At 44.7% G+C, this 141,808-nt stretch overlaps 11 protein-coding genes across 12 annotated transcripts in view; 6 read left to right on the top strand and 5 right to left on the bottom strand.

The window, feature by feature from the left end:
- LOC129842668 (uncharacterized) overlaps nucleotides 1–19,937 on the top strand; it is a 37,564-nt gene extending 17,627 nt beyond the window's left edge. Inside the window, exons 10-14 of the mRNA XM_055911295.1 lie at nucleotides 7,841–7,969; nucleotides 12,983–13,152; nucleotides 13,676–13,832; nucleotides 16,413–16,501; nucleotides 19,179–19,937. Of these exons, the coding sequence (XP_055767270.1) occupies nucleotides 7,841–7,969; nucleotides 12,983–13,152; nucleotides 13,676–13,832; nucleotides 16,413–16,501; nucleotides 19,179–19,193 (560 nt within the window). The 3' untranslated portion in view covers nucleotides 19,194–19,937. The remainder of the gene's footprint in view (nucleotides 1–7,840; nucleotides 7,970–12,982; nucleotides 13,153–13,675; nucleotides 13,833–16,412; nucleotides 16,502–19,178) is intronic.
- A 5,626-nt stretch (nucleotides 19,938–25,563) lies between these two features.
- On the top strand, nucleotides 25,564–27,400 carry LOC129842658 (RING finger protein 11-like). The gene is made up of 3 exons (XM_055911285.1): nucleotides 25,564–26,058; nucleotides 26,432–26,601; nucleotides 26,859–27,400. Exons 1-3 carry the CDS (start codon nucleotides 25,960–25,962, stop codon nucleotides 27,028–27,030), a joined length of 441 nt encoding a protein of 146 aa, XP_055767260.1. The 5' UTR covers nucleotides 25,564–25,959; the 3' UTR covers nucleotides 27,031–27,400.
- A 15,129-nt stretch (nucleotides 27,401–42,529) lies between these two features.
- Nucleotides 42,530–45,122, bottom strand: LOC129842655 (heme oxygenase-like). The gene is made up of 5 exons (XM_055911280.1): nucleotides 44,998–45,122; nucleotides 44,468–44,683; nucleotides 43,723–43,995; nucleotides 43,188–43,305; nucleotides 42,530–43,008 (listed from the first exon to the last, which is right to left on the bottom strand). Exons 1-5 carry the CDS (start codon nucleotides 45,040–45,042, stop codon nucleotides 42,881–42,883), a joined length of 780 nt encoding a protein of 259 aa, XP_055767255.1. The 5' UTR covers nucleotides 45,043–45,122; the 3' UTR covers nucleotides 42,530–42,880.
- Nucleotides 45,123–49,541: 4,419 nt separating this feature from the next.
- On the top strand, nucleotides 49,542–51,464 carry LOC129842656 (HMG domain-containing protein 4-like). 2 transcript variants are annotated; one of them, XM_055911281.1, is made up of 5 exons: nucleotides 49,542–49,732; nucleotides 49,914–50,103; nucleotides 50,302–50,438; nucleotides 50,854–51,078; nucleotides 51,269–51,464. In XM_055911281.1, exons 2-5 carry the CDS (start codon nucleotides 49,923–49,925, stop codon nucleotides 51,440–51,442), a joined length of 717 nt encoding a protein of 238 aa, XP_055767256.1. In that variant the 5' UTR covers nucleotides 49,542–49,732; nucleotides 49,914–49,922; the 3' UTR covers nucleotides 51,443–51,464. The 2 variants fall into 2 exon arrangements, with proteins under 2 accessions (XP_055767256.1, XP_055767258.1); XM_055911283.1 differs by lacking the exon at nucleotides 49,542–49,732 and having other exon boundaries at nucleotides 50,010–50,123.
- Nucleotides 51,465–55,968: 4,504 nt separating this feature from the next.
- Nucleotides 55,969–57,417, top strand: LOC129842667 (GTPase IMAP family member 7-like). Its single transcript, XM_055911294.1, has 4 exons — nucleotides 55,969–56,070; nucleotides 56,273–56,506; nucleotides 56,748–57,065; nucleotides 57,361–57,417. Exons 1-4 carry the CDS (start codon nucleotides 55,969–55,971, stop codon nucleotides 57,415–57,417), a joined length of 711 nt encoding a protein of 236 aa, XP_055767269.1.
- Nucleotides 57,418–57,473: 56 nt separating this feature from the next.
- Nucleotides 57,474–60,452, top strand: LOC129842666 (probable ATP-dependent RNA helicase DDX46). Its single transcript, XM_055911293.1, has 4 exons — nucleotides 57,474–58,401; nucleotides 58,579–58,665; nucleotides 58,758–58,984; nucleotides 59,364–60,452. The coding sequence occupies exons 1-4, from the start codon at nucleotides 57,474–57,476 to the stop codon at nucleotides 60,345–60,347; spliced, it is 2,226 nt and encodes a 741-aa protein (XP_055767268.1). The 3' UTR covers nucleotides 60,348–60,452.
- A 7,855-nt stretch (nucleotides 60,453–68,307) lies between these two features.
- On the bottom strand, nucleotides 68,308–75,964 carry LOC129842659 (T-cell acute lymphocytic leukemia protein 1-like). Its single transcript, XM_055911286.1, has 4 exons — nucleotides 75,551–75,964; nucleotides 72,166–73,677; nucleotides 69,363–69,457; nucleotides 68,308–68,963 (listed from the first exon to the last, which is right to left on the bottom strand). Exons 2-4 carry the CDS (start codon nucleotides 72,933–72,935, stop codon nucleotides 68,443–68,445), a joined length of 1,386 nt encoding a protein of 461 aa, XP_055767261.1. The 5' UTR covers nucleotides 72,936–73,677; nucleotides 75,551–75,964; the 3' UTR covers nucleotides 68,308–68,442.
- Nucleotides 75,965–76,515: 551 nt separating this feature from the next.
- LOC129842665 (prisilkin-39-like) lies at nucleotides 76,516–78,198 on the top strand. The gene is made up of 2 exons (XM_055911292.1): nucleotides 76,516–76,529; nucleotides 77,205–78,198. The coding sequence occupies exons 1-2, from the start codon at nucleotides 76,516–76,518 to the stop codon at nucleotides 78,196–78,198; spliced, it is 1,008 nt and encodes a 335-aa protein (XP_055767267.1).
- A 19,233-nt stretch (nucleotides 78,199–97,431) lies between these two features.
- Nucleotides 97,432–99,383, bottom strand: LOC129842654 (forkhead box protein D3-B-like). The gene has a single exon (XM_055911279.1). It carries the CDS (start codon nucleotides 99,299–99,301, stop codon nucleotides 98,297–98,299), a length of 1,005 nt encoding a protein of 334 aa, XP_055767254.1. The 5' UTR covers nucleotides 99,302–99,383; the 3' UTR covers nucleotides 97,432–98,296.
- Nucleotides 99,384–101,086: 1,703 nt separating this feature from the next.
- LOC129842664 (uncharacterized) lies at nucleotides 101,087–107,955 on the bottom strand. Its single transcript, XM_055911291.1, has 6 exons — nucleotides 107,715–107,955; nucleotides 105,888–105,976; nucleotides 104,408–105,810; nucleotides 104,105–104,223; nucleotides 103,488–103,581; nucleotides 101,087–101,625 (listed from the first exon to the last, which is right to left on the bottom strand). Exons 1-6 carry the CDS (start codon nucleotides 107,884–107,886, stop codon nucleotides 101,490–101,492), a joined length of 2,013 nt encoding a protein of 670 aa, XP_055767266.1. The 5' UTR covers nucleotides 107,887–107,955; the 3' UTR covers nucleotides 101,087–101,489.
- A 1,507-nt stretch (nucleotides 107,956–109,462) lies between these two features.
- On the bottom strand, nucleotides 109,463–111,883 carry LOC129842657 (ferredoxin-2, mitochondrial-like). The gene is made up of 5 exons (XM_055911284.1): nucleotides 111,705–111,883; nucleotides 111,105–111,156; nucleotides 110,738–110,844; nucleotides 110,288–110,375; nucleotides 109,463–110,095 (listed from the first exon to the last, which is right to left on the bottom strand). The coding sequence occupies exons 1-5, from the start codon at nucleotides 111,880–111,882 to the stop codon at nucleotides 109,939–109,941; spliced, it is 582 nt and encodes a 193-aa protein (XP_055767259.1). The 5' UTR covers nucleotide 111,883; the 3' UTR covers nucleotides 109,463–109,938.
- Between the last annotated feature and the right edge of the window lie 29,925 nt (nucleotides 111,884–141,808).

The raw sequence follows: 141,808 nt of genomic DNA, 5'->3' as shown, positions 1-141,808 counted from the left end.
GTGTCAGACGTCACAGTAACCGCTGGTGTCAGACTTCACAGTAACCTCTGGTGTCAGACGTCACAGTAACCTCTGGTGTCAGACATCACAGTAACCGCTGGTGTCAGACGTCACAGTAACCTCTGGTGTCAGACGTCACAGTAACCGCTGGTGTCAGACGTCACAGTAACCGCTGGTGTCAGACGTCACAGTAACCGTTGGTGTCAGACGTTCACAGTAACCGCTGGTGTCAGACGTCACAGTAACCGTTGGTGTCAGACATCACAGTAACCGTGTCAGCGGTGGGATCAGGCATGGTTCTCCACCTCTCTTCCATGGCTCCAATTAGTCTGACAGCTACAATACACCCACTCTAGCCCTCTAGACCCCTTGCCTCCTAGCCACATAACCTCCTGGCCCCCAAGCATCCTATCCCCCAAGCCTCCTATCCCCCAAGCCTCCTATCCCCCTAGCCTCCTAGCCCCCAAGCCTCCTATCCCCCAAGCCTCCTATCCCCCTAGCCTCCTATCCCCCAAGCCTCCTATCCCCCTAGCCTCCTATCACCCAAGCCTCCTATCCCCCTAGCCTCCTAGCCCCCAAGCCTCCTATCCCCCAAGCCTCCTATCCCCCTAGCCTCCTAGCCCCCAAGCCTCCTATCCCCCTAGCCTCCTATCCCCCAAGCCTCCTATTCCCCTAGCCTCCTATCCCCCTAGCCTCCTATCCCCTAAGCCTCCTATTCCCCTAGCCTCCTATCCCCCTAGCCTCCTAGCCCCCAAACCTCCTATCCCCCAAGCATCCTATCCCCCTAGCCTCCTATCCCCCAAGCATCCTATCCCCCTAGCCTCCTAGCCCCCAAGCCTCCTATCCCCCTAGCCTCCTAGCCCCCAAGCCTATCCCCCAAGCCTCCTGTCCCCCTAGCCTCCTAGCCCCCAAGCCTCCTATCCCCCAAGCATCCTATCCCCCAAGCCTCCTATCCCCTAGCCTCCTAGCCCCCAAGCCTCCTAGCCCCCAAGCCTCCTATCCCCTAGCCTCCTAGCCCCCAAGCCTCCTATCCCCCTAGCCTCCTAGCCCCCAAGCCTCCTATCCCCCTAGCCTCCTATCCCCCTAGCCTCCTAGCCCCCAAGCCTATCCCCCAAGCCTCCTAGCCCCCAAGCCTCCTATCCCCTAGCCTCCTAGCCCCCAAGCCTCCTATCCCCCTAGCCTCCTAGCCCCCAAGCCTCCTATCCCCCTAGCCTCCTAGCCCCCAAGCCTCCTATCCCCCAAGCCTCCTATCCCCCAAGCCTCCTGGCCCCCAAGCATCCTATCCCCCAAGCATCCTATCCCCCTAGCCTCCTAGCCCCCAAGCATCCTATCCCCCAAGCATCCTATCCCCCTAGCCTCCTAGCCCCCAAGCCTCCTATCCCCCTAGCCTCCTAGCCCCCAAGCCTCCTATCCCCCAAGCCTCCTATCCCCCAAGCCTCCTAGCCCCCAAGCCTCCTATCCCCCAAGCCTCCTGTCCCCCAAGCCTCCTATCCCCCAAGCCTCCTGTCCCCCTAGCCTCCTATCCCCCTAGCCTCCTAGCCCCAAGCCTCCTATCCCCCTAGCCTCCTAGCCCCCTAGCCTCCTAGCCCCCAAGCCTCCTATCCCCCTAGCCTCCTATCCCCCAAGCCTCCTATCCCCCAAGCCTCCTAGCCCCCAAGCCTCCTATTCCCCTAACCTCCTGTCCCCTAGCCTCCTAGCCCCCAAGCCTCCTATCCCCCTAGCCTCCTATCCCCCAAGCCTCCTATCCCCCAAGCCTCCTAGCCCCCTAGCCTCCTATCCCCCTAGCCTCCTATCCCCCAAGCCTCCTGTCCCCCTAGCCTCCTATCCCCCTAGCCTCCTAGCCCCCAAGCCTCCTATCCCCCTAGCCTCCTATCCCCCAAGCCTCCTATCCCCCTAGCCTCCTATCCCCCAAACATCCTATCCCCCTAGCCTCCTATCCCCTAGCCTCCTAGCCCCCAAGCCTCCTATCCCCCTAGCCTCCTAGCCCCCAAGCCTATCCCCCAAGCCTCCTGTCCCCCTAGCCTCCTAGCCCCCAAGCCTCCTGTCCCCCTAGCCTCCTAGCCCCCAAGCATCCTATCCCCCAAGCCTCCTGGCCCCCAAGCATCCTATCCCCCAAGCCTCCTATCCCCCAAGCCTCCTATCCCCCTAGCCTCCTAGCCCCCAAGCCTCCTATCCCCCAAGCCTCCTATCCCCCTAGCCTCCTATCCCCCAAGCCTCCTATCCCCCTAGCCTCCTATCCCCCAAGCATCCTATCCCCCTAGCCTCCTATCACCCAAGCCTCCTATCCCCCTAGCCTCCTAGCCCCCAAGCCTCCTATCCCCCAAGCCTCCTATCCCCCTAGCCTCCTAGCCCCCAAGCCTCCTATCCCCCTAGCCTCCTATCCCCCAAGCCTCCTATTCCCCTAGCCTCCTATCCCCCTAGCCTCCTATCCCCTAAGCCTCCTATTCCCCTAGCCTCCTATCCCCCTAGCCTCCTAGCCCCCAAACCTCCTATCCCCCAAGCATCCTATCCCCCTAGCCTCCTATCCCCCAAGCATCCTATCCCCCTAGCCTCCTAGCCCCCAAGCCTCCTATCCCCCTAGCCTCCTAGCCCCCAAGCCTATCCCCCAAGCCTCCTGTCCCCCTAGCCTCCTAGCCCCCAAGCCTCCTATCCCCCAAGCATCCTATCCCCCAAGCCTCCTATCCCCTAGCCTCCTAGCCCCCAAGCCTCCTAGCCCCCAAGCCTCCTATCCCCTAGCCTCCTAGCCCCCAAGCCTCCTATCCCCCTAGCCTCCTAGCCCCCAAGCCTCCTATCCCCCTAGCCTCCTATCCCCCTAGCCTCCTAGCCCCCAAGCCTATCCCCCAAGCCTCCTAGCCCCCAAGCCTCCTATCCCCTAGCCTCCTAGCCCCCAAGCCTCCTATCCCCCTAGCCTCCTAGCCCCCAAGCCTCCTATCCCCCTAGCCTCCTAGCCCCCAAGCCTCCTATCCCCCAAGCCTCCTATCCCCCTAGCCTCCTAGCCCCCAAGCCTATCCCCCAAGCCTCCTGTCCCCCTAGCCTCCTATCCCCCAAGCATCCTATCCCCCAAGCCTCCTGGCCCCCAAGCATCCTATCCCCCAAGCATCCTATCCCCCTAGCCTCCTAGCCCCCAAGCATCCTATCCCCCAAGCATCCTATCCCCCTAGCCTCCTAGCCCCCAAGCCTCCTATCCCCCTAGCCTCCTAGCCCCCAAGCCTCCTATCCCCCAAGCCTCCTATCCCCCAAGCCTCCTAGCCCCCAAGCCTCCTATCCCCCAAGCCTCCTGTCCCCCAAGCCTCCTATCCCCCAAGCCTCCTGTCCCCCTAGCCTCCTATCCCCCTAGCCTCCTAGCCCCAAGCCTCCTATCCCCCTAGCCTCCTAGCCCCCTAGCCTCCTAGCCCCCAAGCCTCCTATCCCCCTAGCCTCCTATCCCCCAAGCCTCCTATCCCCCAAGCCTCCTAGCCCCCAAGCCTCCTATTCCCCTAACCTCCTGTCCCCTAGCCTCCTAGCCCCCAAGCCTCCTATCCCCCTAGCCTCCTATCCCCCAAGCCTCCTATCCCCCAAGCCTCCTAGCCCCCTAGCCTCCTATCCCCCTAGCCTCCTATCCCCCAAGCCTCCTGTCCCCCTAGCCTCCTATCCCCCTAGCCTCCTAGCCCCCAAGCCTCCTATCCCCCTAGCCTCCTATCCCCCAAGCCTCCTATCCCCCTAGCCTCCTATCCCCCAAACATCCTATCCCCCTAGCCTCCTATCCCCTAGCCTCCTAGCCCCCAAGCCTCCTATCCCCCTAGCCTCCTAGCCCCCAAGCCTATCCCCCAAGCCTCCTGTCCCCCTAGCCTCCTAGCCCCCAAGCCTCCTGTCCCCCTAGCCTCCTAGCCCCCAAGCATCCTATCCCCCAAGCCTCCTGGCCCCCAAGCATCCTATCCCCCAAGCATCCTATCCCCCTAGCCTCCTAGCCCCCAAGCATCCTATCCCCCAAGCATCCTATCCCCCTAGCCTCCTAGCCCCCAAGCCTCCTATCCCCCTAGCCTCCTAGCCCCCAAGCCTATCCCCCAAGCCTCCTGTCCCCCAAGCCTCCTATCCCCCAAGCCTCCTGTCCCCCTAGCCTCCTATCCCCCTAGCCTCCTAGCCCCAAGCCTCCTATCCCCCTAGCCTCCTAGCCCCCTAGCCTCCTAGCCCCCAAGCCTCCTATCCCCCTAGCCTCCTATCCCCCAAGCCTCCTATCCCCCAAGCCTCCTAGCCCCCAAGCCTCCTATTCCCCAAGCCTCCTGTCCCCTAGCCTCCTAGCCCCCAAGCCTCCTATCCCCCTAGCCTCCTATCCCCCAAGCCTCCTATCCCCCAAGCCTCCTAGCCCCCTAGCCTCCTATCCCCCTAGCCTCCTATCCCCCAAGCCTCCTGTCCCCCTAGCCTCCTATCCCCCTAGCCTCCTATCCCCCAAGCCTCCTATCCCCCAAGCCTCCTATCCCCCTAGCCTCCTATCCCCCAAGCCTCCTATCCCCCTAGCCTCCTATCCCCCAAGCCTCCTATCCCCCTAGCCTCCTATCCCCCAAACATCCTATCCCCCTAGCCTCCTATCCCCCAAGCCTCCTAGCCCCCTAGCCTCCTAGCCTTGGTTATAAATGAAACTCACACACACACTATACCCACTAGATCCTAGCCCTGGTTAACTAAAAATGAAATATGTCTGTTAAAGACATAAATTCACACATATTAGTCACTCCCTCCCTCCCACCTGCTGCAGACTTAACTCTTTCACACTGTTTTGTTTACACACCCCCACACTGCAATCTATCTCCATAGACTTTCACACATACCCAGCTGGAACCGGAAGAATTGTGGTTGAATGGGATTTTAATGTCAGGACCACAGAAATAGACCACAAAGTTTGGAAACAAATATTGTCTGTTAGGATTAATATGAAAATGACTAAAAATAGTATGTAAAGGTCCTGGGTCTGAATGTTAAAGTGAATGTGAGTTTGTGGTAATCGGTGAGTGTTTGTGGTAATCAGTGAGTGTGTGTGGTAATCAGTGAGTGTTTGTGGTAATCTGTGAGTGTTTGTGGTAATCAGAGAGTGTTTGTGGTAATCAGTGAGTGTTTGTGGTAATCGGTGATGGTGTGAGTGTTTGTGGTAATCGGTGAGTGTTTGTGGTAATCGGTGATGGTGTGAGTGTTTGTGGTAATCGGTGAGTGTTTGCGTGCGTGTGGTAATCGGTGAGTGTGTGAGTGTTTGTGGTAATCAGTGAGTGTTTGTGGTAATCGGTGAGTGTGTGTGGTAATCAGTGAGTGTTTGTGGTAATCGGTGAGTGTGTGAGTGTTTGTGGTAATCAGTGAGTGTTTGTGGTGAGCGGTGAGTGTGTGAGTGTTTGTGGTAATCGGTGAGTGTTTGGTAATCGGTGAGTGTGTGAGTGTTTGTGGTGATCGGTGAGTGTGTGAGTGTTTGTGGTAATCGGTAAGTGTGTGAGTGTTTGTGGTAATCGGTGAGTGTGTAGTAATCGGTGAGTGTGTGAGTATTTGTGGTAATCGGTGAGTGTGTGAGTGTTTGTGGTGATCGGTGAGTGTGTGAGTGTTTGTGGTCATCGGTGAGTGTGTGAGTGTGTCTGCTAATCGGTGAGTGTTTGTGGTAATCGGTGAGTGTGTGAGTGTTTGTGGTGATCGGTGAGTGTGTGTGGTAATCAGTGAGTGTGTGAGTGTTTGTGGTGAGCGGTGAGTGTGTGAGTGTTTGTTGTAATCGGTGAGTGTTTGGTAATCGGTGAGTGTGTGAGTGTTTGTGGTGATCGGTGAGTGTGTGAGTGTTTGTGGTAATCGGTGAGTGTGTGAGTGTTTGTGGTGATCGGTGAGTGTGTGAGTGTTTGTGGTAATCGGTGAGTGTGTGAGTGTTTGTGCTAATCGGTGAGTGTGTGAGTGTTTGTGGTAATCGGTGAGTGTGTGAGTGTTTGGTAATCGGTGAGTGTGTGAGTGTTTGTGGTGATCGGTGAGTGTGTGAGTGTTTGTGGTAATCGGTGAGTGTGTGAGTGTTTGTGGTAATCGGTGAGTGTGTGTGGTAATCAGTGAGTGTGTGAGTGTTTGTGGTGAGCGGTGAGTGTGTGAGTGTTTGTGGTAATCGGTGAGTGTTTGGTAATCGGTGAGTGTGTGAGTGTTTGTGGTGATCGGTGAGTGTGTGAGTGTTTGTGGTAATCGGTAAGTGTGTGAGTGTTTGTGGTAATCGGTGAGTGTGTAGTAATCGGTGAGTGTGTGAGTATTTGTGGTAATCGGTGAGTGTGTGAGTGTTTGTGGTGATCGGTGAGTGTGTGAGTGTTTGTGGTAATCGGTAAGTGTGTGAGTGTTTGTGGTAATCGGTGAGTGTGTAGTAATCGGTGAGTGTGTGAGTATCTGTGGTAATCGGTGAATGTTTGGTAATCGGTAAGTGTGTGAGTGTTTGTGGTAATCGGTGAGTGTGTAGTAATCGGTGAGTGTGTGAGTATTTGTGGTAATCGGTGAGTATGTGAGGGTTGTCGTGTGTGTGTGTGAGTGTTTGTGGTAATCGGTGAGTGTGTGAGGGTTGTCGTGTGTGAGTATTTGTGGTAATCGTTGAGTGTGTGAGGGTTGTCGTGTGTGTGTGGTAATCGGTGAGTGTGTGAGTGTTTGTGGTAATCGGTGAGTGTGTGAGGGTTGTCGTGTGTGTGTATGTGAGTATTTGTGGTAATCGGTGAGTGTGTGAGTATTTGTGGTAATCGGTGAGTGTGTGAGGGTTGTCGTGTATGTGTATGTGAGTATTTGTGGTAATCGGTGAGTGTGTGAGGGTTGTCGTGTGTGTGTATGTGAGTATTTGTGGTAATCGGTGAGTGTGTGAGGGTTGTCGTGTGTGTGTATGTGAGTATTTGTGGTAATCGGTGAGTGTGTGAGGGTTGTCGTGTGTGTGTATGTGAGTATTTGTGGTAATCGGTGAGTGTGTGAGGGTTGTCGTGTGTGTGTATGTGAGTGAGTGTGTGAGGGTTGTCGTGTGTGTGTATGTGAGTATTTGTGGTAATCGGTGAGTGTGTGAGGGTTGTCGTGTGTGTGTAGTAATCGGTGAGTGTGTGAGGGTTGTCGTGTGTGTATGTGAGTGAGTGTGAGATGAAGATAATGAACCATGTTTAACCATCTTATGACATGTCCATCTCAGACATTCCTAGAAAGGAAAAGAAACAAAACGAAAAATACTGCTACATTTTCACAGGTTCCACTCTGACATCACTCACTCTCTCCTTCCTTCACTCACATTCTCCCACGCTTTTCTCGCCTCTCTCCCTTCATCCTTCCCTCTCTCCATTCCGTCTGCTTGTCTTTCTCACTGAGCAGCTGCAGGCTCTATACTGTAGTTTATATACAGTGTTTCTATTTTGAATGGAGCTTCATATAGCTCATGGTAGGCTGTGGAGCTTTGGAAAGAGGAGAATATTCAGCCAATCTTGGAAGACAATGGATGTAGATTTAAAAATGCTTGTAATTACTGCCTTGATTCAACCCTACATCAAACCTTCCCCCACCCTGACCACCCCGAAGCCACAACTTCAACCCTCCCATTATATTTTTTGAGGGCACTGTTTATACTGAGAATTCTGCAAGTCCTGAGCCCGCCAGCCTGGGATTGGTTAGGAGAACGGCCAATATCCAACAGGACTCAAAACAATGCACTGTCATCAGCCAATCAAAGTGCTTTAAAACCAATCAATCAAAGAATAACAATTTTCTAATCATGAATTCCCTTTTACATGTTTTGATTTAAGTGTAGCAGCCAGTCCAAAACATTGTACATTAAACCCAACTCCTCTTCTCCCACATTTTCATATTATTTTTTATATTGATCCCATTTATTTGTTGTTGCCAGGACTGTCCTCGCCTGGTTCTCTTAAGAAGCCGGGGAAGTTTGATTTCAACGCCCTGTCGCCCCAGACGAGGTCCCCCCGCATGACGTTCACACACCACCCGCTGCCCGTGCTGGCAGGAGTGAGACCAGGTGAGCCCCAGACCCAACCCCTAAAGTCCCTCACCACCCTTATAGAGAAAGAGAGGGAGGGAGAGAGAGAGAGAGAGACGGTTGATAGATGGCGTTCACACACAACACGATGGCAGGGGTGAGTCCAGGTGAGACCAAGCCCTGCCCCCAGACTCAACCCCCTTATAGATATACAGATCTCTAGACCCCACCCCCTTATAGATATACAGATATTTAGACCCCACCCCCTTATAGATATACAGATATTTAGACCACACCCCCTTATAGATATACAGATATTTAGATCCCACCCCCTTATAGATATACAGATCTCTAGACCCCACCCCCTTATAGATATACAGATATTTAGACCCCACCCACTTATAGATATACAGATCTCTAGACCCCACCCCCCTATAGATATACAGATATTTAGACCCCACCCCCTTATAGATATACAGATCTCTAGACCCCACCCTCTTATAGATATACAGATATTTAGACCCCACCCCCTTATAGATATACATATATTTAGACCCCACCCCCTTATAGATATACAGATCTCCAGACCCCACCCCCTTATAGATATACAGATCTCTAGACCCCCCCCCCCCCTTATAGATATGCAGATCTCCAGATCCCACCCCCTTATAGATATACAGATCTCTAGACCCCACCCCCTTATAGATATACAGATCTCTAGACCCCACCCCCTTATAGATATACAGATCTCTAGACCCCACCCCCTTATAGATATACAGCTCTCCAGACCCCACCCCTTATAGATATACAGATCTCCAGACCCCACCCCCTTATAGATATACAGATCTCTAGACCCCACCCCCTAATAGATATACAGATCTCTAGACCCCACCCCCTTATAGATATACAGATCTCTAGACCCCACCCCCTTATAGATATACAGATCTCCAGACCCCACCCCCTTATAGATATACAGATCTCTAGACCCCACCCCCTTATAGATATACAGATCTCTAGACCCCACCCCCTTATAGATATACAGATCTCTAGACCCCACCCCCTTATAGATATACAGATCTCTAGACCCCACCCCCTTATAGATATACAGATTTCTAGACCCCACCCCCTTATAGATATACAGATCTCTAGACCCCACCCCCTTATAGATATACAGATCTCTAGACCCCACCCCCTTATAGATATACAGATCTCTAGACCCCACCCCCTTATAGATATACAGATCTCTAGACCCCACCCCCTTATAGATATACAGATATTTAGACCCCACCCCCTTATAGATATACAGATCTCTAGACCCCACCCCCTTATAGATATACAGATCTCTAGACCCCACCCCCTTATAGATATACAGATCTCTAGACCCCACCCCCTTATAGATATACAGATCTCTAGACCCCACCCCCTTATAGATATACAGATCTCTAGACCCCACCCCCTTATAGATATACAGATATTTAGACCCCACCCCCTTATAGATATACAGATCTCTAGACCCCACCCCCTTATAGATATACAGATCTCTAGACCCCACCCCCTTATAGATATACAGATCTCTAGACCCCACCCCCTTATAGATACACAGATCTCCAGACCCCACCCCCTTATAGATATACAGCTCTCCAGACCCCACCCCCTTATAGATATACAGATCTCTAGACCCCACCCCCTTATAGATATACAGATCTCTAGACCCCACCCCCTTATAGATATACAGATCTCTAGACCCCACCCCCTTATAGATATACAGATTTCTAGACCCCACCCCCTTATAGATATACAGATCTCTAGACCCCACCCCCGTATAGATATACAGATCTCTAGACCCCACCCCCTTATAGATATACAGATCTCTAGACCCCACCCCCTTATAGATATACAGATCTCTAGACCCCACCCCCTTATAGATATACAGATATTTAGACCCCACCCCCTTATAGATATACAGATCTCTAGACCCCACCCCCTTATAGATATACAGATCTCTAGACCCCACCCCCTTATAGATACACAGATCTCCAGACCCCACCCCCTTATAGATATACAGCTCTCCAGACCCCACCCCCTTATAGATATACAGATCTCTAGACCCCACCCCCTTATAGATATACAGATCTCTAGACCCCACCCCTAATACTATAGTCACTGAGAAAGAAAGAGAGAGAGATGGGAGAGAATCTTATTGACCCCAATTGCAGAGACCACTTTCAGCAAGACAACCTAGCAGCAGTAGTAGAATTGAACCCACTTTGATCTGAGAACTAGCGATAAGATCCAGAGAGCTCTTGACATTTATTATCATGGCCTGCAACAGTTCAGCTCTATCTCTCTCTCTCTCATCACTGTTTTCCACACTCTGTCTCACTCTCTCTCTTGCTTTATTTATTTTGTGTGTCTTCATGCCACAGTCATTCCATGCCCATGTGATCGAGCCAGTTCTGTTTCAAACAGGGCAAACACACACAAGTGTAAAGAGCGTACACACGCACACACACGCACACACACACACTAGTTGTTTCAAACGGCCCGCCCCCTCGCCTTATAGAAGAACGTTGTGAGGATAACAAAATGGTCTCCAGGCCTCCGGTCTGAGAATTCCTCTTCTCCCTCTGAGATACGAGCCTGCCAGCTACTGTAGTCCCTGTTGAGTTTCACTTTCCAAAGGAATAAATACATCCCCCACTCCCTCTTTCTGTCTCTCTCTTTTCCGCCATCCCGCTCTCTTCTCTCTCTCTTCTCTCTCTCTTCTCTGAGGATTGGCCTGGTCCGCAGCCAAAGCAGCCCTATCATGTAAAGGTCATTTGGACTCTTACAGCTCTCCCCTTCACATTTCACTAGAATAGCTTAAGAATTGTACATTTAAATTGGTATACATTTGATATAGATTATGTTATACTATTCATTTTCATTTCCTAGTATAACAACAGGGATGGATTGTTTTAAGTATATAGAGCTTGTCCAAGTGCTAGAAGAGCTGTACATTCTATTATTCTATTGACTTCCTGTTACGTGAAGATGTGTCAGACCAGCTTCAGGTATATCTGATTCATAGATGACCCCTTCTCCCAGTTAGAATGTGTCTACAAACTGCCAAGAGGTTAGTCTGTAATAGAGTTGTAGTGTGAGACTGAGACCGTGTTTAGGCTCCATAGGAGGAGGGGAAAAGGAGGGGGGTTGCTAAGATGGCCGCCGTCCAAATAGAAAGTCCCTCAGAGGCCACGCTGCTATAAAGAGACCAATGAAAGAGAGGGAGAGAGGGATAAAGAGAGAGGGCGAGAGAGAGGGCGAGAGAGGGATAGAGAGAGACTGGAGAAGGGGTGAGGGAGAAAGGGGGAGAGGGATAGACTGAGGGAAAGGAGTGAGGGAGTGAGGGCGAGAGAGGGATAGAGAGAGACTGGAGAAGGGGTGAGGGAGAGGCTTGACATCAGTAGCTGGGATGGAGCTATAGGCATAGACGTTGTCTGGGTTAGTTTATTTCCTGTTGGCAGGGTGTGGATGCCAGGTGTGACTGTTGTCTGTTTATTCTGGTAGTCAGTCTGGTCTAGTGAGCCCACTTTCTCTCTCACACACACACACACACACACACACACACACACACACACACACACACACACACACACACACACACACACACACACACACACACACACACACACACACACACACACACACACACACACACACACACACACACACACACACACACACACACACACACACACACACACACTGGAGAGATAGAGGGTGACAGACAGACACATTCACAGATGCAAGTCCCCTTGCAGTCTACCAACCAGCTTGCCTGTTTCCAGTGCCAAATCGCCAAGGCCACAGAATCTCAGAAGACACCGTCACACACACACACACACAATGACTAATGTCTATAAGGGATTTAGCGGTGGGATTTAACTCTCCCAGGCTTCATACTACTGGGCCGAACCACACAGCAATGATAGGCTATGATTGATTACACATTCCCAACAAGCATTACCAACAGGAAAGTGTGTGTGTGTGTGTGTGTGTGTGTGTGTGTGTGTGTGTGTGTGTGTGTGTGTGTGTGTGTGTGTGTGTGTGTGTGTGTCTGACTGTCACGCTTCAGTGTGTGTGTGCATATGCATGTGTGTGTGTGTAATACATGTCTGCATTTGTGTGTGTGTGTTCAAGCTGTGCTTACTGTAGATAGACAGAGAATACAGAAGAGATGTTTTGTATGAACAGGACCAGATGTTGCAGCCTTGGATGATTCTGTTCATTTAGATACACAAGTAGCATTAGACTCCCTGTAGTACAAACCACAGGGGGAAATCATGTGACGTCCACTCTCTAACTCTCTCTAATCACCACACTGATAAACACACTAATAAATCACATGCATTTACATCTATAGTAAACCCCTAGAGAAAATAATGTGACGTCCACTCTCTAACACTCTGTAATGACCACACTGAAACCAATCTGGCATCAGATGAATTAACAGATTTATTCAAACCAGTAAATAGGGATTCAGTCTAGTGTGTTGGATTACATCAGTTACTCTATTCAGTCTAATGTGTTGGATTACATCAGTTACTCTATTCAGTCTAATGTGTTGGATTACATCAGTTACTCTATTCAGTCTAATGTGTTGGATTACATCAGTTACTCTATTCAGTCTAATGTGTTGGATTACATCAGTTACTCTATTCAGTCTAATGTGTTGGATTACATCAGTTACTCTATTCAGTCTAATGTGTTGGATTACATCAGTTACTCTATTCAGTCTAGTGTGTTGGATTACATCAGTTACTCTATTCAGTCTAATGTGTTGGATTACATCAGTTACTCTATTCAGTCTAATGTGTTGGATTACATCAGTTACTCTATTCTGTCTAGTTTGTGTCACTTTTGTGTTTCTTGTCTTTTCTAAATGTGTTATATGAATTGTGTCTGGAGTGGGATTACATGGACCCAACTAACTCTCCTCCCTCTGCCTACCTCTCCCTCTGTCCCTTCTCACGCTCTCACTCTTCCCCCTCTCCTCCCCCTCTCTCTCAGGGAGTCCCCGTGCCTCAGCGTCAGCTCTCCACTTCCCCTCCTCCTCCATCATCCAGCAGTCCAGTCCCTACTTCACTCACCCCACCATCCGCTACCACCACCACCAGGACCCGCTCAAGGAGTTTGTCCAGTTCGTCTGCGCCGACGGCTCGGGGCAGTCCGGGGGACAGGTGAGAGGTCAGGGAGGGTTGGAGGACGGGGTGGAGGGGACATGGGACACACACAGACTGTTAGGGTTTCACTTCACACAAACGGACTAAGACCCTTGCACTTCCACACAATCCGTTGTACTGGATTGCGCCCCTATAGAAAAACGGTGGAATATTCAGCCATTTTATTTGCTGCTCTGCTGGGATTCTACCACTAGACCAGGACACAAACCCTTCTTATTGTCCACAATCTCAGATCCCAGATCTATATTTTTCCCTCCCTTTTTAAGTTCTGTATGTCCCAGTCTAACTCCCACATTCTGTCTGTCTTCCTGCTTTAGTGTCCTCCAGTATTTATTTCCATTGTCGTCATGGTTTCTGTGTGTTTGTGTGAGACTGACTGGTGTCTAGCTGGTGCTTCCATCAGCCGTATGTGTGTGTGTCCCTGTCCTGGGTGGTGTGTGTGCTGAGCGCTCACCCTGTCCTGTGTGGTGTGTGTGCTGAGTGCTCACCCTGTCCTGTGTGGTGTCTGCCGTCTCTGCAGCCTAACGGAGGTGGTCACAGCCAGAGCAAAATGCCAGGCTCCTTCCTGCTGCCCCCGCCGCCCCCAGTGGCGCGCCCCGTGCCCCTCCCCATGCCCGATTCTAAACCAATCAACACACCCCCCGACGGCGGCGGACTCAGCTCGCCCGCATCTCCGTGTAAGTGACCCCCCCGCTCTCGCCCCCACCTCCAACCACTTCGCCCCTCAGATCCCCTGAAATATCTAGAGATATCAAATCCTAAATTAAAATGAGTACATGTAGGTTAACTCTAGGTAGAGAAACCCCACTCCCCAACCAAGGGTAGTTGGTTAGAGTCCCAAACCCAGTCACCACCTCCTCACTCCTGACCAGAGGAGGCTGGTGGGAGGAGTTAAAGGAATGGATTAATGGAACAGAGCCAAAACACTGTTGATTCCATCCTTCCTCCAACCAGCCTCCTCTGATTTGAGCGCCCTGCAGTCCTCACTGTCCCCTCCCTGGAGCAGTACTCTATCCACTCCTGTAGAGCAGACTGCCACGCCTATGCCAGAGATCCCTATCAATCTCCCTCTCTCTCTCTCTCTCTATTTCCACCTAACTTTCCTATTTCTTTCTCTCTTTTCCTCTCTCTCTCCCTCTCTCGCTGTGTTTCCTGCTAGCACCACAGGAGGCAGTGTAGCTAGGTTTTCTCCCTTCTTCTTGTTGAAGTGTTTGTAGTAGTAGGGGGGGACCAGTGCCCTGTATTCTGTCCTATAGAGTAGGTCCTAGTGTCTGGCTACCTGCTATCTTTTAATCAACCCAGACTATGCATGGTCTGTCTATGACAACAGAAGACTAAATTGACCCCTCTCTCATTTCTTGTTTTTCTTTGCTTAATTTGATATACTCATTTATTTCCTTTCTTTTTTTCCTTTCATTCTTGTTTTTCTTTGTTAAGGGAACAAAATTAGGGCAGTTGGCGTGGACTCCATAAAACATCACGATGCCCCACTTTACCCATGATGCCCCACTTTACCCACAATTCCCTTGCTTCCTTCCACATTAAATCTCACAACAATAAAACAAAATTGAGAACAAAATAAAAAACAACTTGAAAATCACATACATAAACAATAAATATCAATCATTATTAAACATATACCGCTAGGCCTAATTAGGGAAATGGGGGGGAGAAAGGAGTGTCGCTCGTGGGGGTGTGCGTGCTTTACCTCCGTTGGCTGGCTTGGTTCCTCTAGGCAGGCAGGGCGAGGTGCGTTGAGAGAGTCGGGCCGAGGGAGAGGCACACCGAGAGAGAGGGGGCACTGGACGGAGCTGCTTTGGTCACTTCCTGTTATTTTTCTTTGTCTCTTTCGTCGTCCTGTCCTTCCTACTTTCCCACCCCACTTTTATCGTTTATCGCCTATCTGTATCACTTTATTTATATAATATACTTTTATATAAATAAATCTACACCTCTTCTCTCCCTCCTCCACCTCCTTGTCTTTATTTATCTTATTCATTTTGTTCCCAGTTTTCACCACACACACACACACACACACACACACACACATGAATTCCTACAAACTCCTCCAACCTCCCCCCTCACTCGGTCAGAATGGCAGTGTCATTCAGCTGCCTATCATTGGAGTCCAGTAAGCACAACAACTGCCCTAAATTTGGTCCCCTTCTCTGGTCTTGAGTACCTTCACCAGAGTAACAGGAGCTCCTTATCAACAGAATGGAGCATTGGCCAGCACAAAAATTATGATTATTTCCTATTGGTTCCACCCATAGAGCTTATTCCCTATTGGTTCCCCCCCATAGAGCTTATTTCCTATTAGTTCCCCCCTATAGAGCTTATTTCCTATTGGTTCCCCCCTATAGAGCTTATTTCCTATTAGTTCCCCCCTATAGAGCTTATTTCCTATTGGTTCCCCCCTATAGAGCTTATTTCCTATTAGTTCCCCCCTATAGAGCTTATTTCCTATTAGTTCCCCCCTATAGAGCTTATTTCCTATTGGTTCCACCCATAGAGCTTATTCCCTATTGGTTCCCCCCCATAGAGCTTATTTCCTATTAGTTCCCCCCTATAGAGCTTATTTCCTATTGGTTCCCCCCTATAGAGCTTATTTCCTATTAGTTCCCCCCTATAGAGCTTATTTCCTATTGGTTCCCCCCTATAGAGCTTATTTCCTATTGGTTCCCCCCTATAGAGCTTATTTCCTATTGGTTCCCCCTATAGATCCAGATCCAGACACAGGGCCCTGGGCTGCAAGGTGTATCTGGGACTAACAGGAGGAGGCTCAGCCCAGTTTACTTCACTTCCCCACAGTAACTAACCCTCGTAAAGAGCTCCCATCTATCCCTGTCTGACCCTCATAAAGGGCTTCCATTTTTCCCAGTCTATCTAGGAGACTTTGGGACTACAGTTTATATGCAGTATTATCAATGATCAAGACTGATCAATTATCAATATAGTCTTATTAATTCTAGCTTATTCTAAACATCATTTCCCAGAATCCAGTAATAACACAGTAACATGCACATATTGTACAATTGTGTGTGTGTGTGCGTGTGCGTGTGTGTGTGAGTGCGCGCGTATGCGTGTGGCTATGTCTGTCTGTGTGTGTGTGTGGGTTTGAATATGTGTGGGTTTGAATATGTGTGTGTGTGAATATGTGTGTGTGAATGTGTGTGTGCGCATGCATGTGTGTGTGACTATGTGTTTGACTGTGCATGTGTGTGTGTGACGGTGTGTGTATCTCTCTCTCTCTGTAGCATACTCCACGCCAGGCTCCACAGCTCCCAACAGGTTTGTCAGCATCGGAGCACGGGACAACTTTCTGAACATCCCCCAGCAGTCTCAGGTAGCTACCACCTCTCTCCGCTTCCACACACTATCTCACATTTTCTGCCAAACAATTGTAAACACGACAAAACACAACAATCAGACATGTTTTTTTAAATGACTAGTTTTCAGTATTGGTTTGCAGTCTTTGCGACAGTAAACTTGTGGTCTTACCCGGAGGACACACAGAAATCTGCACATCATCAACATTAACTTCAGGGGTGTACATGTATACTGTAGATGGCTGAGGTTTTGGCGTATCAGACTCCATCCTCAGAGTACAGTCCACTTGTGGTGTCTCCCTGGCTGTCTGTGTTGTGCCACTGGGCTGCAGTGTGTTGGGTTGTCCTCCATTACCTACACTACTTTTCTCATTAGGGTCTAACCGCACCTGCCTGCAGACCACTCAGCTATCCCTCCCACAGACACACATGGAAACAATCTGCATTCCTCCTATTCTGTTCTCTCGCTCTCTGTGTCTTCTCTCTCTCTCTCTGTGTCTTCTCTCTCTCTCTTTGTGTCTTCTTTCTCTCTGTGTCTTTTCTCTCTGTGTCTTCTCTCTCTCTCTCTGCCCTCTCTCTCTCTCTGGGTCTTCTCTCTGTGTCTTTTCTCTCTGTGTCTTCTCTCTCTCTCTTTGTGTCTTCTTTCTCTCTGTGTCTTCTCTCTCTGTCCTCTCTCTCTCTATGGGTCTTCTCTCTGTGTCTTCTCTCTCTCTCTGTCTTCTCTCTGGGTCTTCTCTCTCTCTCTCTGTCCTCTCTCTCTCTCTGGGTCTTCTCTCTGTGTCTTCTCTGTCTTTTCTCTCTGTGTGTCTTTTCTCTCTCTCTGGGTCTTCTCGCTCTCTCTGTCTTCTCTCTGGGTCTTCTCTCTCTCTCCCTGTCCTCTCTCTCTCTCTGTGTCTTCTCTCTCTCTGTCTTTTCTCTCTGTGTGTCTTTTCTCTCTCTCTGGGTCTTCTCGCTCTCTCTCTCTGGGTCTTCTCGCTCTCTCTGTCTTCTCTCTGGGTCTTCTTCTTTCTCCCTTCCTTTCCTCTACCTCCCCTCTCTCGCTTATCTCTTTCAACCCTCCCTTCTTCCCCCACACACTCCCTCATCCACAGATGTAACCCTGGCACAGAGGGAGTCGCCATACACACACACACACACACACACACACACACACACACACACACACACACACACACACACACACACACACACACACACACACACACCTTCAACTGACTTACTAGTGTAGTTTGAGAGCAGAGACATACACCGAGTATACAAAACATAAAGAACACCTGCTCTCTCCATGGCATAGACTGACCAGGTGAACCCAGGGGAAAGCTATGATCCCTTATTGATGTCACCTGTTAAAACCACTTCAATCAGTGTAGATGAAGGGGAGGAGACAGGTTAAAGAAGGATGTTCAAGCCTTGAAACATTTGACACATGGATTGTGTATGTGTGCCATTCAGCGGGTGAATGGGCAAGACAAGAGATTGAAGTGTCTTTGAACGGGGTATGGTACTGGGTGCCTGGCACAACGGTTTGTGTCATGAACTGGGAGGGTGCAACTCTGTATTAGGGTAGGTGTTCCTAATGTTTTTTACACTCGGTGTATAACTGGTCTGAGGAGCTCTCTGGTGGCTAAACACAAGTCATGCAGGGAGAGAAAGAGAGGGGGTTAAGAGAAAGAGAGTTAGTTCAAGCTCTGTGCTCCACAGGCGAAGTCACGTCCTGACTGTCTGGTTTCCCGTGGCAACCAGACATGATGTCATAGGCAGTTTAACTTAGCCTTGAAGGGGGTTAAGGAGAAGGGGGAGTGGTCAGTCCTGCCAGGGATTACATTGGGGGAGAGAGAGAAGAAAGAGGAAGTTGGGAGAGAAAAGAGGAGGAGTTAGAAGCCCAAAAGGATCCTGGGAAAGGGAAAAGGAGGAAGGAAAGAGAGGGGAAAAGGGGGAAGAGAAACTTTCTCTCCGGGGTCCTATAGGAATGTAACAGAATAGAGAGCAGAGCGTAGCTATAGGGCCGTCAGCGATTAGCTGCCTTTCCCTGGGTCTACTCTGGCCTGGCCTGTGGAATGTTGTCTGGAGCCTGAGCAGAGCTGCCACTTCACCAGACCTGGGTTCAAATACTATTTGAAATATTTTCAATTGTGCCAGGCAAGCTCAATCCAGCCTAGAAACAATTTCCCCAAAGTATTGGAACCCAGCTCCCAGAGTCAAATGCCAGCCCTATAACTCTGACCCTCTGTGAGTCTTATCAAACTGTGAAACCTGATTCTGGGAGTAGCTGCAGGGTCTACAGTAGCTGACTTCATGGTGTCATTTGAAACAGTAAAGAATGTCTTGTGAATCATGTTACATCTAAACTTTGTACTTATTGGAGACTTTGACGGTTGAAATACTACAACGTGAAAGTAGTACTTTTACGAACTGTCGTCTTGAAATGACTTACTTACATACTGTGTGAGGAATGATCAGCTTAAGGTTCCTAGGCATTGGGGTTTGATCGAGGCTCAGCTCAGTAAAGGGAAAAGTTGCTATGAAGGATGGCCCTCTAGTGGCTAGTTAATATTTTGCATGACAAAAAACTTTTAATCAATTATTTTCCTGAACCATTTATTTACTTATAAATGTGTAACTGTTGAACTTAGTGATGTTACCAAATGACAAAGATGAACCTGATGTTTCCTGTATTTTATTTCTCTTCTACAGTCTTGGTTCCTCTGACAAGGCCTCCGAATCAACCGCTAGAATTGTGTCATGAGAAAATTGGGAATGGAAAAACAACACAACACACAAAACAAACCAACACTGACTACAAACAAACTGCTGACACTAAAGTATTTTTGCTCACCAACCAACAACACAAAAACAGAAAATAACCCCCTAGAAGAATACCCATTTCCACCATTTGAACATTTGAACCGGAACAACCATCTCCCTATACAGAAGGCTGAAAAGAGATCGGTTGAAGTGGACAGACTCAGAACGAACGACAGAACGAGGAAGAAGAGGAGGAAGAAAGATGAGGAAATGTCACACACAAAACATGTCAGAAAGCAAACAAAAATATGCAACCTGACAACTGACCAATTTCGTTTTATTGTTGTTTTTATATTTTATTTTCACAATGAAACTCCATGCAATGGCTGGGAGATCCACCCACACACAACAGTGTAAAACAAAGACCACAAAAAACATAGTTGGCAGAATTTGGTAATTTGAGCTATAGCTATAAACATTGTCACCACCCAAAATAACCCATTCTGTAATCCTTCAGTCTCTCCTCCTGACGGTGCTTTATGTCCCTGCTCCCTCTCTCATCTGTCAACCAGCTGTCCAGGGTTGCCCCGGCAACACCCACAGCCTCACACAACCACATCCGACTGGCCTCACTGCCGCTTGATTTGCTCAGCCCTGAATCCCCTCCCTCCTCCCTTCTTCTGATTGGCCAAACACTAGGACACCATCCAATGGTGTGATACCATCTGCACTAGATGGCTGGTTTTAGCTTACCTCTTGTGAAGAGCGATAGCCAATAGCATGAGCCGAGAGCGAACACAAAACAGACAGACAGACAGACATAACAGACAGTCAATCAGTCAGACATAACAGTCAGACAGTCAGTCAGTCAGACAGACGTAACAGATGGACAGACAGACATAAGAGACAGACAGACAGACAGTGAGTCAGTCAGACAGACATAACAGACAGTCAGACAGACAGACAGACAGACAGACATAACAGACAGTCAGTCAGTCAGACAGACATAACAGACAGTCAGACAGACAGACAGACAGACAGACAGTCATACAACACTATGCGCTCTTTCGTCCCCTCACCTATGCACTACTGAAACAAATAAGGGAGGAAACAGAGCGATACAGCAGGTCGCTGAAGGCAGTGTGTGTGGGGGGGCAATGGGCTGTGGCTCTGGCATCCTGGCACTCACACATACACGCACTCACGCAGACTCAAAGTACGTACACACACACACACAGATCATCGTATCCAGAACCCACACGTCTGGCAGACACAACTATTCACTGACAATAACATTTTGTCTGTGTGTCCTTCACAGTAACATAATACATGCATAGGATCAACATCATCATGTAATAACTAGCTTTCTTTTTGTTTGTAGCCGTTTTCTTGCATTTCATTTTGTTTGCTGGATTGGTTTTGGTTTTGTCTCACTTGGATTTTTTTGCTTATGTTTGACCTTCTTCCCTAAGATTTTCTTCTTTCATCCGCTTTTTATTTTGCAGAAAAAATATCATCTTTGTTTGCAATAACAGACATCTCTGAAATCTCTCACAAACACCAGTACAGGAACATGCGACAACCCCTGCCTTGCTTCACCCTGTAACCACAGTCCATTCACAGTAGCGCCCAGAGGAACACACGCTGACACACCACCGTATCAAAATGCACACTACTAACACCGTCACCCCGATTCGAAACACAAAGGTGAGCCTTTATATATGAGTTTCTCCAAACTGCCTTTGATAATGGTTTTTCATTCATTTTGACATTTGTCATTTTTAATTTGAGATACCTTGTTTTTTTCTATCGTAAATGTGATTATTAAATTGTTATTGTATATTTTTTTTATCATGACACAATAATTCAAACAAAAAAAGCCAAACCTCACAAAATAACTGGACTGCCTAGCTGTTGGTTTCTTCCATGTGCAGGGATAGAATTGTCTGACAGCCCAGGCACTCTGAGTTTATAGTCAAATTAGCTCTATGTACTCAAATCATATATCACAACTATAACAATCTATGGAAGTGCCTCTGTACTCCCCTATCATGCAATTAGTTCAAATTCAGGTTGATGTTTTTGTTCACATATATGCTAAAGCTACAAAGAATGGTGATGTTTCTTCCTATATGGAAACCATTGGCTATAGGACAGAATCTTTGTAGAAGACCGCAAAATGTTATAAAGAGAGAGAGAGTGATCTTATACATATATATTTATGGTATATGCTCCTTTTTAAACTTGACTAAAATGAGCTTGTTGGCAGTTTAGTTATTTTCTGAACTCTTGAGCTAGCAGAATTCCATGATGGACAGCACCTCACTGTTACCATGACAATTCAATGAGCACCCACCCAACCTCCACATCTACAGTGCAGCATTCAAAAACGAAACAAAAATGTCCATGATGCAAAATATATGAAACATGTCAAAATCGACAATAGAAAAATTGAAGAAAAAAAGTGTTTGTTTTTTGATGGAAAGTATTATTATTGAAAAATATGTGTCGATTGAGCCACGTGCAATGCATTGGGTAGATTCATTGTGTTTTGTCTGTTAGAGATTTTTAAGAAAGCTAAGAAGAAAAGAGAAAAAAAATCTATTTGTTTCAAGTCCGATGTGCTCCTGGACTCTAAACTAACAGAGCCATATCCTAGTCTTTGTAAGTTGGGGGTATTTGTTTTTATTTTCCTTTATTGTCTCTTTTTTAATGTTTAACGTGTAATCATTTGTTTATAAAAAATGTTTGGAGGGGCTGAAGGAAGATACATTTCTTACAAAACGTTTAAAAAAAAATTTGAACATGAAATGAAAAACCGGTGAAATGAAAAACCGGCACTTTTACACACTATAAAGTACATTCAAACTATTACAAAATGAATGATAATGAACAAAATAATGACTACCTTTAGGAAACCGCATTTATTATTCCTCTTCTCTATTTCTATTCCTTCTCCTGTTTGTAATATTGAGTGGAGGGAGGGGTTCCTGTTCCTTCCTGTATTCCTCTAGTAGGTTGTGAAGCAAAAGGCATTTTGGTTCAACCTTTAGATAGGACGAGAGCTGTACTGTAGGCTTAACGATGCCCACAGCTACTTCTTCTGATTTCTCCCAGATTATTATACTCCTCTCTCCGAGTCTGAGCAAGGAAAAACAGGAAAATGACAGCTTAGAATTTGTTTCATTTGAGGAGCCAGCCAGTCTGTCAGAACCATGACGTAACGATAGAAATACAGTAGGCCTATGCAAAGTGAGCTTCCCTCCACCCCTTCCTTCTCCACCCTCTCCCTCATTCCCCTGTAAATTCACCTTGACTAGTGCTTGTGCTGTAGTGTAGTTTCCCAGCAGTTAAAGGTTGTCCCTTAAAAGTGCCTTTTGTTCACAGACTCCATTTTGTAATCCAGATCGCTCCCCTTTCATTCGAAATAATTCACGGTAGAGGTGGAAGTGCCCCTAAGTGCAGATCTAGGATCAGTTTACTGTACCCCATATCCTGACCTGAACCATTAGGAGGGGATATGCAAAACTGACCTTAGATCAGTGCTTAGTAAGTAACTTCATCCTACCTCCACCTCTGACAAATGATCCCCCTCCATTGTATCAACCTTCCCATAAATCCTTTCCCTTTTCAAAATCCGTATATATATAGTACAAAAGGAAACTGGTGTGAATTAGTTCTTTACTTTTTATTGATAAATGATGAAAAAAAATACTGAAAAAGCAAAAAAAAATTGTTCTCGTTCCCCCTTGCTCTCTGGCTTTTTTCTTCTTCCCTCCGTCTCCTGCTCTCCTCTCCTCTGTCTATCTGTTCTCTCGTAGACACTGGAGTAGTCTGTAACTGTGTCCTCTCTCTCCCTCCTTTCCCCTCCCTCCCTTCCGTTGATGGAAGGGGTTGTTGAAAAAAAAATGGCCGAAACTTTTTGTCTTGAGCAGAATGCAGTTAGCTCACGTTATTCTTGTCTGTATTGCCTCTTCTTCACATTGTATACCATTACCCATCCTCTTCAGCTTCTCCATTCAAACAGCTAATGTAAGTGAACAAATTACACCAATGGGCTTTTGGGGGTGTGCCTGCCCAGTGTAGGGTAGGACTGGGTGTTAGCGGTTATGGGGGTCTTAGGGGGTCAATAATGTTGGGGTAAAGGAGAAATTATAGGGGTACCTTGTTGGGGGGGGGGGGGGGGGGGGCTGCTGTTCTGCTGTGACAAGTTAAGAGTTTTAAATTTTTTAATTTATTTTGTTTTATTTTATGCCTTTATTTTTATTTTTGACTTAATTTGGATTTTTGCTTTCATAGTTCCTATCTATCAGGGTATGCCATCATTGAAACTCTATAAGAGAGTCTTGGACTGTAAATGAAATGCTACAAGCACCTTATAACTACTGGCTGAGAAAAGGGGGTTTGCAATACTACCAGCACACACACACACCTAGTCATCTATCAAATACTCTAAACTCTTGTATTATTATTGTGAGGTTTTATCTAGTGAAGCCAGCAGCAGTATTAGCCATTGCCAAGACACACACCACAACCCACCATATAGAGCCAGCATGATCCAGGCTTGAGGCATACTCTCAAGTGAAACGTAGTTTGAATGCCAGGCTCTAAAAACTCTGTTCCGTTTTGAGATTTGTTTTTGTTTAGTGGTGTCTAGACAGTACGCCCTTTGACCCCTGACCCTACGCCCTCAGAACAGAAGAGCCCCACTCATGCCTGTAGCTCTGTCTGAAATGGCACCCTATTCCCTACATAGTGCACTACTTTTTCACTATTCCCATAGGGCCCTGTTCAAAAGTAGTGCACTGTGTAGGGAATAGGGTGCCATTTTAAATGCATCCCATGTCTTTGTGTATAAGAAACACCCCCAGAGCTCTATAGGTGAAATGCATGTGTTAATTACAGTTTCTTTTCCATAAGAAGAAAAACACAGTTTGAGCAGAGCAGCACCTTGATTGAATAAAAGGATGTTCTTGACTGTAGCATCTTGACTGTGTTGTGTCTTTACTTATGATCATGACTGAGAATGGAAATGATGATAGTGGAACCTCATACCTACATTACAAGTTCAGGTAGTTTGATGTGGAAAGGTAGCCATACAGTGAAGGATGTTCTTGACTGTTGGATCTGTGTTGTCTTCATTATGATGACTGGAAATTAATATGATGAAGGGATATAACTATTGTTAGTCTTATTAGCAGTGGGGGGAAAAGTACCCAATTTCATACTTGAGTAAAAGTAAAGATACCTTAATAGAAAATGACTCAAAAGCCACACAGTAAAGTACTACTTGAGTAAAAGTCTATAAGTATTTGGTTTTAAATATACTTAAGTACCAAAAGTATACTGAACAAAAATATAAACGCAACAAGTGTTAGTCCCATGTTTCATGAACTGAAATAAAATATCCCAAAAATGTTCCATATGCACAAAAAGCTTTTCTCTCAAATTATGTGCACACATTTGTTTACATTGCTGTTAGTGAGCATGTATCCTTTCCCAACATAATCTATCCACCTGACAGCTGTGGCATTTCAAGAAGCTGATTAAACAGCATGATCATTACACAGGTGCACCTTGTGCTGGGGACATTAAAAGGCCAATCTAAAAATGTGCAGTTTTGAGGGAGTGTGCAATTGGCATGTTGACTGCAGGAATATCTACCAGACCTGATGCTATTCTCCAGTCATGTGAAATCCATAGATTAGGGCCTAATGAATTTATTTCAATTGAGTGAGTTCCTTCTATGAACTGTAACTCAGTAAAAATCTTTCAAATGTTTTGTTCAGTATAAATGTTATTGCAAAATTTTATTTAAGTATCAAAAGTAAAAGTTTAAATCTTTTCACATTCTTTATATTAAGCAAACCAGACAGCATGATTTTCTTTTGTTTTATGGATAACCAGAGGCACACTCCAAACACACTGACATTGTTTACAAACAAAGCATGTGTGTTTAGTGAGTCAGCCAGATCAGAGGCAGTAGGGATGACCAGGGATGTTCTCTTGATAAGTACTTGAATTGGACCATTTTCCTGTCCTGCTAAGCATTCGAAATGTAAAGAGTACTTTTGGGTGTCAGGGAAAATGTATGGAGTAAAAAATTGCATTATTTTCTTTAGGAATGTAGCGGAGTAAAATTTGTCAAAAATATACATAGTAGAGTACTGATAAACCCAAAAAACGACTTAAGTAGTACTTTAAAGTATTTTTACTTAATTACTTTACACTACTGCTTATTAGGCACATTTTCTCGTCCACCTACCCGCCATTCTTTCGAAGGGCAACTTCCGGATCTACCAACTTCCCATTAACTAGCTACGTCACTTCTGTGTATACAGTTTGTAAACAAAGCCAAAACAAAGATGGATTCATCAAAAGGTTTAATCTAAAAATATAGTCAGTTCGAATAACCAAATAGCACAAATTGTAATCGGTGTCATTTACAGTTCGCTGACTTAGGTATTGGTATAATTAGATACAGCATTTACATGTTGTTTCGAGCGATATTGACTTTTATTTCCAAGTTACACAGCGATTAGAATTGTTTTTCTGCATCGACGTCGGAGGGCTGCTGTTCATTCCTATTCGCTAGCTACCCAGCAGGCTAGCTAAAAATACAACTTATTTAGCAAGACACGTACAAATATTTGTTTTTGTTGCTTATCTTGCTGTGCTGTTAGCTAGCTGTCCTGTTCGTAGTGGGGGTTGTGTGTGCTGGTCCAGTTCAATGGGGAACTGTTTGTCTTCGCAAGGCGCCGACGATTTGTCTCTCCTCAACGAGTCCCAGGAAGCCAGTGTTCCAGGGGAGCCTCCACCGCCTTACCAGGTAAATTCAGGGGGAGATGGATCACATCTATACCGGGGATTCATTGATAACAATGTAAACTAACTGTTCACGTTAAGTTAACCTAGTAGTGTGTTGCATGGTCTGTGTTTTGTATCTTGTTGCTCATTTCGTATTCTGTCAGAAGTGTAGGGTTCACTAGTAAGCTATAACTGTCATGTGAGAATGTCTGGCACGGTTTAGCTTACTAACGCTTCTATAAAGGCTTTCTGTCCATTTCCCCACCAAGTCAATGGTATAAAATCTGACTGTCTGAGATAGTAGAGGATCCACATGTAATTTTGGGGGGGTCCAGAGACTCCCTGGTGACTGTATCATGGGTTACCCTGTACCCCTCTCCCCACATGCCATACAGGAGCGTGTCCAGGCGCCAGTGTACCACCCCACCCCCAGTCAGACGTGCCTGGCCAGCCAGCTGACAGAGGAGGAGCAGGTCCGTATCGCCCAGCGGATTGGCCTCATCCACCACCTCCCCAGAGGCATCTTTGACCCCGGCTCTGAGCCCTCTGACAAGAAAGTCAAAGAGTGAGTATGTCTTTTACTGCCCTGTGACCAACCATATCATTTTTCTTCTAGCACAACCAATTTAGACACTAATTTACTAGCAATTTCCTATTTCTAGCCATATTATCTTGAGCCATGGCCCAGAAGGATATTAGTGGGTCCTCCCCTCATCCATTACCAAATGTATGTAAGTTAGCTGTAGGCCTCTCATTATTTGAAACCTGTACCAAATTTTGACTAAATGCTATCTATCATGTCGTGCGCCTCACTCTCTCCAGGTGTGCGATCTGCATGAATGACTTTGAGTACGGCGACCCCATCCGGTTCCTTCCCTGCCTGCACATCTACCACGTGGACTGCATCGACACCTGGCTGATGAGGTCCTTCACCTGTCCTTCCTGTATGGAGCCTGTGGATGCCGCACTGCTCTCCTCCTATGAGACCAACTGAACTGGTCTCATAGGAGACCAGTTCACTCATCTGAGCAGTCTCTGGCTGGGTCCTGTTCATTAGGCCAAACAGAAGAAAACTGATTAAAACAGGGAGGGACTTGACCTGGACTTGTCTAATAAGTAATGCTTGTTAAAAACAATTCAGTTGCAAAACTATTCACTATTTAATGTACTACTTTTCACCAGAGCCTTATAGACCCTGATCCAAAGTAGTGCATTAAATAGGGAATAGGGTGCACACAATCCTAGAAACTTCCCCTCTGTTAGAGGTGCCAAATGCCCTTATGACACATCACTTCTTTAACCCGGATGTTCTGTTCTAGTCACACAGCCCTGGGAGGAGAGATGGATTGTCAAAATATATATATTTTTTAAATGTAACCTTTATTTAACTAGGTAAGTCAGTTACGAACAAATTCTTATTTACAATGACGGCCAAACTCGGACGACGCTGGGCCAATTGTGTGCCGCCCTATGGGACTCCCAATCACGGCTGGTTGTGATACAGTCTGGATTCGAACCAGGTTGTCTGTAGTGGCGCCTCTAGCACTGAGATGCAGTGTCTTAGATCACGGCGCCACTTGGAAGCTCCATATGTAGGGCGTGCCACACTGAGTGTGTTGAAAGTGGGGTGTTCTACTCTGTATTGGGCTTTTGGAATTAGGAACGTCTGTCTCTTTCGCCTTTTCAGACTTGTTGCCAAATACAGCTTAAGTGAAGTGAAGGATATAGATGGAGAACTTTAGAAGTCATGATGAGAGATATTATTGACAACTGATTTAACCTGTGGATGATCTAAGGGTGGTAGACTAGAGATTGGCCCATTAGTTTAGTTTATGTAGGCTGGTCTTGGATCTGTTAGTGCTGTCTTCTTGACAACAACTGATAAGACAGCACAGGAACTGGCAAGACGGCACAAACAGATCTATATCTTTGTTTATGTGGTTGGTTTATTTTAATTCCCTTTTTCAATCATCACCCTCCCCAGACTAAAATGTGCAATATGATGTGAGGAAGTGCTAGAATTGCTCCGTTCTGATTGGTCAAAAGAAGGTGACCCCCGACCTTAACACTGCTGTCTCGGCCAATTAGCTTTAAGACGGGTATGGCCTTGAATGTCTCTCAAAAAAGCACAGGGCTCTTGACTAGAATGCATTTTTTTTTCTAATTAAAGGGCACTCTTAGAGAAAGAAAAAAGTTCACAAAGTAATGAGATATGAGAATAAACTTTGAGGTCTCCATCCCATGCCGGTCTAGTAGGTTGCCTCATGACTTACTACTGGCCTCATACCTTTATTGGAGATGTTACTACTGGCCTCATACCTTTATTGGAGATGTTACTACTGGCCTCATACCTTTATTGGAGATGTTACTACTGGCCTCATACCTTTATTGGAGATGTTACTACTGGCCTCATACCTTTATTGGAGATGTTACTACTGGCCTCATACCTTTATTGGAGATGTTACTACTGGCCTCATACCTTTATTGGAGATGTTACTACTGGCCTCATACCTTTATTGGAGGTGTTACTACTGGCCTCATACCTTTATTGGAGATGTTACTACTGGCCTCATACCTTTATTGGAGATGTTACTACTGGCCTCATACCTTTATTGGAGATGTTACTACTGGCCTCATACCTTTATTGGAGATGTTACTACTGGCCTCATACCTTTATTGGAGATGTTACTACTGGCCTCATACCTTTATTGGAGATGTTACTACTGGCCTCATACCTTTATTGGAGATGTTACTACTGGCCTCATACCTTTATTGGAGATGTTACTACTGGCCTCATACCTTTATTGGAGATGTTACTACTGGCCTCATACCTTTATTGGAGGTGTTACTACTGGCCTCATACCTTTATTGGAGATGTTACTACTGGCCTCATACCTTTATTGGAGATGTTACTACTGGCCTCATACCTTTATTGGAGATGTTACTACTGGCCTCATACCTTTATTGGAGATGTTACTACTGGCCTCATACCTTTATTGGAGGTGTTACTACTGGCCTCATACCTTTATTGGAGAAGTTACTACTGGCCTCATACCTTTATTGGAGATGTTACTACTGGCCTCATACCTTTATTGGAGATGTTACTACTGGCCTCATACCTTTATTGGAGGTGTTACTACTGGCCTCATACCTTTATTGGAGATGTTACTACTGGCCTCATACCTTTATTGGAGATGTTACTACTGGCCTCATACCTTTATTGGAGGTGTTACTACTGGCCTCATACCTTTATTGGAGGTGTTACTACTGGCCTCATACCTTTATTGGAGATGTTACTACTGGCCTCATACCTTTATTGGAGGTGTTACTACTGGCCTCATACCTTTATTGGAGATGTTACTACTGGCCTCATACCTTTATTGGAGATGTTACTACTGGCCTCATACCTTCATTGGAGATGTTGGATTTGTATGTATGTTGTTTTACAGGGTGGGTTGTTGTAGCTGTTAGTCTGGTTCCAGATCTATTTGTGCTGTCTTGCCAAGGTGGCAAGCCTTACTAGGCTCTTAGTACCTTAAACTGCTTTTTCACCTTGGATCTTTTTCCTGACAAAGCTTTGCCTTGACTATGTGCTCTCTAACTCTTATGAGATCATGGTTTGTTGTTGTTGTTCATTCTTATGTTTACTGTTAGTGGGTGACTTTTGCATCCAAAATGGCACCCTAATCCCTATATAATGCACTACTTTTGAGCAAAGCACGATGCAGGAACTGGTCAAGAGTAGTGCACTATGTAGGGATTAGGGTGCCATTTTGGACGCTGCCAAAAATGCTGTGCCATTATCTATCCCCCCGAACTCTATGCACCTTGGGATCTCCTCTGGTACCGTGTAGGTCTAGGACTGTATTCACAAAGAGTCTTAGAGTAGGAGACCGTTTTGCCTTTTGGATCATAGTTATATGGACTCCTAGTCTTTGTGACTACAGGCCTTGAATCAGGACAGGAGGAAATATCTTGTTTGTTCTCCTTTTCCCTCTTCCTCCTTCTATTTCTCCTACTACTCTATTGTCTCTTTGAATAACTTTATTGTAGAAGTGTTTGACGAGAGAAAAAGAGAATGAATACGTGTCAAAAATATAATTGACACTGTTTTGGATACTGTGTGTGAAGGTTGTATCTAGAGGGTTTTCCAATGTTGTCAGAAAATGTGTTTGTGAATATAGATCTGTTTTTTTGTATTGTAGTGATGATCTATTCTACATGATTGAATTCCAGAGACTTTTTAAACTGTTTTGTCGATTGATTATTGGACTAAAATGAATAGGAAACTATTATTGATTGACTGTGGTTTGATACTAACAAAGTAAGGACGAGTGAGAGAGGGTACAGACTCAAACTGAGGAGAATAGAATGGATAATGAATTGAACCCATTCTGAATGTAACTATCTGATCGTGGACATTACTGTGGTGAAGTCAAAACCAGGACCGTATTTGAAATGTACCCTCATCACCAACTCTCTTAAGGAGAAAGTGGGGAAAATATGACTGCTATTCAATTTATTCCTAGACCTATGCCCTTTTAGGTGAACGTGAGCCAACTCCTGTGAAGTACAATCATTTCTGATACTCGTGTCATTGTTTTAGTGCTCCTTGAAGCCGGAGATGGAGAGTGTGTCTACTAAAAGAAGAATATGATTAGTCAGAATGTTCCTGGCTGCTGTTTCTGGGGTTTGTAATGTGTGTAATGAGGGCTCAGCTTTTAGGAAAAACTACAATAAAAAGTGGATTCCAAATCTGAACTTCTTCATATATGGCTTCTTATTACCATTTTCTAATTTTGTCTGTGTTTTGTCATAGTTGTTACATTGTTTTTACAATTTGTAATAAAGAATTGCAAGTGCACCATCTTTGGCATAACAGGTTAGTTAGATTGAGGTGTCTTATGATTCCAGTGTATATCCCACCCACAGGATGCTTTCACCATCATAGTCCACCCATCTATCGTCAGCTACAGCGAGGTCATGATGAAAGAAGACCCTATTTACAGTTTTTTTTGCCTGCTAAGAGTGAAAGAGAGATGACCTCAATGATGACACAGAGGTCTTCTGTCCCCTGTAGACAAGGACCACCTCAATGATGACACAGAGGTCTTCTGTCCCCTGTAGACAAGGACACCTCAATGATGACACAGAGGTCTTCTGTCCCCTGTAGACAAGGACCACCTCAATGATAACACAGAGGTCTTCCGTCCCCTGTAGACAAGGGCCCTGGCCATGTTCAGGGAGCAAATAAGGAGAGTTTCTTTATGTCATCTTAAGAGTCCTGTCTCCGAATATACTCAGCAAAAAAAGAAACGTCCTCTCACTGTCAACTGCGTTTATTTTCAGCAAACTTAACATGTGTACATATTTGCATGAACATAACAAGATTCAACAACTGAGATATAAACTGAACAAGTTCCACAGACATGTGTATAACAGAAATGGAATAATGTGTCCCTGAACAAAGGGGGGTCAAAAGTAACAGTCAGTATCTGGTATGGCCACCAGCTGTATTAAGTACTGCAGTGCATCTCCTCATGGACTGCACTAGATTTGCCAGTTCTTGCTGTGAGATGTTACCCCACTCTTCCACTAAGGCACCTGCAAGTTCCCAGACATTTCTGCGAGGAATGGCCCTAGCCCTCACCCTCCGATCCAACAGGTCCCAGACATACTCAATGGGATTGAGATCCGGGCTCTTCACTGGCCATGGCAGAACACTGACATTCCTGTCTTGCAGGAAATCACGCACAGAACGAGCAGTATGGCTGGTGGCATTGTCATGCTGGAGGGTCATGTCAGGATGAGCCTGCAGGAAGGGTACCACATGAGGGAGGAGGATGTCTTCCCTGTAACGCACAGCTTTGAGATTGCCTGCAATGACAACAAGCTCAGTCCAATGATGATGTGACACACCGCCCCAGACCATGATGGACCCTCCACCTCTAAATCGATCCCGCTCCAGAGTACAGGCCTCGGTGTAACGCTCATTCCTTCGACAATAAACGCGAATCCGTCCATCACCCCTGGTGAGACAAAACCGCGACTCGTCAGTGAAGAGCACATTTTGCCAGTCCTGTCTGGTCCAGCGACAGTGGGTTTGTGCCCATAGGCAACATTGTTGCCGGTGATGTCTGGTGAAGACCTGCCTTACAACAGGCCTACAAGCCCTCAGTCCAGCCTCTCTCAGCCTATTGCAGACAGTTTGAGCACTGATGGAGAGATTGTGTGTTCCTGGTGTAACTCGGGCAGTTGTTGTTGCCAACCTGTACTTGTCCCGCAGGTGTGATGTTCGGATTTACCGATTCTGTGCAGGTGTTGTTACACGTGGTCTGCCACTGTGAGGACGATCAGCTGTCTGTCCTGTCTCCCTGTAGCGTTGTCTTAAGCGTCTCACAGTACGGACATTGCAATTTATTGCCCTGGCCACATCTGCAGTCCTCATGCAGATGATGCAGCATGCCTAAGGCACGTTCACGCAGATGAGCAGGGACCCTGGGCATCTTTCTTTTGGTGGTTTCAGAGTCAGTAGAAAGACCTGTTTAGTGTCCTAAGTTTTCATAACTGTGACCTTAATTGCCTACCGTTTGTAAGCTGATTGTGTCTTATGACCGTTCCACAGGTGCATGTTCATTACTTGTTTATGGTTCATTGAACAAGCATGGGAAACAGTGTTTAAACCCTTTACAATGAAGATTTGTGAAGTTATTTGGATTTTCACGAATTATCTTTGAAAACAGGGTCCTGAAAAAGGGAGGTTTCTTTTTTTGCTGAGTTTACATGCAGACCAGACTAGCCAGTAATAGGTTGATACTGCCTATTTTATTTATTTCAGTTGCCTAATAGGTTGATACTGCCTATTTTATTATTTCAGTTGCCTAATAGGTTGATACTGCCTATTTTATTTATTTCAGTTGCCTAATAGGTTGATACTGCCTATTTTATTATTTCAGTTGCCTAATAGGTTGATACTGCCTATTTTATTATTTCAGTTGCCTAATAGGTTGATACTGCCTATTTTATTATTTCAGTTGCCTAATAGGTTGATACTGCCTATTTCATTATTTCAGATGCCTAATAGATTGATACTGCCTATTTCATTACATGTATTCTCTGCTTAACAGCAAGCTACTTTAATCCTAAAGGCTCATAATTCTAGATACACACATATTAGAATCATTAAATATGTGAATGCCTTCGATTAATTTTATTTTCATAATTAATCGTCTGTCTGAAATGAAAACCAGTACATGTAAATCCATGTAATCCAAACTAATGTGTTGTGTACTTCTATATGACATATGCAAATGTAATAGAATAAATCAAGAATACGAAAAGACTGTCTTAACATCGTTTTCACGTGCTCAGCTAATAAACTAACAAACCAAAAGTATGCTTATAGTAGACTAAAATGCTCTTGACTTTTAGGTTCAATTGTATACACACATGTTGCATTTGAGCAAAATGTTTGAAAAGCTCTTCATAAATAAGTCATCATTTTGAGTGAAACTATCCTGTTGACATGACATTATTTAAGCATTCAGAAAATTATTTTTGGTAACATTAGGAATTAGAATACTGGAATGGTATTGAACCTTCTTATGATGAGACAAAGGTCAGTCAAGTTGGGTCAGGGAGTTGGTTAACTTAGGATAAAAGCGTCTGCCAAATTTCACATACAGCTCTGGAAAAAATTAAGACACCACTGCAAAATTATCAGTTTCTCTGTTTTTACTATTTATTGGTATGTGTTTGGGTAAAATTAACATTTTTGTTTTATTCAATGAACTACTGACAACATTTGTCCCAAATATCAAGTAAAAATATAGTCATTTTGTGCATTTATTTGCAGAAAATGGACAGGTCATGGGTTCATGTCTGGAGATTGGGCTGGCCATGACAGGGTCTTGATCTGGTGGTCCTCCATCCACACCTTCATTGACCTGGCTGTGTTGCATGGAGCATTGTCCTGCTGGAAAAACCAATCCTCAGAGTTGAGGAACATTGTCCTGCTGGAAAAACCAATCCTCAGAGTTGAGGAACATTGTCCTGCTGGAAAAACCAATCCTCAGAGTTGGGGAACATTGTCCTGCTGGAAAAACCAATCCTCAGAGTTGAGGAACATTGTCCTGCTGGAGAAACCAATCCTCAGAGTTGGGGAACATTGTCCTGCTGGAAAAACCAATCCTCAGAGTTGGGGAACATTGTCCTGCTGGAAAAAACAATCCTCAGAGTTGGGGAGCATTGTCCTGCTGGAGAAACCAATCCTCAGAGTTGAGGAACATTGTCCTGCTGGAAAAACCAATCCTCAGAGTTGAGGAACATTGTCCTGCTGGAAAAACCAATCCTCCGAGTTGGGAAACATTGTCCTGTTGGAACAACCAATCCTCCGATTTGGGGAACATTGTCCTGCTGGATAAAACAATCCTCAGAGTTGGGGAACATTGTCCTGCTGGAAAAAACAATCCTCAAAGTTGGGGAACATTGTCCTGCTGGAAAAACCAATCCTCAGAGTTGGGGAACATTGTCCTGCTGGATAAAACAATCCTCAGAGTTGGGGAACATTGTCCTGCTGGAAAAACCAATCCTCAGAGTTGGGGAACATTGTCCTGCTGGATAAAACAATCCTCAGAGTTGGGGAACATTGTCCTGCTGGAAAAACCAATCCTCCGAGTTGAGGAACATTGTCCTGCTGGAAAAACCAATCCTCAGAGTTGGGGAACATTGTCCTGCTGGAAAAACCAATCCTCCGAGTTGAGGAACATTGTCCTGCTGGAAAAACCAATCCTCAGAGTTGGGGAACATTGTCCTGCTGGAAAAACCAATCCTCAGAGTTGGGGAACATTGTCCTGCTGGAGAAAACAATCCTCAGAGTTGGGGAACATTGTCCTGCTGGAAAAACCAATCCTCAGAGTTGGGGAACATTGTCCTGCTGGAAAAACCAATCCTCAGAGTTGGGGAACATTGTCCTGCTGGAAAAACCAATCCTCAGAGTTGAGGAACATTGTCCTGCTGGAAAAACCAATCCTCAGTGTTGGGGAACATTGTCCTGCTGGACAAACCAATCCTCAGAGTTGAGGAACATTGTCCTGCTGGAAAAACCAATCTTCAGAGTTGGGGAACATTGTCCTGCTGGAAAAACCAATCCTCAGAGTTGGGGAACATTGTCCTGCTGGAAAAACCAATCCTCAGAGTTGAGGAACATTGTCCTGCTGGAAAAACCAATCCTCAGAGTTGAGGAACATTGTCCTGCTGGAAAAACCAATCCTCAGTGTTGGGGAACATTGTCCTGCTGGAAAAACCAATCCTCAGAGTTGAGGAACATTGTCCTGCTGGAAAAACCAATCCTCAGAGTTGAGGAACATTGTCCTGCTGGAAAAACCAATCCTCAGAGTTGAGGAACATTGTCCTGCTGGAAAAACCAATCCTCAGAGTTGGGGAACATTGTCCTGCTGGAAAAACCAATCCTCAGAGTTGGGGAACATTGTCCTGCTGGAAAAACCAATCCCCAGAGTTGAGGAACATTGTCCTGCTGGAGAAACCAATCCTCCGAGTTGAGGAACATTGTCCTGCTGGAACAACCAATCCTCAGAGTTGGGGAACATTGTCCTGCTGGAGAAAACAATCCTCAGAGTTGAGGAACATTGTCCTGCTGGAGAAAACAATCCTCAGAGTTGAGGAACATTGTCCTGCTGGAAAAACCAATCCTCAGAGTTGGGGAACATTGTCCTGCTGGAAAAACCAATCCTCCGAGTTGAGGAACATTGTCCTGCTGGAAAAACCAATCCTCAGAGTTGGGGAACATTGTCCTGCTGGAAAAACCAATCCTCAGAGTTGGGGAACATTGTCCTGCTGGAGAAAACAATCCTCAGAGTTGGGGAACATTGTCCTGCTGGAAAAACCAATCCTCAGAGTTGGGGAACATTGTCCTGCTGGAAAAACCAATCCTCAGAGTTGGGGAACATTGTCCTGCTGGAAAAACCAATCCTCAGAGTTGAGGAACATTGTCCTGCTGGAAAAACCAATCCTCAGTGTTGGGGAACATTGTCCTGCTGGAAAAACCAATCCTCAGAGTTGAGGAACATTGTCCTGCTGGAAAAACCAATCTTCAGAGTTGGGGAACATTGTCCTGCTGGAAAAACCAATCCTCAGAGTTGGGGAACATTGTCCTGCTGGAAAAACCAATCCTCAGAGTTGAGGAACATTGTCCTGCTGGAAAAACCAATCCTCAGAGTTGAGGAACATTGTCCTGCTGGAAAAACCAATCCTCAGTGTTGGGGAACATTGTCCTGCTGGAAAAACCAATCCTCAGAGTTGAGGAACATTGTCCTGCTGGAAAAACCAATCCTCAGAGTTGAGGAACATTGTCCTGCTGGAAAAACCAATCCTCAGAGTTGAGGAACATTGTCCTGCTGGAAAAACCAATCCTCAGAGTTGGGGAACATTGTCCTGCTGGAAAAACCAATCCTCAGAGTTGGGGAACATTGTCCTGCTGGAAAAACCAATCCCCAGAGTTGAGGAACATTGTCCTGCTGGAGAAACCAATCCTCCGAGTTGAGGAACATTGTCCTGCTGGAACAACCAATCCTCAGAGTTGGGGAACATTGTCCTGCTGGAGAAAACAATCCTCAGAGTTGAGGAACATTGTCCTGCTGGAGAAAACAATCCTCAGAGTTGAGGAACATTGTCCTGCTGGAAAAACCAACCCTCGGAGTTGAGGAACATTGTCCTGCTGGAAAAACCAACCCTCGGAGTTGAGGAACATTGTCCTGCTGGAAAAACCAACCCTCGGAGTTGAGGAACATTGTCCTGCTGGAGAAAACAATCCTCAGAGTTGAGGAACATTGTCCTGCTGGAGAAAACAATCCTCAGAGTTGAGGAACATTGTCCTGCTGGAAAAACCAATCCTCAGAGTTGGGGAACATTGTCCTGCTGGAAAAACCAACCCTCGGAGTTGAGGAACATTGTCCTGCTGGGAAAACCAATCCTCAGAGTTGGGGAACATTGTCCTGCTGGAGAAAACAATCCTCAGAGTTGAGGAACATTGTCCTGCTGGAAAAACCAACCCTCGGAGTTGAGGAACATTGTCCTGCTGGAAAAACCAATCCTCAGAGTTGGGGAACATTGTCCTGCTGGAAAAACCAATCCTCCGAGTTGGGGAACATTGTCCTGCTGGAAAAACCAACCCTCGGAGTTGGGGAACATTGTCCTGCTGGAAAAACCAACCCTCGGAGTTGAGGAACATTGTCAGAGCAGAATGAAGCAGGTTGTCTTCCAGGACACCTTGTACGTGACTTGATTAATGCGTCCTTCACAAAGACAAATCTGCCTGATTCCAGCCTTGCTGAAGCACCCCCAGATCATCACCGATCCTCTACCAAATTTCCCAGTGGGTGCGAGACACTGTGGCTTGTAGGCCTCTCCAGGTCTCGCACCCACTGTGGTATTTGGTGGAGGAATTTTTGCGCCAGGAGTGGCATAAAGTCACCCAACATCAATGTGAAAGACTGGTGGAGGGCATGAAAGCTGTGATTGAAAATCAGGGTTATTCCACCAAATATTGATTTCTGAACTCTTCTTAAGTTAAACCATTAGTATTGTGTTGTTTAAAAATGAATATGAACTTATTTTCTTAGCATTATTCGAGGTTTGACAACACTACATATTTTTTGCTATTTTGACCAGTTGTCATTTTCTGCAAATAAATGCTCTAAATGACAACATTTTTATTTGGAATTTGGGAGAAATGTTGTCAGTAGTTTATATAATTAAACAAAACATTTCATTTTACCCAAACACATACCTATAAATAGTAAAATCAGAGAAACTGATCATTTGCAGTGGTTTCTTAATATTTTCCAGAGCTGTATATTACCTATGCCTATCCTGCCATTCATTGTAATTAGACTGGTTTTTGGATTCATCCCTGACGAAGATGGCTGCCGTGTTGGCCCAATTATGGAAATTTGAGGGTTTATTGTCACATCTGCTCCTGCTACACCCCCTAGTGGACATTCGGTGTCTCCTTGACCTGCAGCCATTCCCCCAGTTCTCTCCCTCTCCCTCTCCCGCTCCCTCTTCTTCTCTCTCTCTCTGTGTGATTGTGTGTTTGGAGACAGGTGTGCTGGAGTCAGAGCAGTTCCCCACCAGCTGCAATCCGTTCCATAATCAAGACCTCTACAAATATTCAATCCTGCCACTTCCACTCTGCCAGATTGTAATCTCCATTAATTTTGCCGCTCTGATTCTGGTTCCTGTCTCCTGTTCCACATTTCACTACCCTGTTCTGGATTCAACTCATCATCGCTCCCTTGGATTCCCTTCCGGACCTGTTTGCCCTGTCCCAACCAAAGCTCACTCCAACCTCAGCCTCCACATCGGGTTTCCTACAACTCATTCAAGCTTCCCTGGATCTGCACTTCATCTCTCCCTGTGTTACAATAAATATCTTGGTTCATTCATCCCTGTTTCCTGGTCTGAGTCTGCTCTTGGGTTCTCCTGTGCTGCTCCGCTTAACATTTGACAATGCCCCTCTAGTAATGTAATAGGCTCTCTATGGGTTTACTGCGGCCCACATGGCACATTCAATTGTATGATGACTAAAACGTTACTTGACATTGAGCGCCATCAAGTAACGTCACTGTGTAAAACACCTTAATATTCGTTTATGAAGACAAATCGCTTCATAACCTATATCTGGCGTTGTGGCATACACATCATTCTCTATTTTTTTTTATTATTTCCGTGATACATTTCTAGGTTCTCTTCACTTTAGAATCGGTTGTAGTGAACATGCATTTCCAGTGCATCCACACATAGTGGCTTCTGTCATGCCTTCTGTCATGCCTTGAAGAGCAGGTAAGAACATTTCCTAGATTTAAAAAAAACCTGTAGACCTACATAGGAAGTGTAGGTCGGTCCCGTGTGGCTCAGTTGGTAGAGCATGGCGCTTGCAACGCCAGGGTTGTGGGTTCATTCCCCACGGGGGGACCAGGATGAATATGTATGAACTTTCCAATTTGTAAGTCGCTCTGGATAAGAGCGTCTGCTAAATGACGTAAATGTAAAATGTGGCCTGTCATATCCCTTATAAGTTTGTATGAGTTCAAATGAATGGCCAGTTAGCGCTCTGCTCACTGGTTCCAGAGCTAATGATGGCCTGTCTTACAGAGAAAGCTCAGCAGAGAGTTCCTGACTCCTCAGGGGCAGGCTGCACTGTCAACCTACATCACTGTCAATCACATGAGGGGATGGATCCTCTTCAATGTTGAGAAAGCCTTCCTGAAAAAGGGAGAGAGACCTCAAGGTCCACAGGCAGTCAACCTGTCCAACACTTTCCTGTTTAGCTAATAATGAATCTAAATACATGGCCAAAAGTCTCTTTGCTGAATATATGACACAAAGTGACTGATGTGCATTCTGTGTTTCATTTGTAGATTTCAGGAAGAGAGAGGAGAGAAACCCCTACCTCATTGAGCTGGTAAGAAATATACTTCACTTTATAACCAGCGAGATGTGAAAGATCCATAATAGCCTGATCAAAATGACGTTGTCAAGTGTGTCAGGTGTTCAAAATGAGTTGTAAATGCTTTCATTCGTATTAACATTTGCCACTGCTAATATGCAACTCAGTATTCCACTAAATTCAAACTCACAGACAGACATTGAAGGTGAGGAGTCGGCACAGGCTCATTAACATTAAGCAGGACATTTGGAGAGAGCTCAATGTGGAGCGATGCCCGTCTCTCCGGTCTACTGGAAGGGAACCGGCTTCTCTTATCCCTGTTTGTGACTATTTTCAGTGTAATACTGTAGTAATAGAGGCATGCTGTGTGTTTCATAAGGAATACATGCTATGCATTCAGAAAGTATTCATACCCCTTGACTTATTTCACATTTTGTTGTGTTAAAGCCCGAAATTCTAAATGGATTAAATTGTTGTTTTTTCCACCCATCTACACACAATACTCCATAATGACGAAGTCAAAACAGGATTGTAGACATTTTTGCAAATTGATTGAAAATTGAATATATAAATATCTTATTATAGACTGCTGTTTTAACCTCTAGCAAAAGTCATAAGAGGAGCATTTAGAGATCACATGGAAAAGAGAGAAATACATGTTAAGTTCATTGTGGAGCAGCAGCAGCTCTTCATTGACAATGCAGAGAAACATGCCAAACCTGAGATCAGGTCAGAGGAGATGCTCCAGGTGGAGATTCCACAGGAAGTCAGGGAGGTCGTGGAGAGCCTGGTGGACATGGCGGCAGAAAGAGACAGCACAAGGGACATCGTCCAAAGAGCCCTCACTGAAATCGGGACCACGGTGACGAGCTGCCTCCAAGACCTTCCCGAAGCAGGTCGTGGTGCTCAGTTAAACCATCAGGACATTATCTCCCAGGTAATTTTTCAAGTGAATTACAAACCCTTTCGGAACTGACTTTCTCTGAAGGTCACCCCTCTTTTGAAGGATGCAGAAGCTCTCCTATGGTCCTTGTTATGGGAGCCAGGTCACGGGGGGCAGCTGGTCAACACTCTTCAGCAGTCCACAGATCACTTGGAGGTGGTGAAGAGGGTTAAACCAAGGCCTTATACCTTTCAATAAATGATGTTATGATAAATGGTAAGGTCTCCTCAGGAGACCTCTCTGTGTTGTTAACACCTGCTTTGAGTGTTGTGACCTTCAGACACTATCAGAAGGCGTCTACGTTCAGACTCCTCCTGTCTGGATCCCACCGTGCTTATCTGGTTTTCTGAGAACACAAGGCTGCCACAGACCTGATGAAACCAGCCCCCTGTTAGAAGATGCTTACACTCGTTCACCTTGTTATGACTCTATACTTGTGATGAAAGGTCAAGTTTCGGTCCAACCCACAAGATGGTTACTGCTGTCAGGGGAGGTTCGATTTATTAAAATGTTGCTGCCAGGGAAACTCACGCAAGGAGGACTGGGAGAGGATATATGAGTTACAGGATGTCTTAGACATTTTGCAGAACTTGGGGTGAAACTATCATATACTGTTATATTGTACTCCGTACCAACTTCTGCCTACAAATTGTATTACTAAAGGAGTATTTTAAACAGAGTCTGTGTTTCCTTTCCATTACTAATGTATGTTTGATAATTATATAGACCTGATCATTTGTTGAAGAAATTGACCAACAGTGGCCACGGACATCATGGAGAACCTGGAGGAGATACTAGGCCCCAGAACGGTGCTGGCGAGAGCACTTGGACTGGGATCAAAGATCTTCAACCTCTATGAGGTTTGCCTTGTAGCTCTGTGGATAGCTAAGAGTGTACCTGATCGGTTTGCTGCTAACAAGGAGGGACTTATTACCCAGAGTATGATGGAGAAGCATGCTCTAAGTTCTGGAGCCCATCCTACAACAGAACTATCTACAGCTGGTATATGAGGCTGAGGCTAGAGAAGCACCTCTTTCTGATGCCACCAGCACCACATTCCAGACCATCAAAGAAGATGATGACCAACCTTCTCAGTCTTCAAGGACTGCGCTGGACAGGAAGTGGGGCATGACAAACCAAAGAAGATGACCAGCCTTCTCAGTCTTCGAGGACTGCGCTGGACAGGAAGTGGAGCATGACAAACCAAAGAAGATGACCAGCCTTCTCAGTCTTCGAGGACTGCGCTGGACAGGAAGTGGAGCATGACAAACCAAAGAAGATGACCAGCCTTCTCAGTCTTCGAGGACAGGAAGTGGAGCATGACAAACCAAAGAAGATGACCAGTCTTCTCAGTCTCTGAGGACTGCGCTGGACAGGAAGTGGAGCATGACAAACCAAAGAAGATGAGGAGGAGGATTCGCAACATCTTCAGAAGGAAATGTAATGAAGGGGCTTCTAAAGCCTCCTAAAGCCTATTACCACCACAAGACTCGTATATTAGAAGAGAATTCTAACAGCCTGACATTGTTATTTCATTTGTCTGTTATTATTTGGGAAATAGGGGCCATTTGGGCCTTGGCATTTCTGATTAGAAACCCCACAAGACTCCTACTAGAACGGAACTTTAACAGCCTGATATTTATATTTTTTGTTCCTATTTTATTGTTGTTTTCTTCATTTTAAAGTATATTAATGTAACTTTTTTTATGCACACTGATTGAGATAAAACGACATGTTCAATCTATATTGTTACTCTGTGGTTGGATGTTGACAGAGGAAAGGATTTTAAATCATGTAGACGATGAAGAAATGATCTGTGCATTTTATACCCCATATGGTATACTCTTTTTATTAAAAAATGTACAAATATATACAATATATACAAATATTTTTGTTGAACAAATTTCACAAACAGTATAACTGACTTTACAAAAATGGATTTTCGACACGTAGAAATATTACAGTAGTAACTGGTAAATCTTGAGATTGTAAATGAAAAAGAAGAGATTTCATGTTGCTCTCATTTTCACAGTGACATTGATAAAAGATACAGACATTTCACAAAATGTTCAGGAGTACTAGTCTATTAGTAGTGTACTAGTGATTTTATACTGGTACATTGAGTCAGTACTGCCAGTCAGACACATGGACATGTATCAATATCATACACATCCTAACTCATAGTTTAATGTGGCTACATACAACACAGGAACTATAAGAATTTATATTACTAAGTTATTACTTACTTATGTACAATATTTCGTTTTTTAACACATTTTAAAACTATTTAGGATCAACAACATTATAAAATATGGGGTCCTTCATCATCTTTAAGGTCTTTAAAGTACAAAAATACTCCCAACATCATCTAGGTCTAGGGTAATCTTCTGTTATGGACGGATACTACTTTGCTGAAAACACTTCTTTACAACTTTAGAAAGCATAGATTCCCATGCCAACCGTTGCCAGGGCTACACAGATCCCCAGCACCATTCTGAAGAGGGGTGATGCGTCGACCAGACTGGTCTGGATCTGAAGGGATCTAGCCGTCAGTTTCTCTCCTGAGAAAAGAGGAAAGGAGGAATTATTAGTATTATCTAACACACTAACTGCATATGTACTAAATATCACCGTCATCATATTCAACCGGTGTGTGTGTGTGTGTGCGTGCGTTCGCACATGCATGTGCGTGTGTGTGTGTCTATGCCTGTGTCTGTATGTGTGAGCGTTTGTAACTTACCATCAGCCAGTTTGGAGTGTGTCGACGTGTGTCTTGTGCATCTATTTCTGGTTGTCGTATGCATGAGCTCACTTTCCCTCTCTGTCACAGACACCATCTTCTGAAGATCGTCAAAGACCTGCATCACAGACAGAGGCGAGACAACATCAGTCAAAAGTCAGCCATCTTATGTACAAAGAGCCAAGAAGCTCATTAAAAAAACTAAACGGCACTCACTTAGCTTATAGTTGAACACCAACCCTAATATCTAACCTTATATCACCCCTAAACCATGGCTGTTCCGTTTCCCTATTCCTCATCATCCCCCCTATCCTCCACTCCTCTCCTCCTCCACTCCTCTCCTCCTCCTCCACTCCTCTCCTCCTCCTCCTCCACTCCTCTCCTCCTCCTCCTCCACTCCTCTCCTCCTCCACTCCTCTCCTCCTCCTCCTCCTCTCCTCTCCTCCTCCTCCTCCACTCCTCTCCTCCTCCTCCACTCCTCTCCTCCTCCTCCACTCCTCTCCTCCTCCTCCTCCACTCCTCTCCTCCTCCTCACCTGGATGTTCAACTCGAAGGCTCTGACAGCCTCCTCCAGCATTCCTTTCCTCTCCTCCTCCTCCAGCTCTATGCTGTTCATTCTACTCCTGTACAGCTGTTTGAACAGGTTGGGGCTGCTCACGCCCGGGAAGGAAAAGAACGACAGACCCTCGCCACCCTTCAGCCCCAGAGACTTCTGGGTAATGCGGCCAAGGACTTGTCCGCCAGATAGGTCGCCGAGGTAGCGGGTGTATGCGTGGGCCACTAGGTACTCAGGGTTGTCTTTGCCGATCTGTGGAGGGAAGGAGAGAAAGAGAGAAAGTCAGTACAGTCATTGGTGTGAATGCACTATAAACCCATTCCAAGTAACCAAATTATTTTAAAAAGTGTCTCAACTTCTAATGCTTGCCTGAATTTACATTGGATTTTTGAAACCCTCATTTGCCCCCTTCATGGTTACATAAGGCAGGGTTTCCTAAACTTGGTCCTGGGGCCCATCTTGGGTGCACGTTTAGTTTTTTGTCCTAACACTACACAGATGATTCAAATAATCAAAGGTACACAGCTGATTCCAATAATCAAAGGTTGATGATGAGTTAGTTATTTGAATCAGCTGTGTGGTGCTAGGGAAAAAACTAAAATGTGCACCCAGAGGAGGCCCCAGGACCGAGTTTGGAAAACCCTGTTATAAAGCATTATGGTACGATTCAACTTCCACAGTAGCTGGTAGGTTAGACTCCAGACCAGTCCAGTTTAATACACACCTGTCTGAGTCTATGGGCATATATTTTAGTGGCAGCCGGTACAACAATCTTCTCTCTCCAGTCCTGCCCATAGAAATGCTCCAGGTCTCTCTCCACTGACTCCAGCCGTGCTAGTTCCAGGGGGAAGTATATAGGCGCGACACTCGGGTGGTTGGAGTTGTTGTCCAGAGCTTCCTCTAGTGCTTGATAGATCTCATAGAGGGAGCACAGGAGAAGCTGAGGAAAGGAGATAAGGAAAGGATATAAAATACAAACTACAGTACCTTGACCCACAACAGTTTCTAGCAGTACATGATAGAATGATGGAGCATGATGATGCACAGCGCTCCAGCTTGTAAAATGTTGCATGTCCACACTGAAGATTCGGATCAACTGATGGGAATTACAGTGTAGATAAGGAATCACAAGACTAATTGCGTTGTACTTGCTAGTATCTCCATTTACTAACATGCAGCAGAGGTTTAAACAGAGAGATGAATAGATGAATACTCATCTTTGTCTTTATTAATGATATGTTAATGATTGATTACCTTGTACTGTGTCAGACTGACGTTTCCTCTCTGGTAGGCCAGCATCAGCTCAGTGTTCTCTGCTCTGACATGGCTGTCCTTGGTTACAGCTTTAATCTGCTCAGACAGATCACTGTGGGAGAGAGAGAGAGGAAAACACATTAACCCCTGTATTCAACCTGTAAAGTTACACCATTACTGTACTGTTGAGAGAGAGAGAGAGAGAGAGAGAGAGAGAGAGAAAGAGAGAGAGAGAGAGAGAGAGAGAGAGAGAGAGAGAGAGAGAGAGAGAGAGAGAGAGAGAGAGAGAGAGAGAGTTGGGGGGGGTCATGTTAACTTCTGTTTTCAACCTGTGATAAAGACTCTTACACACTGAGCGTACATGACACAGTGGAGGCTAACTGCTAACGAAGATAAGATACTGCAGGAGACGGGTCTATCAATGGAGGCTAACTGCTAACGAAGATAAGATACTGCAGGAGACGGGTCTATCAATGGAGGCTAACTGCTAACGAAGATAAGATACTGCAGGAGACGGGTCTATCAATGGAGGCTAACTGCTAACGAAGATAAGATACTGCAGGAGACGGGTCTATCAATGGAGGCTGACTGCTAACGAAGATAAGATACTGCAGGAGACGGGTCTATCAATGGAGGCTGACTGCTAACGAAGATTAGATACTGCAGGAGACGGGTCTATCAATGGAGGCTAACTGCTAACGAAGATAAGATACTGCAGGAGACGGGTCTATCAATGGAGGCTAACTGCTAACGAAGATAAGATACTGCAGGAGACGGGTCTATCAATGGAGGCTAACTGCTAACGAAGATAAGATACTGCAGGAGACGGGTCTATCAATGGAGGCTGACTGCTAACAAAGATAAGATACTGCAGGAGACGGCAAGTAGATCAGAGCAATAGACACCTACTCAGAAGAACACCCCATGAAACACTGTGTCTTGCAAAAGCAGCATGTTTATAAGACACTTACTAACACAAGACACAGTTTAGTTTGTCTGAGATCTTCATATGCTTGGTAGAGGCAAGCACAGAGACAGTGTATATTCACTGTCTGCTAAGTTAAATCAAAACACAGAAATCAGTAGCATGTATACTGCTGGCTGTAACAACAGTTCACAGCCTTACCTGTCTGTGAGCTCCACTTGTGTCTGCATCTTCTTCTCTGTCTCCATATCTGTGTTTACAACAGAGAAAAGCATCAATATGACTGAGATAATACGGTGTCATACAGTATGATCTATAACAGAGTATACCATATAAACATGATATGTATGTTGATAATAAGCCTTTAAAATGATCACACATCAGATACTTGCATGTTGCTATATGACCCAAACAGGAATTGCAATGTCCGTTGCTATAGAAAGTTATGACTGAAAGCTATGACCCAGAAATGGCACAAAAGTCAAATTGTAAATCAGTTTTTTCACTCACCAGTTCACAAGTTATACAATAGTTGGTCCTTTCTTTGTTGTTATATTCCCCCAATGAGAGACTGTCTTCTCCTTCTCTCTCTTTGTCCTTAAGTGTACAATCCTTACTTTGTGTGCCTCCTCTCCGGTCTCTACCTCTCTTTATACTGTCCTCCCCTCCTCCCTCCCTTTTTCTCTTTCACGGGTTAGCTGAGCTGAGAGAAACAGGAAGCAGTAAACCTGACTCAACAACAGCTCTGCTAGGAACAGCTATGGGAACATTGTAGAGGGAGGGACTAGGACTAAACATGACAGGGCAACTTTAGGAATACTAGTAATGGAAAACTGCAGGGAGGAGGGACTAGGACTAAACATGACATGGCAACTTTAGGAATACTAGTAATGGAAAACTGGGGGAGGAGGGACCCGCGCTTAACATGACAATGCAACTTTAGGAATATAAATGGAAAACTGGAGGGAGGAGGGCCCAATGCTTAACATGACAGGGCAACTTTAGGAACATAAATCAAAAACTGGAGGGAGGGGGGACCAAGAGTAAACATGACTAACTTTTTAAACACCCTGGAAAGAAGAGGGAGGAGTGAGGGAATAGCAATGGACAACTGGGGAGTATGGAGGGACTAGGACTAATCATGACAGAGCAACTTTAGGAACAACATGGAATGGTGACAGGAATGTAGGCTAGGAGGAGGGATCAGAAGTCAGCACTAACTAAACATGACAGTGCAACTTCAGCACTCTGGGGAGCAGAGGGAGGAGTGTTGAAATCCGGACTCTGTGTAAACTACACAGCACAATCACATGACTATGTTGTGTTTTGTCACGAAGTGGTAGTAATCTAATGTTTGATGATTCAAGTTTGCTACTTGAAGTTCGCTAGTTGGCTCTTTGTGGGTCAATTATGTACGGTTTACTGTCCCATTATATATATACATATATATATAAATATTTTAAAAAGGTAATGAAATAAATGTGATTGAATACATTTTTCATAAACTCGTGAAATACTGTAAATTCCCCAACAGTAAATGCAGAAGAGGTAAGAACAATTACCCAATGTACATTTACATTACATTTAAGTCATTTAGCAGACGCTCTTATCCAGAGCGACTTACAAATTGGTGCATTCACCTTATGACATCCAGTGGAACAGCCACTTTACAATAGTGCACTTTGTGCACTATTGAGAGAATAAAATTAAGATAATCACTCTAAAAAAAATTAAGATAATCACTCTAAAACTACACACTCTAAACGACACAATTATCTTGGATACGAAGACAGCAAAGACAACTATGTAGCTAGCTAACACTACACTAATCAAGTCGTTCAGTTGAGTGTAATAGTTGCTACAGTGCTGCTATTCGGTAGACGGTGGACGTTTGCTAGCTGGCTAGCTGCTGGGCAGATAGCAGTGTAGACTGCGTTAGGACGACGTAATACGATAATTACGCAATTATTTTTGATACAAAGACGGCTATGTAGCTAGCTAAGAAGAAATTGCTAAGATTAGACAAATCAAACCGTTGTACTATAATTGAATGTAATGAAATGTAATGAAAAGTTATACTACCTGCGGACCAAAGCGCAAATGTACAGGTCACATCGTGGTTTATGTGTCATTACTTTCTGATACATAGCAACATTTCATAATGAACTCGCTGACATTGCACTCTCCTGATGTTCAAGTGCAATGTCTAGCTAAAATATGACAGAGTCACAGACACAGTGAACTTGAAGTCCACTGTCCAAATACACACTTAGAACAAAGGGTTCCAAAAGGGTTCTTCGGCTGTCCCCATTGGATAACCTTTTTTGGTTGCAGGTAGAACCCTTTTTGGTTCCAGGTAGAACACCTTTGGGTTCCATGTAGAACCCTCTATGGAAAGGGATCTACATGGAACCCAAAAGGATTCTAGCCTACTTGGAACCAAAAAGATTCTACCTGCAACCAAAAAAGGTTAATCAAAGTGTTCTCCTATGGGGACAGCTGAAGAACCCTTTAAGGTTCTAGCACCTTGTACTGTACTTTGTAGTTGTATATTCTTTTGTTGAACTCCTCAGCCTCCTTCCACTAGACTAAGTCTCTGTGGATGTACTGTCCAGTACATTCAATCAACATGGGTAAAGACAGATGAATAGACACCTGTTGGTTTAATTGTTAACAGTGTAACCTAAATAGTCTCCACTGTTTCTGTACACACAGTGTGCTGCAATGCTGTTTGACTCATCTCTGACTGCCAAGTTCAACCTCCCTCTCTCTGTCACAACAAAGCACTCAATCATGCCTGGAAATGGCAGTGGCAATTTGGCAATGATGTATCACACTGAGAAGTAAACAACTATTCCTATTTAATTCCCTCTTAGGTCTAATATCAGTTGGTGATTCATATATGAGTGATATTGTTAATATGGTTATGAATTATAAGGGTATAATTATTCGATTTTGATGCCATAAGATTTGGTTTAAAGATTCATTTATTTAATGGAGAATAATCCATAACTGTAACTTTGTTGCAAGTCTGCAACAATGCAGCCAAATATATAGATTGCGTATAACTGGTGTGCCAAATTGTAGCAATAAAATAATTGCAATAATAATTTGTCATAAAGGTTTAGGACGTGATTTTCATGCCGAAGCAGTCAGCGATAAGGATATTGCTTTGAACGCTTACCGTGATTCAGCGACTATGCGGACGTGAGGGAAGGGGGAGAAATGGGGTGAGAACGATTCGACCATTTCCTAAACATGAGTCCGCGGAATTTGTACCAGCAGGGTCTCGCATTCCAATGGTGTTGAAATCATCCCGCCAGCGAAGGTGACTCAAATTCAGGAAATTATGGAGCAACGATTTATCACCCATTAATTGAGTAGAGTAAGCTAGCCTGACAGTCTGTGAGTAAAAACATATGATTTTTATCACACGGCAAAATTGTAACATACATTGCAATGTTTTGTAACTAATACTTTCAACCAATAATACTGATTTTGTTACCCTATGAAAAGTATAGGCCAAAGTCTCATTTTACGTAAACCACGCGCCTCCACCACGGTGTGCGTTATCCAGCGCGTGTGAGCACAGCAAACGTTGAACTCTTCAAAGATGGCGACAAGCGGTGGGTGAAGTTTGGAGATGGTCCATCAGTTATTTGTCGACACATCGGAAAGCCGAAACGGAGCTCTCTTGATCTGCTACCAATTCGTTGTTGAGAAACACATAGCTATTTCAGAATCGAAATTACCGCGAGCTGTTGAGCAACATAGCCACCTCCGTACTGCGTTTACATTTGTGCGGAGCAGGTAGGCAGAGTGTTTGTTTAGTGGTAGAATGCATCTGTTAGGAGGTTCAAATGCATATTCTTGCCAGTGTGCCCAAGCAGCGTCTTTGCAATAGTAGCCTATTCAGTAGATTTGAACCTATACATTGTATCATGTAATGTTCATCGATTTTAATGTCTATATTACTGCCTCTCTTTCCCAGGTGTAGAAGATGGAGGGAGAGGTGGGCCTTGTGACCAGCCGCAGTCAGAGGGAGAAGAAAAGATCCTACAAAGATTTCCTGAGAGAGGAGGAGGAGGATGAGGATGATGACCTAGTGGCGGACGCGGAACAACTTGTTGTCAAAGAACGCAAATGCAAGAAGTCATACAAGAAGGAGAGGAGACATTCAGGTTTGGAACGCGGATACATAGTGAGCGTGACTATGACATTTGGAGCAATGGCACCCTGTTCCCTACATAGTGCACTACTTTTGACCATGGTCAAAACTAGTGCACTATGTAAGGAATAGGGTGCCATTTGGGACGCACATCTCCCTGTAATTTTGGCTCAATCTCATAGGTGCTGCATCCTTTCCGTACTCTCTACAGGTGACCACACCCACCCCCACAGTTGGACCAATGGCAGTGCAGGACCAGAGTTGTATGTTCTCTCCCATCACCAGTACGACCACCAGACCTGTGAATCACCAGACGAATGGTTAACAGAGGGGGAGAGAATTGAGGAAGTGAGTGAATAGGTGGGGTGAGTCTCCATTTTATGTCCTTGATTCCTTGCAGCCTCAGATGTTCTCCTCTGATGAGGTTTAAGAAGGAGTCAAGGAGAGAGGATACAAGGAATCAACAAAAATACAATTGAGATTCACCTGGGGACTAAGGCCTCTTTCTGTAGATGGTTAGTAAGAGGAAGACCAAGTTGCCCTCTAGACACTGACTTAAGGTATGCCTAGCATTTCCCCACTAGTGATTCATGTTAAGGATATAGGGAGGGTGTACTGATCCTAGATCTGTGTCTAAAAGAGCAGCTTCTAGGTGTTATTGTGTAAAATGGACAGCAGAGGGCAGTGCTTGGTAAGTTTCCTTCCACTGATCTTCTTTTCTGCTTCTTACTCATCCCTCGTTTTTCCCCCGCTCCTCTCCCAGAGTAGGGATGAGTCTACCATGCCATCGTTCTGGATGTACATGGACGACCAGCAGAACGAGATAAGAGCGGAGGCCTCTACAGCTAGTTGCAGTTTCATGACCCCTGATACCACAGACTCACCCATGTTGACAGGGCCTGAGGTAGACCCAGTGAACGCGGCGGCCCACCTACAGCTGCTGGGGGAATCGCTGTCTCACATTGGCCACCGGCTTCAGGGAACTAAGGTGGGCTGGTTGAACACGGTTGGCTTCATTGTCCTCACACTGAAAGGCTACTGAATACGGACATGTAATGCAAGCATTGTTTGATTGAAGTTGCTGATAGTTTGATGAATCTTGCTCTCTTTCGCCCTGACCCTCCCTTTATTTCTGTGTCTCTTTCCCTGCCTGTCTCTCTTTCTGTCTCTCTCTCTAGGAGATGATGGCAGTGTCAGGTAGTCTGTCTGTGTTACTGGACTCTCTACTGTGTGCCCTGGCTCCCCTGGCCTGTCTCACCTCTCTGGTCCCCGAGCTACGCAGCTGCCCTTCACACTCACACACACTGGTGAGGCTTACACACACACACACACACACACACACACACTGGTGAGGCTTACACACACACACACACACACACACACACACACACACACACACACACACTGGTGAGGCTTACATACACACACACACACACACACACTGGTGAGGCTTACACACACACACTGGTGAGGCTTACACACACACATACACACACTCACACACACTGGTGAGGCTTACACACACACACACACACACACACACATTCAGTAGCTGTCAAATGATTAGGACCCTCACCACCAACTTCTATTATCACTATCTTTCTTCTAGGCAAATACTCTGGACAACATTGCCTATGTGATGCCTGGTTTGTGAAGTCTGTCTGATGAGGAGAAGAGCCTTAACCAGGGCAAGCAGGACGTTGTCATACTTTGAAAAGATGTTCCTTCCTGTCTGTTTGGGGCCTTTTGAAGGGATGGGGGGAAAAATAAGCCATTTGTTTTAAGAGGGGCTTAAGCGACGTCCCAATCTGCACGGAGAGCTCTACTTTACCTCTATCCGAAGTTATCTGGGTTCATATTGAATTTGAAAGATAAACCATTTGTTTAGTTTCATTGTTTTATGTGTTCAATTAAAACGTGTTTTGTTCATGCACTCGTTTTGATATTTTTCTAACTTGGCAAGTGCTTCTAATCAACGGTTCATTCATTATTGTTCCAGATGAAATACTTTTGATTATTTAAGAGAATCATTTCCACTTCTTGAGCTCTGACTCATCACGTAAGACTGTCAGTGTCTGTTCTCACAACAGCCACATACTTTTAGACTGACTGGATGTCAGACAATGCCGGAGACGCTAGAGTGCTTCTTCTGGTTTAACCCTAACCCTAACTGTAAGGCACTGTACTGGGTATCTTGCTACTTGGGTATCATTTTCCAGGGCCATGTTCATTTGCCAGAAGTTGTTGAACGTTGCAGATCGACTAGAAATGCCATGAATAGAGCCAATGTGATTCCTTTTTCTACATATCAAAGAGGCATGTTTGTTCTACATAGCATATTTCTCTGAACATTCCAAAATGTTGCGTCCTGCTGTACACGCCCCAGATATTCAGCCATACCTGTAGAACTAATCTAGCTCATAATGTACCATAACATATACAGTACCAGTCAAAAGTTTGGACTCATTCCTGGCTTTTTCTTTAGTTTTACTATTTTCTAGACTGTGGAATAATAGTGAAGACTAAACTGAAATAACACATGGAATCATGTAGTAACCCAAAAAGTTAAGTCAAATTATATTTTCTATTTGAGATTCTTCAAGGTATCCACCCTTTGCCTTGATGAACAGAATGTGACTGGCAGAACGGGTGTTGTATGTGGAGAATGAGGGCTGCAGTAGATATCTCAGATAGGGAGGAGTGAGGCCTAAGAGGGTTTTATAAATAAGCATCAACCAGTGGGTCTTGCGACGGGTATACAGAGATGACCAGTTTACAGAGGAGTATAGAGTGCAGTGATGTTTCCTATAAGGAGCATTGGTGGAAAATCTGATGGCCGACTGGTAAAGAACATCTAGCCGTAACCTTACCTGCCTTGTTAAAAGTTCATTTTTGGAATTTCTTTCCTTAATGCATTTGAGCCAATCAGTTGTGTTGTAACAAGGTAGGGATGGTATACAGAACATAGCCCAAGTCCATATTATGGCAAGAACAGCCCTATATAAGCAAAGAGAAACGACAGTCCGTCACTACTTTAAGACAAGAAGGTCAGTCAATTTGGAAATTTTCAACAACTTTGAAAGTTTCTTCAATTGCAGTCGCAAAAACCATCAAGTGCTATGATAAAACTGGCTCTCACGAGGACCGCCACAGGAATGGAAGACCCAGAGTTACCTCTGCTGCAGAGGATAAGTTCATTAGAGTTACCAGCCTCAGAAATTGCAGCCCAAATAAATGCTTCACAGAGTTCAAGTAACAGACGCATCTCAACATCAACTGTTCAGAGGAGACTGAGTGTATCAGGGCTTCATGGTCGAATTTCTGCAAAAAAACACTAGTAAAGGACACCAATAAGGAGAAGAGACTTGCGTGGGCCAAGAAACACGAGCAATGGACATTAGACCAGTGGAAATCTTTCCTTCGGTCTGATGAGTCCAATTTTGAGATTTTTGGTTCCAACCGCCATGTTTTTGTGAGACGCAGAGCAGGTGAACGGATGATCTCCTCATGTGTGGTTCCCACAGAGAAGCAACAGGACAATGACCCCAAACACACCTCCAGGCTGTGTAAGGGCTATTTGACCAAGAAGGAGAGTTATGGAGTGCTGCATCATATGACCTGGCCTCCACAAACACCCAACCTCAACCCAACTGAGATGGATTGGGATGCGTTGGAACGCAGAGTGAAGAAAAGGCAGCCAACAAAAGCTCAGCATATGTGGGAACTCCTTCAAGAGTGTTGGAAAAGCATTCTTCATGAAGCCTGTTGAGAGAATGCCAAGAGTGCAAAGCTGTCATCAAGGCAAAGGGTGGCTATATGTTTTGATTTGTTAAACATTTTTTGGGGTTACTACATGATTCTGTATGTGTTATTTGGTGGTTTTGATGTCCACTATTATTCTACATTGTAGAAAATAGTAAAAATAAAGAAAAACTCTTGAATGAGAAGGTATCCAAACTTTTGACTGGTACTGTAGATTGTTACCCACTCTCTCCATCGTAGGCCATCGCCACCCATGTACCCCTCATTGGCTGTGGTGAACGTTTGGCATGAGTGTCACTGTTTACCACTCCGCCTCTCCACGGAATACCTGGTAGCCTCTGAACAATAGAGCCAGAGAATGTTGGTGTGTTTCAGCGTGCGTGTGACAGAGAAAGGGAGTGTGTACTAGGTAGACCGGTGACTCAGTGATACTGACACTCCTTAATCCATGTAGTTTGGCCGTATTTCGAGGTAGATGAGGAAGGATAGATGTTGCCATAACAGACTGATAGAGGTGAGAAGGATTATATCGGAGAGACAAGTCGGTTCAGAGCGATTGGGTTCATCTGAGAGAAGGAAGGAGAAGACGTACAGGGATACAGACAGAAAACCCAGCAACCCATTCCAACAAACTCCTATCTGGGTAAGGGTGAAACCTCAGTAGATGTAGTTGGTTGATGTGTATGTCAGTCAGGAGGGTTCTTAAAACTGAACATATCATAGACTCTAAGGTATTTAAAAGCCTTGAACTTCTTCATATTTAACATGATCTAATCTAAATCAAGACGCCTGTGAAAGTGAAGCTGTTGCTACAGTACTGTTTCTCCTACACCTCACGGAGGTCTTCATTTGACCTCAACACCTGATGCAATGCCACCCTGCCATGTGTAGGCAGTAAACGATATGGTTGTTTAAATTGCTCATAACGCACAGGATCGGGTCTTTTCCAGTTTCTCTGCTAGGAGAATAGGAGTGTTAAGAGTTGACATGATATGGTTGTTTAAACTGCTCATAATGCACAGGATCGGGTCTGTTCCAGTTTCGCTGCAAGGAGAATAGGAGTGTTAAGAGTTGACAGGATATGGTCATCTGTGGTTAGAGACACGGGATAGAAACAACAGGTTGTCAGGGCGTATCTAACGGAAGTAGGCCTACATGCTGTATACGTCGTACTGTTTGTACGGTTTTTATGTTCTGTTACTATGAGCATGCAGTGTACATTGTGTGTTTGAGTATTACTCCACACGTTGTTCTAAACAGAATGTAGTTGGACAGGCCTGGCAGGCGTGTGGGGCTGTGGCTGGAAATTGGTCACCCATGCACATGATGCATACACACACAAGGAAAGAGAGATGGGGAGAGAACAGAGAGAATAGAGGAGGAGGGAACGTTTGACACTACATGGGTAGATCAGTGAACACAGAAAATACCTCACCTGTAACTTGAACCTTTGCATTTCTGATACACACATTACAATTGAAAGATAGATACGCACACACCAGACACACAACTTCAAAGGTGTTCACTGACAGTAAGCATTTATTTGTAACATCTCTTCTGGATTATCTTCTGAATGATAATTGTCATAGGATGACTGACCTAGGTTAGATGATAAGACAGGAGGCAACCCAGCCCACATTTCCAGTTTAACTTTCAGGTGTGTTAATCATGGCAGTTAGACAGACTGGGTGTGAGAGAAAAGCCAGCGGCTACACACAAAGACACACACCCTTACATGTTATTCCCATGCTGATAACTAGTGGTATGGAGAACAAAGTCATTTATTCACGCAAATGAACATCAACTTGACCATCAGGCATACTGTAAGTAATACCTCTTCGGTATCTGTAACCAATCTCTCTCTCTTTCAGCTATGACTGACGTCCTCCCCGGCAGCCATGCCGGAACTCCAGAGCCAGAGCTCCGCCTGGTCCTCCTAGGGACCATCGGCTGTGGCAAGACCCTGACAGGAGACACCCTCCTGGGCCAGTCCTCCTCCGGCTCTCCCTCCTCCTCTGGTTCTTCCCCCAGGCTTTGCCAGCTGAGGCGTGGGGCCTCTGAGGGCCGGAGGTTGACTGTGGTAGAGGCCCCTCGCTGGTACTGGAGCGGGGGCCACATGGAGGCTGGGGTGAGGAAGGAGACAGAGAGGGCACTTGAGCTGGCTGCCCAGGGGCCACACGCCTTCCTGCTGCTGGTTCCTGTCGGCCAGTTCACTGAGGTGGGTCTAATAGTTCTCTAATCGTTCAGAGAAGTTCTATGTTTCTTTGTTATTGTGTCTCTGGTGTTTTGTCATGTAGTTTTACTATGGTGTTGTGAGTCTTGAACAGTCTCTATGTTCTGTGTTATTTCCTTTTGTTTGACTTAATGATGCACATTGTGCTTATGAATACCATCTATTTGCATCGTCCTAATTGATCCAGGTGGAGCGCAGAGTGCCCGCTGAGATGGAGGAGGTGTTTGGGGAGGGGGTGTTGAAACACACCCTGGTGCTGTTCACCTGTGGTGACTACCTGATGGGCCGGGGGGCGGGACAGTACCTGGAGGGAGAGGACCCTGGGCTCAGGGAGGTGATTGACAGGTGTGGGGGCCAATACCATGTCATCAACAACCGCCGACCGCAGGACAGGGAGCAGGTCAGGGAGCTGCTGGAGAAGGTAACCATGACAACCATCCCATCTTATAATGATAGTGATAACAATGGATCCAATTGATGTAGTGCCTGTATGTGCTCTATGTGCTTCTACTGTCAATTTGTAGGACCCACCCACTTTATTGACACATCACTTTATTGACACATCACTTTCAAATACTTTATTGCTATGTCCACAGAATGTTGCAAATACGTTTAACTACCCTGTTGGTATTTTATATTTGAGGCACTGTGCTTTATTGCAGGTGGAGAACATGGTACAAAAGAACAGAGGATGCTACATACGACAAAACACCCTGCAGAGAGAGATGGAAGAACAAGCGAGGGGGAGAGAGAGGGAACTGAAGGAGAAGGTGGACGAACAAGCGAGGGGGAGAGAGAGGGAACTGAAGGAGAAGGTGGACGAACAAGCGAGGGGGAGAGAGAGGGAACTGAAGGAGAAGGTGGAAGAACAAGCGAGGGGGAGAGAGAGGGAACTGAAGGAGAAGGTGGAAGAACAAGCGAGGGGGAGAGAGAGGGAACTGAAGGAGAAGGTGGAAGAACAAGCGAGGGGGAGAGAGAGGGTACTGAAGGAGAAGATGGAAGAACGAGAGAGGGAACGAGAGAGGGAACTGAAGGAGAAGGTGGACGAACAAGCGAAGGAGAGAGAGAGGGAACGGAAGGAGAAGGTGGACGAACAAGCGAGGGGGAGAGAGAGGGAACTGAAGGAGAAGGTGGAAGAACAAGCGAGGGGGAGAGAGAGGGAACTGAAGGAGAAGGTGGAAGAACAAGCGAGGGAGAGAGAGAGAGAACTGAAGGGGTACAAAGTGAAGGAGGAGAAAGAGACTGTGCTGGAATCTAGACACGTCACAAACACAGAGGCACGCAGATATTGTGGAAGCCAGAAAAGAGAGGTTACATCTAACTCTGCTATAGAGAGGAGAATAGAGGAAGAGAGGGAAGAGATCAAGAGAGAGGAAGAGAGTGAGGAGATGGAAAACTGGAAGGAAGAGCTGGAGAAGATAAAGAGAGAGAGGGATGAGATAATGAAGAGCAGGAAAGAGAAGGAAGAGATGGAGAGAAAAATAGAGGAAGAGTGGGAGAAGAGAAGAAAAGATGAGCTGGAGAAGAGAAGGAAGAGAAGGGGGAGAGAGAGGGAACTGAAGGAGAAGGTGGAAGAACAAGCGAGGGAGAGAGAGAGGGAACTGAAGGAGAAGGTGGACGAACAAGCGAGGGGGAGAGAGAGGGAACTGAAGGAGAAGGTGGAAGAACAAGCGAGGGAGAGAGAGAGGGAACTGAAGGAGAAGGTGGAAGAACAAGCGAGGGGGAGAGAGAGGGAACTGAAGGAGAAGGTGGAAGAACGAGCGAGGGAGAGAGAGAGGGAACTGAAGGAGAAGGTGGAAGAACAAGCGAGGGGGAGAGAGAGGGAACTGAAGGAGAAGGTGGAAGAACAAGCGAGGGAGAGAGAGAGGGAACTGAAGGAGAAGGTGGAAGAACAAGCGAGGGGGAGAGAGAGGGAACTGAAGGAGAAGGTGGAAGTACAAGCGAGGGGGAGAGAGAGGGAACTGAAGGAGAAGGTGGAAGAACAAGCGAGGGAGAGAGAGAGGGAACTGGAATCTAGACATGTCACCAACACAGAGACACGCAGATATTGGGGAAACAGGAAAAGAGAGGTTACACCTAACTCTGCTATAGAGAGAAGAAGAGAGGAAGAGAGGGAAGAGATCAAGAGGAGAAGGGAAGAGATGGAGAGGAAAAGAAGGGAAGAGGGGGAAGATATGGAAGAGAAAGTGACTGTGAAACCCTTGGTTAACTGTCTTCAATCAACACCAACACCAACACCACAGCAGCAGCCAACAGAGCCCCAGAATGGTGGTCCAGCACTGTTCACGAGGATCCCTAGTTTCCATCTGACTGAAGGTAAAGACCCATTTTGTATGGAAACTGTCCGCTAGTCACACTTCGGTATGGATATATATGTCCATTACTCAAACCAAGCTCAAACAAACTACTATGACACTGAAAGTAATGTGTGGTAATGAAGGGTTGTTCACTAGACTGTGTTCCTCTGTTGTAATTCTATATTTCTGTCTCTAGAGGGCGCTATACTCTCACAGCTGTCCGAACTCGAAGCAAAACCAGCCCAGAAAGTTGTTAATACCTGTAAGTCACATACTTCTCAGTGTAACACAACAATATCAATTGTGGTGTTATTTAACTTTCCCCATTTCATCTAAATGTGAGAGAGATCTAAACATACTGTCTGTCCTTGTCAGTCTGCCACAGAATCAACAGCATTGGAGAGAAGACAACCTCCTCCTCTTTACCCTCCTCCTCCTCCCAGTCAGAGTTGCGTGTGGTTCTGCTGGGTAGGTCAGGGTCAGGGAAGAGTGCAGCAGGTAATATCATACTGGGTCGGCAGGAGTTTGTGTCTCGACCAGACATTACCACAGCCGTCACTCAGGACTGTCAGAAGAGCAGGGCCCTCGTCGCCGGGAGACGGGTTAGTGATTGATTAATCGTTATTACAGCTTTATTGGGTTTCTATTTTCTTAATCATTGAATATTATGAGGTCTATTGAGGTCTATTGAGGTCTATTGAGGTCTATTGAGTTCTATTGAGGTCTATTGAGTTCTATTGAGGTCTATTGAGGTCTGCAGTTTGACTTGTTTCAAACTGAAACCCATCAAGTATTGTGTCTAAGAATGTTATAGTGTTAATGACTGTAAACACTTTCACAGTAAATGGGGGGGGGGTCAAGTTAAACTTTTGCGTCAGTAAAATCAATATAGTAGTGACCTCAAATGACCAGCTACATGCCAGTAATTTCAGACCTCAACAAATCCTCTTCTACTCTTCTTTATCCTCCCTCCCCCTCCAGGTGGCAGTGGTGGACACTCCAGACTGGTTCCGCTCCGAGCACCCTCCAGACGTGGTCCGTTCCCAGCTGTCGTCCTGTGTGGCCCTCTCGGCCCCTGGCCCCCACGCCTTCATCCTCTGTGTCCCCGTGGACCAACCAGCCCAGGCAGAGCTACAGGCTCTAGGGGCCCTAGAGAAAGTCTTTGGTCCCGGGGCGGTCCGGACCCACACCCTGGTCCTCTTCACTCACACCGATCGGTTGAAGGCGAGCGGGAAAGTGGGAGTGGAAGGAGTGGAGAAGTATATTTCCAGCCAGAGGAGAGATTTGTTGGAGTTGGTTAAACGATGTGGGGATCGGTATCATGTGATGGAGAGAGGGAGCGGAGGAGAAGAGGAGGAGGAGGAGAGGAGGAGTGTGGGGGAGTTATTGGAGAAGGTGGAGCAGACGGTGAGAGAGGGAGGAGGAGAGTGTTTCTCCTGTCCGCTCTTCCAGGAGGCGGAGGATAGGGTGAGACAGAGACAGAAGGAGATAGTGAGGGAGAGGAGAGGAAGAGGAGAGGAGGTGAAGAGACAAGCGCTTCATTCCTACTCCATGCAGCCCTTGAGAGAGACAGAGGAAGAGGTGGATGAGGAGGAGATAGAGAGAACGAGAGAGGAGGCGGAGAAGAGCGTGAGCGCCCTGGAATTGGAAAATCTTCCCTCTCTCTCGTCCTCCTCTGCATGGTCTTCGTCGCTCCTTCGCTCGGTGTGGGAGAAGGTGGGGGCGGGAGCGAGTAAGGTAGCGAGTAAGGTCCCCAAGCTGACGGCTGGAGGTGCGCTGCTGGGTGGGGTGGTGGGCGTGTTCTTTGGAGGGCCCATAGGGGGCGCTATAGGGGCCACTGCTGGATCTGTGGTCACTGAGGTGGGGAGAAGGAGGTTTAGCAAGACAAAGAACTCAGCAGAAGAGACAGACGCCACAGGGAGAGTAGAGGGAGAAATCTTGGACAAAGTGTTGAAAACTGAGTGAGAGAGTCAGATCCACACAAGTTGATATGGATGTACAGTACAGCATTTTATGAGAGATTATGTGATAGGTTTCTACCAACGATATATCCACAGGTGATTGCCTGTGACTGTGCAGACATTGTATATATCTGTGATATATACATTCAGTTGGGTTTGAAGGCCTCATTTGCTCCTATCAGATGGAACATGGCTTCATGGTTACAATATGTAAAGTTGGTCCTGCAATATGTAATAAACCCCAGAGGGGAGGCAGAGAAGGGGGTATTATCTGCATGTCCCAGACTGCTTTGCCTCACCCTCCAGGCCTCTTGTATCAGTAGGACTGGTCTAGGACACCAACCCCTACCACACCAACCACCACTCCTCTGTGTGATCTGATCCTCAGGGGCCTCCGTAGTTCACCCTACCAGATCTCACAGTCTCACGTCAGAATTAGACGTTCATCCATGTTTCTCAAACGTCAAATTTCAAAGTGTTTGAGGTTGAGTTTAGGCGTTAACTCCAAATTCTTAAGGTTAGGCATCCCCATCTACAATGCCCTAGAAAAGCCAAAACCTACTTGACGGTAACAGCTGTTGGGCGGCAGGGAGGGAGCCGGCCCTGGAGCCGTGGAGCGCACCACTGTTGGCCTGCACGGAGGGAGCCAGGGCCGGGTTGGCACGTCAGAGATGGAGGCTAGAGGCAGAGGCAATAGGGTTATGTAACCAGTCCTTCCTGTTGTGTCAGAACCACCGGGTGTGGTGGGGGGTCTGAGAGAGAGAAAGGGAGAGGGAACGAGGGCCCTTGTGGCTGATTTTCTCTTATTTCCGGCTCTTTTTTTGCCCTTCCCTCTCTCCCCTCTTCCATGCATGTAGCGGTTGATTGCACCACAGTATCCCCATCAGGCAACTTAATGGCTGTAGATGAGACAGCACTAACTGTAGAGCCATTTCCTGGCCACCTGATAGCTGGAGACGCAGCCAACCTGGGGGAAAGGGTTGAAGGGGACACCAACTAGGGCTGGGCGATATCGTTAACATTTTTGACGGTATGATGGTATTTGACAGTATTTTATGTTTTTTTATAATTAAAATTCTAAATAGGCTTCATGAGTGGTGCAGGACCGCAGGTAGGGTGGCAACAAATACATTCTAGGTGGTTTCAATGGGGCTTTCTCTTCTGATTGCTTTATAGTGTTCAATCAAACTTAATCCTAACATTATTTTCAGCATTTTCATCAATTTCTGCATTTTCTTCACTCGTGTTATCATCTCTCCTCACTGTACCACCTTTGTTTTGTCTTTGTATGCCTCTATGTTGTGAAAAAGTAACTTTTTCTTTATCAGAATAATTATTCTACTCAATAACTGGGTTTCCATCCAATATGCACATTTTCCCACCAGTGGTGTGTTTCCACCAAACTGACTTGTTGAGGGTAAAAATCAGTGCGTGATGACGTAGTGCACAAAAACATGTATTTTTCTCTTAAGGTTTCATGTACTGAATAAAAATTGAAAGTTCAATGTGTTTCCATCGCATTTTCAACTCTACCGATAGTTGTAACACAAAAACTGTTGCATTAAATAGCAAATGTGCTCCTCTGGTTGTGCGCTCTAGCCAACAACAGATATACAGTGCAGGTAATGTAGGCTGAGCAGGTAGGCTAGTCTACATGATGAGATTATTATGGCTAAGAGAGAGAATATTTTGTCAAACAGCAGTCAAGCATCAATCATCATGTCACCAGAATAAGACAACGTTTTTTTGGAAAGGAGCATCAAGTTCATCAACGTGCACTTTCACCACCCTGTGAAGTTCATCAATGTGCACTTTCACCACCCTGTGAAGTTCATCAACGTGCACTTTCACCACCCTGTGAAGTTCGACAACGTGCACTTTCACCACCCTGTGAAGTTCATCATAACTTATTTCATCTGAAGACTAAGAAACTGCATGGTTTCCCGAGTCCTAGCGGGGAGGACCACACATCATTTCATCGTATGACTCCAAGTTTACTTCGATATGATGGTTATTATATCAATATTTTGCGCATATTTGCGCAAGGCATTTCCACCGGCATTTCACGCATAATGAATTTTACTGACACAAATAGATCCCACCATTTCGAACTTACAAATTATGTCAGCATTTACAAAATTGTACCTAAACGTCCTGTTTCACAGCTGTCATGATTTTACCACCCCTTACCCTCTACCCCCCCACCACCACCACCACCAACACCACCAACTAACACAACCCCTTACTCTCCACCCCCCACCACAACCCCTTACCCTCCACCCACGCCTCCATTTCCACACCTGTTTGCAGCTGTACTGAAGGGAAAGAACGGACACGTTGTCCAACGTGTCCTGGAGGTTAAAGCAACACTACCGCCACCCGTTTTTTTCCACGTCCGGGATTCTCACGGTACTGTCATGGGTCAGCTATGTCCGGCTTGGGGACATCAGCAGGGAGCATTTTTCCACCTTTCTTTTTTCGAACTGGTACTCTCTCTCTCTCGTGGTTATAAATCTGTCATGTAACTAACCAACGCAAACAAACAACCATAAACAGAAGGTTTGAAACCATGTATTGAAAGAAGCTCATTTCCTAAATGTAATGGATGACTGATTAAGTGCAGACAAGGCATTCTCTCAGAGTAGTATTATAGGGCTAGGGGTAGTGTTAGGGTTGAGCTGGGATGTGGACAGGAAGTTAGGGTTAGGGTTGAGCTGGGATGTGGACATGAAGTTAGGGTTAGGGTTGAGCTGGGATGTGGACAGGAAGTTAGGGTTAGGGTTGAGCTGGGATGTGGACAGGAAGTTAGGGTTAGGGTTGAGCTGGGATGTGGACATGAAGTTAGGGTTAGGGTTGAGCTGGGATGTGGACAGGAAGTTAGGGTTAGGGTTGAGCTGGGATGTGGACAGGAAGTTAGGGTTAGGGTTGAGCTGGGATGTGGACATGAAGTTAGGGTTAGGGTTGAGCTGGGATGTGGACAGGAAGTTAGGTTTAGGGTTGAACTGGGATGCGGACAGGAAGTTAGGGTTAGGGTTGAGCTTGGATGTGGACATGAAGCTACCAACTGGCACACACTGGTTGAATCAGTGTTGGTTCCATGTCATTACAATGAAATCATGTTGAACCAACATGGAATAGACTTTGAATCTGTGCACAGTGGGTAGGGTTAGGGTTATGGGCTATGGCTTGGGTTAGGGTTGAGCTCGGATGTGGACAGGAAGTAGGGTTAGGGTTGAGCTCGGATGTGGTCAGGAAGTAGGGTTAGGGTTGAGCTGGGATGTGGACAGGAAGTTAGGGTTAGGGTTGAGCTGGGATGTGGAAAGGAAGTTAGGGTTAGGGTTGAAATGGGATGTGGACATGAAGTTAGGGTTAGGGTTGAGCTGGGATGTGTACATGAAGTTAGGGTTAGAGTTGAGCTGGGATGTGGACATGAAGTTAGGGTTAGGGTTGAGCTGGGATGCGGACAGGAAGTTAGGGTTAAGGGTTGAGCTGGGATGTGGACAGGAAGTTAGGGTTAGGGTTGAGCTGGGACGTGGACAGGAAGTTGAGGTTAGGGTTGAGTTGGGATGTGGACAGGAAGTTAGGGTTGAGCTGGGATGTGGACATGAAGTTAGGGTTAGGGTTGAGCTGGGATGTGGACATGAAGTTAGGGTTAGGGTTGAGCTGGGATGTGAACATGAAGTTAGGGTTAGGGTTGAACTGGGATGTGGACAGGGAGTTAGGTTTAGGTTGAACTGGGATGCGGACAGGAAGTTAGGGTTAAGGTTGAGCTGGGACGTGGACTGGAAGTTGAGGTTAGGGTTGAGCTGGGATGTGGACAGGAAGTTAGAGTTGAGCTGGGATGTGGACATGAAGTTAGGGTTAGGGTTGAGCTGGGACGTGTACAGGAAGTTGAGGTTAAGGGTTGAGCTGGGATGTGGACAGGAAGTTAGGGTTAGGGTTGAGCTGGGATGTGGACAGGAAGTTAGGGTTAGAGTTGAGCTGGGATGTGGACAGGAAGTTAGGGTTAGGGTTGAGCTGGGATGTGGGTATGAAGTTAGGGTTCGGGTTGAGCTGGGATGTGGACAGGAAGTTAGGGTTGAGCTGGGATGTGGACAGGAAGTTAGGGTTGAGCTGGGATGTGGACATGAAGTTAGGGTTAGGGTTGAGCTGGGACGTGTACAGGAAGTTGAGGTTAGGGTTGAGCTGGGATGTGGACAGGAAGTTAGGGTTGAGCTGGGATGTGTACAGGAAGTTAGGGTTAGAGTTGAACTGGGATGTGGACCGGAAGTTAGGTTTAGGTTTGAACTGGGATGTGGACAGGAAGTTAGGGTTAGGGTTGAGCTGGGATGTGGACATGAAGTTTGGGTTAGGGTTGAGCTGGGATGTGGACATGAAGTTAGGGTTAGAGTTGAGCTGGGATGTGGACATGAAGTTAGGGTTAGGGTTGAGCTGGGATGCGGACAGGAAGTTAGGGTTAAGGGTTGAGCTGGGATGTGGACAGGAAGTTAGGGTTAGGGTTGAGCTGGGACGTGGACAGGAAGTTGAGGTTAGGGTTGAGTTGGGATGTGGACAGGAAGTTAGGGTTGAGCTGGGATGTGGACATGAAGTTAGGGTTAGGGTTGAGCTGGGATGTGGACATGAAGTTAGGGTTAGGGTTGAGCTGAGATGTGGACAGGGAGTTAGGTTTAGGGTTGAACTGGGATGCGGACAGGAAGTTAGGGTTAAGGTTGAGCTGGGACGTGGACTGGAAGTTGAGGTTAGGGTTGAGCTGGGATGTGGACAGGAAGTTAGAGTTGAGCTGGGATGTGGACATGAAGTTAGGGTTAGGGTTGAGCTGGGACGTGTACAGGAAGTTGAGGTTAAGGGTTGAGCTGGGATGTGGACAGGAAGTTAGGGTTAGGGTTGAGCTGGGATGTGGACAGGAAGTTAGGGTTAGAGTTGAGCTGGGATGTGGACAGGAAGTTAGGGTTAGGGTTGAGCTGGGATGTGGGTATGAAGTTAGGGTTCGGGTTGAGCTGGGATGTGGACAGGAAGTTAGGGTTGAGCTGGGATGTGGACAGGAAGTTAGGGTTGAGCTGAGATGTGGACATGAAGTTAGGGTTAGGGTTGAGCTGGGACGTGTACAGGAAGTTGAGGTTAGGGTTGAGCTGGGATGTGGACAGGAAGTTAGGGTTGAGCTGGGATGTGTACAGGAAGTTAGGGTTAGGGTTGAGCTGGGATGTGGACATGAAGTTAGGGTTAGGGTTGAGCTGGGATGTGGACATGAAGTTAGGGTTAGGGTTGAGCTGGGATGTGGACAGGAAGTTAGGTTTAGGGTTGAACTGGGATGCGGACAGGAAGTTAGGGTTAGGGTTAAGCTGGGATGTGGACAGGAAGTTGAGGTAAGGGTTGAGCTGGGATGTGGACAGGAAGTTAGGGTTAGGGTTGAGAAGGGATGTGTACAGGAAGTTAGGGTTAGGGTTGAGCTGGGATGTGTACAGGAAGTTAGGGTTAGGGTTGAACTGGGATGTGGACATGAAGTTAGGGTTAGGGTTGAGCTGGGATGTGGACATGAAGTTAGGGTTAGAGTTGAACTGGGATGTGGACAGGAAGTTAGGTTTAGGGTTGAGCTGGGATGTGGACATGAAGTTAGGGTTACGGGTTGAGCTGGGATGTGGACAGGAAGTTAGGTTTAGGGTTGAGCTGGGATGTGGACATGAAGTTAGGGTTAGAGTTGAGCTGGGATGTGGACATGAAGTTAGGGTTAGGGTTGAGCTGGGATGCGGACAGGAAGTTAGGGTTAAGGGTTGAGCTGGGATGTGGACAGGAAGTTAGGGTTAGGGTTGAGCTGGGACGTGGACAGGAAGTTGAGGTTAGGGTTGAGTTGGGATGTGGACAGGAAGTTAGGGTTGAGCTGGGATGTGGACATGAAGTTAGGGTTAGGGTTGAGCTGGGATGTGGACATGAAGTTAGGGTTAGGGTTGAGTTGAGATGTGGACAGGGAGTTAGGTTTAGGGTTGAACTGGGATGCGGACAGGAAGTTAGGGTTAAGGTTGAGCTGGGACGTGGACTGGAAGTTGAGGTTAGGGTTGAGCTGGGATGTGGACAGGAAGTTAGGTTTAGGGTTGAACTGGGATGCGGACAGGAAGTTAGGGTTAGGGTTAAGCTGGGATGTGGACAGGAAGTTAGGGTTAGAGTTGAGCTGGGATGTGGACAGGAAGTTAGGGTTAGGGTTGAGCTGGGATGTGGGTATGAAGTTAGGGTTCGGGTTGAGCTGGGATGTGGACAGGAAGTTAGGGTTGAGCTGGGATGTGGACAGGAAGTTAGGGTTGAGCTGAGATGTGGACATGAAGTTAGGGTTAGGGTTGAGCTGGGACGTGTACAGGAAGTTGAGGTTAGGGTTGAGCTGGGATGTGGACAGGAAGTTAGGGTTGAGCTGGGATGTGTACAGGAAGTTAGGGTTAGGGTTGAGCTGGGATGTGGACATGAAGTTAGGGTTAGGGTTGAGCTGGGATGTGGACATGAAGTTAGGGTTAGGGTTGAGCTGGGATGTGGACAGGAAGTTAGGTTTAGGGTTGAACTGGGATGCGGACAGGAAGTTAGGGTTAGGGTTAAGCTGGGATGTGGACAGGAAGTTGAGGTAAGGGTTGAGCTGGGATGTGGACAGGAAGTTAGGGTTAGGGTTGAGAAGGGATGTGTACAGGAAGTTAGGGTTAGGGTTGAGCTGGGATGTGTACAGGAAGTTAGGGTTAGGGTTGAACTGGGATGTGGACATGAAGTTAGGGTTAGGGTTGAGCTGGGATGTGGACATGAAGTTAGGGTTAGAGTTGAACTGGGATGTGGACAGGAAGTTAGGTTTAGGGTTGAGCTGGGATGTGGACATGAAGTTAGGGTTACGGGTTGAGCTGGGATGTGGACAGGAAGTTAGGTTTAGGGTTGAGCTGGGATGTGGACATGAAGTTAGGGTTAAGAGTTGAGCTGGGATGTGGACAGGAAGTTAGGGTTAGGGTTGAGCTGGGATGTGGACAGGAAGTTAGGGTTAGGGTTGAGCTGGGATGTGGACAGGAAGTTAGGGTTAGGGTTGAGCTGGGATGTGGACCGGAAGTTAGGTTTATGGTTGAGCTGGGATGTGGACATGAAGCTAGGGTTCATATTAATTAATTCGTATTAGATAAATAAAAATACAAAATGTTCTTATGTGCACTTTCTCATAACACACTTTTTATAGGATCACAAACCAACTTACAGCCATACAATAAGCCAGGTTGATTTTCTGAACACAAAAGCACATCTTCAGCCCTTCACACAACAATACTTTTGCCAGCGATTACACTGTCTGTTTCTCAAACTGGACACAGCAGCAAAACAATTGTATGGGTTGAGAAATTGTGCTGATAACAGGGCTGCATGTATTCTGGAGTGCAATAAGAGGATGTTGAATAAGGAAGAGAGAACTAAAACACTCTTTATTTCAGGCAGCTAGCACGGGTAATGTCCCAAATGGCACCCTATTCCCTACACAGTGCACTACTTTTGACCAGTAGTGCACTAAACAGGAAATAGGGTGCCATTTGGGACAACTGTGTCACAATTTTGACCTCTAAGGGAGGGAGGGTGGGACCATCTTCTTCATCTGACTAAAGAAAGAAAATAGGAAACTTCAAAAACTGCCACATAAACTACTGGCTGAAGGTTACCGTCATTGATGTTTTTTGATGTCTCAAACTGCAGGAAGCAAAGCCATGAGGTCAACATGGCTCCTTCAGAGGTTTTAGGGCAACTGACACTGTGCTGACTGGATGTACAAACAGTCAAGCCTACATTTCCCAGGTAGCCCTATAGAAGCCTCAGTTCTGATGAAACAGCTTACGTTACCCAGAAAGCCTCAGTCCCACACTGCAGGACACAAAATCCATACAGAGGGACAGTCAAACACTACCACAAACTACTACAAGAACTCAGAGCTGACCTTGTAGATATACCATGTCATTGAAAAAACTACATCGATTCCACAAGTTTCAAAGATTGCTGGTAGAGTAGTAAGTATACTGTACATTTTTGTCCTTTCCGTCAGTTTGTCGGATATTATTTACTACCAGGTATTCAATTTTGTCCTCTTTGTGACGTCACATGTCATGTCACCGCTGGTCACTGGCAAGTGTCACCACAGTCCGAATCTGACCTTTGACCTTTCCCGGAATGCCCCGGGGCACCACCATCGAGCTCTTAGCCCCGCCCCCCAGGTTCTCCTCGCTGTCTGTGTTGCTATAGCAACTGGAGGTCGGGGAGGTTGCCAAGGCGATCGATGAGTCTGTGGAGTCTCCTCTGTCGTGGTGGACCATAGTTGAAGAGGGAGTGTCACCCTGGAAAAGTGGGTGCATATCCTTGTTGTTCAGCCCCGCTTGGGCCCTCTCATCATGGGTCTCCTCCTCAGGCGAGCCCCTGGCTTTGTCTTGAGACTGGTCGTTGAGCAGGGTGACAAGGAAGTCGATGTACTTCATGGCCAGGCGGAGGATCTCATTCTTGGAGAGCTTCTTGTCCGGAGGGTGGGTGGGGATGAGCCTGCGGAGGTCTGAGAAGGCCCCATTGACGTTCTGCTGGCGCCAGCGCTCCCGGCTGTTGGTGAACACACGCCTCGCCAGCTTCTGAGGAGGGCCCACTGGATGAGGATACACAGGCACAGTGCATTAAATACACATGCGTACTAGTATGCACATGTACATACACGCAACTGAATATCAGGAAGGTGTTCCTAATATTTGGTATATTCAGTGTATATCACAGGAGGTTGGTGGCACCTTAATTGGGGAGGACGGGCTCGTGGTAATGACTGGAGCGGAATCAGAGGACAGGTATCAAATCCATCACATACATAGTTTCCAGGATGCCATTCCATTCACTCCGTTCCGACCATTATCATGAGCTGTCCTCCCCTCAGCAGCCTCCTGTGGTGTATGTGTACATACATACACTACATAAACTGTATCTCATTGATTTATCATATGCTGGTATTGGTCAGTAGTCCATGGACAGTCACATCAGTTTATCTTCTATTTACCATCACTGAGATCCAACTCATAGTGTGAGGAGGGCCGTCTCTTGATGCTTCTACTGGAAAAGATTCCATAGTTACCAGAGGGACAGAGATGAGAACTGAGAGAGAGAAGGAGAGAATCAAATCAAATCAAATCTCATTTTAACGGTCGCTTACAAATATTTAACAGATGTTATTGCAGGTGTAGCGAAATGCTTGTGTTCCTAGCTCCAACAGTGCAGTAATATCTAACATACACAACAATACACATGAATCTTGGAATTAAGAAATATAGAAACATTAGGACAAGCAATGTTGGAGTCCGGAGTACAAATGTATATATACAGTTGATGTCGGAAGTTTACATACACTTAGGTTGGAGTTATTAAAACTAGTTTTTCAACCATTCCACAAATGTCTTGTTAACAAACTATAGTTTAGCAAGTCGGTTAGGACATCTACTTTGTGCATGACACAATTCCAGTGGGTCAGAAGTTTACATACACTAAGTTGACTGTGCCTCTAAACAGATTGGAAAATTCCAGAAAATGATGTCATGGCTTTAGAAGCTTCTGATAGGCTCAATGACATCATTTGAGTCAATTGGAGGTGTACCTGTGGATGTATTTCAAGGCCTACCTTCAAACTCAGTGCCTCTTTGCTTGACATCATGGGAAAATCAAAAGAAATCAGCCAAGACCTCAGAAAAAAATTGTAGACCTCGACAAGTCTGGTTCATCTTTGGGAGCAATTTCCAAACGCCTGAAGGTACCACGTTCTGTACAAACAATAGTACGCAAGTATAAACACCATGGGACCACACAGCCGTCATACCGCTCAGGAAAGAGACGCGTTCTGTCTCCTAGAGATGAACGTACTTTGGTGCGAAAACTGCAAATCAATCCCTGAACAACAGCAAAGGACCTTGTGAAAATGCTGGAAGAAACAGGTACAAAAGTATCTATATCCACAGTAAAACGAGTCCTGTATCGACATAACCTGAAAGGCCGCTCAGCAAGGAAGAAGCCACTGCTCCAAAACTGCCATAAAAAAACAGACTACGGTTTGCAACTGCACATTGGGACAAAGATCGTACTTTTTGGAGAAATGTCCTCTGGTCTGATGAAACAAAAATGGAACTGTTTGGCCATAATGACCATCGTTATGTTTGGAGGAAAAAGGGGTATGCTTGCAAGACGAAGAACACCATCCCAACCATGAAGCACGGGGGTGGCAGCATCATGTTGTGGGGTGCTTTGCTGCAAGATGGACTGGTAGATGTCATCACAAAATAGATGTCATCATGAGGAAGGGAAATTATGTGGATATATTGAAGCAACAACTCAAGACATCAGTCAGGAAGTTAAAGCTTGGTCGCAAATGGGTCTTCCAAATGGACAATGACCCCAAGCATACTTCCAAAGTTGTGGCAAAATGGCTTAAGGACAACAAAGTCAAGGTATTGGAGTGGCCATCACAAAGCCCTGACCTCAATTCCATAGAAAATTTGTGGGCAGAACTGAAAACGCGCGTGCGAGCAAGGAGGCCTACAAACCTGACTCGGTTACACCAGCTCTGTCAGGAGGAATGGGCCACAATTCACCCAACTTATTGTGGGAAGCTTGTGGAAGGCATTTGACCCAAGTTAAACAATTTAAAGGCAATGCTACCAAATACTATACTTCTGACCCACTGGGAATGTGATGAAAGAAATAAAAGCTGAAATAAATCATTCTCTCTACTATTATTCTGACATTTCACATTCTTAAAATAAAGTGGTGATCCTAACTGACCTAAGACGGGGAAAACTGATTTTAAATGTATTTGCCTAAGGTGTATGTAAACTTCCGACTTCCAACTGTGTATATACAGTATGTGGTGGGATGTATAGACATTATGGACAGTATGTGGAAAGAATATGTAGTATATCTGAAGAATACCTAGAATAGACTTGTATATGTACAGCAATAGTTAAATATAATGACCTTGACTAGACTACAGTATAACCATATGAAAGTGGGTAAAACAGTATGTAAACATTATTAAACAATATTAAAGTGACGTCCAAAGAGGGAGGAACGTGAGAGAGTTTTCATTGGAAACAAAAGATAACAAATAAAAGTATCCAAACATTGATAGAATACAACTGTAAAAGTACAAATGATGCTATTCAGGGGAGTAATCATGTTTTAAATGGTTTTCAAATTGTTAAATGGATTTGAAATGGCAAAAACATTTCAAATTGACTGAGGGAGAGAAAGCGAGCAAAGCTATCTGTATGGTGATTATGTTTGGGATGTTGATGGAGTGTGCATGCTGTCAACAGGCTGTCTCTCATTAGGGCTGACACTGGCAGAGACATGCTGCTAAAATAGAACAATGTTCCTGCTGAGAATGAAGAAGAAGAAGGATATTTCATCATAGTGATTCCAAGAAATGGGGCTCTATGGGGAAGTAGCAGTTCTAGTTTAGTAATTGGTTAGGATTAAGGGTTAGGAAAAGCAGAAAGAGAAATCTACGATATAAATTGTCAGTTGTAGTAGTGAAACTGTCAGTTATAGTGAAACAGTTTGCCATACAGTATCAGAAAGCCAGTCATAACATGAAATATGATCATGCAAGTGGAGGCTGCTGAGGGAAAGACGGCTCATAATAATGGCTGGAATGGAGTCATTGAAATGACATCAACCACATGGAAACCACATGTTTGATGTCTGTGATACCATTCCATTGACTCCATTCCAGCCATTATTATGAGCTGTCCTCCCCTCAGCAGCCTCCACTGGATAATGGAATATAACGTGAATATGAAACATTTCCCTATCACCTGTTGAAGAAGTGGTGTGATGGCAGGTACTGGTGGGGCAGCAGGGGGCCCTGTGAGGAGATCGGTGGGGCCCCTGGTCTGGTCCCTGACAGGGAGGTGAGCTGGGTGAGGCGGATGCCCCCGTGGTGGTGGGTGTGGTGGTAAGGGTCATGGTGGTGGGGGTGGTTGGGGATGGGGTGCAGGGTAGTTAGAGGGGTGTTACTGGGGAGGGAGAGGGGGTGGGGGGGTTTACTGTGTCCCAGACTAATAACAGGGATGTGGGGAGGGAGGGGGGCAATAGAGGAAAAGGAGGAAGAAGAGGAGGAGGAGGATTGGGGGAGGACGGCAGGGGTAGTGGATGTAGACACTGGGGCTGGGAGGAGGGGAGGCGGAGAGGAGGAGGGGGCTTTCGGAGAGGAGCGAATGAAACCTCCTCCCTTGGTGTTGTTTGTTTCCATGGCAACCGGTGGTTCAGGTGCGATGTTGGTGGCGGCAGGGTGGTCAAGCAACTTGGTAGGGGACTCTGGAGGTGGAGGAGGGGAGGCAGGGGGGCTAGGTGGGACAAACCTGTCTTCCAAACTCCCTGGTTCATTAACCGGCGGTGGGCTGCTAGCGTCAAGTGAAGCCGGTGAGGGGGCCTGCTGAGGGCTCAGTCGTTCAGACTCCGATAGGGGGTCAGAGGGAGGGGAGGCAGAGGGGGGGTTCAGTTTCTCCATCATGGTACCTGTGGGAAGGCACCCCACCACTGCACCCCTCACCCCTTCCGCTGTTCTGTCTCTCTCACCCAGCATGGTGTCTAGGCCACTAGCTGCTGCTGCTAGACCCCTATAGACCTCCACAGACCTCTCTCAGCCCTGGGCCTCAGCTGCTACTCCAGATAATATCCCCTTATTATGCTGTTAGTCCCCTGGTCCTCCTGAACGACGGGTTGTCTATTGCTGTTATTAATCAGTCCAGGGATGTCTGTGATGGGCTGTCTGGGTCCTGGGTCTTCAGGGGTCAGGAGTCAGGGGGTGGTGTTGAAGCTAAGGCTGATGCCCTCGGGTCTGGCTCAGTCCAGTCTTATTGTCACCTCTCATTCTGAGGGCTGTTGCGTGTGTGAGAGCGAGTGTGTGTGTGAGTTTGTGTGTGTGTGAGAGAGAGAGAAGGACAAAAGGAGAGAGGGTGTGAGTGTGATCTTGCATTCATGGCCCCACTCAAGAGACTGTGTCCAATCTACAGTGGCTGGGCAGACGATGCTCACATCAATAATCATGTGCCAGTGTTTACTAGTGGTGTGACTGAGGTGTCTCTGGGTCTTCTTGGAGCTCCACAGCAGACTGGTTGGTCTGGCTTTAAGTTTAGTAGTCTAGACGTCTTTTTCCCATAGTACATCCTGAAGAATAGCCAAGTACGTTGTCTTTGAATGAGTCACCATCGGCCGACACTGTTGATTAGTCCCCCAGTCTGTCTGTCTGTCTTTTCGGATATGAATCAAACTGTCCATACAATCCACATTGTCCCAGGTGCATAAAGATTGGACGGTTTTCAAACCTGTCGAACAAAAGAGATAAGACACATTTGCTTTACATGATTTAGTGGGTCAAATACTGGAATGAATGAATGAATTACATTTAATTTTCGTGTCAAATCACCAGTTGGCAACCCATCCCTTAATGGATTAATTGACACATAAACAAACATTACAATAATTCACTTTGGTAATTCAGTGATAATTCTTCTTCTGGAAGTGGTGAATAAAAAATAAAGCTAGATTTAGAATTTGGAATTAATTAGGAAATTAAAATGATAAATTTTTCCATATATAATCTACATCAAAGCAAAATCTAGTATCCCTGGCATTCTCACGAGCTGATGACAGGCTCAACATGGTTGTCATGGGTGTCCATTGTTTGGTATCATACTGCGTGTGTGTTTTCCTAATTTCAAGGAAGTTCACAGTTGTCATACGTTCTGCTTCTGCAAGACTTGGATGATTCATTATTCATGGCTGGATTTTGCAACTGTCTCTTCTCCTTATGCATAGCCTTATGTTTGGGGCAAATCCAACACATCACTGAGTACCTCCCTCTGTATTTTCAAGCATGGTGGTGGCTGCATCATGGCAACGGTATGCTTGGCATCAACAAAGACTGGGGGAGTTTTTCAGGATAAAAAGAAACGGAATTGAGCTAAGGAGAGGCAAAATCCTAGACGAAAACCTGGTTCAGTCTCCTTTCCAACAGACACTAGGAGACAAATTCACCTTTCATTAGGACAGTAATCTAAAACACAAGGCCAAATCTACACTGGAGTTGCTTGTCAGGAAGACGGTGAATGTTCCTGAGTGGTGAAGCTACAGTTTTGACTTAAATCTGCATGACAATTGCTGTCTGGCCTCGATCCCCAACACCTTGACAGAGCTTGAAGAATGTTTTTTATAATAATGGGCGAATATTGCACAATACAGGTGTGTAAAGCTCTTAGAAACATACCCAAGAAGTCTCACAGCTGTAATCGCTGCTAAAGGTGTTACTAGCATGTAGTGACTCAGGGCGGTGAATACTTATCTAATCAAGAAATATTAGTGTTTCATTTTTCATTCATCAAAAAAAAAAAAATGCTTTTTTCTTCCACTAACATTCCAGAGTATTTTGTGTAGATCATTGATAAGAAATGACATATAAATCTACACATTTTTGAGAGAGAGAACAGGCAAGGTGAGCTTTCAATATAAACATTTGATTCATAGAAAAGTTTAATCCCAAAAATGACAATGGAACAAATACACTCCCAAAGACGTGTTGAAGTCTTTCTTTGTGTTACACGTTTTTTGTAATATTTCATTATTTGCAATCAAATTATAATGTTGCTTAATTGCTTCACTATTTGTGTCATGAAGAGTACGTTACCTTCGATGTTCAGCTGCATTTGTGCCTACAATTCAATTTGAACTTAACTTAATTAATGTTCGTAACGATTCAGATTTTTTTGTTGTTGTTATCCCTCATTTCCTTTGACATGAGACAAAAATCATATTGTATTTTTGTGTAAACTCAATGCACTCATTTGTTGTTCATTTGAAGTCATGAATTCGGAATATATTTTGGTGGTCTTATATCTGTATGGCTGCAAAGATCTATATGTTTTATGTATATGATGTTATGTTTATTATAGCAGTGGTAAATACACGAACATGTATTTTATTGTCTGCAATGTTTTCTATATTATTTATTTGATCAAAGAACAGGCAAAAACACATAACAGGTTTTCCTCCATAAAAACATTTTGCACAAAGAAAAATGAACTATAACTTCATGCAATAAATGAACAATAATAACTTAACATAAATTGAGAAATGGCTTTGAACTCAATAGCATTGACCCTATACAGTAATATTTAAATTGACCAGTGTAGACCTACTCACCTACGCAGCATGAAAACCAGCGTGCTCTGTCAGTACAGTTGTTTACCCACAGGACCCTACAGTACCATAGGTAAGGTAGCACATGGCACATCTACTTTACTTTCCGTCCTCCTTAAATAAATTGGGAACTCCAGTAATGTTTAAAAAAAGATGTAATATCAAACATCCAAAAGACCAAGAGATGAAGTCAGAAATTGGTCAAGGAATAACAAAATGAACAAAATGCCCTTTTGAATCCTTTGTGGTGATTCTGTTGAACGAAGGCGCACAAGCTGACAAGGTGATGCTGACCATGTCGTACTCGTGTTCTTATGTCATTCTCTAGTTCCCAATCTCTCTTTCTTTACTTTCTTCCCTCCTCTCCCTCCATGCTAGGAAGAGACAGAGCTCTAGTTGGATGGCGAGAGAGAGAGGTGAGAGAGAGAGCGAGAGAGAGAGAGAGAGAGAGGGAAAGAGAGAGAGAGCAAAGGGATAGACAGAGACAGAAGAGAGACAGAGAAAGAGAGAGAGAGAAAGAGAGAGAGAGAGAAAGAGAGGAAGAGAGAGACAGAGAAAGAGAGAGAGAGAAAGAGAGAGTGAGAGAGGGAGAGAGAGGGAGAGAGAGAGAGAGAGAGCGAATGGATAGACAGAGACAGAAGAGAGACAGAGAAAGAGAGAAAGAGAGAGAGAAAGAGAGAGAGACAGACAGAGAGAGAGAGAGAGAGAGCGAGAGCGAGAGCGAGAGCGAAGGGATAGACTGAGAGACAGAAGAGAGAAAGAGAGAGAGACAGAGAGAGAGAACTTCGTTGCAAGGAGAGTTTTTCCGCTCCCCACTGGACAAGAGGATGTGCTAGTACAATGTGGTGGCTACTGATAACGCTCTCAAAGCCGCCTGTGGCCCGCAGATAAGGAAATGTACCCCCCTCCTCTCCTCTCCCCCTCCCCCTCCCCCCCCAACCCCAATACCAACACATGCTTGCGCATACATGCGCATGCACACGTACGCATGCGCATACAAACTCACTCTGTATAGACATACACTCATGTGTTCACACACACACAGGCACGCGTCGTTCCTCCAGGGTGGCCAATCCTAAAATATGAAGGGACTTGGATGGTAACCATAATGGAGGGAATGTGTTTGTATCACAATAGAATAACACCCCAAAGGAAGACATGCAGACACGTACAGACAATAGATATTATTGGGAAAACCTAATAGATCCATTTCCTATTTAAACAACTTCCCTGTCTGCAGCACTTGCAGCCCCATGGCTCTGACAAGTGTTTACCATAGGATCAACAGAGGTGGGAAAAGGTAGACAGATAGAGAGAAAGAAAAGGATAGAGAGAAAAAGATAGAAATGGAGACAGTCCTGGTTGTTTCTGTGATTACATCATCACACCTGTGGTACTGCACTGCATGGTGGCCAATACTATCATCTCAGTAATTTTCCTCAAGACCCTGCTTCCTCTCTCTCGCTCTCTCTCTCTCAAGGTCAATTCCTCTTTTTTTATTGTCTCCGTCATTTCCTACCCAGACAGTCTGAAAGACAAACATTGCAAAGGCCCCAGAGAATGATGACCATTCGGGACCTGTGATGGCATAGGCTAAGTATCACTGTAGGTTTACATATTAAACCAATCATCATGAGTTTATCTCCTATGAGTTTAGCTACTATGAGTTTAGCTACTATGAGTTTAGCTACTATGGGTATAGCTCCTATGAGTTTAGCTACTATGGGTATAGCTCCTATGAGTTTAGCTACTATGGGTATAGCTCCTATGAGTTTAGCTACTATGGGTATAGCTCCTATGAGTTTAGCTCCTATGAGTTTAGCTCCTATGAGTTTAGCTACTATGAGCTTAGCTACTATGAGTATAGCTCCTATGAGTTTAGCTCCTATGAGTTTAGCTACTATGAGTTTAGCTACTATGGGTATAGCTCCTATGAGTTTAGCTACTATGGGCATAGCTCCTATGAGTTTAGCTCCTATGAGTTTAGCTACTATGAGTTTAGCTCCTATGGGTATAGCTCCTATGAGTTTAGCTCCTATGAGTTTAGCTACTATGGGTTTAGCTCCTATGAGTTTAGCTACTATGAGTTTAGCTCCTATGAGTTTAGCTCCTATGAGTTTAGCTACTATGGGTTTAGCTCCTATGAGTTTAGCTACTATGGGTTTAGCTCCTATGAGTTTAGCTACTATGGGTATAGCTCCTATGAGTTTAGCTACTATGAGTTTAGCTCCTATGAGTTTAGCTACTATGAGTTTAGCTACTATGAGTTTAGCTCCTATGAGTTTAGCTCCTATGAGTTTAGCTACTATGAGTTTAGCTACTATGAGTTTAGCTACTATGGGTATAGCTCCTATGAGTTTTGCTACTATGAGATTAGCTACTATGAGTTTAGCTACTATGAGTTTAGCTACTATGGGTATAGCTCCTATGAGTTTAGCTACTATGAGATTAGCTACTATGGGTATAGCTCCTATGAGTTTAGCTACTATGGGTATAGCTCCTATGAGTTTAGCTACTATGAGTTTAGCTCCTATGAGTTTAGCTACTATGGGCATAGCTCCTATGAGTTTAGCTACTATGGGTATAGCTCCTATGAGTTTAGCTACTATGAGTTTAGCTCCTATGAGTTAAGCACCTGCAGTTTCAGTTGAAAGCGCTCAAATAATTATAACTACAACTAATATTGTAGCAAGGCTGTATCTATCTGGGTGGATTTGCGTGTAACTTATAAAAAGCAACATGCGGTCTGAAGACAATTCCCCCGAGTCGGGCTTTTTGCCTGCTACCAGATATATATTCTGTTCCATGACCCGTGAGTCCCCAGGCAATAACTTAACCTTGTGCTTCTGCATTCAATTGGTAGAAATATACTTAGATGAAGTATTAAACAAAATGTACATTACACATATAGATCAATATACATGTAAGAGAGCGTGAGCTGAAGGTAGACCCTTCAGAGCAGAGGAAAGTGTTTAACAAACTTCATCACAAATACATGTACATATGATCATTTATATTGCTCTGTCTGTAAAGCCTTTATCCGTTCTAAAAGCTTGCACGGCAGCCCAGTCCAGTTGAACACAAAACATCCCCAGTCAGATTGGGCCTGCCCCTTCAAAGACTGACCTCAAAGTTCACAGACAATCAACTCCTTTATGCTCTCTCACCCGTGACAAAAAGAGAGAAGAAACTAGACAAATTGTTGACATTTTCATTTGGGCTCCTGCGGTACTGTGTGAAACCCAAACTGTAGATCAGGAATAATAATAGCAACAAAACCCTAACAGACCACTTCCGCGTCACCCCTGACTGAGGAATAAAGCAGAGAGGAGTGTTTTAATGTTAGACCGACAACGTTCTCTCATGCAAAACACTAAACAATCAGCTCAATAAAAATGTCCCGAGGAAGAAATCAGAGTTGTTTCGGCGTGGTTTTAATGTTAGATTGTTTTAATGTCAGAGCGAATACGTTCTCTCACGTTCTCTCAATGTTCTTCTTTATAAAAATGTCCTGAGACATTGTCAGGAGCCTTTATAGTGTAATTATAGCTCCGGTCGATAGGGAAGATTTGCAGGTAATTGGTGTGTGTGTGTGTGTGTGTGTGTGTGTGTGTGTGTGTGTGTGTGTGTGTGTGTGTGTGTGTGTGTGTGTGTGTGTGTGTGTGTGTGTGTGTGTGTGTGTGTGTGTGTGTGTGTGTGTGTGTGTGTGTGTGTGTGTGTGTGTGTGTGTGTGTGTGTGCGCGTGTGTGTGTGCATGCATGTGTTTGTTTGTGCGTGTGCAGTTGTGTAAAGTTTTTTTTAAGTCATCCCTGATCATCCCTACTGCCTCTGATCTGACAGACTCACTAAACACAAATGCTTTGTTTGTAAATGATGTCTGAGTGTTGAACTGTGGTTCTTAAACAAACAAGAAAATTGTGCCGTCTGGTTTTCTTAATATAAGGATTTTAAAATGATTTATATGTTTACTTTTGATACGTAAGTATATTTGAGCAATTAGATTTACTTTTAATACAAATAGCATTTTACTGGGTAACTTTCATTTTCTATTAAGGTGTCTTTACTTTTACTAAAGTATGACAATTGGATACTTTTTCCACCACTGTATGTGTGTGTGTCACTGTAACAATATTGATCACAGCTGGTTTGTACAACATGTCCTAACGATGAGTGAAGAGCAAGGTGAAATGGAAAAAGTAATTACTGTACAGGACCACCAAAGTCATCACTGTACAGGACCACCAAAGTCATCACTGTGCAGGACCACCAAAGTCATCACTGTGCAGGACCACCAAAGTAATCACTGTACAGGACCACCAAAGTAATCACTGTACAGGATCACCAAAGTCATCACTGTACAGGATCACCACAGTCATCACTGTACAGGATCACCACAGTCATCACTGTGCAGGACCACCAAAGTAATCACTGTGCAGGACCACCAAAGTAATCACTGTGCAGGACCACCAAAGTCATCACTGTGCAGGACCACCAAAGTCATCACTGTACAGGACCACCACAGTCATCACTGTACAGGACCACCACAGTCATCACTGTACAGGATCACCAAAGTCATCACTGTACAGGATCACCACAGTCATCACTGTACAGGATCACCAAAGTCATCACTGTACAGGATCACCAAAGTCATCACTGTACAGGATCACCACAGTCATCACTGTACAGGATCACCACAGTCATCACTGTACAGGATCAACATATACCAATAACAGAGTACTCATGATGTACAGATATTCATCTATATGTCTGTACATCTTAACTCCATTAAGTCCACATCATTTAACAAATGACTACATGCTTCATAACATATACACACACACACACGCAAACACACACATGAGCACTCAAGCACACACACACACACATAAGCATTCATGCGCACACACAGATGGGCTCCATGGCCACGTTTCCTCAGCCTCATGTAAACACTATTGTGTGTCTGGTGATAGGAATCAGTACGGCCTAATTGTTTGAGGCAATACTCGCAGTGCTATAGATGGAGAAAGTGACAAACAATACAGTGCAGCGTGTGTGTGTGTGTGTGTGTGTGTGTGTGTGTGTGTGTGTGTGTGTGTGTGTGTGTGTGTGTGTGTGTGTGTGTGTGTGTGTGTGTGTGTGTGTGTGAGAGAGAGAGTGAGAGAGAGAGAGAGAGAGAGAGAGACGGCCAGTGGGACAGACGACAGACACGTCTAAGCTCATAACCACAGATGCATTTGGGTGTTATTTTTCCTGGTTGTCTTGGAGTCTGGCTGTTCTTCTTCAAACAGAACAAAATGCAGTAGTTATGATGGGGTGAACTCCCATTAGGTGAGAGTCCATTTAGCACTGGAATAGGCCAATATATAGAAAGACTAAGGCAATTTGAGAGCTGGGTGAATGTGCCAAATGCTATGATTTTGAGTAGATAGGACTTTTATAGGAGATGGAGCCCAGAACAATTACTCATACAGGTAGACTGTAGTGTTTATCATTGTATTTCTATCTGCTTCCTGTAATCGTCAGGGAGAATCTAAACGAACATTGCACTTACTAAATGTTGGTTAGCATTATCAATTTTTCCCAGTACAGGGAAAAATGTCAAGCTACACAATTATGTCTCCACTCAGTCATAATAGTGAATTAGCTGGGCTGTAACGACGCCATAGAAGAGCTGAACGTCAGTCGATGTCGACGGTCACACATGACTTCTTTCCCAGGATGCACCTGGCCGGAAGGGGGTCGAACGGACGCAGGGGACAGCTGTTTCCTGTGCACACTTCCTGGCAGCAGAGGGGAGATGGTGTGTGTGTGTGTGTGTGTGTGTGTAGGGGGGGGGGGTCGTAAGGGCATTGGTGAGGCCTTCGGTCCTTTCCAAACAGGATATATCTGCCACAGCCACAGGTGTGAAAGCAGCGGACTACCAACGCCCATCACTCACACACACCACGCATGCAGCGGAATCTCACTGCACTGAGAACCCATGTTTCTGACTGGCTGGGAAGGGCAGCGGGGGAGGGGGGAGAGTTAGAGAGGGTAGAGTACTATAGCAACTCAGTTATGGACAGAGGATTGACCCGTTGGGAAAGAGTGGGAGAATGGCTGTTGGAATGATACAAGATGATCGCTTCCTTTAACAGCAGATGCCACGGTTAACACAAAGTTCAAGTTCACAGCCACAAAGCAAACGCGGTAACTTACATTTCTGGATATTTCAAATCTGTCCCCACAGTTAAAGCATTAACTACTGTGTAATGCATTATCAACCCACCAATTGGTAAGTGGTACATGGGACCTATCCTCACAGCCACGGTCTCTGCTACAAGCAACTTCCCTATATGACCCTTGACCCCCGGCAAGTCCTCATCCTCATTCTATCACGTGCTCATCCCACTTCCGCCTTTTGGCAAAGCCGCCACAGATACTTCCAAAAGGAGAAACTACAATGGCTGAGTGGGTTAGGGGTTGTGTGTGTGTGTGCGTACATGCGTCCGTGCTTGTCAGTCTGTGAATGTGTGTGTGTCTGTATTCTTGCGAGCAAGTTTTCCGTCTGCTTATCTGCGTGCACGCGTGTTAGTGTGTGTGCAAGCCCGTCTGTGTGTGTGCGCGTACATGTGTGTGTGTATGTATCTGTGTGAGTGTGTAATCCCCCAGGGTCACGATGACACTGTGTACCACAACAGAGTATCTTCTTCCTCTCTCCACTCATATTCCCCATCAACAGCACGGACACCGTCCAAATTCCACCCGAAATGGGTTCCGGCGTTCCGGGTTCATTCAGCGTGACCGACGATGAAGCCGCGGGCGGTGAGCCATGTTTGTCGAAACCTCTGTCCGTCCTGCAAAATAGGAAATACCGCCACATCACTTTTCCACTTTCACTCACACAATTTTCCCAAATAACTTGTTCCCATGTGATGGTTAACCTACACTACTCAACTCGTGTTCAGTCTCTGTACACGTCCCGAATACAACCTCTAGGTGGAGACAAAGGCCTGCGGTAGCCTACAGACAAAGCTGGCACCACTACAGTTCAAGTCCTCCTGGAAATTCCCTGTGCAGTTCTCCAAGTTCACCACATGGTGGTGCTGTTCTGGTATTCCCCACATGGTGGTGCTGTTCTGGTATTCCCCCAGCCTCTGCTCTGCCTCTCTGCTGGTGGGCTGCTGGCTCAGTTCTATCGTGCTGTGAGAGAGTGGGTGGTCCAGGCCAGGTGGAAGAGAGAAGGATTATCACCATGCCTGCCTGCACTCACAAAAAGAGAGGGAGGGAGGGAAAAGAGAATGAACTGAGAGAGAGAGAGAGAGAGAGAGAGAGAGAGCAACAGAGGGAGGAATGAAGGAGGGAGAGAGAACTAATATGTTCTGCCTGAGATAGACATCTGCCATCCAGATGTGAACTTCATGGAATGAAATGAAAAGTAAAAAGGATGAGAGAGAGAGAGAGTAGGGTGGGGGGGTGTTGGCCATGATGTTGAAGAACTGGAGTTCAGTCTTTCTCTCTCTCTCTCTCTCTCGCCTTCCCTTCTTCCACCCACCTCCCAAGGGTTCATAGATCTACTTGAATGTGATGAATAAGGAAGACCACCTGTCTAAACATGGAGATGGTGATGAAGAGGGAGAATGTACAGTATGTACCATGGGGATAGATGTGATGGTGATGAAGAGGGAGAATGTACAGTATGTACCATGGGGATAGATGTGATGGTGATGAAGAGGGAGAATGTACAGTATGTACCATGGGGATAGATGTGATGGTGATGACAAGGGAGAATGTACAGTATGTACCATGGGGATAGATGTGATGGTGATGAAGAGGGAGAATGTACAGTATGTACCATGGGGATAGATGTGATGGTGATGAAGAGGGAGAATGTACAGTATGTACCATGGGGATAGATGTGATGGTGATGAAGAGGGAGAATGTACAGTATGTACCATGGGGATAGATGTGATGGTGATGACAAGGGAGAATGTACAGTATGTACCATGGGGATAGATGTGATGGTGATGAAGAGGGAGAATGTACAGTATGTACCATGGGGATAGATGTGATGGTGATGAAGAGGGAGAATGTACAGTATGTACCATGGGGATAGATGTGATGGTGATGACAAGGGAGAATGTACAGTATGTACCATGGGGATAGATGTGATGGTGATGAAGAGGGGGAATGTACAGTATGTACCATGGGGATAGATGTGATGGTGATGAAGAGGGAGAATGTACAGTATGTACCATGGGGATAGATGTGATGTGATGAAGAGGGAGAATGTACAGTATGTACCATGGGGATAGATGTGATGGTGATGACGAGGGAGAATGTACAGTATGTACCATGGGGATAGATGTGATGGTGATGAAGAGGGAGAATGTACAGTATGTACCATGGGGATAGATGTGATGGTGATGACGAGGGAGAATGTACAGTATGTACCATGGGGATAGATGTGATGGTGATGAAGAGGGAGAATGTACAGTATGTACCATGGGGATAGATGTGATGTGATGAAGAGGGAGAATGTACAGTATGTACCATGGGGATAGATGTGATGAAGAGGGAGAATGTACAGTATGTACCATGGGGATAGACATGATGGTGATGAAGAGGGAGAATGTACAGTATGTACCATGGGGATAGATGTGATGGTGATGAAGAGGGAGAATGTACAGTATGTACCATGGGGATAGATGTGATGTGATGAAGAGGGAGAATGTACAGTATGTACCATGGGGATAGATGTGATGTGATGAAGAGGGAGAATGTACAGTATGTACCATGGGGATAGACATGATGGTGATGACAAGGGAGAATGTACAGTATGTACCATGGGGATAGATGTGATGGTGATGAAGAGGGGGAATGTATGTACCATGGGGATAGACATGATGGTGATGAAGAGGGGGAATGTATGTACCATGGGGATAGACATGATGGTGATGAAGAGGGGGAATGTACAGTATGTACCATGGGGATAGATGTGATGGTGATGAAGAGGGGGAATGTACAGTATGTACCATGGGGATAGATGTGATGGTGATGAAGAGGGGGAATGTATGTACCATGGGGATAGATGTGATGGTGATGAAGAGGGGGAATGTACAGTATGTACCATGGGGATAGATGTGATGGTGATGAAGAGGGATAATGTACAGTATGTACCATGGGGATAGATGTGATGGTGATGAAGAGGGGGAATGTACAGTATGTACCATGGGGATAGATGTGATGGTGATGAAGAGGGAGAATGTACAGTATGTACCATGGGGATAGATGTGATGGTGATGACAAGGGAGAATGTACAGTATGTACCATGGGGATAGATGTGATGGTGATGACGAGGGAGAATGTACAGTATGTACCATGGGGATAGATGTGATGGTGATGAAGAGGGAGAATGTACAGTATGTACCATGGGGATAGATGTGATGGTGATGACGAGGGAGAATGTATGTACCATGGGGATAGATGTGATGGTGATGAAGAGGGAGAATGTACAGTATGTACCATGGGGATCGATGTGATGGTGATGAAGAGGGAGAATGTACAGTATGTACCATGGGGATAGATGTGATGGTGATGAAGAGGGAGAATGTACAGTATGTACCATGGGGATAGATGTGATGGTGATGAAGAGGGAGAATGTACAGTATGTACCATGGGGATAGACGTGATGGTGATGAAGAGGGGGAATGTATGTACCATGGGGATAGATGTGATGGTGATGAAGAGGGGGTATGTATGTACCATGGGGATAGATGTGATGGTGATGAAGAGGGGGAATGTATGTACAATGGGGATAGATGTCATACACTGTAGAAGAACAGGGCTATCGATACTGTAATCATCAAGGTCGACCACAATTTTCACTCTGTCCTGCCCAGTCTCCACACACACCCATGTGTCTGCATTCTGCTGTCTAGCTGTTGACGTATCTTACAGTGGGTGAACCCTGTGTTTAACATGCTCTACATGGGTGGTTCAGGGCTCTTAGCCTTGTAAACCCAGGATGAAAGCTGCAGCCAAATTAATCAAATAAAGCCTAACAGGGAAAAGAAGTGGCCTGTAACACAGCATTAGATTGTAATTGCACTTTTCAATGATAAAAAAACAATCTCTGTTTTGGTGGTCCTGGCTATCATGCAATTTATAAAACAAATCGGTCAGTGTGTGTGTGTATGTGCAGGGCAGCGGTCCATACAAGGCTCTGGCATGCATTGAGACAAAGGTTAATAACTTTATTTATAAAACATTTTTCATTTCCACATGTTTCTCATAGTTGGCTGAAACGACCCAATAAATAACTTGTACTCATAATGAGAGATTTAGTTCAACCTGTATGCAGAGAAAATAAAACATCCTGGATTACCCTCTAACCCCATACACTATCCCTATTCATATCTCTACATGTACACACACACGGTACACACACACACACATACACACACACACACACACACACACACACACACACACACACACACGTCCATACACACAAAAACACATACACACACGCGCACACACACAGCCAGGAAGGTGTGTGTGTTACCTGTAACTATTAAAGGTTATATGTGGTAACGTTCTTGGTTATAGGGTGTTATTAGTTTTATTCACGTTGGCCTCGTAATGGGGTGTTGTTTTTGCTCCGGCTGTATAAAAGGGCTGTAAAACAACACCTTTCCATCCCCTTTTTGAGTGATTAACCAGGGAAGAGAACAGACCTCCACAAAGCAGAGTCGAATGCGTTAGATGAATGGTGGCTAGGAAATACTAGGGACTTTTTCATAGCCACCGTGCTTCTACATCTGCATTGCTTGCTGATTGGGGTTTTAGGCTGGGTTTCTGTATAGCACTTTGTGACATCTGCTGATGTAAAAAGGGCTTTATAAATACATTTGATTGTTAAAAAGCCCATGTTCAGTTGTTATTAACTTTTGTAGTTGTCTAATTACAAGTCATTCACTAATTGACTCAGTTTGGCTTAAAGCCATATTCCATTATTAACCTTGTATTTTTGCAATTTCATTGACTTGATCTCAATTCAACGTGGCAGGATCTTTTCATCAGTATGAAATACCAGAGAAAGTCACAATCAGATACAAATAAAACGTATGGAGTCTGTGATACATTATATAAATGACAGCCCACTTCATAAACGATTGAATATGAGTCTTGAGTCATCTGTACAGGCTCAATACAGGCCTCTGAGCCTTAGTCCTGCCCTGCTTTACTCAAGCACAGCAAAAACTCAGCTAAGTAGACCACTACTTAGCAACCAGACAGAGCTGGGATGCACTTCACACACTAGGAAATACAAGAAAAGGGGGAAACCAGAGAGAGAGAAAAGCCTGACTCTTTCACAAAACACAAAACATGAGCCGAGTTGAAAGACATAAGAGCCTGAATGGATTTGTATTGAATGACCATATGGAGACCAGACTTGTAGCAGGGTTATAATCACATGAGTCAAATTACAATGTGGTGCAAGTGGTTTCATTTCAGGGTTGTGTGTGTGTGTGTGTGTGTAAGATTCCTAGTCATGACTTTTGATTGACAGATGGATTGGCGGTGCGTGGGGCAGTTCTGCGTGACTTATAATGTAGCAACACTTCCTATAATGTAGCAACCATTAAAATGTAGCAACCCTTCTTATAATGTAGCAACACTTCTTATTATGTAGCAACACTTCTTATAATGTAGCAACACTTCTTATAATGTAGCAACACTTCTCATAATGTAACAACACTTCTTATAATGTAGCAACCCTTCTTATAATGTAGCAACCCTTCTTATAATGTAGCAACCCTTCTTATAATGTAGCAACCCTTCTTATGATGTAGCAACACTTCTTATACTGTAGCAACACTTCTTATAATGTAGCAACCCTTCTTATAATGTAACAACCTTTATTATAATGTAGCAACACTTCTTATAATGTAGCAACCCTTCTTATAATGTAGCAACACTTCTAATAATGTAGCAACCCTTCCTATAATGTAGCAACACTTCTTATAATGTAGCAACACTTCCTATAATGTAGCAACACTTCTTATAATGTAGCAACCCTTCTTATGATGTAACAACCGTTCTTATAATGTAGCAACACTTCTTATAATGTAGCAACCCTTCTTATAATGTAGCACCACTTCTTATAATGTAGCAACACTTCGTATAACGTAGCAACACTTCTTATAATGTAGCAACCCTTCTTATAATGTAGCAACACTTCTTATAATGTAGCAACCCTTCTTATAATGTAACAACCCTTCTTATAATGTAGCAACCCTTCTTATAATGTAGCAACCCTTCTTACAATGTAGCAACACTTCTAATAATGTAGCAACCCTTCCTATAATGTAGCAACACTTCTTATAATGGAGCAACACTTCTTATAATGTAGCAACACTTCTTACAATGTAGCAACACTTCTAATAATGTAGCAACACTTCTTATAATGTAGCAACACTTCTTATGATGTAGCAACACTTCTTATAATGTAGCAACACTTCTTATAATGTAGCAACCCTTCTTATAATGTAGCAACACTTCTTATACTGTAGCAACCCTTCTTATAATGTAGCAACACTTCTTATAATGTAGCAACCCTTCTTATAATGTAGCAACCCTTCTTATAATGTAGCAACCCTTCTTATAATGTAGCAACACTTCTTATAATGGAGCAACACTTCTTATAATGTAGCAACCCTTCTTATAATGTAGCAACACTTCTTACAATGTAGCAACACTTCTAATAATGTAGCAACACTTCTTATAATGTAGCAACCCTTCTTATGATGTAGCAACACTTCTTATAATGTAGCAACCCTTCTTATAATGTAGCAACACTTCTTATAATGTAGCAACCCTTCTTATAATGTAGCAACACTTCTTATAATGTAGCAACCCTTCTTATAATGTAGCAACCCTTCTTACAATGTAGCAACACTTCTTATAATGTAGCAACCCTTCAAAAAATGTAGCAACCATTCAAAAAATGTAGCAACCCTTCTTATAATGTAGCAACACTTCTTAGAATATAGCAACCCTTCTTACAATGTAGCAACACTTCCTATAATGTAGCAACACTTCTTATACTTCTTATAATGTAGCAACACTTCTTATAATGTAGCAACACTTCTTATAATGTAGCAACACTTCTTATAATGTAGCAACCCTTCTTATAATGTAGCAACCCTTCTTATGATGTAGCAACACTTCTTATACTGTAGCAACCCTTCTTATAATGTAGCAACCCTTCTTATAATGGAGCAACACTTCTTATGATGTAGCAACACTTCTTATAATGTAGCAACACTTCTTATAATGTAGCAACCCTTCTTATAATGTAGCAACACTTCTTATAATGTAGCAACCCTTCTTATAATGTAGCAACACTTCTTATAATGTAGCAACCCTTCTTATACTGTAGCAACCCTTCTTATAATGTAGCAACACTTCTTATAATGGAGCAACACTTCTTATAATGTAGCAACCCTTCTTATAATGTAGCAACACTTCTTACAATGTAGCAACACTTCTAATAATGTAGCAACACTTCTTATAATGTAGCAACCCTTCTTATGATGTAGCAACACTTCTTATAATGTAGCAACCCTTCTTATAATGTAGCAACCCTTCTTATAATGTAGCAACACTTCTTATAATGTAGCAACCCTTCTTATAATGTAGCAACCCTTCTTACAATGTAGCAACACTTCTTATAATGTAGCAACCCTTCAAAAAATGTAGCAACCCTTCAAAAAATGTAGCAACCCTTCTTATAATGTAGCAACACTTCTTAGAATGTAGCAACACTTCTTAGAATGTAGCAACACTTCTTATAATGTAGCAACCCTTCTTATAATGTAGCAACACTTCTTATAATGTAGCAACCCTTCTTATAATGTAGCAATCCTTCTTACAATGTAGCAACACTTCTTATAATGTAGCAACCCTTCAAAAAATGTAGCAACCCTTCAAAAAATGTAGCAACCCTTCAAAAAATGTAGCAACCCTTCTTATAATGTAGCAACACTTCTTAGAATGTAGCAACCCTTCTTACAATGTAGCAACACCTCCTATAATGTAGCAACACTTCTTATACTTCTTATAATGTAGCAACACTTCTTATAATGTAGCAACACTTCTTATAATGTAGCAACCCTTCTTATAATGTAGCAACCCTTCTTATGATGTAGCAACACTTCTTATACTGTAGCAACCCTTCTTATAATGTAGCAACCCTTCTTATAATGGAGCAACACTTCTTATGATGTAGCAACACTTCTTATAATGTAGCAACACTTCTTATAATGTAGCAACCCTTCTTATAATGTAGCAACACTTCTTATAATGTAGCAACCCTTCTTATAATGTAGCAACACTTCTTATAATGTAGCAACCCTTCTTATACTGTAGCAACCCTTCTTATAATGTAGCAACACTTCTTATAATGGAGCAACACTTCTTATAATGTAGCAACCCTTCTTATAATGTAGCAACACTTCTTACAATGTAGCAACACTTCTAATAATGTAGCAACACGTCTTATAATGTAGCAACCCTTCTTATGATGTAGCAACACTTCTTATAATGTAGCAACACTTCTTATAATGTAGCAACCCTTCTTATAATGTAGCAACACTTCTTATAATGTAGCAACACTTCTTATAATGTAGCAACCCTTCTTACAATGTAGCAACACTTCTTATAATGTAGCAACCCTTCAAAAAATGTAGCAACCCTTCAAAAAATGTAGCAACCCTTCTTATAATGTAGCAACACTTCTTAGAATGTAGCAACACTTCTTATAATGTAGCAACACTTCTTATAATGTAGCAACCCTTCTTATAATGTAGCAACCCTTCTTATAATGTAGCAACCCTTCTTATACTGTAGCAACCCTTCTTATAATGTAGCAACCCTTCTTACAATGTAGCAACACTTCCTATAATGTAGCAACACTTCTTATACTGTAGCAACCCTTCTTATTATGTAGCAACCCTTCTTATTATGTAGCAACCCTTCTTATAATGTAGCAACCCTTCTTATAATGTAGCAACCCTTCTTACAATGTAGCAACACTTCCTATAATGTAGCAACACTTCTTATACTTCTTATAATGTAGCAACACTTCTTATAATGTAGCAACACTTCTTATAATGTAGCAACACTTCTTATAATGTAGCAACCCTTCTTATAATGTAGCAACCCTTCTTATGATGTAGCAACACTTCTTATACTGTATCAACCCTTCTTATAATGTAGCAACCCTTCTTATAATGTAGCAACACTTCTTATAATGTAGCAACACTTCTTAAAATGTAGCAACCCTTCTTATGATGTAGCAACACTTCTTATAATGTAGCAACACTTCTTATAATCTGAGGCCCATCTGTCAACTCTCATGTTTTAAATATCTGCCCTTTATGACAACTTTGTGTTTGTTGAAATGTGCTGCAAAATTGCTTTATGGTCTAAGTTATACACATGCTGTACATACAGGTCCATTATATTACCACGCTGTACATACAGGTCCAGTATATTACCACGCTGTACATACAGGTTCAGTATATTACCACACTGTACATACAGGTCCAGTATATTACCACGCTGTACATACAGGTCCAGTATATTACCACGCTGTACATACAGGTCCAGTATATTACCACACTGTACATACAGGTCCAGTTTATTACCACGCTATACATACAGGTTCAGTATATTACCACGCTGTACATACAGGTCCATTATATTACCACACTGTACATACAGGTTCAGTATATTACCACGCTGTACACACAGGTCCAGTATATTACCACGCTGTACATCCAGGTCCAGTTTATTACCACCCTGTACATACAGGTTCAGTATATTACCACGCTGTACATACAGGTCCAGTATATTACCACACTGTACATACAGCTCCAGTTTATTACCACACTGTACATACAGGTTCAGTATATTACCACGCTGTACATACAGGTCCAGTTTATTACCACGCTGTACATACAGGTCCAGTATATTACCACGCTGTACATGCAGGTCCAGTTTATTACCACGCTGTACATGCAGGTCCAGTTTATTACCACGCTGTACATGCAGGTCCAGTTTATTACCACACTGTACATGCAGGTCCAGTTTATTACCACGCTGTACATACAGGTCCATTATATTACCACACTGTACATACAGGTCCATTATATTACCACGCTGTACATACAGGTCCATTATATTACCACTGTGAAGGGACTGTGAAGCAACAGAAACATAGGCACAGACACATGTATACACACACATGATAACATATGCACTATACACACACATACACATGGATTTAGTACTGTAGATATGTGGTAGTGGTGGAACAGGGGTCTTAGGGTACACAGTGTGTTGTGAAATCTCTGAATGTATTGTAATGTTTTTAAAACTGTATAAACCGCCTTAATTTTGCTGGACCACAGGAAGAGTAATGGGGATCCATAATAAATACAAATTGTCACGCCTGCCCCCGGCTCTCCCTCCCTGGCACTCGAAGGCGCCAGGCTCCCCAGCATTACGCACTCCTGCCACCATCATTACCCACACCTGCCTTCCCCCCGTCACGCGCATCAGCGATTATTGAACTCACCTGGACTCAATCACCTCTGTCATTACCTCCCCTATATCTGTCTGGTTCCTCGCTTTGTTCCCTACTTCAACATGAATTGTCGTTTGTCGTTGTTTACCCGTGTGCTGACGCTGTTCCTGTTTTATTACCTGTCTGTACCTGTTTAAATGTTGACTCCCCGTACCTGCTTCTCATCTCCAGCGTCGGCCCTTACAGAATGCTGAAGCCATCATACGAAGCATCGGGGAGTGCTGGCGTTCCGGTTGGTGGTGACGTCGGGTCCGGGGCCTGACCGATGGAACCGGGGGTGCCTAAGCCAGCTCTTCAGGCTGTCACGCCCTAGCTGGCTCGAGAGGTTCTTGCCCCGGTTGGCTCAGAAGGTGCCCATCCCACGTCGGGCCTCAGCTGGATCATCAGGTTTTTACGCCCAGTTGGCTTGCCAGGCTGCTATGCCTCCCCAGCATTACGGGGGGATTGCAGGAGTGCCGTCTTTCACGCCCTAGCCGGATCGTCGGGCTCTTATGCGTCAGCCGGCTCGCCAGGCTCCCAGTCCAGCGCCCGTGCCTTGGCCGGCCCGTCAGGCTCGCCCGGGGGAGTACTGTCACGCCTGCTCCTGCTCCCCCTCCCTGGCGCTCGAAGGCGCCATGCTCCCCAGCATTACGCACTCCTGCCACCATCATTACACACACCTGCCTTCCCCCCCATCACGCGCATCAGTGATTATTGAACTCACCTGGACTCAATCACCTCTCTCATTACCTGTCTGGTTACCCACCCTGTTCCCTACTTCAGCATTAATCGTCGTTGTTTACCCGTGTGCTGACGCTGTTCCTGTTTTATTACCTGTCTGTTCCTGAATAAATGTTGACTCCCCGTACCTGCTTCTCATCTCCAGCGTCGGTCATTACACAAATACAAATTCCAGCAATGCATCCTGTATTCCAAAAATGATGCTACTAATTAGGCCTACTGTAGCTAATGATGCTCGGCCTACTGTAGCTAATGATGCTCGGCCTACTGTAGCTAATGATGCTAGGCCTACTGTAGCTAATGATGCTAGGCCTACTGTAGCTAATGATGCTAGGCCTACTGTAGCTAATGATGCTCGGCCTACTGTAGCTAATGATGCTCGGCCTACTGTAGCTAATGATGCTCGGCCTACTGTAGCTAATGATGCTAGGCCTACTGTAGCTAATGATGCTAGGCCTACTGTAGCTAAATGAGTGGTGTGACAGCTGTGAAACCAGGCGAACTATCAGTGAATAAAATATGAACATTGGAAAGGAGAGAGAGAGAGAATCTCTTCATGCACGTTTACTAGACCAAATAATAATTCCACCAGGGTGGTCCGGCAGTGCGGTATGTGGGATCGTCAATACGACCCCGGAAAACATCCTAGCAATCCCCCCGCTCCCATCTGTGTAACTGGCTGGACCCACAAGGCTGGGGAAGGGGGGAAGGAGGAGAGGGTGGGAGTAACAAGTCCTCCTCTAAAATAACAAAGCTACCATTGACACTGTCATTCCCTCCCCCACTGGTCTGGCTGACTCGCCCTTTCTCCCCCTACCTCTCCCCCTCTCTGGGTTGAGGAAATGTGGTTCAGGTATTGAGGCATGTTGGCTTCAGGTCTAAGTTTCCCTGTGCTGTAAATGCTAGTCTTAGGTCAGTCTAGTCTTAGGTCAGGTTAGGACTTGGGGAGTGAAGCTGATTCTAGATCTGTAGCACTGTGTTGCCCTGTCTGAACGCACCCTCCACTGTAGCGTCTACAATTAAGACACTGTAAAAGCACTCCTTCTCCTTCTCTCTCTCCCTCCCTCAGTCCTGCTTTGGGTCTCCAGCACCTGTCAGCTCTGGTTTTATGAGCACTGGAGGCAGAGCTGGACACAGAGCAGGGAGAGGAGAAAGAGAGAGGTAGTGATGGCAGGGGTATATTTATGATTTTATGGGCTGTAGGACGGCACACAGCACAGCGCAGTCTGTCCAGCCCCCAAACGCTCCGGAACATACTGTGAGAAACTCTTTATTTTGATTTTCATCCTCCCCTCTCTCTCTCTCTCTCTCTCCCTCCCTCGTTCTAACCCATAACCCTAGGCATAGGAGACCACCACTAGCCTGCTTCAATCTCGGTAACACTTTATTTGGATAGTCCATCTGTAGATGCTCTACAGACTATCAGTTACATTTCAACTATCTATCTATCTACTAACCCTAAGCCTAGCTCTAACCTTAACCCTTATCCTAACCCTAAACTTAATCCTTATTCTAAACCTAACCTTAGCAAGCAGTTGCTTATCAATGGATAGTTTGTTGATAGTATGACAATCTCTAGAGCATCTACAGAGGGACTATCTGAACTATCCAAATAAAGTGTGGACTCAATCTCATACTTCAACAGGTTCCACCCAGACAGATCACAACAACCCTAAGTGTCTGAGAACCTAATGAATTGTTCTGTACTATTCCAGATCTGGAGCGAGAGTCCTTCAGGCCACGAAGGAAGAAAAGACAACTGGAGATCCAGCAGCTTTTTCTAATTAAAAGCCTGGCTATGCTGCCCTAGCCAAAAGCCACAAATAACAACCCTCCAGCAGCAGAGAATTAGGAACCATTTTGTGTTTGCTATATAAAAAAAAAGGAACAGGAGAGGAGGAGGATGCAGCCTACACCAGGGACCACCAACACAGTGAGCTAGCTAGCGCTGGGCTGGATGAACAGCATATTCACTACACAGCCGGCTGGGTGGCATGGACCTATAATACAGATATGAACTACAGCAGAGGGCAGACTGGCAGAGGGGAGAGGGAGAGGGAGAGGGAGAGGGAGAGGGAGAGAGAGAGGGGGGGCTGAGCAAAGACAAGGAGGTGAGAGTTTGGATAGAAAGATAAGCAAGAGAGAAGAGAGAAGAAGGAAGTGAGGAGCAGTAGGAAAGAGAAGCAGAGACACAACACACACATACACACTAGTCCACCCTGCCTCGTACACCAAGGTGGCACAAGGAGAGCAGCATAGTTGTGTGTGTGTGTTTCTAACATCAAGGTCAACAGTTTTTTCCATCAAAAGAGGCTGATCCGAACCAAATACCCCTCCATCTACAAATCACACAAGACCTGGGTAGTATCTGGGTAGTATCTGGGTAGAATCAAACCCCATAGTACGTGGTCCGATATGCAGAGCTTCTTTTCTTTCCGACAGTTCTGTCAATCTGTCTTTCCTCTAAGAAGTAAATGGCTGGTGCTGTTTGTTGACCTGGAAACTGGGGTTTGTGACTGATGTGTGGTAGAGATGGGTATGTGCGCGCACACACATGTAACCGATGTGAAATGGCTAGCTAGTTAGCGGTGGTGCGCGCTAATAGCGTTTCAATCGGTGACGTCACTCGCTTTGAGTTACACACACTGTCACACACACACACACACACACACACTGTATACACACACATAGATTGATGTGTTGGATCGGTTAAGGGGTGAGTGAGGGTGAAGTCATGACATCTGGCTGTCTTCTGTGACATCACGTAGCGAGGCTAAACATAGCAGAGCAAATAGGGCTATTTGGACTTTAATTTTTTCCTGCTTTTGTTGTGGTCCTATTTCTAGCTATGAGATAATTGGAAACATTCGGTGCAACACATCTCTAAAAGTAATAGAAGAGAATCTGGGACCATATTCGTAAAATGTCTCTGAGTGCTGATGTAGGATCAGTTTTGCCGTTGCAACACACATTTTATATCATAATGAATAAGATTATATGGACAAGGGGGACCTGATCCTAGATCAGCACTTCTATTCTGAGATACTTTTTGAATACAGGTCCTGGGTAAGAACATTGCGGTCAAAGTTATTTCAACAGAATAGGATGGAAGGATTTTACTTGACAGTCCCTATTTACACTTATGTGGTAAGAATGGAATTTTTGCACTTACTTCAAAGAGTTCTAAACTACCTGGTACTTAACGGCACATAGGAGTGGTTGTTTCAGCAAAACACAAAGATCCAAATGTAATTATAGGTAATTATGATGTAATTTCTCAGTAACCGGGTAAATACCTGACTGTAAAATCAAAGCCACTCTTTGTCACCACCATCACCATTGTTAAACTCTCTTTCTCTCGATTACTCTTCAGATGTTCCCTTTTACAAACACATCTCCCTGTCCTCTACTAAACTCCTTTCTGGCACCATCATCTGTGTCCTTGTTCTCCTGAAACTCTGAAGCTCCACACAAACACTTGTGCCCGTGCACCCATGTGCACACACACTTTCTCTCTCTCTCTCTCTCTCCATCTATCCCTTCCTCCCTTCATCTCTCTGGTTCTCTGTGGATGCATGGTTGAAGTGTGAGCTCATAGGCCTTCTGGGTGGCACTCCTGCTATATGTCACTGTCATCTGCTGCCACGAGGGGGGTCCCCTTTTCCAAATACACACTCCTTCATATCGCCCGCCATGCGCACACAGGGGCCTTTAAAACACAGTGCAGAGTTGAGTTTTAATGGGGCGCACGGGTGACGTGCACACACACGCACACACAGAGGCAGGGGAACGGGGGAAGGAGAAAAAGGTATAATTGATTAAAAGCCCAATATGATGGTGTGTGCCAGGAAAAGCAAACAGCTCATTGAGATGACCAATGATGGAAAGTGGAGAGGTTTTGTGTGTTCCGATGCTCAGCAATCCAATAACACTAGGATTTATAACAGGAGATCAAATGCTCCGAAACACATGTCCATCCATCCACAAATGTATGTATTAATAGTATCCCTATGCTGTATCCACTGATGGTTTCAACTGAAGTGAGTAATATGAGTGTGTTAAAGCTGTGTAGTAATGCTGACATGGGTCTTTCTGCAACAGAGAGGCAGGCATATGGTAAACACTACAGCCCAAGTCCAAGACAAAACGAACTATGCAGCACACAGAATCTATAGACACAGACAAATATAGGCTACATTGAAGTAAACAATTGCACATTACACTCAATATAGCAATGTGATGTTTAATGTAGGCTGGATCTCTCTAGATGCGTCTGATTAATCGTGTAACAACATTACAGAACAAGCAGATGTTTCATAACTTATTTAGCGTGCCGGATTTGGAACTGTAGGCCTTTATAATACGAAGGCGTTCGTTTTGACAGTGGAATGCCTTCTTTCTAACACATGTACTGGTGCAGGCCACGCACAGATTCACACACACACGCATACAGAAAAACTCGAGCGAGAGATGAAGAATGGGCAGATGTGTGTGTGCACTGTGAGATCTTGCATATATATTACAGCTTAAAAAAACAAACAATTGGTGTGGAAATCAATCACACGTTGACACGAAGAATAAAATAAAATAAACTCAATGTCGTCACATTTAAACGGTTTCCACTCGCGTGCCCAAGCAGGTGAAGCTCGTATTTTCTGCCACGCAGGCATGGCCAAATATAGCAGAAAGTAAGCTACTGAATGAAACATTTTCAAATGGTAATTTGTAAAATTAAAACGCCAGTCAATCAAACCAAATATTGTCAATTTAAACAAAAATAAGACCAGCACCTTTCAAAATAAAAGGCTATTGAAAACTTGTGTTTTTATGTTTCAGGGCTCCACATAGTTTGCGCTCCAAATATTTTGTGTGTTATTGATTGTAGTGTAGGAAAACACACTTCGCCTTAAAGATAGATAAGGCAAAATATAACATTTTCAAAGTATAGAGATTAAATTTGCCACTGGCAAGATTGGCGCATATGCTAGATTAGGCTAATTCTGAGAGGTTCTGCGTCAGTGAATCAAGACGAGTTGCATAATAAATCTGACATGTTCAATTACAAAATGTTTTTTGCCATGATTTGATTTTTTAAATTTAGTTGTTTTCAACATTGCAATTAATGATAAGTTGCCAAATGTCGTTATAAATCAAATGAAAACATATCATTATAAAGTGCTTATTTACACAAAATATAGGCCTCAAACATTTATATTGCAAAACATTTTTGGGGTTGGCCACTAACATTGTTAGACATTTTGACTCAATTGACACCTTCAAAACATATATATTTTTTTCATTTGAAGCATTTATTAAATTGAATAGATACAAATCTATGAAAGTTGGTTTTCCCTGATGAATCCACGTCAATACAGAAAACACTATTGATTAAGCTATTTGTCACCAAGTTGCTGCAAGAGTTCATTTGCTATACGGCTGGAGTTGGGGAGAGAGCGCAGTTTGTGGTACTCGGGATGAAAGCTCCAGAGATGCGGAGCGCCCATCGAATGGAGCGAGGCCGGGGACAGAAATGAAGATCCGGGGACCAAAGCTTGGGCCACTGTGGAGGCTGAGCGGTGCGTCGTTTCGAAATTCTCAAAGCTAAGAGACGGAGGTGTAAGAAACGTCTTTTGGACAATGTTCGAATTCCTTGATAAAAGTGAGGAGAGCGCGGGCAAGATGCTGCTCACTGGTGGGATGCTTTGGTTAGAAACAGATTGATGTTCGATGCCCAAGTGATGGTACAATTCCAAACCGGGTACCTGAAAATGACACGGCCCTATTCCGTTCGCCCCGTAGAAGGAAAATCCAGGGAGCACGCTGCTGCGCTCGAGCGGGCACCGGGTGTCCATCATCCCAAATCGGTAATTCTGCCGTTTGAAACGTTTCCTCCGCCGTAGGAAGCTCCCGTTCTCGAACATATGAGACGACATAGGGTCTAACGTCCAGTAGTTCCCCTTCCCGGGGTTACCGGGCTCCCGGGGCATTTTGACGAAGCAGTCGTTGAGGGACAAGTTGTGACGGATGGAGTTCTGCCACGCGGGGAACTTCTCCCGGTAATACGTGAAGCGCTGGCTGATGAAGTCACATATCTCCGAGAGAGTCAGTCTTTTCTTCGGGCTCTGGAGGATTGCCATGGTGATAAGAGCGATGTAGGAGTACGGAGGTTTCACCGAGGCAGCGATTCTCTTTGTGCACTTTGGCGTAAAGTCACCCTCATCCTCCGTATCCTTCGCTGGCTGTTTTGGAGACAGGGACGCAGCGCGTTGCTGCTCCAAATCGGCCCCGTCTTCTTTGGTCAAAGATACATACCCCTGGTTCCGTGTAGCTTTGTTCCCTTTTCCCTCCACGTCGATATCTGCCCTCTCCATGAGCTCGAGCTCTCCTTCCAGGGTCATAATCCTCTCGCGGGTCCGGTGCCACCTGCATGCGCCAACAGGCGAGATGAGAAGCTTCGGGTCGGACACCAGCCAGAGCCGACACACGCGACGGGCCTGCCTCCTGCCTTTTCGCTTTTCATTAACAAAAAAAAACAAAAAAAAAACAACTGCACCAAAATACTTTTCACCCCCCTCCTCCTGCTGCTCTTTCTCTTCAGTCCTGAAAATAATTACGACAAAGACTTACTAAAGTAAACATCCATCACAAGCAGTCACAACAATCATTAGGCCTACAAACGTGTTTTTGATCTTGGGGAGAACTAACGTATGGAATAAAGCAGAGGCCATTAGACAACTTTATGTCCAACACACAATGGCACATTAGTACATAGGCTACACTTAGTCTTTGAGGCTTGTTGTCATCCACTCAATAAAAATGCACTTTGTTGTACTCAAATCAGAAGCCTGATTGTAAATCATTTGATGGGGGAACTATTGTCAGTTTTCTTCGATGCATTTAACAGATAACAGGACTCCCATTTGTAAAACCATTATTGAATACCTACAGCCCTTTATTTTAATAGAATCTGTCTCCCACAACAAATGCCAATCCTACCCAGTTCTCGATCCATAGCATCCTTTTATGATGGCTTTTATTTCACTCGAGAGTCAAATATGGTTCAAAATGTATTGTTTTCTGAAAGTAAACATTTATGAAGCAGGAGAGCTAGGACAAAATTACTTCGGTGCCAGTGCTGCGCTTTTACGTGTGGTCTCTTTGCAGTAATGCATAAACATTGTAAGGGCGTTAAAGACACTAGCTAACTCGATATCGTATAATCAATTAAAATTCATCATGTATTAGCCATTCTTTCCATTTTGTTTATGGCCAGCTATAACGAATAATATATTATTTAACTAAATGTTATGATTAGGATAGGCTACTTATCTACTATACATGTGAAAGACAAGCTAGCAGTCGCCAGATTTTAATTTAAAACTGGTCTACACTAAATACTTAATGAGAATTCCAATATTTCCAGCAGATCCCCAAATCAGCAGATAACGCAAGTGGGTGGCCAAGCACATGGCAAATACTGTGTGGTTATTATTTCTGAATGGATTATGTACTTATCTGATTTGAAAAAAAGACCTCGGCAAAAGAAAAGAGCCGTTTCACTACAGGCACAAAATAATGCACAGGCCAGGTCATGTATTCAATCCTGCTGCAGCAGTTTCTGATATTAAACTTGCCTCTTTCTTATTTTGATACATTTTAAAGTCCCACTAATTGCATTTAATTTAAGCATAGAAACATCCCTGAAGTAATTCTCACAAATCAGTATGAATATGGTTCCGCATCAATTCATATTCCTCATTCTAGACCAAGTCGTAGGCACACACATTCAGAGGGTTGAGAGATAAAATGAAAACAAACCGGAAAAGATATGTTAACAAGAATTTTATGCACACCAAACCCAAAAGTGCACACCAAACACACACGTTTATTTTGTTTACAGGAAACAGTCAAGATAAGGAATTGCTTCATCTCTAATCCAGCCAGTTAATGCTAAGGGCTGTCCAGAAACAACCAAATAGAAAAACAAATTTAAAAAACAAAATACAAACTAAACAAGAACAAAAGATAATATATCACTCAACTTAATTGAACTTAATGTAACATACAAACTGGATAGTACCAAGGTCAAGCCTAGTAAACAAGGGGAGTAAACAGTCCTAAATGGCTACCTACTCCCAGTAAAGCAGGGCACTGTCTTTGGCCAGAGCCATGGGTCCTTTGGCCAGAGCCATGGGTCCTTAGTCCCTATAGTGCACTACCTTTGGCCAGAGACTCCCAATTTCCTGTATAGTGCACTACTTTTGTCAGAGTCGTTTCAGACACAGACAGTCTATTGTCAACAGACGCAGCCTCCAAGCAGGAGACTGTTCTTCTATTGAACTCTTTCTTCCTAAAGTGACTAGCACACGCTACAGTGCTAAAAGCAGCCAGACCCGTCAGACTGACTCACCACGGCTCAGCCAACACCGTGACCCGCCATGACAGTATGCGATGTAATAAATGATCAAATAACTCCAAGAGTCGCAAAGTCAGGAGGTGTGGCCAATTACCATGTACCTGGAGGGAGACTGTCTGTGGTATCAGTGTCTAGGACCTCATGCCAAGGCCTAAGTGTGTTCACTTCCCCTACAAGGCAGAGTGCTTGCGGTGGGACGTAGCCAGCCGTGATGAGTTTCCACATTTGAAGCAGCGCGAGTTGGAGTTGCCCTCCTTCCTAGGGATGTGCCAACACTGCAGACAGCGCACCTTGTACTTCTTATACCTGAGGAGTAAGTAGACATGGAGGAGAATAACAGGGGATAAACATTTGAAGTCGGAAGTTTACATACACCTTAGCCAAATACATTTAAACTCAGTTTCACAATTACTGACATTTAATCCTAGTAAAAATTCCCTGTCTTAGGTCAGTTAGGATCACCACTTTATTCTAAGAATGTGAAATGTCAGAATAATAGTAGAGAGAATGATTTATTTCAGCTTCTATTTCTTTCATCACATTCCCAGTGGGTCAGAAGTTTACATACACTCAATTAGTATTTGGGAGCATTGCGTTTCAATTGTTTAACTTGTGTCAAACATTTCGGGTAGCCTTCCACAAGCTTCCCACAATAAGTTGGGTGAATTTTGGCCCATTCCTCCTGACAGAGCTGGTGTAACCGAGTCAGATTGGTATGCCTCATTGCTCACACACACTTTTTCAGTTCTGCCCACACATTTTCTATAGGATTGAGGTCAGGGCTCTGTGATGGCCACTCCAATACCTTGACTTTGCTGTCCTTATGCCATTTTCCCACAACTTTGGAAGTATGCTTGGGGTCATTGTCCATTTGGAAGACCCATTTGCGACCAAGCTTTAACTTACGACTGATGTCTTGAGATGTTGCTTCAATATATCCACTTAATTTCCCTTCCTAATGAAGCCATCTATTTTGTGAAGTGCACCAGTCCCTCCTGCAGCAAAGCACCCCCACAACATGATGCTGCCACCCCCATGCTTCACGGATGGGATGGTGTTCTTCAGCCTCCCCCTTTATCCTCCAAACATAACGATGGTCATTATGACCAAACAGTTCTATTTTTGTTTCATCAGACCAGAGGACATTTCTCCAAAAAGTACAATCTTTGTCCCCATGTGCAGTTGCAAACTGTAGTCTGGATTTTTTATGGCAGTTTTGGAGCAGTGGCTCTTCCTTGCTGAGCGGCCTTTCAGGTTATGTCGATATAGGACTCGTTTTACTGTGGATATAGATACTTTTGTACCGGTTTCCTCCAGCATCTTCACAAGGTCCTTTGCTGTTGTTCTGGGATTGATTTGCAGTTCTCGCACCAAAGTACGTTCATCTCTAGGAGACAGAACGCGTCTCCTTCCTGAGCGGTATGACGGCTGCGTGGTCCCATGGTGTTTATACTTGTGTACTATTGTTTGTACAGATGAATGTTGTACCTTCAGGTGTTTGGAAATTGCTCTCAAGGATGAACCAGACTTGGAGCTCGACAATTTTTTTCTGAGGTCTTGGCTGATTTCTTTTGATTTTCCCATGATGTCAAGCAAAGAGGCACTGAGTTTGAAGGTAGGCCTTGAAATACATCCACAGGTACACCTCCAATTGACTCAAATGATGTCAATGAGCCTATCAGAAGCTTCTAAAGCCATGACATCATTTTCGGGAATTTTCCAATCTTTTAAAAGGCACAGTCAACTAAGTGTTTGTAAACTTCTGACCCACTGGAATTGTGATACAGTGAAATAATCTGTCTGTAAACAATTGTTGAAAAAATGACTTGTGTCATGCACAAAGTAGATGTCCTAACCGACTTGCCAAACTATAGTTTGTTAACAAGACATTTGTGGAGTGGTTGAAAAACGAGTTTTAATGACCCCAACCTAAGTGTATGTAAACTTCCGACTTCAACTGTAGGTCACACTGATTGATGGCCTTACGTGTCCTTCAAGTCCTAATTCTGCTCACATATAGGGTTATGTTGTGGTCATCAAACCATCTACGTCACTGTCACCATTTACTATAACCACAGGGTCAGAGTTCATGGCCACGTGACCTGACCAGGAGAAACTCTGGGCCGTGACGATGTGCTTGATAATGCACTGTATTTAATGCGACTCACCTTATTCCACAGGCGTTACACAGCGGGGTGCCGTCCTCAGCATCTCGCCACAGAGGAGTCTTCGAGGTGCAGCACGAGGCACAGATCTTATTCTCTGATGGGGAGAAAGGAGTGGCTATCAGTACAAACAAATAGGCCTTGTGCCATAATCCTGCTAAATATGTTGTAGAATAATGAAATGACGTGTTTCAATGACCCAGTATGCGGCTTCTCTTTCATTCTGTTTTCTTTCTAGGTGCACGGTGAGTGGGAGTGCCAAAGCACAACCTGATCTTGCAACCCTGCCCTCAACACTGTACCCTACGTTACTCATTAAAGTCTTAGGATGTTTACACAGCAGTTTCCCAAAATACCTCCATTAAAACTCCCCCTCATCAAATGTATTCCACCTGTCTATGGTTCTAGTTAAAGTGTTTGGATTTGTGTTGTAATGGTACCCCCTCCTGGATTACTGGAGTAGAAATAGTTCTACACAGAACATCCAGTCGCTGCAAATAACCTCTCATGAACCCTTTTTTCTAAGAGTGTAGTGTTCTGCCTATTTCTACAGTGCTGGTATTGTTTTGTGCAGTAGTGGCGCCCCCTCCTGGTGAAAAGTGGTAGAGATTGGTAGTCACTGGATGAGGGGTCGCTCTCTTCAGAGCTGCTGGTCCTCATGGAACTCTGGGATGAATGGGACCTGCCTGCTCTCAGTGACCTCCTGGTCAGACCACTAGAGAGCTCTTCACTCGGACACCTTAATAAAGCAGTTTGTTTGTAGAGAACATATTTTACAACAATATACTGCATAGGGAAATTTGTGACATACAAATTGAATTTCATATAATACTTTTTATTACCTAAGGCAGCTCTAAATAATATAATAGGTGTATTTGAGTTATGGGGAGAAAGAGCAAAGCATACTCTGACATCACCCATACCTGTACTTCTTGGAGGTGATGAGAAGGCGACACTGCTCTCTGCGGTCGTCCAGCTCCGTCTGCATCCGGAACGTCACTCCCTGGAAGTCTGGGTCTCCAACATCCACACTCCGGCTGGGATGGAGCTGCTTCCTGGGGGCCTTGGTGGACCTGCACATGGGGTTAGATGGAGAGGGACACTTCGGGGCTGCGGGGATAGTGGCCATGTCATCCTCCATGTCCATACACCTTTGGGTGAGGTCCATTGGAGAGTCTGTAATAACACTGGTATCTTGTACTGTGTCTGTGTTCTCTTCCATGGAGCTTTCGTGGAGCTCTGCTTTGACGCCTGGAAAACGGGCATCTTGTACTGACTTTGCGTTCACAATCACAGACCCTGCTTCACTGTTCAATATGAGCAACATAGTATTATGAGGGGAGTTCGGGGCTGGTGGCATGTCTTCCTTGGGGTCAAAGGTGAAACATATGTTTGAGTTGAAGTCCAGGGTCATGTTAAGGTTCAGCTGTTCTGGGCCTGGATGTATGCATGTCATGGTGTCTATGGAGGGAGGTGACAGACTTGCCGCATCCTTAATTGTAGCTACCTTGTGGACAAGCGGTTGCCCAAACAGGTTTATATATGACACAGACGGATGTTTAACTGACAGCCCGTCTTTTGCCTCAGGACGGGCCTCCTTCACTGTGTCGTCTTCTTGGACTAAGGCACAGACCTTTCTGCTTTCTTCACTCACAGACAATCCATCACCGTTAAGACAAAACGTGACTCCTGTTTCTTTGTTCGTCACAACTTCAGAGTCTGAAGCTCCCACACCAGGTTTAGTTTTGTAGCTGCCATTGACACCCGGTGATGTCTGAGAACTGGTACGTGGACTTGTGGGTGAGCAATAACCACCTCCACCCAACTCACCCATCTCTCCCCTGGACCTGACATGAGGATGGGGAGAATCCACTCTGGTACTGACTAGAGTGGGGCAGACAGGGACAGTGTTCTTACTGCACCCCACACCTTCAGGAGGATGATCGTCAGAGTCTATAGGAACCAACAGAGCACTAGCTGAGGTTCCCTCCTCTTGGTCGTCTGACTGGAGGAGTCTCTCACACTGCATGTTGATCAGGCTCATCAACTCCCACGGACTGCTGCTACTATGACGACTGGGCAGGACTGAGTTTGTATGTCTCCTACATTGTTCTAAGTCATCTTTTGGCTGGTTATGAAGGCTCGTGAGAGAGGAATTGTGCTGAGGAGGATAAGGTCTATGATCAGACACTTGATCCTTTTTAGACCTTTCATTTGATACAGGTGAAGTCTTAGGCTTTGAGTCTATGGAGCGGTTGTGGACAGGGGTGGGAGTTGCTAGCTTGGTGGTTTCTTGGATGAGGTAGAGGATGGTGGACTGTGTCACCTGAAGAAGAATAAAAGAAAGAAGACTCAACCACACACTGAGATAATATTGACCCACCTCACGCACAGCACACACACCTGCAGGCCCTCCTGGGTGTCCGGATCTTCCATGGTCCCTTGGCTGCCTGGTCTGTAGGTGGCTCCTGTGCTCATGTCGTTGTGCCCATCTTGTGGAAAAGAAACAATTGGAAAGTGTTTACTATACTATTAAGTGACAATATAGGTTTGAATGTAAATACAGTATGTTTTATTGTTAAAGTTATCAGCTGAATACAGTACCAGTCAAAGTACCTAGAGTTACCGCTGCTGCAGAGGATAAGTTCATTAGAGTTAACTGCACCTCAGATTGCAGCCCAAATAAATGCTTCACAGCGTTCAAGTAACAGACACATCTCAACATCAACTGTTCAGAGGAGACTGCGTGAATCAGGTCTTCATGGTCGATTTCCTGCCAAGAAACCACTACTAAAGGACACCAATAAGAAGAAGAGACTTGCTTGGGCCAAGAAACACGAGCAATGGACATTAGACCAGTGGAAATCTGTCCTTTGGTCTGATGAGTCCAAATTTGAGTTTTTTGGTTCCAACTGCCGTGTCTTTGTGAGACGCAGAGTAGGTGAATGGATGATCTCCGCTTGTGTGGTTCCCACCATGAAACATGGAGGAAGAGGTGTGATGGTGCTTTGCTGGTGACACGGTCTGTGATTTATTTAGAATTCAAGGCACACTTAACCAGCAATGGCTACCACAGCATTCTGCAGCGATAAGCCATCCCATCTGGTTTGCGCTTAGGGGGTCTATCATTTGTTTAACAGGACAATGACCCAAAACCCACCTCCAGGGTGTTTAAGGGCTATTTGACCAAGAAGGAGAGTGATGGAGTGCTGCATCACCCGACCTCAACCAAATTGAGACGGTTTGGGATGAGTCGGACCGCAGAGTGAAGGAAAAGCAGCCAACAAGTGCTCAGCAAATGTGGTTACTCCTTCAAGACTGTTGGAAAAGCATTCCAGGTGAAGCTGGTTGAGAGAATGCCAAGAGTGTGCAAAGCTGTCATCGAGGGAAAGGGTGGCTATTTGAAGAATCTCAAATATAAAATATATTTTGATTTGTTTAACACTTTTTGGGGTTACTACATGATTCCATGTGTCATTTCATAGTTGATGTCTTCACTTTATTCTACAATGTAGAAAATAGTAAAACATAAAGAAAAACACCTGAATGAGTAAATGTTTAAAACTTTTGACTGGAGAGAGAGATATACACACATATACATACATACATACATACATACATACATACATACACACACACACACACTTCCTAAATAAAAACAAATACTTACCAATTACAATCAATTATTACACATGATAGTTGATTTCATTATACTATAATAATTCAAGATTGTAAAGTAGCCTATTAGTAGCCTACTACAGTCTGAATTAGCTGTCAAAATCAAATTAGCTTCGTGAGCAGAGCTAGAATTAATGGCCCAACAAACCTTTGAAAGTCTTTAGCAAATAATGAGTAAGCCTACAATGACATTCTATACACACTTACTTGGTCAAATTGTATTAATTTCTCCTCAAAACGTAACCATCTGCATTCTACTATTTGATAGAAGTTCTGAATGAGGATGACACGTCTTGCTCGAGCTCACTGCTCAGCTGAGGCCGTGCGTTTGAATAATAACTTTTCTGCCACACAATATCTCCACATCCTACCTTAGAAAATATCAAGTATTTAAATAAAAAAATCGAATTATATGAGATCCCTTTGATCGATCGGATTAAATAGTTATTGAAACTATCGAGTTCAATCGCTTGATTGTGTAATGCCCTGATCACGTTGGTGATTACGGTACAGTCTCTTACCAAGGCGATCAGGGCCAACATGCAGACTCACCCTTGGTTTTCTCACTGAATCTGTCTTGAGAGAGATGACAATAGTTATTTCCCCCAATTTGATCACCAGCTTCAGGAAATTGATAGTCACGTTGCCGCAATGCACTTGTTGTTAGGCCTACAGGATGCCACAGATGTCTGTGATTGAAGTTGATTGGCCTGCATAAACACATAAAAGTGTGGGTTGAGTGACTTGCGTTCTGGATTTTCCCGAATTGTCGACCTTGTGGCGCCTCGGTTTCTTCTGTATATATAAAACGTTTTTACATACAGGTAAATAGGCTACTAATGCTTTGTAAGAATAGTCATCCATTACAAAACACGTGAAGTGAGGTTCTTGGTACAAATTGTAGGCCTACTGTTGAGTTTGACTTGCGATGCTTTATCTTGAACCATTTAAAATGATCTCCCACACAAAACAAATACAACGTATCAGTATTTAGCAGTGACACATTGGCTGTTTAGACAGGCAGCTCAATTCTGATGATTCTTCGCTAATTGGTGTTTTGACCCATCAGATCAGCTAGGGAAAAGATCTGTGATGGGTCAAAAGACCAATATCTGAATCGGGCTGCCTAAACGCAGCCATTTTAGCAGTGGTATTCAAAGTCAGTCCTCAAAGCGCCAGTGGTGGTTTTCTTGACCCTTGTATGATATTGCTAATTGGTCGATTATGCAATTGGTTTCCATTTCCTGGGTTTTGAGGATTTAAACTGCTCTCAAGGACTGGTGTTGAATACTGCACTTGTGGTGTTCAATTGCCTTCAGTGTGGTTTTTAAAAAGTATAGGGCTTAAGACAGACTAGTACAAACTTTTGGTATTTTTATTGCACAAATCTAAAATAGACTTGCAAATTTGAGATATACCATATATACATAATACACCTACATGTTTTGTGCGTATGATAGACAAATTAAATACAGTACAAGTGAAAGCATTCCAGGTTTGTAAAGGAGCCAACTAATACTGGATACAGGTGTTTTTTGATGGACAGTTATGAGACTACTAACGGTGAAATGACAAGGCAAATCATTACTTGGTATGGATGGACAGAAACAGAAATGACTTGGGAATTGTACAAAATACACCTGTCAGTTTAAAATGGATTAGGCTGCATTTTGACCAATCAGATCAACTTTGATGTGCAAAGATCTTTGATTGGAAAAGATCTCAAAATGAGGCTGTCTGTGTGAATGCAGGCCAAGTATCTTCTTGGCGTCATCAGTTATCTAACAGATTCAACCCTTTCCCTTCCAATCGATCTCAAGCTGCCCTCTGCTTACAAAACATACTGCAAAAGTGCTGCATCAGAGACGGTTAATGATTCCTGACAGGCTTGATGTGGAGGGGCTTGTTAAGGTCTTGACTAGTCACCACACACCCACAACAGTAAAATTCCTAGAAACTGGCCATAAGTAGATATAATGGTGAAAGCTATGTATACGTACACATAACATACTGTTAATTAGCTGTATGTGAGTGCTGTTATTGTAGAGACTGATGACTATTTGGAAGCTCCACCTGAGATGTGTGTATGTTGACCTTTGTAAATGAGTTGTAACATGGAATGTTCTATTCAAGGACACAAAGTTGTCCTTTGCGTAGCAATGACGACAGGCCTTTCTGAAATGCTGAATCAGGTTACTATGAAACACAGAACTGTTTGTGACATTGAATGGTTTGATAGACATCTCAATCTTGGCCTGAGAACTCTTCTATACACATGACATTTATACATGAATATGCTGAAAACCATCTAACTCTTCCACAATCAGCATTACTTTCAGTGTGAGCCAAATACAACACACTTCAGAGGCTGCGTTTACACAGGCAGCCCAATTTGGATATTTTTTCCACTAATTGGTCTTTTGACCAATCCCATCAGGGGCGCTGTCTAAATGCAGCCAGTGACTGGTATTTAGCTTTTGTCTTCGTCACACAGATGTGGATATGTAAGAGCATTCTTGACTTGTGGGGGATCCTTCAAGCCTCCTCTATCCCAGCTCACCTCTTTATATCTGCCGACAGTTCAAAGAATGCAACTCTCTCTCTTACGACTCAGTCCTGAGGGGGCCGTGTTCCAACATCCATACTAGCATACTACTTAGAATGCATGCCCAATACGTTGCTTCACACTAAGTAGGGTGCTAGTGTGGAGTGTAAACATCCATGCCCAATACATTGCTTCACACTAAGTAGGGTGCTAGTGTGGAGTGTAGTGTCCTCAGTGTGGTTTGGGAACATGGCCGTCCACGTAGAAGTTCCTGGTGACCTTAGGCAGGGTAAGCTCGATGCCCTCCAGCTCCTGGGTGAGGATGATCTGACAGCCAAGTCTGGAGTTCTCCTGTAGCGCTGGGGCCATGTCCAGCATGTCATCCTCTCTGGGATGAGAATAATCAAATAGAAGCCATTCATTTGCATTGCATTATAAGAGTCAATCTTGTTGACAATGAAGAAAGTTTTGGGTTTTATTGTATGTGTTTATTTGACAGGGGCAATGTACAACCATAAGATGTGCAATGACATGAGCTCTCATGGACTATGGCATATCTTATAATAAAACAATCTCATACCTTTCGTCAGGCTCTGGTAGCTTGTCGACATGGGCTCTGTTCACATACACGTGGCACGTTGAGCAAGCTAGTGACGCCTCGCAAGCTCCTTAAAATCACGCATGGACAGGGAGAAAGAAACAAGATGTAAGTGTGGCTCCCGGGTGGCGCAGCGGTCTAAGGCAGTGCGTCTCAGTGCTAGAAGCGTCACTACAGACACCCTGGTTTGAATCCAGGCTGTATCACAACCGGCCGTGATTGGGAGTCCCATAGAGCGGTGCACAATTGGCCCAGCGCTGTCCGGGTTTGGCCGGTGTAGGCCGTCATTGTAAAATAAGAATTTGACTTGCCTAGTTAAATAAAGGTAAAAAATAAAATAAAGTGTTCATGAATACAATCATGGAGAAATCAATCACCAACGTTTGACCTGAATTCTCTCAGGACGTCATCACAAACCCTATTAGCACTCACCTTCCAGTTCAATGTTGTGCCTATGGGCCAGGTACATTGCATTGTCTCCCACTTTAGCCTTCACTGGAATCCTCTTTCCTGATCTATCTATGTACACCACATTCACCCTAAGAGCAGACCAAAAACAACAATATTAAAAACTCATAGTTCACAAATGACAATGCAAGTGATAAATGCATGATGCACTCAAATGACATTATGGCAAATCAGTAACAAAGTATGTATATCCCCTTGAGTTTGTCTGCATAAGGGTTAGGGTTACTAACCTGACCATTTATGTACTGTAATGGAGTCAAAATGGCAAAGACATAAATTGCTAACAATCAATTAGCTAGCTAAATGATGCACTGGCAAAGTAGTTACTTACACATCTTCTTGGGGGTCTTCTGCACTTGCACCCACTTCACTTTGGTACAGACCTTCACACAAAAAATAAAGACAGTTGACATTCAGTTCCATATCCTCTTACGGATTGTCTGACTTACTGTACGACTTTGAGACCAACTTAGTGACAGAGTTAGCAGCTTTGGAGATAAGATAAGCAACAGATGCCATGATTGTCTTGCTATGTTATTCACAATGTGGGTGCAATTTTATGTAACCTTTATTTAACTAGGCAAGTAAGTTAAAAACAACTGATTATTTACAATGACGGCCTACACCTGCCAAAATCAGACGACCCTGGGCCAATTGTTCGCCGCCCTATGGGACTCCCAAATCCCAATCTCGGCCGGTTGTGATACAGCCTGGAATCGAACCAGGGTGCAACCGAAATGCAGTGCCTTAGACCGCTGCGCCACTCGGGATCCTTACTAATAGTACCTAGTTACGATGTTCTTAGACATAGCTAACTAACTTGTTAGCAGCTGTCTAGCACTAAATTTATATACATGAATTGGTGTGATGGAAGCTGAACAATTAGCTAACGTTAGATAGCAATCCAAGTGTTAGCAAACGACCAACTCACTTTTGGATGTCTGCAAGTGTCGGTTCAACGTCCGAAAACGATCAACATTCGACGAACTAGCTATACCACTCAAATAACTATTCAACCTGTTGAAAGGACATGTGCTACAATCTGGTATAACTCTAGAAAGTCTCAAAGTCAGCCCCACGCTCGACCGGACTCCAGCGGAGGCCGCCATGATTATGTTTTGATCACGTGAATGAAAGCAGCCAATAAAAAAGTAGCAATGACATAAGCATGTTTTGACTGTCTTCGGTTATTTGAGCGGCGGCAGAGAGCGCTGTTGCAACACAGATTTATCGAACTATAACCATTTTTAGTCTGACTTGTAAATGCCTATATTATCAATTCTAAAGAGAACGTGATTCTGGTGCTCGCATATATATTAATGTTTTTTTTATCTCAGTCTTTGTGTACCAACAATTATCGTCTGCAATGTCTGTATATCTGTAATGTCTGTATATAGTTAAATAAAGGTTAAATAAATGTAAAAAATATCAAAGAACAACTAGGTTACTTTATCCTATGTGGATGTACCCCCATGTTGTGCCACTAACAAGGAGTGCGCGTACTGATACCTTCATTAATGTTCTACGAATGAAATATGAAATACTGCAAGCGTCAAATTCGAGCTCTATTGTTTTATGTAGTTGGGGTTTTATGGGTACAAACAACATTATCCTTTGTCTTTTCAGTTCAGGTTGAATAAAAAAAGCCATGCGTGTGTAGGGGTGGTCAGAGACACATATTAGAAACACATTTTTCCCTCAGATAACACAGATCCACAAAGAATTCGAAAACAAACCAAATTTTGATAAACTCCCATATCTACCGGGTGAAACACCACAGTGTGCCATCACAGCAGCAAGATTTGTGACCTGTTACCACAAGAAAAGGGCAACCAGTGAAGAACAAACACCATTGTAAATACAACCCAGATGTATGCTCATTTATTTTCCCTTTTGTACTTTAACTATTTGCACATCGTTACAACACTGTATATACAACAACTACTGTGATTATTATTATTTGACCATGCTGGTCATTTATGAACATTTGAACATCTTGGCCATGTTCTGTTATAATCTCCACCCGGCAGAGCCAGAAGAGGACTGGCCACCCCTCTTATCCTGGTTCCTCTCTAGGTTTCTTCCTAGGTTTTGGCCTTTCTAGGGAGTTTTTCCGAGCCACCGTGCTTCTACACCTGCATTGCTTGCTGTTTGGGGTTTTAGGCTGGGTTTCTGTACAGCACTTTGAGATATCAGCTGATGTAAGAAGGGCTATATATATACATTTGATTTAATTTGATTTATATACACATAATATGACATTTGAAATGTCTTTATTCTTTTGGAACTTCTGTGAGTGTAATGTTAACTGTACATTTTTATTGTTTATTTCACTTTTGTTTATTATATATTTCACTTGCTCTGGCAATGTTAACATATGCTTCCCATGCCAATAAAGCCCTTGAATTTAATTGATACTTTTAAGGAGATGGAAAACTCGATTGGAATCGTATTAACCGACTATTGTGTACGGTGCTCATACATTGTCAATGGGCTGCCTGGTGTATTCTGGGCGATTCTAGGACAAGGGAATCAAATCAAATCAAATTTTCTTTGTCACATACACATGGTTAGCAGATGTTAATGCGAGTGTAGCGAAATGCTTGTGCTTCTAGTTCCGACCATGCAGTAATATCTAACAAGTAATCTAACCTAACAATTTCACAATAACTATCTTACACACACAAGTGTAAAGGAATTAATAAGAATATGTACATAAAAATATATGAATGAGTGATGGCCGAACGGCATAGGCAAGATGCAGTAGATGGTATAGAGTACAGTATATACATATGAGATGAGTAATGTACGGTATGTAAACATTATATAAAGTGGCTAGTGATACATTAATTACATCAAGATGGCAAGATGCAGTAGATGGTATAGAGTACAGTATATACATACTGTATGAGATGAGTAATGTAGGGTATGTAAACATTATATAAAGTGGCATTGTTTAAAGTGGCTAGTGATACATTTATTACATTCATTTTTCCATTATTAAAGTGGCTAGGGTTGAGTCAGTATGTTGGCAGCAGCCACTCAATGTTAGTGATGGCTGTTTAACAGTCTGATGGCCTTGAGATAGAAGCTGTTTTTCAGTCTCTCGGTCCCTGCTTTGATGCACCTGTACTGACCTCGCCTTCTGGATGATAGCGGGGTGAACAAGCAGTGGCTCAGGTGGTTGTTGTCCTTGATGATCTTTTTGGCCTTCGTGTGACATCGGGCGGTGTAGGTGTACTGGAGGGCAGGTAGTTTGCCCCCAGTGATGTGTTGTGCAGACCTCACTACCCTCTGGAGAACCTTACGGTTATGGGCGGAGCAGTTGCCGTACCAGGCGGTGATACAGCCCGACAGGATGCTCTCGATTGTGCATCTGTAAAAGTTTGAGCGTTTTTGGTGACAAGCCAAATTTCTTCAGCCTCCTGAGGTTGGGTGGACCATTTCAGTTTGTCCGTGATGTGTAAGCCGAGGAATTTAAAACTTTCCACCCTCTCCACTACTGTTCCTTCAATGTGGATAGGGGGCTGCTCCCTCTGCTGTTTCCTGAAGTCCACGATCATCTCCTTTGTTTTGTTGACATTGAGTGTGAGGTTATTTTCCTGACACCACACTCCGAGGGCCCTCACCTCCTCCCTGTTGGCCGTCTCGTTGTTGTTGGTAATCAAGCCTACCACTGTAGTGTCGTCTGCAAACTTGATGATTGAGTTGGAGGCGTGCATGGCCACGCAGTGGGGAGTACAGGAGAGGGCTGAGAACGCACCCTTGTGGGGCCACAGTTTTGAGGGTCAGCGGGGTGGAGATGTTGTTATCTACCCTCACCACCTGGGGGCGGCCCGTCAGGAAGTCCAGGACCCATTTGCACAGGGCGGGGTTGAGACCCAGGGTCTCGAGCTTAATGACGAGTTTGGAGGGTACTATGGTGTTAAATGCTGAGCTGTAGTCAATGAACAGCATTCTTACATAGGTATTCCTCTTGTCCAGATGGGTTACGGCAGTGTGCAGTGTGATTGCAATTGTGCCGTCTGTGGACCTATTGGGGCGGTAAGCAAATTGGAGTGGGTCTAGGGTAGGGTGTAGGTGATATGGTCCTTGACTAGTCTCTCAAAGCACTTCATGATGACGGAAGTGAGTGCTACGGGGCGGTAGTCATTTAGCTCAGTTACCTTAGCTTTCTTGGGAATAGGAGCAATGGTGGCCCTCTGGAAGCATGTGGGAACAGCAGACTGGGATAAGGCTGGATTGAATATGTCCGTAAACACACCAGCCAGCTGGTCTGCGCATGCTCTGAGGACGCAGCTGGGGATGCCGTCTGGGCCTGCAGCCTTGCGAGGGTTAACACATTTGAATGTTTTACTCACGTTGGCTGCAGTGAATGAGAGCCCGCAGGTTTTGGTAGCGGGCTGTGTCAGTGGCACTGTATTGTCCTCAAAGCGAGCAAAGAAGTTGTTTAGTCTGACTGGGAGCAAGACATCGTGGTCCGCGACGGGGCTGGTTTTTCTTTTGTAGTCCATGATTGACGTAGACCCTGCCACATACCTCTCGTGTCTGAGCCGCTGAATTGCAACTCTACTTTGTCTCTATAATAACGCTTAGGTTGTCTGATTGCCTTGCGGAGGGAATAGCTACACTGTTTGTATTCGGTCATATTTCCCGTCACCTTGCCCTGATTAAAAGCAGTGGTTCGTGCTTTCAGATTTGCGCGAATGCTGCCATCAATCCACGGTTTCTGGTTGGGGAATGTTTTAATAGATGCTGTGGGTACAACATCACCGATGCACTTGCTAATAAACTCGCTCACCGAATCAGCGTATTCATCAATGTTGTTGTTCGACACTATGCGGAACATATCCCAGTCCACGTGATCGAAGCAATCTTGAAGCGTGGAATCCGATTGGTCGGACCAGCGTTGAACAGACCTGAGCGCGGGTGCTTCCTGTTTTAGTTTCTGTCTATAGGCTGGGAGCAACAAAATGGAGTCATGGTCAGCTTTTCCCGAAAGAAGAGCGGGGGAGGGCCTTATATGCGTTGCAGAAGTTAGAATAACAATGATCCAGGGTTTTACCAGCCCGGGTTGCGCAATCGATATGCTGATAGAATTTAGGAAGCCTTGTTTTCAGATTAGCCTTGTTAAAATCCACAGCTACAATAAATGCGGCCTCAGGATATGTGGTTTCCTGTTTACATAGAGTCGAATGAAGTTCTTTCAGGGCCGTCGATGTGTCTGCTTGGGGGGGAATATACACGACTGTGATTATGATCGAAGAGAATTCTCTTGGTAGATAATGCTGTCGGCATTTGATTGTGAGGAATTCTAAGTCAGGTGAACAAAAGGACTTGAGTTCCTGTATGTTGTTATGATCACACCACGTCTCGTTAATCATAAGGCATACACCCCCGCCCTTCTTCTTACCAAAGAGATGCTTGTTTCTGTCAGCGCGATGCGTGAAGAAACCAGGTGGCTGTACCGACTCCGATAGCGTGTCTCGGGTGAGGCATGTTTCCATGAAACAAAGAACGTTACAGTCTCTGATGTCTCTCTGGAAGGCAACCCTTGCTCTGATTTCGTCTACCTTGTTGTCAAGAGACTGGACATTGGCGATTAGTATGCTCCGTCTGCCCCTTCTACGGCGCCATTGTTTCGGGTTGCCGGCTGGGATCCGATCCATTGTCCTCGGTGGTGGGCCAAACAGAGGATCCGCTTCGGGAAAGTCGTATTCCTGGTCGTAATGTTGGTGAGTTGACGTTGCTCTTATATCCAATAGTTCCTCCCGACTGTATGTAATTAAACCTAAGATTTCCTGTGGTAACAATGTAAGAAATAACACATAAAGAGAACAAAATACTGCATAGTTTCCTAGGAACGCAAAGCGAGGTGGCCATCTCTGTCGGCACCGGAAGTTTGGAGACCTCTCCTTCAAGGAGTGAGTAGGAGGCTGTCAACCGGCGACTGAAACTCGGTGGTGAAGTTGGATTGTTTGCTAAAATGGATGACGAGGAGGAGACCTGTCTGACCACTGTGGCACGTTTTGGGAGCATGGAGAGGCCAGAGATGGAACAGAAGGAAAAGGCCATCAGTGGGTGTTCTGCAAGCAGTACAGCAGATGAAGGCGCGGCATGAGCGTGGTGAACAGATAGACGTGGTTTTTGACAGAGAGGAAGAAGGAGAAGAGCCGAGTGCAGTGGGAAGATGTGTGTTGAGGAAGAATGGCGCCAAGTACAAACCCTATTCTGCTGTCTGTGATAGCTCTGATGGCTCAGAAATTGAACCTGATGATTTCCCAGCTAGCACAGTGGATCTGGGCCGATTTCGTCTGAGAGTCAGACTCGGCCAACATCTGGGCCGCCTTTGACAGTATTACTTATGGCTAGGATGCGGGAATTGAGCTCAGACAGATTCTGGTGAGAGTTATCTGGCCCAAATGTATTACTTGGGGCTCAGGCCGATTGGGGCTCCTCTCTCTCTCTCTTTATTTATTTTTCCATATTTTGTATATTGTTTCTGTGATCCAAAAATACAATTAACATTTAAATACAATTCTTTAAGAGTCCTGTTTAAGTAGTATTTTAGTATTTTGATACTTTGTGTAAGGCAATTGATAAGCATTAAAACTTTGTGGATGAAACCTCCTGAGTGGAGCAGTTGTCTAAGACACTGCATCGCAGTGGTGGTTCAATGCCCGTGCCGGTCGCAACCCGAGAGACCCATGAGGAGACGCACAATTGGCCCAGCGTCATCCGAATAAGGGGAGGGTTTGGCCGGCTGGGATAACCTTGTCCCATTGAGCTGTAGCGACTCCTGTGGCGGGCTAGGCGCTTTCATGGTCACAAGGTGTACAGTGTTTCCTCTTTCCTCTAATTTTTTGGGGGGTGGATGGGTAATAATTTGTATGTATAATAGTAATATTTAAAATTACTACATTTGGTAATTTTGTATACATTTATTAAAATTTGCATCGGGCCGCTTCTGGGGGATTCTGGTAAGATGCTGGCAAAGTCGGCTGAATTCCGGTAGATGGAAACGGACCGATGTACTTGGGCCGATTCTGGGCAGTCATTCATTTTGATTCCGTGCCGAGTCTGACACCCGATTCCGGGCCGATTCAATCAGTTCCGGCCCCCCGGAAGAGGGCCGCTTCCTCATTGCTAGCTAGGTTGGGCCCAGTGGGAGTGACGCTTCTGGAGAAATTGGATCCCTGCCTTTTGGCTGATCCATATGTAGTCTCATGCTGGGTAGAAATTAAGTTGGGTACTGTTAAATCGGTGAAGGCAGCACAAAGTGGACTTGTGAGGATTTTCATGGTTTTTCCGTTCCAGAGGGAGCGAGCTCTTCTCGTCACGTGCTTAGGGACAAGACCTGTGACCTTTGCTCTCCGGAACAGGGTGCCTTTGACCAGAGTGATTACTGGGGTGGCTTTAAGTGTTGAGGTGTAGCAACTGAAATAGAAGATTCCTTGTCTGTGACTCCCACTGTTTGGTGCCAATTTAGCTGGGGATCAGAAGTGCCCAGTGTGAGACAGGTTGAGGTTGCCAGGATCAGAGTAGAACAGAAGGTGTCGTAGGCTGAGGCAGTGAAGAGAATAGAGGATGATGGGTCAAGGGTGAGTAGTAGGCCGAGGCCTATAGAGAGTGATACGAATTTGTGCTTCAGTAAGGTTGGCTTCTTAGCATGCATTACCATGGTTATCAACTGTACCGCAGAAATGGAACGTAAATCACAGACAACAGATGGTGGGAGCTGCAGAGAAGTACTTGGATGTACAGGGTTTTACAAGGTGTGTTGAACGAAAGAGTCCCGTCCTAACTGATCCTGGTGTAGGATCAGTTAGTGTCAAAGTAGTGGAATGGGGTGGTGATTTAATTTCTTTATGACATATTGGTATAAAGTTGGAAGGTTAGTTGGTGGTATGTAATAGTGGTATATACAGTGGCAAGAAAAAGTATGCGAACCCTTTGGAATTATCTGGATTTCTGCATAAATGGCTCATAAAATTAGATCTGATCTTCATCTAAATCACAACAACAGACAAACACACAGTGTGCTTAAACTAATAAAACACAAAGTACTGTATTTTTCTTGTCTATATTGAATACATAATTTAAACATTCACAGTGTAGGTTGGGAAAAGTATGCAAACCCCTAGGCTAATGACTTCTCCGAAACCTAATTGGAGTCAGGAGTCAGCTAATGTGGAGTCCAATCAATGAGACGAGATTGGAGATGTTGGTTAGAGCTGCCCTGCCCTTTAAAAACACTAACAAAATGTGAGTTTGCTATTCACAAGAAGCATTGGCTGATGTGAACCATGCCTTGAACAAAAGAGATCTCGGAAGACCTAAGATTAAGAAATGTTGACTTGCATAAAGCTGGAAAGGGTTACAAAAGTATCTCTAAAAGCCTTGATCAGTCCACCGTAAGACAAATTGTCTATAAATGGAGAAAGCTCAGCACTGTTGCTACTCTCCCTAGGAGTGGCGTCCTGCGAAGATGACTGCAAGAGCACAGAGCAGAATGCTCAATGAGGTTAAGAAGAATGGAACATGCTAACATCTCTGTTGACGAGTCTGTGATACGTTAAACAATAAACAAGAATGGTGTTCATGGGAGGACACCACGGAAGAAGCCACTGCTGTCCAAAAAAACCATTGCTGCACATCTGAAGTTTGCAAAAGAGCATATGGATGTTCCACAGTGCTACTGACAAAATATTATGTTGACAGATTAAACTAAAGTTGAGTTGTTTGGAAGGAACACACAACACTATGTGTGGAGAAAAAAAGGCACAGCACACCAACATCAAAACCTCATCCCAACTCTAAAGTAAGGTGAAGGGAGTATCATGGTTTGGAGCTGCTTTGCTGCCTCAGGGCCTGGACAGCTGACTATAATCAATGGAAAAATGAATTCCCAAGTTTATCAAGACATTTTGCAGGAGAATGTAAGGCTATCTCTCCGCCAATTGAAGCTCAACAGAACAACGACCCAAAACACAGAAGTAAATCAACAACAGAATGGCTTCAACAGAAGAAAATAAGCCTTCTGGAGTGGCCCAGTCTTAATCCTGACCTCAACCCGATTGAGATGCTGTGGCATGACCTCAAGAGATCAGTTCACACCAGACATCCCAAGAATATTGCTGAACTGAAACAGTTTTGTAAAGATGAATGGTCCAAAATTCCTCCTGACCATTGTGCAGGTCTGATCCGCAATTACAGAAAACGTTTGGTTGAGGATATTACCGCCAAAGGAGGGTCAACCAGTTATTAAATCCAAGGGTTCACATACTTTTCCCACCCTGCACTGTGAATGTTTACACGGTGTGTTCAATAAAGACATGAACATGTATCATTGTTTGTGGGTTATTAGTTTAAGCACATTGTGTTTGTCTATTGTTGTGATTTAGATGAAGATCAGATCTAATGTTATGACCAATTTATGCAGAAGTACAGGTAATTCCAAAGGGTTTACATACTTTTTCTTGCCACTGTAGATGTTAGTTGGTGGTGCATTTTTTTTTTTTTTGTATCACAAAATGTAGGCTACGTGATCGACCACACACTACCGCACAGTAGGTGGCGGCATGCACAAACAAAATGTGCAAACGCCATGATACAAAAGAAGAAGAAAAGTGACTGGGAGTCAATTGGGCGCTAGCTCATAAACACAACATTAGCATGACTTTTGTGAACAAGAAGATGTGAAATAATTAACTTGTTCTATGTAATATCGTATAGCTTTGGAATCGTAATATTATGTACTTTCAAGGAAAATAGACCCATACCCTGACTTTGAGAAGGGATTGCATGATGATTAGCTTACCAACTGCGTGACGCAGCATGACAACGTGAACATGATTGGTCGACAGTCTGCAGGGTGGGGCGTTGTACGTCTCTCCATTCATTTCCCAATGGGATTCCTATCTCCTACTTTCTCTAATATCTCGGGCTAGGGCCTATCTGATCCAGGCAGGCAGTGAGGGAGACTGTGTTTGACTGAGGTCACTGGACGATGAAGAGACAAAGATGATGTTTTGACTGGAGTCTAGAGGTGGGGTCCTAAACTCCTCTTCTGCACCCTGGGTCGCAATGCAGCACACACGCACGCACGCACGCACGCACGCACGCACGCACGCACGCACGCACACACACACACACACACACACACACACACACACACACACACACACACACACACACACACACACACACACACACACACACACACACACACACACACACACTCCTCTTCTGCCCCCTGGGCCAATTCAACAGTCTCAGGGGTACACATCCTCAGCCTTGAAATGTCCATTTGAGACATGACTAACAAAAAGTACTAAAGCTTTCATAGCAGTAAAAACTCCACAGTTGGGCATTCTTGTTGACATGTGAGATGTGATATACATCCCCATAAAACGACTGAAGTAATTCCTCTAGTGTAAGAAATCTGGTGCCTTATCATGATCTGTCCATATGCCCCATGTCAGTCTTAAACCTAGGGTAATATACAGTACAGATCCCAAGTGAGTCTTAAACCTAGAGTAATATACAGTACCGTCCCCAAGTCAGTCTTAAACCTAGGGTAATATACAGTACAGACCCCAAGTCAGTCTTAAACCTAGGCTAATATACAGTACAGGCCCCAAGTCAGTCTTAAACCTAGGATAATATACAGTACTAGCCCCAAGTCAGTCTTAAACCTAGGGTAATATACAGTACCAGCCCCAAGTCAGTCTTAAACCTAGAGTAATATAGAGTACACACCCCATGTCAGTCTTAAACCTAGGGTAATATACAGTACAGGCCCCAAGTCAGTCTTAAACCTAGGGTAATATACAGTACCAGCCCCAAGTCAGTCTTAAACCTAGAGTAATATACAGTACAGTCCCCAAGTCAGTCTTAAACCTAGGGTAATATACAGTACCAGCCCCAAGTCAGTCTTAAACCTAGGGTAATATACAGTACCAGCCCCAAGTCAGTCTTAAACCTAGGGTAATATACAGTACCAGCCCCAATATGGCTTTATAGAGTTCCTCTACTGTGAGTCTGTCGGGTCACTATAAAATATCATAGAGGTAATTCTTTCTTCTTCTATGAGTCTTCAGGGAAGGTCTTTAGTCAGTGAAGGCCGCCGGGGCCTAAGTAAGGGTGGGCGACTTCAGCTCTGATGGCTAGCTTGGTTCCTCTTCCTGTTCATTCATCCTTCAACCACATAGACCAGGCCCAAAAGTAGAGGCCCAAAAAATGGTCAAAGACTCCAGTCACCCAAGTAATAGACTGTTCTCTCTGCTACCGCACGGCAAGCGGTACTGGAGCGCCAAGTCTTGGACCAAAAGGCTCCTTAACAGCTTCCACCCCCAAGCCATAAGACTGCAATGAATCAAATGGCCATCCGGACTATTTACATTTAACCCCCCCCCCCCCCCCCCCCCCTCTGTTTTTACACCGCTGCTACTCGCTGTTTATTATCTACACTTTACACACTTTACAAATTACCTTGTGTAACCGATGTGAAATGGCTAGCTAGTTAGCGGTGGTGCACACTAATAGTGTTTCAATCGGTGACGTCACTCACTCTGAGACCTTGAAGTAGTTGTTCCCCTTGCGGCTTTTGTGGAGCGATGGGTAACGATGCTTTGTGGGAGGCTGTTGTTGATGTGTGCAGAGGGTCCCTGGTTCGAGCCCAGGTAGGGGTGAGGAGAGGGACGGAAGCTATACTGTTACACTTGACTAACCTGTACCCCCGCACATTAACTCGGTACTGGTACCCCCTGTGTATTTGTTAAGTCATTTTCTTGTGTTCCTTTTTGATTTGATTAGATTTTTTTTTACTTTAGTAAACTCTATTTCTTGAACTGCATTGTTGGTTAAGGGCTTGTAAGTAAGCATTTCACCTGTTGTATTTGGTGCATGTGACAAATACAATTTGATTTGATTAGGATCAGACCTGGGTTCAAATAATATTTGAAATCTTTCAAATACTTTTAGCACTGGCTTGAGCCTGTCTGGAGTTTCCAGATCATAGATGGGCAGAGTTTTCCCTTTAGGGACTTTTCCATTGCTTCCATTCCTCCAGCCAGGCTAGCTCAATCATGTGCAGCTAAAGTATTTGAAATACTATATACCCAGGTCTGATCCTAGCTGAAGTGTGTGTGTGTGTGTGTGGTGTGTGTGTGTGTGTGTGTGTGTGTGTGTGTGTGTGTGTGTGTGTGTGTGTGTGTGTGTGTGTGTGTGTGTGTGTGTGTGTGTGTGTGTGTGTGTGTGTGTGTGTGTGTGTGTGTGTGTGTGCCTAAAGTCCTCACAAGAATAGTAAACCATAAAAAATTAGGGGGATGAACATGAACTGTTTCTCAGGTAATGTTAGGATCCAGGGAGTCTTCACCTGTGTGCCTGTGGATTCCATTAGGGACCAGGAAGTGTCCCATCCCGGTGCATCCTGGAGCCCTCGGGTCGTCAGCTGCGGCTCTGTAAGGGTGTGGTGGGTGGAGGACTGTTAAACTGTTACACACATGACCTGCAGATGAAATGGCCTCTAGCTGCGAGCCTGTCCCCTCTTGCCATTCTTGTGGTGACTTGAGTGTGTGTGTGAGCGCATAAGTGTGTCAATATTATCTCAGCTCTCCCTTGGTTTCTCAGCATTGGGTTGAATGTCCTCCGATGGGAAAGCCATGCTTGTCTTACTTCAAGCTCAAACACACAGGCTCACACACAGACACACTCGCGCACACGTTCACACACCAGTGTACATTCTCCCCCTCTCTCTCCCCAGAGGCAGGCCTGGGTTTACCTTTCCTCCTCAGCGGTGGCCTGGGCATGTTAGGTTAGTGGAGTCGTCATGGTCCACTGCAACTCCCCTCTCAGAAGTCTCCAGTTCTGCCTGGGGCTGTGTTCTGATACTCTGATATTCCCAGGTCTTTCCACCCAGGACAGGCCGTCGGGGACAGAGTTACATGTCAGCAGACTCTTCCTATGGGTTTCTCTACACATGACCAATACAACTTGAAACGTGAAACTCTATACACTCGATCATGGTTGGTGTGTGTGTGTGTGAGTGCACGTGCGCGCCTGTGTGCATGTGTTATCAAAGACGTTTGATATTCAAATATCTACTGGTGATATTATGGTCATCCACACCACTTTGCATCATCCTGTCATCCTGGGATATTTGATGGCCTCTACAAGAGAGTGTGTTGGCAAAAGGGCAAGTCAGAACACGTCTTCTGAACACAACATTTCATGTCGTCTCATCATCTAATTTTTATCTCATGTTTGCAGCTGCTCTGTGTATGCCTGAGTGAATGTAGACTTGTGCAAGACAAGCAGTATTGGGACTCCTTTCTCTTTTAGATCCTTCAGATGACACACAAACCTCAACCTGTCCAAGCTACGTAACTAATAAAGAACAGTTTACTATGTGCCCCTATGCCCTGAAAGCCTCTGTCTGCATGGGAACGCAATAATATCTGTGAAATTAAACTGAAAAATATAAACAGAGGATTTTGGTGAGTAGCCTATCGGTTAAGAGCATTGGCCCAGTAACCGAAAGGTCGCTGGTTTGAATCCCCGAGCCGACTAGGTGAAACATCTGTTGATGTGCCCTTGAGCAAGGCACTTAACCCTAATTGCTCCTGTATGTCACTCTGGATAAGAGCATCTGCAAAATGACTCAAATGTAAAATGTAAACTACAACTGAATAAAGGTTTGGATTGTTTGATAAGTTTGACTAACTGTTTCTTGATTTGTTTGATAGCTTGAGGATTTGATGATGTGTGATGTCACTGATTGTGACATTTTGATGGTGTGTGTGAATCGTGCCTGTGCTTTCTGCAGATTTTGATTGTTACGCAATTAAAACATTTCTGATCTCTGTGGCATTGTGACACTGATGTGATGATTCAGAGATATCTTTACTGTATGGTTTGTGCTATACTTTCCATGCCTTATGTGTGGAATGACGTGAAAAGCTGTCACAATCATTGAGCCCATTCACTCTCCCAAAACTCTACAGTTTATAGCCACATTCTTACCAACTGAGGCACATGGACCACAGCTCTGCTAACCCACAGACTTCAGTAGTAAAGGTTATGCTTGGTTTGTCTGTGGTTTGTTTGTTGTTTGTGAGTCGTTGGTGTGCTACCAGTGTCTGGCCAAGTAATAGACAGTATTGACTCATGACTGTTGACCTTTTGAAACTGTTAACCTTTGACCTTTCAACCTGAGATAGAGAAACAGAGGGGTGACAGGGTTGTATAACAAATAATTTCAAAGACCACAACACATCAAGGAAGCCATCGCTCAGTCCTGATGGTGTTTGTTTTCTTTAATCTTTGGAGAAACACATTTAAAAACATATTAATCAGTGGTCTAGAGCACTGCACCGCAGTGCTATGCTGCGCCACCAGAGTCTGGGTTCGCGCCCGGGCTCTGTCGCAGCCGGCCGCGACCGGGAGGTCCGTGGGGCGACGCACAATTGGCTTAGCGTCGTCCGGGTTAGGGAGGGTTTGGCCGGTAGGGATATCCTTGTCTCATCGCGCTCCAGCGACTCCTGTGGCGGGCCGGGCGCAGTGCGTGCTAACCGAGGGGGCGGGTGCACGGTGTTTCCTCCGACACATTGGTGCGGCTGGCTTCCGGGTTGGAGGCGCGCTGTGTTAAGAAGCAGTGCGGCTAGGTTGGGTTGTGCTTCGGAGGACGCATGACTTTCGACCTTCGTCTCTCCCGAGCCCGTACGGGAGTTGTAGCGATGAGACAAGATAGTAATTACTAGCGATTGGATACCACGAAAATTGGGGAGAAAAGGGGATAAAAATTTAAAAAATAAAAATAAAAACATATTAATCAATTTGATGAATTAATCAATTAGTCAATGAATTAATCAAGTTGATGAACCTTTTTGTTTCACGTTGTTGGATTTAATTGAACTACTTCTATCTTTGCCTGAGACGGTTGTAATCATTAAACAGGATTTTAAATGAACCCTAATTAACATACCTAAATCAATAGATGCATTCATTGAACAATCCTACTACAGTATATTCCAACGTGTCAATCACAGAAAGCCACAGCATTCCAAGTTGCCATGGTAGACTGACCTGTCAATCACTTTACCCAGTTTGACACACAGAACACCCTGGGAGTATCAGCCAGCCCAGGGCCCTCCCCTGTTGTCATGACAGCAGGATGATTGATGGTCTCTCTGGGGAGTGGAGAGGAACGGCTTGGGGATGGGATATCTTCGTAGTGTTGAAAGGTAGGGGGGGATGATAACTTAGTGGAGTTGGAGGGGTGATGAGTTGGGGTTTTGGGGGTGGATAGGGAGTGGGGGTCCGGTCTCGATCTGTTTCAGGGACGTTTGGTGACCCCAGGTGAGCTGGTGAGTTTAAGGTGGGAGGGGGGGGGGGTTATATTTTGATCTGTCTCAGGGACTTTCCCGTGACCCCTAGTTGAGGTGGTGAGTTTGGGGGAGTTTTGGGGAGTGGGGGGGTTATGTCTTGATCTGTTTTCAGGGACGTTTGGTGACCCCAGTTAACCTAGTCTGACTAGTCAAGGTTCAGACTGGAGCCCTGTGAGACATTGGATAGAAAGTTCCATAGGGATTACAAAGTGTTAACACCATGATGAACTGGGTCCTGTTTCACTTCACATGTGGCTGTACTCTACCAATATATGGGTTCATAATGGTACTATGGGTTCCTGTAATACCATTGACTGTTTTAAGACTCAAGTTTTTAAGCAACCTCTAAAAAGCTGCATAGGTAACTGATTTATAAGTTGTCACACATTGATGAGGGGGAGTCATGAAAGGAGAAAAACAGGCTGTAAATCGTCTCTCATTTCTGAAAACTGGTTGACCCAATGAAGTGTTCGCCCCAGCAAGTGCGAACTAGAACAATTCCTCCCAACTACAGTACGATTTTTCAGCTGACCACCAACATTTTCCTAACCACCAGACCAGACCCCATATTGCATTCAGAAGAGAGAGAGGGGAGGATATCCAACATTGACACACACAGCTAAACCAACACACACTGCCTGGACTGGACCCGGTTGCATGAGCACACTCGCCAACTTGGCAATAGTCTCCCATCTTCACATAACAACAAACTCACTCGCTCCTTGGTGTTACGTTAGTGCGTGTGCGGTCCGCTCTGTCTGTCTCTCGTTGCTCTTTTTTTCTGACATTGTTTTATCTGCGTGCCCAACTCACTATGGATTATGGGTTTCATCCCAAATGGCGCCCTATTCCATATATAGTGCACTTCTTTTAACGGGGCTCTGGTCAAAATAAGTGCACTATGTAGGGAATAGGGTGCCATTTGGTAGAGATCTATGGTTTCTTCCTCCAAACCACAGCTATGTTCCTTACTGCCGTCTCCAACAACGGGCAGTCATGCTAGACAGAGGAACAAAAGAATAATACTATTTCAATGGTAGGAACCAGCAGTAGGGAAACTATTGGTAAAGGCTGGACACTGACAGGCTAAAGAAAAGCATATTCACTTCCTACCTTTCAATTGGGTCTTCTGCTTTCCTGACAGTCATAGATGTGGAGTTTAAAGGCACAACAATGAAAGGAGCATTTCACTGCTACTTCTTCACTTTATGCATTGTCCACCATTTCACTTTTATCTATTAAATATTTATTTAACCAGGAAGTCCTGGCCAATAAGTGACTTTGACATATATTGTCCATTATGTTAAATTGGAAGACAACTTTGCTACAAAGATCTAACAAATACCAAGAAACTCCATTTATGGTAGCAATGTGGTTGTTTTCTTTACAGCTCTTCGGTCATTATGACTTTCTAATGTGAAGCCTCTTGTACTTATCTCTGTTTCTAACATCTTTGACCTGAACAAGGGGTAAGAGGAGCGTCTCAACGGGCCTGGAACTGAGGTCAGTTGTTGACCGAGTCCAAGTCAATATATCACTAGTGCTTATACTGGCAGAAAACTCCCTCTCATTCACTTCTCCATCTCTCCTTTTCTGTCTCTTTCACTCCCACTCACTCGCTTCTCATCCAACCCCCAAATGAATCGGAAAACAAACGTGTCTTTAATCAATTGGAGAGATACGTCTTTGCCGACTGGGCTCTGATAATACCACGTTTCTGAGAAAATGGACAGAGAAACTTCAGGCAAAACAATACTAGAAGCACTGCTTTTTGATTTAGATGGTGCCTGCTTGATCGGTTCCATTGCAACAGGCTCAAACACAGCTATTTCAAGTATTCTTTTAAAGAAACCAATACTATTGGAACCTAGGTCTATCCATAATGCTACTACTGTTGTGTCTGACTCCCTGGGAGTGGAACGTGTGGATGGTAACATCCGTACCTGAGCAGCAGAGTTATTGTCTGAGCATCAGGGTCTTATCATCCCACCGACAGAGATGATAAGAGAGAGGGATCTTTGGCATGCCTTCCTGCCTGCCTGTGATGTGTCTGTCTACAGCAGGCAGGGTCCAGGCTGCATTTGGATTATAGATAGAGACAGAGTCCATGGTTTACCGCAACAGTGCCTTTGTGCCCTTAGATCCCAATCTAAAGGCTTACCATTGATTCCTAGGCAGATATACAGTACCAGTCAAAGGTTTGGACACACCTACTCATTCCAGGGTTTTTCTTTTTACTATTTATTTTCTACATTGCAGAATAATAGTGAAGACATCAAAACTATGAAATAACACACATGGAATCATGTAGTAACCAAAAAAGGGTAAACAAATCAAAATATATTTTATATTTGAGATTCTTCAAAGTAACCCGGAAGCTTATAAGAAATCCCGCTATGCCCTCCGATGAACCATCAAACAGGCAAAGCGTCAATACAGGACTAAGATCAAATCGTGCTACACCGGCTCTGACGCTCGTCGGATGTGGCAGGGCTTGGAAACCATTACAGACCACAAAGGGAAGCAGAGCCGAGAGCTGCCCAGTGACACAAGCCTACCAGACGAGCTAAATAACTTCTATGCTCGCTTCGAGGCAAGTAACACTGAAACTTGCATGAGAGCATCAGCTGTTCCGGACGACTGTGTGATCACGCTCTCCACAGCCAATGTGAGTAAGACCTTTAAACAGGTCAACATTTACAAGGCCGCAGGGCCAGACGGATTACCAGGACGTGTACTCCGAGCATGTTTTGACCAACTGGCAAGGGTCTTCACTGACATTTTCAACCTCTCCTTGTCTGAGTCTGTAATACCAACATGTTCCAAGCAGACCACCATAGTCCCTGTGCCCAAGAACACTGAGTTAACCTGCCTAAATGACTACAGACCCGTAGCACTCACGTTTGTAGCCATGAAACGCTTGAAAGGCTGGTCATGGCTCACATCAACACTATTATCCCAGAAACCCTAGACCCACTCCAATTTGCATTACGTCCCATCAGATCCACAGATGATGCAATCTCTATTGCACTCCACACTGCCCTTTCACACCTGGACAAAAGTAACACCTATGTGAGAATGCTATTCATTGACTACAGCTCAGCGTTCAACACCATAGTGCCCTCAAAGCTCATCACTAAGCTAAAGACCCTGGGACTTAACACCTCCCTCTGCAACTGGATCCTGGACTTCCTGATGGGCCACCCCCAGGTGGTAAGGGTAGGTAACAACACATTCCCATCCTGTACTGCCTGCTCATGACTGCAAGGCAAGAATGGCAAGAACAGCACAAATAAGCAAAGAGAAACGACAGTCCATCTTACTTGAAGACATGAAGGTCAGTCAATACGGAACATTTCAGTGCCGTCGCAAAAACCATCAAGCGCTATGATGAAACTGGCTCTCATGAGGACCGCCACAGGAAAGGAAGACCCAGAGTTACCTCTATTGCAGGGGACAAGTTCATTAGAGTTAACTGCAACCTCAGATTGCAGCCCAAATAAATGGTTCAAAGAGTTCAAGTAACAGAAACTGGTGCCACTGTCTGTGATTTATTTAGAATTGAAGGCACACTTAACCAGCATGGCTACCACAGCATTCTGCAGCGATACGCCATCCCATCTGGTTTGCACTTAGTGGGACTATAATTTTTTTAGTTTTTTTTGTTTTTCAACAGGAGAATGATCCAACACACCTCCAGGCTGTGTAAGGGCTATTTGACCAAGAAGGAGCGTGATGGAGTGCTGCATCAGATGACCTGGCCTCAACAATCACCCGACCTCAACCCAATTGAGATGGTTTGGGTTGAGTTGACCCGCAGAGCGAAGGAAAAGCCGCCAACAAGTGCTCAGCATATGTGGAAACTCCTTCAAGACAGTTGGAAAAGCGTTCCAGGTGAAGCTGGTTGATAGAATGCCAAAAGTGTGCAAAGCTGTCATCAAGGCAAAGGGTGGCTACTTTACAGAATCTCAAATATAAAATATAAATTGATTTGTTTAACACTTTTTTGGTTACTACATGATTCCATATGTGTTATTTCATAGTTTTGATGTCTTCACTATTATTCTACAATGTATAAAATAGTAAAAAAAAAAAAAACTTGAATGAGTAGGTGTGTCCAAACTTTTGACTGTTACTGTAGGTGAAATTATTTCCTAAAAGTTAAAAGATTCCTGGGTGAATAAGTTGAATGATTCCCTAAAAGTAATTGGACTGTTTGGTATATTACTGAAATGATTCACTAAAAGTGAATGATTCCAAAGGCAGTTAGATGAAATGATTTCCTAAACCATGAATTGATTCCAAGACAGATTTTTGCAAGGGTCCACTGAAAGAGCCCGCTGTTCTCTAGCAGGGATGTTACTCCTCTATCCATCAGATATGATCTACACCTCTGACCCCATATACAGCAGGCTTTACTTCAGTTTAAAACCTGGAGAGAGACATTTGTCTTCACACACTATGAAGAGCTATCTTGATTTAGGGATAGGACCAACAATTTAAACAAAGCATTGATTCTGTGGTTTTGGGAACTTTTCCACCCCTACTGAGATCTCGGGATTAGGTCTCGGTAGATTAATGTGTGTGTGTGTGTGCGTGAGTATGCGTGTGTGTGTGGACCCATCAGGGCCAAAATGGCATAAAAACTAATCTCATGCAAATTAGCTATTTTCAAATCGAACTGATCAAATAATGACGAGATAGATAAATAAACATGATTTGTAATATGTTGAATAGAATTAGAGAAGATACTTTACAGTGCTAAAGAATTAGAGAAGATACTTTATAGTGCTAAAGAATTAGAGAAGACACTTCATTGTGTGGTCAGTCACAGTCTCAGTTCAACTACACTGAGTGTACAAAACATTAGGAACACCTTTTTCTTTCCATAACAGACTGACCAGGTGAATCCTGGTGAAAATGATGATCCCTTATTTAGTCCACTTGTTAAATCCACTTCAAACATTGTAGAGAGGTTAAAGAATGATTATAGCCAGCCCACCAGCCCACCCCCCCTACCCTCCAACCCCTCAGGCCAGAGGGATGTTGATAAGGCCAGGCTGGGTGGGTGGCAGTTGAACGGTCTTTGCTCTGCTCTGGTTCTTCCTGGAAGAGGGGGTGGTAGTAGGGGAGGGTGGCCAGGCCCCAAGCCCAGGAGGGTGTATCAGTCCCTGGCATCATGCGGAGCCCTGTCACCCGCCTCTGTGAGTTACTGCCACAGGGTTTCCTGTTGGGTTAAAAGTAAACCTCCCCTCCGCCACTCCAGACCCCCCTATGCTTTTCCCCTGACCTCACACACACAAACACACACACACACACACACACAAACACACTTATGTGGCACACACTTGCAGGCTGACACACACACACACACAGATGTGTGTTCACACACACGAACTCAAGCACATACATGTATGCTGGCACATAAACACACAAGGTGCACCTAAGCACAAAGTAAGGAGTGTTCATTGAGTCATCTTCAGTTTTTAGGAGATGTCTCTAATAAGACTTTTTCACACACCCTGTCTTGTGTCACACAGGAATACTATGGTAACTGTGGTTACTGTCTCTCATAATATATACTGAAATCCTTGCTAATGACAGATCACTCAATGATCTCCCTCCTCATTAAAGGGAGATCCAGACAGCCCAGAGGGTGATGTGATGAGAACAGAACAGGTGTGTGATGTGGGGCAAAGACACATCAGACTGAACTACCGCTCTGTGTGACAATCAATGTAAACCAGACAGACAGTGCAAGAGGGCTTACTCACATACATAGACAGACAGTGACACACACACACACACACACACACACACACACACACACACACACACACACACACACACACACACACACACACACACACACACACACACACACACACACACACACACACACACACACACACACACACACACACACACACACACACACACACACACACACACACACACACACATACACACACACACAGGGTCCTGTACATTGCCTTGCTGACACACTTACCTCCTCCAGTCCCTACCCACCTGTCTACTACGGTATGCCTGAGGGAACGCCACATCATATACACACTGCAAAAACAGGCATAAACAACCAAACATTGAGACACACACACTAACGCCACCAGACAGATAGATGACTGTGTCTTTAATCGCTTTTCCCAGCATTTGGGCTTCGAATCTAGATTCTCTGCCAAGGCAATGAATGTGCGAAAATGAATCCACCAAAAACCATTTGGCGTTGTGGTTTTTAATGAAATGGTGACCCACAGCCTTGGAGCTGAGCATTTTGATCTCTTATCTGATGTAGCTGAAGGGAAAGAAGCTCCACACATTCCAATGGAACAGATATACAATTATGAGGTCTCCGCCACAGTTTGGAGTTCCCCCTTATAAGAAAGACTTCAGTGCCAATGTCTCATTTACTATGCTTAAGGCAGACTAACATCATACCCTATAGGATCAGAGCTAAGTAAGTAAACAGGCATTAGGCTACATTCTTTCCACTGACATGTGTTTGTTGTAGTATCACACTAATAGCACACCTACACACTGTTGAAGAATGTTGGAAAGAATCTTGGAATGTTATGAAGTATTCCGGAGGGGTTTGGGAATTGGAAGAGCTTAGCGGAGTATTGGCTCCTATTCCGGGGCCAGCTTATTGGACCAGGAATTGGATCCAGATCACGTTCCCGGGAGTTTGGCACTCTACCTCCCCTGTGCCGTTCCTGGGACGTTCCCCCTGACCCCTCCACTGCTCCCGAAGTTCCGAACCTCTCCGGGAGCCAAATATCAGTGTTAGAGAGACTTGGTGGTCTCAGACCACCTGTCAATCATTTATGTCCTGTCCAATACAGTGCCAGTATAGTAATCTACCAGATAGGCCCAGAACATCTTTGAAGCATTTCAGTTGTGTTTTTACGAAGTATTTTGATGACATCAGTTCCTGTCTCCACTGCTCCTAAACATCTCAGAGTGGAAAATGTCCATGTGAGAGAGAAACCTTGGTGGTCTGGTCTTTAACTGTTAGCCATTTCTGTCCAGTTCAATATACATCAACACAGGGATTTTGATTGATTTAGTTTCTTAGTTCTCAATCAAATCAATAAAAATCTATCCGAATTGGAGGGTTGCTATGACGTGTTTGCCCAGTGGAATTAATGTCCAAAACAATATGAAAGACAACCACCAGATGTCTCTGAAAAGTGAAAACCACTGCAGCATTTCTGGGTTGCATTTTACAAAACATTCTGGTGACATCAATTCTTCCCATTGCCCATAGTAAATGAAAGGTTAAGGCTCGGTTTGGGTCTCTAGTGTTCCTGCAGTACAATATGAGGATATGAGTGTTAGATGAACACTCGCGATGAGGGACGCCGAGGGAGCCGAGTGAATGTGTGTGTTAGGAAACGTGTCCAGTTTAAATAGCAGGTCCATTTACAACCGCTGGACCCCTACAATAACAAGGATGGAATGGTACATTTTAAACTGTCAGCTGAACGGTCAACTGACAGTTTGCTACGTTCTAAAATCTGATCCAAATCGACAGGCCTCTGTAATGAGTCACACGGTATCACAAACTAGGAGTCATTGAAGATATACTGAGGTTCACATTCTATTACTCCCACTAACACCATATGTATCTTATAGGCTACATTCAACAGTTGAAAAGAAACAATGTGCGATGGTGGAAACCCCCATGTAAGGGCCAGAGCATAGATCACTGCTAAGGAACAGTCAGGCTTCCAACTATGGTAACTGAGTCTTTCTCCCCTCTCTCCCACACGATGTAAGAATAATGGACCTGTGCCCATCAAAGAGTCTGGGGTTACATCCCAAATGGCAACCTATTCCTTACATAGAGCACTACTTTTGACCAGAACCCTATGGGCTCTGGTCAAAGGTAGTGCACTATGTAGGCAATAGGGTGCCATTTGGAGTGCAGCCCAGGCCTGGAGATCCAACATGGAGGTTCAGATACCATCTCCACTGAGAACATCGTCCCTCAGTGTGTTATCTTCAACAAAGATCTGTTCACAACCTGCTCCATTGAGAGCAATAAGGTTCTCATTCAATCTGGGTGTTCTGGACTGGTGGTGGGGAACTCGCTTGATGGCGTGGTGCGTGTGTGTGGCCCCCCAGCATACGCGCCCGTCCTCCTCCACAGCAGCCCTTATCAGCCGCTCCAGGTTTCCATCACAGTCTCTACATATCTGTCTCTGTGGGAGTCAGTTAGGAAGACCTGAGAAGTAGAACAAGATAATGTCAGCAAGACAGTGATCACGGTTTGCATGTACTTCAAGTGAATTCCCCAATGTTTTTCCTCAGTATGCCAGTCGGCCCAGACACTCAGCTTTCCCTGAACCGTAGTAGCAGTACTCTAGTCTAACCACATACTGCTAAGATCACATGCATCCAAATGGGACCACTGGATTGTGCTCTCCCAGGAAGGCTTCTCCTCAGTAAGCTTAGTCAGCCTAGAGACACTGAGCCAACTGCATCTAGAAGTTCCTGTGTCAGGCAATGTGGTGGCTCCCAAAGCCCCGTCTCCTCCTCCTCATCTGTACAGAGTTACTGTTGGTTGTGTTCTCTTGTGGTGTTGGCTTCTGTGGCTGTGCTTATTCTGCATCTCTCTGCTACCCTAAGCGGTCTCATTTTTAGTTAAATATCTGATGACGTGAAAGAACAATTATCCTGTGGATTCTTAATTGCTTTTTACCACATTATAGACTACGTGGTTGATGATTGTACAACATATAATACCCAAATATGTCGAGCGCATTATAACATATGTGCACATTTAGTGAAGATTAAAATGGGATTTGATTTTATTCACTTTTGATTTAATTTATTTATGAATTGCTCATGTAATGTAATGTATAATATGTTTACCATCTGTTAATGCGCTCTCTCGCTCTCTCTCTCTCTCCCTCTCTCAGATTGATTTATTGGCATGAAATACAATTTGTAGATATTGCCAAAGCAGTATAGTGGTCCAGCATTTCAGTAAATACATTACAATGCAATGAAGATTATGAAAACCAGTTCATTTAATTAGTATTAATAATAGTACATATAATCATGTTTACAGGTACAACATTACTGCTCTCGCTCTGCTTTCTCCTTGTCTCCGCCATCTCTCAATCTTTCCCTGCCGTCTTTCTCCCCTCTCTCCCACACGATGTATGAAAAATGGACCTGTGCCATCAAAGAGTCCCGGGTTACATCCCAAACGGGATGTATCTCTCATCTCTCAATCTCACCCTGCCGTCTCCACCTTTTATCTGGTTGACAAGCATACGGCTGGTCCTCAGACCCCTCAGACCGAGAGTAAACACAGCAAAACGTCACTGGAGATGGCCCCTCAGTCCCAACCAGCTAGCAGTAAGCTTACAGTAAAAACACAACCAGACAACAAATGCACAATCAGTGAGGGAGAAAATTCTTTATGGAAGTGAATGTTTACCACTGGATCGCTGAACATGTAGCCTACAGTAGAGATAGCATCCTGATCCAAACCAAATGACTTATATGGAACATTTTGTGTTGAGCTGGAATTTTCCCTCCAAGACTTTTTGTAGACAAAGTTTAGGGAGTGTGAACGTTAAATTACGACAGTGTCCCTGGCCATGACTAACACTAAACATAGGAAAGGGAGTAACACAGGGGTGTCTGTGGAGCTTCAACTAGTTTACATGAACCATACCTCAAGTCCTACTCCAGTCTCACTTTCAGATCATGTATCATCTGATTTACTTAACTAGATGTCCATCTCAATAGGTGGTCTAGGTATCCTCTGACATGGCACCAGTGGGGGGGGGTTCCTCTATTGTTTCCACAAGCAAGCGGGGAGGCCGATGACATCAGAGGGCACCATCAGACCGAATCTTTGAATGGCCTACTCCATGAAGATTGCACTTGTGTCTAAAAAACACTATTTTGCTCAAAACATTTTTTTTTAACCTTTGCTGTATCTGTATGATAAAGTAACACAATCAGTGGAGTCCATCTTTAAGTGATCCATCACTCCTCTAGTCACTTATACATATTATGTCAGGTAGAGTGTAGATGTTAGTTAGTCCAGGTAGAGTATAGATGTTAGTTAGTCCAGGTAGAGTGTAGATGTTAGTTAGTCCAGGTAGAGTATAGATGTTAGTTAGTCCAGGTAGAGTGTAGATGTTAGTTAGTCCAGGTAGAGTATAGATGTTAGTTAGTCCAGGTAGAGTGTAGATGTTAGTTAGTCCAGGTAGAGTGTAGATGTTAGTCCAGGCAGAGTGTAGATGTTAGTCTAGGCAGAGTGTAGATGTTAGTCCAGGCAGAGTGTGGATGTTAGTGTAGATGTTAGTCCAGGCAGAGTGTAGATGTTAGTGTAGATGTTAGTCCAGGCAGAGTGTAGATGTTAGTCCAGGCAGAGTGTAGATGTTAGTGTAGATGTTAGTCCAGGCAGAGTGTAGATGTTAGTCCAGGCAGAGTGTAGATGTTAGTCCAGGCAGAGTGTGGATGTTAGTCCAGGCAGAGTGTAGATGTTAGTGTAGATGTTAGCCCAGGTAGAGTGTAGATGTTAGTCCAGGCAGAGTGTGGATGTTAGTCCAGGCAGAGTGTAGATGTTAGTCCAGGCAGAGTGTAGATGTTAGTCCAGGCAGAGTGTAGATGTTAGTCCAGGCAGAGTGTGGATGTTAGTCCAGGCAGAGTGTAGATGTTAGTCCAGGCAGAGTGTAGATGTTAGTGTAGATGTTAGTCTAGGCAGAGTGTAGATGTTAGTCCAGGTAGAGTGTAGATGTTAGTCTAGGCAGAGTGTAGATGTTAGTCCAGGTAGAGTGTAGATGTTAGTCCAGGCAGAGTGTAGATGTTAGTCTAGGCAGAGTGTAGATGTTAGTCCAGGTAGAGTGTAGATGTTAGTCTAGGCAGAGTGTAGATGTTAGTCCAGGCAGAGTGTAGATGTTAGTCCAGGTAGAGTGTAGATGTTAGTGTAGATGTTAGTCCAGGTAGAGTGTAGATGTTAGTCCAGGCAGAGTGTAGATGTTAGTGTAGATGTTAGTCCAGGCAGAGTGTAGATGTTAGTCTAGGCAGAGTGTAGATGTTAGTCTAGGCAGAGTGTAGATGTTAGTCCAGGTAGAGTGTAGATGTTAGTCCAGGTAGAGTGTAGATGTTAGTCCAGGCAGAGTGTAGATGTTAGTCTAGGCAGAGTGTAGATGTTAGTCTAGGCAGAGTGTAGATGTTAGTCCAGGCAGAGTGTAGATGTTAGTCCAGGTAGAGTGTAGATGTTAGTCCAGGCAGAGTGTAGATGTTAGTGTAGATGTTAGTCCAGGCAGAGTGTAGATGTTAGTGTAGATGTTAGTCCAAGCAGAGTGTAGATGTTAGTCTAGGCAGAGTGTAGATGTTAGTCCAGGTAGAGTGTAGATGTTAGTCCAGGCAGAGTGTAGATGTTAGTGTAGATGTTAGTGTAGATGTTAGTCCAGGCAGAGTGTAGATGTTAGTGTAGATGTTAGTCCAAGCAGAGTGTAGATGTTAGTCCAGGCAGAGTGTAGATGTTAGTCCAGGCAGAGTGTAGATGTTAGTCCAGGCAGAGTGTAGATGTTAGTGTAGATGTTAGTCCAGGCAGAGTGTAGATGTTAGTCCAGGTAGAGTGTAGATGTTAGTGTAGATGTTAGTCCAGGCAGAGTGTAGATGTTAGTCCAGGTAGAGTGTAGATGTTAGTCTAGGCAGAGTGTAGATGTTAGTGTAGATGTTAGTCCAGGCAGAGTGTAGATGTTAGTGTAGATGTTAGTCCAGGTAGAGTGTAGATGTTAGTCCAGGCAGAGTGTGGATGTTAGTGTAGATGTTAGTCCAGGTAGAGTGTAGATGTTAGTCCAGGCAGAGTGTGGATGTTAGTGTAGATGTTAGTCCAGGTAGAGTGTAGATGTTAGTCCAGGCAGAGTGTGGATGTTAGTCCAGGTAGAGTGTAGATGTTAGTCCAGGCAGAGTGTAGATGTTAGTCTAGATGTTAGTCCAGGCAGAGTGTAGATGTTAGTCTAGGCAGAGTGTAGATGTTAGTCCAGGCAGAGTGTAGATGTTAGTCTAGATGTTAGTCCAGGCAGAGTGTAGATGTTAGTCCAGGCAGAGTGTAGATGTTAGTCTAGGCAGAGTGTAGATGTTAGTCTAGGCAGAGTGTAGATGTTAGTCCAGGCAGAGTGTAGATGTTAGTGTAGATGTTAGTCCAGGCAGAGTGTAGATGTTAGTCCAGGCAGAGTGTGGATGTTAGTCCAGGTAGAGTGTAGATGTTAGTCCAGGCAGAGTGTGGATGTTAGTGTAGATGTTAGTCCAGGCAGAGTGTAGATGTTAGTTCAGGTAGAGTGTAGATGTTAGTCCAAGGCAGAGTGTAGATGTTAGTGTAGATGTTAGTCCAGGTAGAGTGTAGATGTTAGTCCAGGCAGAGTGTGGATGTTAGTCCAGGCAGAGTGTAGATGTTAGTCCAGGCAGAGTGTAGATGTTAGTCAAGGCAGAGTGTAGATGTTAGTGTAGATGTTAGTCCAGGCAGAGTGTAGATGTTAGTTCAGGTAGAGTGTAGATGTTAGTCCAAGGCAGAGTGTAGATGTTAGTCCAGGCAGAGTGTAGATGTTAGTCAAGGCAGAGTGTAGATGTTAGTCCAGGCAGAGTGTAGATGTTAGTCAAGGCAGAGTGTAGATGTTAGTGTAGATGTTAGTCCAGGCAGAGTGTAGATGTTAGTCCAGGCAGAGTGTAGATGTTAGTGTAGATGTTAGTCCAGGCAGAGTGTAGATGTTAGTCCAGGCAGAGTGTAGATGTTAGTCAAGGCAGAGTGTAGATGTTAGTGTAGATGTTAGTCCAGGTAGAGTGTAGATGTTAGTCCAGGCAGAGTGTGGATGTTAGTGTAGATGTTAGTCCAGGTAGAGTATAGATGTTAGTCCAGGCAGAGTGTAGATGTTAGTGTAGATGTTAGTCTAGGCAGAGTGTAGATGTTAGTGTAGATGTTAGTCCAAGCAGAGTGTAGATGTTAGTCCAGGTAGAGTGTAGATGTTAGTCCAGGCAGAGTGTAGATGTTAGTCCAGGCAGAGTGTAGATGTTAGTCCAAGCAGAGTGTAGATCTTAGTCCAGGTAGAGTGTAGATGTTAGTCCAAGCAGAGTGTAGATGTTAGTCCAGGCAGAGTGTAGATGTTAGTCCAGGCAGAGTGTAGATGTTAGTCCAGGCAGAGTGTAGATGTTAGTCCAGGTAGAGTGTAGATGTTAGTCCAGGTAGAGTGTAGATGTTAGTCCAGGCAGAGTGTAGATTAAGGACAGTAGATGGACACCCAACCCACACATACACACATGTTTTTTAAGTGACGTCACATCCTATCACTAATGAAGGACTTCTGAGGTATGTAGCACATTAAGGGAAAATTCCCCACATTCTTCCACCCACAGAGTACTTGTAGAGAAGAGACATGGGTTAAGGTTAATGCAAGGTTATTAACAGGCTAAGTTGCCAATATGCTTTAAGAATACAATACAGGCCATAATCAATCTGAGGCATCCATTGTTATGGTCTGTAGAATGTTTAGAATGTTGTCAGTCTATGGAGACCAATATAATTGACATTAGCCATGAGAGCTGACCGGCTCTGTATGTGTGTGTGTGTGTGTGGGGGGGGGGGGGGGGGGCTATGGACTCGTTCACTCCTCTGGGTAAACAAACTGTGTCGTTCAATATCTCACAATCTTCCTCCTAGACAACTGGTGCCGTTACCAGTAACCGCAGAAACTCACATTTTCCCCCTTATTAAAGATTGCCTTCATCCATGGTGGTTTTCATAAACCCTCACTCAATCCCTCTCTCGTCTCCCTCGTACCCTGCCTCCATCCCCCTCTCTTTCCCTCTATTCTCCGTTCCCATTCTCTGTGGGTTTGGGGTTGGGGAGTGCAGGCAGGCGTCACTGAGATGGGGGCCCGTCTTTCTGCCTTTTTCTTCAGGGCAGGGCATTCACTGGAGGGAGTAAACCCTGCCAGAACACATGCTGGGCATAGTGTTGTCCAGAAACATGAAGGAAATATATTTATTACAGTGAAAACACAGGAAGCCAACATGTATGGACTCCAGCAGTTCTAAGTTTCTACCCCAGACAGAGAGCCAGAGTACAGAGTGTGGTTAGTGGTTAGAGGGTGTGGTTCATGAGGCATTATTTTGGGCCTGGAGAGTGCATTACCATACACAGTCATAATCCACCAAGCTTTATACCAGTGGATGCTGCTGAGGGGAGGACGGGTCATAATAATGGCTGGAACGGAGTCAATGGAATGGCATCAACCACATGGAAACCACGCGTTTGATGTGTTTGATACGATTCCACCTATTGCGCTCCAGTCATTACCACGAGCCTGTTCTCCCCAATTAAGGTTCCACCAACCTCCTGTGCTTTATACTCATTCACGCGCGCGGGCACACATACACACTCTTATGACAAGGACTCTGGACTTAACACAGCGGTCAGTCCACAGCTAACAACCTACTTGACGGCATACTGTCCTTCACTCTGCACACAAAACAAAACCTATACCAGCTGCTTACGTCCAACAGACACCAACATTGACATTGTTTTTCTTTTCATTAAAATGACCTAATCGTCAGCCTCGAACTCGGCTTCTTTTCCTAGAACAAAACCATTACCATCGCCTATCTCTGAATTCAGCTTATTTTCTTAGAAATAATCCATTACTTGTAGTCATTAAAATGACCTAACTATACCTACCACTGAGCAGATGTTTGTCTTAGAAACTGAAAATAGAGATAATGTCTAAATGAGAGAGAAGCTCTACTATCATCCAGACAGCTCTGGAAGTTCCAGTACTCCTGGGGATTCTCTAAGAACAGCCACAGTGATTGGAAACAGCCAAATAAGCACAAGACGATAAAAATAGAGTATCCTTTTACAGCGCTAGCTTTGTTGCTAGGGACTCTTCTCATTCTTCTCCTGTGTCGCAAAACACACAACTTTATTCTCCGGTGCCTGTATCCTACATGGTTTGCCTTGCAGCAGGCATTCATGCTGGGGCAGGCACACACACACACATGCATGCCCACGCATGCGCACACACGCACATGCATTTGCACACATACACACACATGTAATTACACACACTTACACACACACAAACACACACTCACAAACCAAAGCATCTGGAGCCAGTCCCTCTATACCAGGTTTTTTAACTCAATTCCTGCAGGAACCAGTGACTGTATGCCCACCCTAGGATCTCGTTCCAACCTGCTATTAGTTCAATTATACATAGGGCATATTATTTCACTCTCCTGCACTTTACACGAAGAGTCATTTCAAATGAGGGAGGGAGGGAGGGGCTGAGGGAGGGAGGGAGGGGCTGAGGGAGGGAGGGATCAAAAACAACTTCTCAGTCAGGAGTTGAGCTTTGGGACAGTAAGAGGTCAAAGTTGACAGACTGAAAGATACTGCTGCTGAGCTGCTGTGGTGTCCCTGAGAACATGTGGTTTGTTGGTAAACTAAGCCTGCGCCTCAGCCCCCTCCGTCCATGTGTGTGTCTCAGGCTGTTCTAGAGCAGAATACATATCAGAGCCTAAACCTGCTCACCCTGTTAAGACCAGGGCCATTTCCTGTGGAAACATTGGCACACACACGGAAACAGGCCGGTTCGTC

Source organism: Salvelinus fontinalis, unplaced genomic scaffold, assembly GCF_029448725.1.
Source record: "Salvelinus fontinalis isolate EN_2023a unplaced genomic scaffold, ASM2944872v1 scaffold_0059, whole genome shotgun sequence".
Taxonomy (NCBI): Eukaryota; Metazoa; Chordata; class Actinopteri; order Salmoniformes; family Salmonidae; genus Salvelinus; species Salvelinus fontinalis.
This window is presented reverse-complemented; position numbering and strand designations above follow the sequence as displayed.

Bases quoted from the DNA above. Each gene is read 5' to 3' on its own strand.
- LOC129842667 (XM_055911294.1), top strand. From the start codon at position 55,969: ATGGAGGCTGGGGTGAGGAAGGAGACAGAGAGGGCACTTGAGCTGGCT. The intron at 56,071-56,272 runs GTGGGTCTAATA...TAATTGATCCAG, and splicing joins CTGTCGGCCAGTTCACTGAG to GTGGAGCGCAGAGTGCCCGC. The intron at 57,066-57,360 runs GTACTGAAGGAG...TCACAAACACAG, and splicing joins AAGCGAGGGGGAGAGAGAGG to AGGCACGCAGATATTGTGGA.
- LOC129842656 (XM_055911281.1), top strand. From the start codon at position 49,923: ATGGAGGGAGAGGTGGGCCTTGTGACCAGCCGCAGTCAGAGGGAGAAG. The intron at 50,104-50,301 runs GTTTGGAACGCG...TACTCTCTACAG, and splicing joins GAAGGAGAGGAGACATTCAG to GTGACCACACCCACCCCCAC. The intron at 50,439-50,853 runs GTGAGTGAATAG...CTCCTCTCCCAG, and splicing joins AGGGGGAGAGAATTGAGGAA to AGTAGGGATGAGTCTACCAT.
- LOC129842657 (XM_055911284.1), bottom strand. From the start codon at position 111,882: ATGGCGGCCTCCGCTGGAGTCCGGTCGAGCGTGGGGCTGACTTTGAGA. The intron at 110,845-111,104 runs GTAAGTAACTAC...GTCTGCTCTTAG, and splicing joins GAAGACCCCCAAGAAGATGT to GGTGAATGTGGTGTACATAG. The intron at 110,096-110,287 runs GTATGAGATTGT...TTCTCATCCCAG, and splicing joins CTACCAGAGCCTGACGAAAG to AGAGGATGACATGCTGGACA.
- LOC129842659 (XM_055911286.1), bottom strand. From the start codon at position 72,935: ATGCTGGGTGAGAGAGACAGAACAGCGGAAGGGGTGAGGGGTGCAGTG. The intron at 69,458-72,165 runs GTGATAGGGAAA...TCTCTCTCTCAG, and splicing joins TCACACCACTTCTTCAACAG to TTCTCATCTCTGTCCCTCTG. The intron at 68,964-69,362 runs GTAAATAGAAGA...ATCCTCATCCAG, and splicing joins TGAGTTGGATCTCAGTGATG to TGGGCCCTCCTCAGAAGCTG.
- LOC129842658 (XM_055911285.1), top strand. From the start codon at position 25,960: ATGGGGAACTGTTTGTCTTCGCAAGGCGCCGACGATTTGTCTCTCCTC. The intron at 26,059-26,431 runs GTAAATTCAGGG...CATGCCATACAG, and splicing joins AGCCTCCACCGCCTTACCAG to GAGCGTGTCCAGGCGCCAGT. The intron at 26,602-26,858 runs GTGAGTATGTCT...CACTCTCTCCAG, and splicing joins TCTGACAAGAAAGTCAAAGA to GTGTGCGATCTGCATGAATG.
- LOC129842654 (XM_055911279.1), bottom strand. From the start codon at position 99,301: ATGACCCTGGAAGGAGAGCTCGAGCTCATGGAGAGGGCAGATATCGAC.
- LOC129842666 (XM_055911293.1), top strand. From the start codon at position 57,474: ATGGAAAACTGGAAGGAAGAGCTGGAGAAGATAAAGAGAGAGAGGGAT. The intron at 58,402-58,578 runs GTAAAGACCCAT...TTCTGTCTCTAG, and splicing joins TAGTTTCCATCTGACTGAAG to AGGGCGCTATACTCTCACAG. The intron at 58,985-59,363 runs GTTAGTGATTGA...CTCCCCCTCCAG, and splicing joins CCCTCGTCGCCGGGAGACGG to GTGGCAGTGGTGGACACTCC.
- LOC129842664 (XM_055911291.1), bottom strand. From the start codon at position 107,886: ATGTGTTTATGCAGGCCAATCAACTTCAATCACAGACATCTGTGGCAT. The intron at 105,811-105,887 runs GTGTGTGTGCTG...ATTCTTCTTCAG, and splicing joins ACACCCAGGAGGGCCTGCAG to GTGACACAGTCCACCATCCT. The intron at 104,224-104,407 runs GTATGGGTGATG...TGCTTTATTAAG, and splicing joins ATCACCTCCAAGAAGTACAG to GTGTCCGAGTGAAGAGCTCT.
- LOC129842655 (XM_055911280.1), bottom strand. From the start codon at position 45,042: ATGCTGGCCTACCAGAGAGGAAACGTCAGTCTGACACAGTACAAG. The intron at 43,306-43,722 runs GTGAGGAGGAGG...TCTGTGATGCAG, and splicing joins CCTTCGAGTTGAACATCCAG to GTCTTTGACGATCTTCAGAA. The intron at 43,009-43,187 runs GTAAGTTACAAA...CTCTTTTCTCAG, and splicing joins ACACTCCAAACTGGCTGATG to GAGAGAAACTGACGGCTAGA.